The sequence below is a fragment of the Natrix helvetica genome, assembly GCF_964273705.1.
Source record: "Natrix helvetica genome assembly, chromosome: 3".
NCBI classification, from domain to species: Eukaryota; Metazoa; Chordata; class Lepidosauria; order Squamata; family Natricidae; genus Natrix; species Natrix helvetica.
In genome coordinates, this window is record NC_138549.1 from 83,604,320 (window position 1) to 83,707,303 (window position 102,984).

The following is a 102,984-nucleotide window of genomic DNA, read 5'->3' on the forward strand; positions in this document are numbered from 1 at the left end:
CCATCTAATGAAAAGGAAAAGCATTCATGACCAGAAATGAAATGTATTTATAATTAAAAAAAATAAAAAAATAAAGCTTATTTTCTGCGTTTGGGGGACATATTAAAACTGCTGGTCAAAGGCATGTAATCTTTCATGAACAAATCAATCCCCAAAACTATTTGTGTTGAAATAGAAGAAGCTCATTTTTCCTGTTTTTAGAAAGAATGCAATTTGGGAATCAGGGGTGTGAACTACATGTGACATTGCCTTAATTGACCACAATGACGTCTCATCCTTTAAATACAATAGGTGTCCATCCAGGTGAGAAGCAAGTTGCTTGGGTTTTTCCCAAGGAGAAATCTCTCAGAGGTGAGATGACTTATATACTAAACCTGCCAAATGAGAAGAGCTGGGTGTGTGTGTGGCTGCTGTATACAAAACCTATTATCTCCCCATCAGCTGTCATCCTCTGCGCAATCATTGAAATGATACCAGCTCAGTTTCCAGGGGAATGGCATAGGGCAGAGATACTGGGACCCTCCTTTTTCTTCTTCTTCTCCCTCTCTCTCTCTTTCTACATGCTCTGCTGTTTCCACATTGTTTAATTGTAAAAATGCAACAAACAAAAGAAGGTGGGGATTGCGTGCCTGAGAAAGGGTGTGGAAGATGGAGGTTGGGTACACCAAGAGAAATAGGTCAATACTGGAGGGGGGGGGCACTTCAAAGGCACCAGCCTGGATTTATTAAAGGCTGATTAAAAATTGGTTAAAGATTACCCCATCCTATAGTATTAATTGATGATGTAATACCAACTAACCCACCATTTAAAAAAGGCAGCTATATGCATAAATGTGATACAGTTCTCAACAAAAGAACTAAAAAAGCTTCTTGAATAACAAGTGAAATGTTTTCAAAGGAATAAAAAACCAAGAAAGTTCAGTTGTTTTTTTTTAGAAAAAGCACTTTTGGGACAGTGGTAGGGTTCAAAATTTTTTACTACCTGTTCTGTGGCCATGGCTTGGAGGGTATGGCTTTGTGGGTGTGTCAGGGGAAGGATATTCCAAAATCTCCATTCCCATCCCACTCCAGGGGAAGGTAACTGCAAAATCCCCATTCCCTCCCAATCAGCTGAAATTCAGGAGGCAGAGAATAGATAGGGGCAGGACCAGTCAGAGGTGGTATTTACCAGTTCTCTGAACTACTCAAAATTTCCACTACTGGTTCTCCAGAACTGGTCAGAACCTGCTGAATACCACCTCTTCTTTGGGGTGGGGAGAGGGAGGGAGGGAAGGAGAGAGAGAGAGAGAGAGAGGGAGGGAGGGAGGAAGGGAGGGGGAGAGAGAGAGGTTTTCTCTCACACTCTCACTTTTTCTCACTCAAATAAAAATACTGCTGCTGCCATGAGGAAATTTATCCAGTAATTTCTTCATATGTAATGACTCCTGAAACCAGTGGTCTCCTGGGTGATAGATTTAAGCACAGTTTTGTAAGGTTGTGATTTTAATTGCTAATTTGAAACCTGCTTTTCGCAACTTTTCTTTTTTAAAAGAGAAAGGGCATTTGTTTTATAAACAGGGTCCAAAGAAGAACCATGCTAGGGAAGACCAGAGGTTAGACTTGTCCAAGATAAAGTTTGGCCAAGTCGGACATGAGCACAATAGCAATTTGTTTTTCATTATCATCAGGAGCTAAATCTTCTGGTGGCAGCGGAGAACTACCATGATTGGCAGTTATTGATAGCCATTACCTCCTTTGAATGTCTTTAACACCCTTCAAGGGACCATCATTACATCGCATGGTAAAAAAAAACCTGCTCTTTAATTATATGCCCTTTAGAGGGAGGGAGCTGCTGTGAATGCATCACATTTGACTTCATTGGACAAACTCTTACAAAAAAAGGATAAAACATAATTTTTCTGCATTGCACATGATTATATATCCCTATAAAGCAGGATCAAAGGCCAACTTTCTTGATAGAGACATTCTTCTCTGTCTACTGCAGTTCTAATGGAGGTATACACCCGGGCAGAGTTCTTCCAGCATGCCTAATAATTGGGAGAAGGAAAGAGTGATTACATGACTACCTCAGATTATTCCACAGCTGCTTAAAGAAATGGAGAATTGTAGGAGGAGGTAGATTTCCTAAGTTATTATGAGCAAAGCAATCTACATCCAAGCATCTCAGCTCACTACATATCTGAGTCATGACCAACAAGTGGCATCATCCTTAAATTGCTTGCACGTTAAGACATGAGTGTACAGAGGTGGTGGTTTTTAAATAAATCAAAATGAATCATTTTGCATTGTACAGGTGTACATGAAGCACAAAGCCTGTAATTCAGGTGCATTTATTTTTACTGTATTGAAAAAAAGGACCTCATTGCTGAATTTGTTAAGTTTCTTTTTGCCTTAACTCCAGGAGATCTGAGAAATTATATGAGGATTACTGTTTGATTCTCACAACAATCCTCTAAGGTAGGATAGATAAAAATGAGTGACTAGCTCTAAGTTATTCATGGTTCGGGTGGAGTTGAAACTCAGTCACAGTACAACACTCACACGCACAACCCCAAGTGGGCAGAAAACTGTATGGGGGGGGGGATGTCGATCCCCACTGTTGATCCTGATTCTTAGTTTTGGGCCCAGTCCTTGCATTCACCTGACCTTCCTTTAGCAATGGATGATAAAGTTTAATAAATTTCTCAGAAGTCAAGGGTGGTCCCTGAATGGTAACCATTACTCTAAAACTGATACTTTAAAAAGAACTTAAGCCTGACTTGATCATGTGCTTAAAATGAAAGTGACTTGATGGGGACAAGGCACAAAAGGAACATCTCTGAGGTATGATTAAGTAACCCGAGAAAGGCTCCGAATTTAAGTTACATTCATCCCATTCTTTATTTTAAATTATATGAATACAGGCAGTCCTCATTTAGCGACTGATGATAAAAATAACAATTTTGCAACCAGCGCTCACATCTATGACCTTTACAGATTGATAAAGGCAAGAAAAGTTGAAGTAAGATCATAAACACAGTTTTGGCGTCACTTATTGATTTGCTTAATGGCCAGGTTGCTAGTCCCAGCTGTAGTCCATTAAACAAGGACTACCTGTACATAATAAAGTAGAGATTTTTAAATGTAATATCTTTAATTTTATATCAGTAATTGAAATAATCTGGATTGAGTTATTGATCAAGCAGAAAGCAATTACATATGTCCCAAACATTTCTGCATCTGTTCAATTATTTATGGATTTAAGATACTTAAAACTTCCTTTTAGCTTCCAAGCAAAACAGTCTCACAAAGCAGCTTGCAAATATTATCACAATAAATAAAAATAACAAAGATAAGATTTTTTTTAAAAAAAATCTACAAGCAAAGCAAAAGTACTTGAAGTATACAGCATAGGCAAATTAGTGGGAAAATATCCATAGTGGAGATAGTTTATACTCAAGGTTTAACACAATAAGAACAAAGCAAATCTAGGATCAACTCCATTATTGTATAAACTGTAGAAGCTAAATTTAGAGAAGCTGCATTGGTGAAATAGTTCCTGTATCACCCATCCAAAAACAAAAAACAACCCTCCACCCCTACCAGCCATCCTGTGGTCTGCAACAAGGTATACTGTATTCAGTAGCATCACTAACCTCTTCCCTTTCACAACCGATGCTTCACATTTTCTTGAAACTAGTTCATCCAGTTTGCCTCATTTACTCTGATTAAAGTGATGTTTACATGATTTGATGGCAAATAAGCACAAAGTTCTTAATCCTATCAGCCTGCATACTCACTGCATCGATGACAGGGTCATAATTGCTCACAGGAGGGCACTCAAAAGATTGAGGGTACTCAATTTTATGCATTTATTTTGAGCAACTGTTCTCAGTCACAATGGGGCCATAATTAATTAAACAGACAATCTCCTGATTGGTCATCCAATTCATTGAGGATTTTGTTCACCTTTGCTAGACTGTTATAATGGAATGATTAAACCAGCAGTGAGAAAAATGTAGCTTTCAGATGCTGTAGGTCTAAGATTCCAATGAGCATTCCCAAATATCTGGGATAATAATTGCTCCTATCCAATGTATATGGAAATCATAAACTCAGCTGTTGGTACCCTAAGCTCCTTGACATAAAGTGAGGGATAACTGATAACTCTTATTCAAGTATTAGTGGTTCCAGAGAAGAAAGAAACTGGGGAAGGAGAAAGTCATCCGCTTTACAATTTGTGGGATTTTATAGTCTATGCCTAATAGTCATAACACACCAATTATTATTTTTTCTCTACTCACTGTATTATAGGTAAGATCAGAAGTATAGAAGAATGTAGAACTACTAAACTTTAGGACTATAGCTTCTGCTTCATTAGATTACTGTAATTATCTGTGTTAGCATATGAATGCTAGAGATTGCTAGCATTTCCTCTCCTTATAGGATATGATGAAGGAATAGAGCTATGCAAAAGCATCCAGAGTAAAGAGCAAAGGTACGAAACCTAGACCAATACCTGTAATAAATATTGTTTGGGCTCTTTAATCACCACCAATAAAAGAAAAAAAATATAAGGGGGATCCTATCCTCTTAGTAGAAGAATAAAAATGATAGATACACTAGGAATGGTTCTGTACTATTAAAAGGTTTCTTCAAAAGGTTGAGATTATTTTTTTAAATAATCTCAACTGAAACAAGTATTTTTTAAAAAATATAAACAAATACAGTATGTACAACTAATTTATATACGTTTTTATTTCTTGTACTCTAATAGGCTAACTGGCCAAGGAAGACAAGAGTAATATCGGTGTTTTAGCTTTGTCTGGCTGACTGGCTGGAAGAAGGAGTGTGTGTGTTGGGGAGGGGGGATGAAACAGAGTTATTACTTTGGATACTGTAGATGTCAATAGAGTTGGAATACAGAACAATGGCTTCCAATTCTGTCTTGTTGCCCAGCCCAAAACAGAAACACAATAAATTCTGCTCCGGATCAAAACCAACTTCAGTACATTTTTATCTAAATACATGATAAAAAGTATTACAGCTTAATGTTTAAATAAGCATTAATACTTTTGCCCATCTTTTTATCTGTGATTTAATTCATTTTCTTAACATGAGCTAAATGGTGGTTATGTCCTGTTTTCAGTGCTAGCAATTACAGCTTCCTCTGTATTGTGAATGACCAATATTGTGTGTGAATTGTACACTCCAGTGGCAGTTGGTTTGTAAATGTGTAGCGTTAATCTTACAAGTCACAGCAAGATTTTCTTAGGCATTCTCCCTTGACACATCAGCTTCCGTTTGAGGGTTGGATTTTATTTCAGTAGCTGGTAAATTTATTTTTAATAACTGTCAGCCTTGTTTAAAAAAAATGTTTCTTTCCCCATCATGGCAGCTCATAAACAATAGTTGAGAACAGAAGAGCAGGTGAAAGCTGTGCCAAAAAGAGGAAGGAAACTGGTAGTCAGATTGTAGAAATATGGGAAGACAAAGAAGGAGACAAAAGAAGAGAAGAATAAAGGAGTATTGTTATAGATGAAAGGTATGGATGTTGGGCGCTAAAGGAACACATGGAAAGAGTGAAAATGTTTATATAAATCAATGTTATTTAAAACATTTATATAGATGAAGGAGATAAAATTAGTTAATGAGAACAAATATAGGCAGGGCAGAAAGCCACAATATGGAAGGATAGAGACAGGGGTGAAATTCAGCAAGTTCTGGTAGCGGAAAGTTTTGAGTAATTCGGAGAACCACCTCTGGCTGGTCCCACAGTGGGGTGGGAATGGAGATTTTGCAATATCCTTCCCCCAGGAGTGGAGAGGGAATGGAGATTTTGCAGTATCCTTCCCCTGCCACGCTCACGTACAGAAACGGTAGTAAAAAAAAATTGAATTTTACCACTAAATAGGGAAGCAACTAAAATTTATAACACATTTTGATATTTAATATTTGATTAATTGCATTTATATCCTGTATTTATTTTTGGAAATAGATGGAGAACATAATGTTCTCTCCTCCTATTTTCCCTAGGAGAACAACTCTGAGAAGTGGGTTGGGCTGAGAGACAGTGACTGGTCCAAAGTGATCAAGCTGGTTTCTTTGCCTAAGGGAAGAACAGAAATAACTTTTATTAGCCCTTGTGTTTTCAAAGAAAGCAAACCAAAATCTATCAGCCTTTAATTTTAGAAGTTCTAGTTTACCATTAAAACAATAAACAAGTCTTTGTTGAACTGGGATGCAGAACCTTCTGTCAAGACTTGGCACAAGCAATGTTGTTTAGCAACTGACACCGAGTTTAAACGAGCCCTTTTGAAGTATCGGAGAACAGGTTTGGTGTTTGGAGCCTTCTGGAAAAAAACATAGATCTCAAAATGCAACTTGTTCCCTGTTCTTTCATTTTGTGTATTTGTAATTTGCAAGACTGTAGTTTCTAATATATGCCTGGTATATGCAATGACCAAAAGTCCTCAGTCATCAAATTAGCAGAATTATCTTGGTGATCAACAACAGATGCCTGGAAGGACCTCTAGCATAGCTTAAAGATAACAATTCTCCTCCTCTTTTAACATCTGTCTCTGGAACTAATGAAGCTAAATCAACAGTATTTGCAAATTGAGACAAATCAGTATCTTGACAATAACTTTAGGTTTCGGGACAGCATGCCACTAATGCAGCAACTGCAAAATTATGGAAAAATGTATTACTAAATGATTAATTGAGTTATAATTAAATATAATTCAGTGATTTCTTACTGATGGAAGAAATTAATTAAAAAAATTAATTAATTAAATAGAACACTTAAATTAATTAAATATTATTCTCTTAAAAGCCAATAAGTCATTGGGATTTATTACAAATAAATCTTAATAGCACCAGAATTTGATGGCACCGAAAGAGTAACTGGATTATGTTTCCATTAAGGCAAGGGTTGTTCATGCAGCAGCATGACATCCCTAAATGGTATGAATGATCATTTTGAAACATCTGCATCTATGTACAGATAAAGGTAAAGGTTTCCCTATCCAATCACGTCCAACTCTAGAGCACAGAGCTCATCTCTGTTTTTGGGTTGAGGGAGCCTCAACCAAATGACATTTTTAAAACTTGGCTCTTTACCTGATTTTTGAACATATGCATTTAAAGTAACTCACATACTTCAATTGCTATAATGTTCCCAGTTCCTAGCCACAGGAGTTTCTATCATTCCAAAAGAGCTGCTTGGTATTGTTATGTGTATGGATGACATCCTATTCTCAGCCCCATTATGACACTCATGTAAATTTCTAAATTGCCTTGCTGAGTGGAAACAGAGCATTGTACTTTTAAATCAGAAAAGAAGTCTCTATCCACTTCTCTAAAAGTTGATGATTAATACACTGAGCATGTGAAACCAATTAAAAATAAGTCTGTTGTTGGTCCAAAACACTGTTAGAAATCTTTGGGGTACTGATTAGCTAGTTTCCTGGGTAGGACACCATGTCTTTTCAACCATCCTGTCTGGAGTATGTAAACGTATTTTCCCGAAAATAAGACCGGGTCTTATTTTCTTTTGCCCCCCCCCCCAAAAACACTAGGGCTTATTTTCAGGGATGTCTTTCCCCCTCCCCCATGTACTTCTGGTTACTTGCGGGTGGGAAGCAGGAAGCCATGTGGTGCACTAGTGTTGCTGCCACGAGGCAGGGGTGGTGGAGCTGCCTCACGTGCTCCGTACCAGCTTAGCTCAGGGCCCCTGCAGCCAGGCCACCCATCTCCCGATACGTGCCTCACCATGCAGAGGTGGCTCCAGCAGCCCCATCCAGCAACACCCTGCATGGCTACCGACCCCTTCTTCTGCTTGCTCGTGGCCACAACGGAGCAGGAGGCTGAGCAACATACCGGTGCCATGACCACAAGACAAAGCGGTTGGTGGAGCTGCTCCACACTCCATGCACTGCCTTACCTCAAGGCCCCCACAGCCAGGACATTCACACCCCAACACATGCCTCACCTTGCAACCACACATGAACACCAGCACACTGCTCTGCCTCCTGCTCCGTTGCAGCTGCAAGCAAGCAGAAGAAGTGGGCCTGCAGCCACATGGGTTCCTACTGCACATGGCTGTTGGTGTTGCCGCCGTGCGGCAGGTGTTGGAGTATGGATGGCCTGGCTGCAGAGGCCCTGGGGTAAGCTGGTACGAGTAAACTTGTTTCAAGATCTGGCCACAAGAGTCAGGGGAATGATATACCAGAGGATGGGCACCACAACAGAAAAGTCGCTCTTCCTGAGTTCCAACAAATGACACTCCCTAACAGAGGGAGGGGATTTAGAGCATACCTCTCCTGTCAGAGTTTAAATAGATGGTAAGACAATTCTTTTCCACAAAGGAAGCCGATTAAGAATTCCTATTTAGTGAGTACCCTTTAGCCTGTATTCTGAATAAATCATTTAGAGTATTTTTTTAACTTGTCTCTAGACCTGGCTTAAATATGGCCCACTGACATCTTTTGCTTATCCATATGATGTTGCCTTCATCATGTGAGCGGGGATTCAAGTCATCCTTAGTTATATATTGTTAGATATAGATATATTGTTAAAGCACTTTCCCCAATTAATTCAGGCATTTAAGCACCCCCTCCATTTATCTAAAATCTTGTTAAGCTTTTCCCCTTTAGGGAAGGCAATTGTAAAGAATTGGAACAAAGGTATTAGAACAGGAATCAGCAATGGGTACAGAAAATTTCATGCTAGTGTAGTTTTCTGCCACCTCAAGGATGGGTAATATTGCAAAAAGCACATTTTAGTTCTTGGGCAAACTCTAAAGACAGTGGAGAACATCGGAGCCTGTATACTGCAGTCCATGGGTTCGCAAGGAGTCAGACATGGAAAACAACAAACATTTTAACTGAATGAATTAGTATGAAAGAGGAACAGCAACCAAACTCTCTCTTCTTTTCCCATGAGGAAGATCGAGAAAAAAAGGATGGTCCATTGCTATTTGGAGCTTCACATGTAAGCTTCCCTTTACTGAGGAGACAGGAGAAACTGATGGTTCTGTTATACTTGACATTTGCATCCATCTGGCATGACTTCCTGCTCCACTGTATTCTTATACAGTATTATCTTTCATAGGCAGTTAAGGTAATTTTCTTCCACCTTAGTAGTGCCCTAGTTGAATTGGCAAAATCTTGATCTTGTGATGCTGGAATTCCACAAAACCGAGTGGGCTTTTCTTTTCTTTTTTCCCGCCATTCACATTTTTTTCCTTTTGTTTCACCCTGCCTCCCATAGTCTAGACTTGGAAGAACAGAATAGTGAAATGATTTTTTGCACACTTTTATTGGATTGTAGAAAATCCTCATTAGCTCAAGGGATTTCCTGCCTGCTCCCAACCTTGTCAGATTACTGGGAGGTAATACAATTGCAGAGCTGACTTCAAGATATTTTGGAATTATTACCGAATAAGAAACTCATTGATGGAAGGATCTGGATAATATTCTTGTCAATTTCTTTTCTCAGCCATTAAGGAAGAACTACGACACCACCAAACTAGCATTTTCCTTTTCCAATCTCAAGCTCAGGAACCAGGTAGAGAACTAAGATAGCATTCCTACCATTGGGGAAGCAAATAAAATCTACCCTACTAGCAGCCTTAACTTTTCTGAACCAGAAATAAGTTGATTAGTATCTTCAGTAATACATTAGAGAGCTGGAGTTGTTTTCAAACTGTTATAGAAACTTAAAGTGGAAGTACCCTTAATCTCAGAACAAAAATATGATTTCTTAAATACAACTGGACAGTGATGGGTGATGTTTGATACTGCTGCGGGTGGTCTGAAAATCCTCTCTTTTTGTGTGTAATTAAGTCACAGTACTGGTATGTTGGAGAAGGCCACTTACCATACACAGCAGCCTCAGCTAAATAGACAGAGAAGCAGTGACAGCTTTCACTACAGGGTGAGGCCCTGGTTTTGCCTGACTTTCCCGTGTCTTCTAAATAGAGCGACAGGAACAGTTTTAAGGGGAAAAAATATACATGATGCCTGATGTTATATCTTTCTTAATCTACATCTGTAGAGATGTTAAGAGTTAAGCCTTAATCATTTAGTCACATTTCACCTAGGTCTCCATAAAAAAAATCTTCAGGGAGCCAAGGCTCTTTTTAAACAAACAGTAGACCAAATACTGCTATGTAGACTCAGGATCTGACTGCTGCATAGATCCAGAAGTTTCAAGACTTAGATATTGAAAATTTATGTCCTAAAATGTCTAATTGCATACTCAAGAATCTCCAGCACTGTCTGCGTTTGCACTTGTACTTGGAAGGATACAATGGTCAAATATAAAAAGGTCAATTGTTTAACCTGGGTCATAGTAAGAGTCGGCTTGCACACTGTAGTAGGCTATGGTTTGTTTAACCATTGTTGATTGAATAAATCAAGTGGCTAAATTTGCACATCACATTGACTGGATTTAAAGAATATTGAAACCAAGCAATTTACTTGATAGCAAATGAAAGCTTTCACAACTTTTTCCTTTTTTAAAAAAAATAGGACATTTTCACAATTTACCTATCATTCAAGATTTTTAAATTTTTATTTATATTTTTAAATTTAAAATTGATGCCACTATCTATGGGTATGCTTATAACCCAATTACCATACTTTGAATGGAAAGTGAGGGAAAAGTTATCATGGGTTGAACCATAAGAATACTTGCCAAAATGGAGATTCTTTATCCTGGAAAACATAGAAATTTATTTACACTGCTTTTTGTTAATTTAATTGGAGCCAGTTATTCAAAAAAGTTCAAAAGGTTATTTAAAATGAATAAATGATGCATTTCAGTTCATATATAATATTTACACACACGCACACACACCAGTTTATTTGTCTCAATAAGTTAAAAATAAGTGAAATCAGCAAAGATTGTGATAGTTAAGATACATTCTGCTTAAATTTCATTTCTTTGATGATGAAATGATCTTAATTACCTAGTAGATATTTACTGGCTTATATTTCAATAACTAAATCAAGAATATAGTAAACACAGAATAGACTTGTGTGAATTGATTTTCACAATTTACCATGAAATCTAATAATCAGAGGTGTAGTAGTGGTGCCACCTTGTGTCTCAAAGCTTGAACATTCATCTTCTGATTAATGATAAATAGCCTCCTGAGATGCTTAGGAATTTTTCCTTCAGATTTATAGATAAACCAGCAATTTACATGAAGAGTATTATAATTTTTCTCTGCTATATGCCGTAATTAAATATCATCATGGACAAACACACACAGGTAATCCTTGATTTGTAACTTGTTGCTTAGCGACTGTTTAAAGTTGTGATGGACTCATCAAAAGGAACTTATGACCCAGTTCCAAAGTTCTCCCCCATCACATTGCCACTTTTTAAGTCCTTGGCAACTGGCCTGCATTTACAGTCTTTTGCACTGTAAATCGACACGGGCTCCATTATGACTGTAAGTTGAGAATTACCTGTATATGAAAGAAAGCCCAACTTCAATAAAACGATTACAAAACTGTTTCTTTTTCTTCATTATCACACTACTCTTTAAATAAAACTTTGCCATTTCAGATTTCCATCTTCCCTTATTGTCATCAATTGGAACTTTAAGGGCAAAGAGAAAGGTAGTAACCTATTATAGTTGGATTTTCTTGTTGATCACATAGAATCATTGTGACCAGTTGCTTGGTGGGGAAGATCCCAAAAGTTGTTTTTGCCTTTACAAATGCATAGTCTTCAACTGTATCTTAAAATGTGGAATAGGAAGTGTATTGCAGTATTTGAATATTCCATCGAACTTTCAATCCAATTTAAAGCCCCACCCCTTCCTCAGATTGCTTCCTTTGGTAGCTGAATAAGCTGAGAAGTGTTCATAACCAACATATTGCAAACAAACTCCTTTGAGTAAGAATTGGAAAAGCAGTGAAAATGTGACTTTGTACACCACTGCACTTTCTATAATATAAAATCAGAACAAGAATTTTCTTCTATCATAAACCTCTAAAAATCCATTTTGTTTGTCATGTGTGTGTGTGTGTGTGTGTATTTGGTGTCTGTGTATTTTAGATAGATACATGAGATAAATAGACAGACAACTTTTATGAACAGTGCACAACTCTTTGTAATCTGAGGGCTGTAGGCAAAAGCTTGACCAAGCATTTCTTCAAACTGAGAGCCATTCCCTGTGATATGATCTGGTACTAAGACCACAAATAATTTAAAAAGCAGTTTTCTGCTCCCAAGATGCATTATAAATGGCTCTCTGCATGAAAAGACAAGTTTTCTCTCCAGACAAAACATGTATCTCTTATTTTATAAAGCCCTGAGGAGTACCTGGATTAGATCTTTTGACTTTTGAATCCAAAATTCTACACTGGAAGAGGTACTTGTTATTCTTAATGCAGAAATTTTAACTACATTTTGTATTATTGCACAGGCTATATTAGTTATACACAAATGTTGTTTCACTTGAGGCTTTGTTGTAAGGATTAAAATTTTGAAGATTTTCAACAGCACTTGAATGGCAGTTTTCCAATTGTCCTGTCCTGCCATAAAAATATGGAATCTCTGAAGTAAAAAAAAATCTAGGAAAAATATAAAAAATAGTCAAATATAAATGATGTGCAGGCTGGCCTTGATTGTAGGGGAAACATCAAAAACTCTAAAATGAATAATATGATTATTATGACCAGTACTTAGAGACATGTAAAACTGCATAAATTAATTAAAATATCCCTTCAGGAACATTTATTAATTTTTCTTTTAAACACAGTGGAGTTTTTAAAATACTTGGACTGAGATTTTTTCATGTTATGTATATGTTAATTGTAGGTACCTTTGGGTTGGATTTCACCAATTAGCTTGCTAAATCGTTGTCTCCAAGGGAAGTATAATACACTACACACATTTCTACTCTCTTTATAGAAGTCTGTAAGGAAGATGAAATAGGAAACCCCTCTTGTGGACAAAGAATCCTTTTTTTCTTTATACTTACACATAGGTGTGATCTTATTACAAGAGCTAACACATTCATGGCAGTTCTTGGACAAGATTCAAAGGACCAAGTGATGGTCCTTACTTACCACAGGGCTGATTCAAGTCCTGCATTCAACAAAGCCCATCTTTATAGTCGAAGAGTTTTCCAGAGAAAAGTATTTGATGTACTATGAGGAGAGGGGGCTGCAACTGGAAGGGGAAGAATCACTATATACTGAAAGCATTTTGGTTCTTGGAATATTAATTTACCTTGAGTTTAAAGTCAGAAACAAATAAAGGAGAGGTCATTCATTACAACACTTGAGATCATACATCAGACGAATGATTGATATTGATTTTGATTTTGGCTTACTGTATTGCATCCATACAATATAAAGTATCTTTTTATTTATGTCCATATAACATATCTTATCTTTTATTATGATTGTGCATGCTGTGCTTACTTGAGATCTCACCTTTCTTGGCAAATGGTAGTTGGGGGGGAGGAATGATATCTGGTGGTGAAGAGGGTGTGAAATCTTTTGTTTCGCCTGGGACCCAGGTACCATAAAATGACAGGACACATCAATTCCTCTGTTTAGATTGTGACTAGCTACTGAAGAATATACCTCTCCCAAAGAGATGAGGTTGTGCTTCCATCTCTGAAAAAAAACCATTGAAAATGCATAACCAAAGCAATAGGCCAACGTATGAGCAGGTACGTTGAAAATATGCCTTCTTTTTCTAGTTGCTTTTGCTAAAAGCTTTACATTTGCTTCAACTGCTAAGCAGAGATTTCTCTTCAACTCTTTAGGAATATAATTTATTTCTTTCATACTCTCCAAACTTTCTAAAACTGTTTCATACTGATCCACCAGGCACATTTTATGTTGCCAATTTTACTCCATCAACCATTCATTACAGTTTACACTTAATCAAAGGGACAATGCCAATATTCGTACCCAACCAATGTTCCACTTCTTTAAACACATTCTTGTGTGAAGTATTTGTAACTTGGAAAACAAAAATGAACTTTTGCAATGAGGGGGAGATGTCGAACATCCAAGATGCTATTCATCTCTTCAATTGAAAATCAGTTTTGAGGCATTCGTAGTGGCCTGAGAATACCACTGTTGGGAATGGGAACAGTGTAGAAGCTGAGAAGTGGGATGAAGTAAGAATTATTTCCAATGAAAAAGTAGCTTGTCTCAAGTACTATAGAGCTCTAGGGCTTCTACTTGAAAATTGGATCTGGAGAAATTCCTGTTATATTGCAATTAAACCAGAAATAATTAAACAAATTGGTTCAACTGCCCAAGAGAGATGAAGGCATTGGATTCTATAAAGATCTAATTGAGGAGTAGCAAAAATATCACAGCATAGGTGCCTTGAAGTAACTTTAGAATTTATAAGGGATAGCATAATCTTACAAAGCTATCCATTGATGTAATGGAGGTTGAAGAAAGCAATGTCAAGTCATAAGCTCCATCACTCTGTACATGTGTCATGATATCACATGCACATATGTAAGCAGTGGATCTTGAATCTGGACAGTGCAACTCTGCTTTATTATTTCTATGAAAGCAGTTTAATAGATTTTCCCCCTATTTCATTTCATGCTGATGAAGTAACAGATTGTTTTGTTACTAATTGTTTACAACATGCACTGCTGTGGAATGAGCAAGCAAAATATATCTAGATGACTCTTTCGGGTTCTGCAAACTATGCCGAGATGCTGACAAATCTCCAGTCCGGATATCAAGCTTCTCTATGTGAACCCAATTCTGTAAGCAATTTCTTCTCAGAATTAACTCTCTTCAAAATCCAGGTTTATGTCAGGACATTATGATTTAAAATATTTATAGACTATCTTTAAGAAGAAAGATTAACATTGCAAAATCCAATAAAACGATACTATATCACTGATCACTGCAAAAATCAATGTCCCCAGATGTTTGGGCTAAATACAACACAGTGATGGGGTGGGGGTGGGAGATTGTCTTGCTTTATAGTAATCTTGCTGCTGCAAGAGAGGATGACATTCCCATTCTTAAATAGTGATGCCAGAATGTTGCGTGCTGGCACAGTGATAGAACTAGGATTTCTCAACATAAATAGTGGTGCCATAAAAGCTGCTGTGAGAAGGTTCAGAGGATATGCCACTTCAGCAGCACAATTAAGAATGGCCACAGAGGACAGTGCCCATGACTGAAGGGACGTCAAGACATGCAGTCAGAAGATGTTAACAGTAAAATAGTTGGAAGGGACCTTGGAGGTCATCTAGTCCAACCCCCTGCTAAAGCAGGCCCCAGTTGCTAATTCTGTCATTACTATTGCTGCAAAAATGCTAGAAATATTATACAGTATACAACAAGGTTTATAATGGGAGAAGATAAAAAACTTCCCTTCTATATTAGATCAACTAAGCTGAAATTTAGGGGGCTCTACTATGGAGATGAGTTGAAAACAGTATCATTAAGACATGTCCTTGAAAAATGGCTAGTGAGGCAACTTTGAATTGCCTTTGGGGGGAGGAGACATGTGTATGAGCCATGAATCACATATTAAACCACATAACTTGGGCTCATTCAACACACCCAACTCCAAATATCTCATTTGTGGTTCAGTGTGTAAGGCAAACATAGCCAGAGATTCAGAATTTTCCTAAGTTTGGACAGGATTGAAAATGTCTTGTTGACAATTCCTATAAGACTCCTCTATATTGTTAATTGTTTTTAATTCTCCTATGGGCTTGTTCCAATTTCTCTACATCTTCCCAAATATGCAGTATCAGGAAATAGATGAGGTATCTTACATGAGATCTGACTACTATATGTAGTTCTGCAAAACAAAGTGGAATTAATATTGTTCACAATTTGGAAACCATGGTTGTATTACTGTATCATAAAAATTATATTAATCTTATTTGCATCTCCTTTAACACTGCTGATTTATTTTCAGATGCCAGCTGTGATTTTTGTGTTTTGTTTGTAAAGTATCATAGTACATCCCTCCTTGTAGTATTGCGTTCATATAAAAAAATAACTCAAAAAATTGGTTCACAGGCATCTATCAGCCTTCATATCTCCTTTTGTTTGCTGTATTTCAACAAATGTTTGAGGCTAATTGCATGTTAGACACCATTTTGAGTTTATGCATAGGTTGCACTGTGACTACAAAGTATGGTTTGTACAAACAAAAAATGGAGCCATTTCAGATTCAAAAAGTACAGTACGCATCAAACCAGAAAACATTTGAGCAGCTTTCTGCACTGCATTATATCCTGCCCTACAGCCTGGAAACCATTTTTATTCAGCACGATTACAATATTTGAGAACCGGAAACACAGATACTAACATATTATCTTGAAGCCTGAAAAACATTCTTGCATATATATTTTTTGACAGAGAACTAGCCCAGGAATAGTCAGATCAGACAAAAAAATGATATTGAACTGGCATTGCTTTTCCATTGTAAATTTGATGCTCTGGGATTTTTCTGATTACCACACTCCACGAACTTGACTTTTCTTGTTCCTTTTTCTATAATAGTGCCCAATATTTATCACCAGAGAGATGCCTGCAAAAGGTGGGGAGAGGATTTTTCTTCCATTGACAAAAAAAATATCTATTGAAAACAAATAAAACAAGGGCCCAAGATGAAAAAGGAGCTACTGCTGCTGAAAAGCATAAATGTCTTTGAAGATTAGCATAGAAGGAGTGGCCTGTTGAATTTTATACATATTCTATTCTGTTTTCTTTTCTCTTACTTCTTCCCCTTCTACCTTCCTTTCTCACCTATTCTCCTTGCTCTACCTCCATCCTGTTTTCTTTTTCCAATGAAAAATGTGTATTTGGACGTGAGTGGTTTTTACACATAACACATCATAGTTTATTTATTCCATTTCTATCCCAAGGTACTTCAAGAGTGATTCTTGAATAACTGGTATGCACAGGTGTGGGACCATTTTAATTAGAAATTATTAATTCATCATATATGCAGTTTTATCCTGACTTAACCTTTCGTGGAGTGTGGTTTCTCACATGTACATACACATACAAGAACAAAGAAGTGCTCACATTTTTGCTGAGAAGACAAGCCCCTAGAATTAATTTCAGGTTGGGTTGAACAAGGATTGAAAAAGCAAGGCAGTGAATATTTTTAACTATCTTCCACTTCATCTTCTTTTGGGGAGAACGACTTATGTTCCATTCCCCCCCCCCTTTATTTGAGATAAATACAGTATCCGTAAAAACTGCATGAATCGCTGTGGGTGAAGACAATCTTGTTTACCAGCATCTGGTTTACCACACATTACCCCTGCAATGTATGCACACATTCCCAGAAATCTTTTATATATAAACACCAGCAGCTGGGTAATAATTTATGAAGCCTTACAAAAAGGTAGCAAACTGTAGAGTTCTCCAGAATTTATCAGATGCCTGGGTTTTTTGTTTGTTTTCATGGTCTCTCTTGATAGAGTCACCTCAAAACTTTCTGGGCTTTTGTTAAGAATTTTGTGAATTCTTTCTCTTCAGGAACCCCCTTTGTTACTTTATTATGTTTTTAGGAGGGCTTTTCTGTAAAATATTTCTCCCCCCCCCCCCATGATTTCCGTCCTTGTTGTTTTGGATCCCACAGGAGTTACAGGAACTCTAGAAGTGTGACTAGTACAACCGTTTGAAGAGCTCGGTGCCCAAGCAAGCAGAATACACACAAAGAAAAATCGCTACCACACATTCAAGAGCCAGGCGGGCGTGCAAAAGGGAACGTTGTTTGTTCAAATGACTTTTACGCTCTTTAAAATTGTGAGAGACGCTAAACCGAGCTGTGTGTGTTTTTTGTTTTGTTTTTAAATTTCAAAGATTTCCCCTTTTGCTTTCAATGTTATGCCCGTCCCCGCCCCGCTGCGCCCCGAGGCAAAGAGGAGATTAACTCCTCTTTGAAAAATAGTCCTTCTTTGTTCACCGACTATCGAGGTGGCGGAGGAGACGATATCCTTCCGCGGGCGGGCTTGCCTCTTCACTGCCGCGGAGGGAGAAAGACGAATGGAGCGCTGATTCGACGCGGCCGGCCGGGCATGAGGGGATTGTACCGTTTGGAGGGGAGGGGAGGGGAGGAGGAGAAGGAGGGGCTGCTGCCGCCTCCGACGTCGCCGAAGCGGCTCCTTTGTGTTTCCCACAATGCACCAGCTTCTCCTCCGCGGGAAAGCAAAATGGCGAAGGGTTGTTGTGGAGCCGGGCTGCCCGTGAGGCTGCCTCGGGCTTGAGCCCCCCCCCCTTGTTGGCTTCCCTTCCCCTCCTCCCCTCCCCCCGCGCGGGTTTGCCCTTTCGGAGGGCGGCGAGAAAGCCCGGCCGAAAAGCGGCTTCTCGGGCTAGAGCGCACAGAGCGCCATTGATTTCTCTGCATGAAGCTGGTGGCCCAACTGGAGAGACCGAATGAGGTGAGCGAGAGGAAGGGTCCAAAAGGAGGAAATCAGCCATCTATTATTGATCGCAGGTTTTGGGTGGGGGGAAGGGAAACCGGCTCTCTGCCGTTTCCCGGATATTTTTTTCCCGATCCCGCCATCTATTGATTTTGAAAGAAAACGTTGCAAAACATTTCCGTTCTCCTGGTCGGTTGACGTTGCGGGAAAGGGGACCGAGAGAATGCGACGTTTCGGCCCCGCTGGCCGAGTTTTCTATAAGGAGGGAGATGTGGGTGGGTGGGTGTGGGCATCTCTTGCGCTGCAACATAAACCGTAGCTGGGATTGGCTATATGTGTGTATGCACACATATAAATAATACAATATATAAATATATATATATATGGCCGTCTGGGTGTCCTAGGCAAGCCAAACAAAGACGAGAATCTTCGTTAGTGATCATATTTATTTATTTATTTATTTGAGGAAGTTCTGCAATGGCATAATTTCGGTCTGCAAATGGGACTCGAAATCACCTTTTTCGTTTTTGTTTCCAGGGCCGATAAAAAGAGGTCGTTCCAAAAGAAGGGGTTGGTAAATTTGTTGCTATACTAATGCCAGTATACTAGTTCTCATTATTTTATGTATGATTAACCGATAATTACCTTATTAATTATTTACCTAATAATAAATGGGACCTAGGGTTAAAAGATTTTGCAGCACTGTTCCCCCAGACAGCATTTTATTTTATTTTTTAGTTCAGAACAGCTTCTCTTTTATCCCCCCCCCTTCCTCCTGCTTTATGTTGTACAACTGCTATATGTACCCCTTTGTGTGTGTTTTCAGAGTTTAACATAATTCATGAATTAACTTTTTAAGTTTACACAGTATATTGAACTATGATCCATAAACTGAGATTACACATCATTTTAAATCATATTTTTAAAAATTGACCAAAATTAAAACGAATCAAGCTTTAGCACAGTTTCTGCCTTTGTAACTGATCTGGTTAAATGTGTTATGGGGAAAGGGTCTATGAGTCAAAAGAAAGAAGGTTTGGATTAATGAAAAGGCAGCTTTGATCTTGTACAGTGGGGGAGGGGTAAACAACCTGAGGCCACCTGCAGCCTCTGAGGCTTTCATTACAGTCCCCACCACTCTCTTGAACTGTTTCTTTTAAAAAAATAGAATTTTTAATTACACGGGGAATAACCATGTTAACTATATTTTTAAAATGTTAAATTGAATATTTTGTTTTCATTCTGGCCACCTGTGCTTTGTACTATAGTCTTCAGCACTTCACACACATAAAATCAAATATGGCTTTTGATACAACCCCCACCCCCCAAGCTGCATTTCTCTAATGTAATGAGTTGTATATTTTCAATTTGCTTTTGAATAGTAGTGTACTGTTAATGTCAACATTAACTACAATCATATATTAGGAACCCTAAATCTATGATAGTCAGCTTACTAAAATATATAGATAAAGCTGATAAAAGGTACAAAAAAGATATAACAACCTCTCCCCAGAGCAATTACTCTGTGATAAAAGAGTTTAATATTTGATTATTCTTAGCTTTAAAATGTTTAGGGAGAGCATTATTTATTTGCAGGATGTGTGTGTTGTGCTTATTATTCCATTTCCTATTTTTTCTTGTTTCCTGGCAAAGCTGTTTATGTCTTTTAACAGCATTGTTGCTGTTAAAAGAGCTTGTTACCTTTGCTCTTGCTCCTTTCAGTATTTGTGGAGTGTTAGCCAAGTGACATCATTTTTCATATTAGGAAATTGGAGTTCTCACCATTCACAACTATTCCTAGGCAGTCAAAATAGGTCTTGAAATTCCAGTCAAGAAATGTGGATAGAAAGAACTGGAATTCCACAAATGTAAGTAAATAAATTACAATAAGCTTGACCAGAATTTTAATCAATTGTTTAATTGGGACTGAGCTTATGGGGGAATGGAAGAAGTGGGAAAGAGAAATCTGACTAAATAATTGAGACATACTGGTGATATGTTAAAAATGAATGAAATAATGTATGGCAGCCAGGTGTAATTCTGTCATTGCTAACTACCACACTTAATAAAGAAATTGCTTCTGCTCCTGTTTAGCCTTGCCTAACTGTCACCTGATTGTTTCACCTGTCCTTCTCTCTCTCTCTCTCCCCCCCTCTCCCCCTCCCCCCTCCCTCTGTGTGTATGTGTGTTTGCTTGCTTATTAAGATGAGTATGCAGCTTCTGTTACATTGAATATGTTCTTGCAGGAAACAAGTTCAAAAAACTAACTTAATGTGTTGTGCAACCCCCCCTCCCGAAAAAATATAGTTATAACTTATAGTTCAGTGTTCAAATCCAGGCAATTAAATTAACTTAGTTAATCGAGATTTAGCATTTTGTGCCAACATTGTCTATCCCTGTTAATATCTCTAAAGACATACAAGGTATTATTTCTCTGTTTTATAGCCTGTTTCTATTTTCTGTCCAATTGTATATGAAATATTCTGTGGAAGTTTAAAGTAACTTATGGAATATATTTCCTATTTTGCAAAACGAATAGAACACTGAATTTGGCAATAACACTTTTGTTTGAATTCTTGCTTTCTGACTCCTCATCCTCAGCAAAATTAAAAAGAATTAGGGCTGTTTATTTCTCTTCATATATTTGCAAATGCCTTAGTTATGATGTATTGTTTCAGTGTTTATACAAGGGTTCAATGAACCAAGAGAACACTGTGTTTGCATAGTGATAGAAGTGATTATGGGCTGAATACTCTACTGTATGTAAAAATATGAAAATCACATGCTAGTAACCAGTTGCTGCTAAATAATTTTACAAAATGTATGTTACATAGACAGGTTTTTGATAATAGCCAAAAATGTTTTTCCTTTTAATGCAGTAAGATTGCCATGTGCAGATTTTAATACAGTTTGAAATGTACTGAGACAGTATCTGAGAAAACCAAGATGTAAGCATATCTTTTGCAGATTAGATGAACAATATAGAAATAATAAGCACTCAAGTCATAGATTTAATTGTTAGTCTTTAGGACTGTGGCATATTTCTTTAATATATATTGTATTACAATAAATTTCCAGTTTAAAAAATTACATATGGCTTCATCTTCTTATCTCAGATATGTCTGGAAATTAAATATAAACCTCACTCTCAGTTAAATTTGTTGTGGTTTGAACGTTAGCTTTTAATGTTTTAGAAGTTGCCAATGTTCATTATATATGTCTGTATTTTAGAGACTCTACGGGGGTGGGTAATTCAGTGGTCCACAAGCGGTCTCCTTTGCACCGAAACCAAAAACCACCAATATCCTTGACCAAACTCTCCTCACGGGATGGACAAAAATCCAAAAAGCCAGTGTGCAAATTTGAAGAAGGTCAAGATGTCCTAGCCAGATGGTCAGATGGCTTGTTTTATCTTGGAACTATCAAAAAGGTAATCCATTTTTAATTAACCTACTAGCTTACAAAATTTTATGGCAAAATTGCAAATTGCTATTATGGCTGCAAATTTATTTTTTATTTCAGATAAACAAACTTAAGCAGAGCTGCTTCGTTATATTTGAAGACAGTTCCAAGTCCTGGGTTCTCTGGAAGGACATACAAACAGGTAAGAACCTTATATCATGATGATGATGATTTGATCCTTTAGTAATTAATGTAAAAATGGATTTACTATACTACATTCCTTCCAGTTGAGATTCAGAGTGTAGCAGACATGAGGAAAGGGTTAACCATTTTTCAGCTGTCATTTACCTATAGTGGTGAGTGGTAAAGAGGAAGGGGAGCTAGAAATGTAATTGATCTAAGTAGAGATGAAAATTTAAGGGGAGCAACATGCTGTATGCAAAATATATGTGGCCCATATATAACCCAAAGACTGATGAGTTGCTGGATTTATGGAATGCATAGGTCTCTTTTATAACTCTTGATCTCAAATACACCAGTCAAACCCCAACTGAATTCACACTGTTCTAAGTCATGGTTCACAGACCAGAGTGGCTGGATTCACATATTATGCAAAACAAAACCTAAATCACATGTCAGGACTTAGCAATCAGTGTTCAAAATGTAAAACATATTCATTTAGTATGAAGCCATGCCTTTTTGTTGTTTTAGGAGCTACTGAAACGGGGGAAATGGTCTGTACAATATGTCAGGAGGAATATTCAGAAGCACCCAATGAAATGGTTATATGTGATAAGTGTGGTCAAGGTAATTTAAAAAAATAAGTTTAGACATTTTAAAAATGTATTAGTGTATATTATGTGCAGAAGTAGTCCTCAACTTACAACTGTAATTGAGCCCATAATTACGATCATAAGTTGTGGCAGTCGTTAAGCAGGTCACCAGTACGTGATTTTGTCCAATTTTGCAACCTCCTTCGCAGTAGTTAAGCAAATACACTGATTGTTAAGCAAACCCACTGTACCCAGTGGATGTTTTATGCCATAATCTGGAAGGTAAACACTGTTTTCTCACAAAATGTCATAAATCGTCATGTGCTGCAAACAGCCATAAATGTGGATCAGTTGCCAAGTGTCCAAAATACAATCACGGCCACAGGGAGTGGCCATTGGAACTTCGAAACTGGATTGTAAGTATTTCTGGGCAGGTCTGTGTAACGTCATATGGTTGCTAAGCGATTGGCTATAAGTCAAGGACTACCTGTAAACCTAAGTGCATAGGCATTTCAATTGATGTTTATTATATTTATGCCATTCTCAATGTCTCCTATTGTGTTTTCTAGTATCTGAACATTTAATTTAAAATGTTTGGTTATGGGTTTTAATATGGGAGACAAAGATGTACATCTCTTTATATCTTCTTAAAGAGGTTTTTTTCCTTTTTAATTCAGGTTATCATCAACTGTGTCATACACCAAATATCGGTTCTAATGTGATCGATTCGGATGATAAATGGCTCTGCCGGCAGTGTGTCTTTGCAACAACAACAAAAGTAAGTTGATTACTTAAAAAAATAATTGCAGTTGAAAATTGATTTTTGTATTGGATACTAACATTTTCTGATCTAATGCATTTTATTTTAGAGAGGTGGCGCGCTTAAGAAAGGACCAAATGCTAAAGCACTGCAGGTCATGAAGCAAACATTGCCTTACAATGTAGCTGACCTTGAATGGGATGCAGGCCATAAAACAAATGCCCAACAGTGTTATTGCTACTGTGGAGGTCCTGGAGAGTAAGGAGTTGACATGCTTATGAAAATATATGTTCTTTTTTTTCTATATTTTCTTATTTGAATATGTGTAAGACCAAGTGCTATGCTTCATAAATATGCCATAAAACAGCTTTATTGAGCATAGTACTAGGCTCTCAGAATATTTTCTATTCTTGAGTTTTTGATGTTTGTATGGGAAAAAAAGTTAAACTATAAACTTGGATCAAGTTTCAGTGAATAAATTTGGACGCTGATTGGTTTAAGACATAGTGCTAAAACATGTCAATGTTTGAATTTGGTTTAGCTTGTTATATAAACTCTGCCTTTGTGTTATGTTTAATAAAGATGAAGTCTGCAAAAGGCAGAAGTATCAATGAATGCATAGTGACCAGTTAAATCTTCAGGAGCAACTCTCATATAACTACTACTGGTGTAGCTTTCATTTTATTTTTCTTAAAGCAGCCACTTTAGGAAATGCAAACTGAGCATAACATGAAATAGGAGGGCACTCCATTTTTTCTGGGAACTTTTATTTTTATATGATATAGTCTATTTTACATATGTGTGTATGGGTGTGTTTGTTTATTTATTTATTAGTTCCAAACTTCATAATCATGTAACCACATTTAATGCTTTTCTGCTAGATTTACTAGCAGGGCATTTACTGCATAACAATCTTTGTTTTTTCTTACTGTTAATGAAGCTGGTATTTGAAGATGCTACAGTGCTGCAAATGTAAGCAGTGGTTCCATGAGGCTTGTGTGCAGTGCCTACAGAAGCCAATGCTGTATGGTGATAGGTAAGATGTTTTTCTTTGATCTTCTGTTTTGTGTTAGGTATGCCCTTTGGGAAGGACTTTATTCAGTCCTGTACGCATATATTCTCCATGGTTGTAACTGTGATTCTCTGGGCAAGATCTGTTTAATTTATACATATTTTAAATATTACATTTTAAATTTTATGTCCTTTGGTATGCCTTATTTTAATTGTGATGCTTCTGACACAAACTGTGATATTTACATTGATGCATTAATAAATAAATATGCTACTATTTCGGTTCATTGTTAGACGTATTCAATTTATGGTCTTCCCTGAGTCAAGTTTTATCATAAGAATAAAAACATTTAAAAGATTGATAAGAACATAGACCCAGACTTTTCACTATTTGTTTGAAAACAATATTTATCACTCGTTGTTGTACTTTATGAAAACAGTTTTTTTTTTTGTAGTCTTAGATATCTTGTCAAATGAATTGCTGTCAGTACAATTTAAAAGCAAATATGTTCACACACTGAGTATGCCTTTTAAACTTCTTTTTAAAGGTTTTATACATTCATTTGTTCAGTTTGTAGTTCTGGACCAGAATACCTCAAACGTTTACCCTTGCAGTGGTAAGTACAATTTAAATCAATCTTGGGCAAAAATATAAAGTATTTCATTGTACATCTCTGTAAAGATAATTTTGTAGTTCCATTGTTTGAATGGACTTTGCACACGTAATTAGAATATGGATATATTAATTTTGTTATCCTCTTCCCTTCCGGTTTCAGTTAAGAAAGTAAAAAACAAAATATTTAGAAAGTAGGATTTTTTTTTTAGTGAAATAGATCTGCTGGTTGTTGGCAGACAATACTTGTGCCTGTCATCTACAGAATGGGACAACTTGCTTCAGCTGACTTGCCCTGGCATCTTGCCACAGCTCTTTCACCACGGGACAACTCGCCATGGGACACAGGATAACTCGAGAGGGGCAGATAAAATTGCAGCTCACTCCAGCCTCGAGGACTTCTAACCTGAGTAGGTTCAAATGTAAAGCAAGGCAAGGCCCATTGCAATTCACTTATCCCTCTCTTCAAGAGAGGGATAAGTGAATTGCAGTGGGCCTTGCCTTGCTTTACATTACCCCACAGCGAATTGACCTGCAGCGAATTGGCCAGGGTGAGTTGGACAGGGCCAGTCAGCTGCAGTGAGACAGTTAAAGTTCTCATATCCAAAATGTTAAAACTTACTAATCGTTATTTAAATTTCTGAATTCTAGGGTAGATATAGCACATCTATGCCTTTACAACCTAAGTGTTATTCATAAAAAGAAATATTTTGATTCAGAACTTGAACTCATGACATACATTAATGAAAATTGGGATCGACTCCATCCTGGTGAAGTAAGTTTTTGAAATATTGATGTTGTTTATGTGTTTCTATAGTTCAAAAGATCAAACAGTTAAACTGCGTAGATATATTTTAACAATTGTTCAATCTATAGTAAAATTGTACTAGATGTAAAGTCTGTTTTCCTGGTTAATGTTGACATGCTTGTGAACTTTTTTTGAGATTATTTCTTTTGAGTGTTTTATTTGTCTTTAAAAAATCTTAAGATCTGAAAGTTAATGTCAGATGCAAAAGATCAGGTCCACACATGAAGACCCAATTAAACATTTATTGCTACTTATACCTATGCACAGGAATCTTCTCAAATGCTAATGGTTAGCATTTGCTTGGCATTATATAAGGGCCAACAGAATTAAAGGGAGGTTAACCTTAGTTTGCTTCTGGCCACATAGAGATTCTAGGCTGATCCCTATTTTAACTGCCCCCAAGGTTCTGCCACTCCTCCTAGAGTTACACATAATCCACATATTTTGTCTATCTTATATATGGTAACACATAAAGTGTGTTCTTGTGACTGAGCCTTGTGATAGAAGTTTGAATTTCAAAGCAACTTTATCTTTTTTAAATATATTTTTTCAATAAAATGTTTATATATGTAGTCCTTACAATCTGTTACTTCACAGTTATGAGGAATCTTCCCAGAACAATTTTATCATGGCATTTTGAGGTTTCAATGGCTGCACCCTCAGTCATGTGATTATATTTTGGGTGCTTGGAAACCAATCAGCATTTGTAGCCATTTGCAGCATCCAGTGGTCATTTCCTCAACAAATTCTTCTATTAAAATATTTATTTTATCGGACACAGAATGCAGATTGCTCATATTTTACCTAAGGAACAAGTATTTATATTTCACTATTAAAACTACCCACAACACAAGTGATATTTAGCAATTCAGATAGATACAGAACAATTTATTCAATGCTTTGTTTGTAGAATAATGAAGATAACTAAAGTTCTGTTCCCCCTCTTATTTGTTAATATGCTACAGTAGATATTTTAGAATTTTGCCCGTTACATAAGAAATTCTAGAATGCTGCTGTATTTTATATCTCTTTGAACTGTCAAGTATTAGTGCTTATGGATGTTAGTGCACATTTCAGTAGATGAAATCACTTTTTATACTTTACAGCTGGCAGACACACCAAAATCTGAAAGATACGAACATGTTTTAGAGGCATTAAATGATTATAAGACCATGTAAGTCAATAAGGGTTTTATACAATTTTCTCTTTTGTTTCCTTTAGTTTAACCAGATAATAGTCTAAAGTTTTTTGAAACATTATCTAAAAACGTGTAGCTGCAACAGAATATTATTGTTTATCTAAATGTTTTAAGTCAGATTTTATTTCTGAGTACAAGTTATATGAAGGTTTACTTATGTTTTTCCCAATGTTGGCATTTGAGCAGGCTGTGTGTAATGCCATGCATTTGTTAATAAATGGAACTGCGTATCTGAAGAAATGAGTTTTGTCTTCATGTTCTGCATTTAATATCTTGAAATGCAGGTTTATGTCTGGGAAGGAAATAAAGAAGAAGAAACATTTGTTTGGCTTAAGAATTCGTGTTCCTCCTTGCCCACCAAATGCTGCTTTTAAGGCTGAGAAAGAACCTGAGGGAACTTCCCATGAGTTCAAAATTAAAGGCAGAAAATCATCTAAGCCTGTGCCTGATCAGAGGTAAATAGACTAGAACTGAATAAAACGACAGAGAAGCTGAAAGAATTGTAAGTAGATTCCCAACAAAGACTAACTGGAAATAAGCAGAGTCCTAAAGGCTAGGGAGTCAAGGGTTGCCCATGTTAGGCCAGGTTGAGCTTGTACAGTTAGAATAGTATAAAGAACCAATTTGGTCTAGTAGTTAAAGCACTAGGTTAGAAACCAGGAGACTGTTAGTTCTAGCCCTGCCTTAGCCATGAAAGCTAAGGGACAGTTACTCTCTTAGTCCAATTCACCTCACAAGGCTTTTATGAGGAAAATAGTAGAAAGGAATATTAATCATGTCTGCCACCTTGAGTTATTAAAAAAATAATAAAGGTGTGAAATAAATAGATGTAATCCAACAGCTATTGCTAGTTTTGTCCTTACATACAGTACCATAAAACTGTTCGATCTAAATAGGTACTATTAAATAGTAGTACAAAGCATATGATATATCTATCCAGATCAAATTGGCAAATACAAACTATATGTGATCTTACTACAGAATTGGCCAAGAGTTAATGAGTAGTTTTGTGCAGTAAACTCAAAACCTGTCTTTATGTTAGAGCAAAATCGCTTGCTAAGCTCAGGTTAAAGCATTGACTATCAACAGGAAATGGAAAGAGTATACTGCATAGTTGGCTATCTTCTATAAACTGGCTATCTTCTATAAGATCAGTGGCCTAGAAAATAAACTTGTTGAAAACTTGAGCTAGGACAGATTAGTAGAAGAACATCAATACTCCATACTACTTCAGTAGACAAGCACATCCCAAGGAGGATGAATGGAAGTGTTGTATTTTCTACTTTGAAGGAATGTTGTCTAATAAATTATTCTTACATTTCAAGCAGTTGTGATAAATCTAATCAGTTTTTAAAAGAATTGCATAATTGATTCTTGCAAATATGTGCACAGCACAAAAAGGTTGCCTCTGATCAGCATCTTTTTCAGCATTTTTGTGTTACTTTTATTTAGATGATAGTACCTGAATAATAAAATAATAAAATAATAATAATAATAAAAGGGACGCGGTGGCTCAGCGGCTAAGACACTGAGCTTGTTGATCAGAAAGGTCAGCAGTTGGACTCCCTAGTGCCGCGTAACGGTTGAGCTCCTGTTACTTGTCCCAGCTTCCAACCTAGCAGTTTGAAAGCAGGTAGTGGGAAGGTAACAGCGTTGTGTGCGCCTTCGGCGTTTAGTCATGCCAACCACATGACCTATGAACACCGCTGGCTCTTCGGCTTTGAAACGGAAATGAGCACCGGCCCCTAGAGTCGGGAACGATTAGCACATATGTGCAAGGGGAATCTTTACCTTTACCTGTGTAATATATTGACACTGAATTGATAGCTCCTTTGGATTACCTATAGGGAAAGGATTGATGCAACCCTCCTGGTTTTACTTAATTTCTTGCCAACCTTTGATAAACATTGATTGCAATATTTGTCTGAAACATCTCTGGAGATTCAGAGTCAAGGTTACTGTGTTGCATTGATTTTCCTCCTTCCTCTGGGGATGGTTCCAGCTGTTAGCAGTGACAGGAGAAAGTTGAACTCAAATTCTTTTTCTGGGCTGCTATAAGGCTCTTTTTCTTCCTATTTAACAGGAAACTGTTGAAAAAGTTTATTTGCCAGTATCGGGTTAAGTATCATCAATGTTTACAGGATGTAGCAGTATAGCTTGACACTGGGCTTAACAGGAGAGATAATAATTAAGGTGCTATCTCAGTGCCTAGAAGCTGTGATCATCTTGAAGAAAGACCCTGGGTCAGTCCCAGCAAATAGAGTGGATGTGAGCATGCAAAACATCTAAACCAGTGGTATTTCATCTTCCATTCTGAAGAGGGTTGTGATCTCCTGGGCTGAACTAGTTCATAACCTGGAGATTTCAGGCTCCAAGTTTCTGCTCAGGTCTTTGTAGTGTTCCATTTTGTTATGGCCATTCCTGGACCATACGTTGGTCACCTCTCAGTAGAATTAGTACAACTTAATCTACCTGGGGCTGTCTTTGAAGACCTTCCAGAAACTACAAATGGTCCAGAATGCAGTGACACGTATACTTAAGAGTTCTTTTGACAAGTAACATTACTACTGCATGAACTACCCTCTTTGCCAGTTGGCTTCTAGTGCACTTCAAGAAGCCAGCTAGTAATTGCTTTTAAAGACTTGAAACTTAAATATCTTTGGGACTCCTTTCTTACAGCAGTTGTGGCTGTTCAATAACATTTAGTGAGGAGAGCCTCATTTGTCTTAGAAGGATTGTCATCTTCAGGGAATACATGCCTTTTTATTACTTTGTTTCCTCTCCTTTGGAATAGCACTGCAGCCAGTCTGATCAATACTATTGGCATTTTAGGAAAGTCTTTAAGACCTGACTGTTTAGTACAATCTTTGGGGATGTGGAATGATAGATCATCTCTTTGCAGTTGGCAATTAGTACAATTCTGGTTACTTTTCCTCTCCGTAGTGACAGATTAGAAAGTTTTGTGAAAGTTTAGCACCGAAAAATAAATTGAAAGTGGTTTTCTCTGGTGGTTCTAGTGGGCTGTAATTGATATCCTGTTTTTATTGATATCCTGTTTTCATATTTCACTTCTTAGAGATCTACTTTTTATGAACAGTCAAAAGATAAAGCATAATTAATACAATTATAAAGGGAATTTCAGAAATGAAATTGTTAATTATTACAGACCAATATTACTGTTTAAAACTAAAACTCTCTTCCAGGGAAGTCACTAATGGTGTAGAAAGAAAGGGGAAGAAAAAGTCTGTAGGTCGTCCCCCTGGCCCATATACTAGAAAAATGATTCAAAGAATGTCTGAGCCATCTATTTTGGTAAGCGGTTTTCAGGTTTACTTATTTAATAAAATAAGTCCTACTTTATTATTTCCTTATTTAATAAAAATGAACATGTTAAATTGTCTTTTTAATGTTAACAGAGAGTTGAATATTTACAGAATCTGAAAAAAAATCTATCTTATTCCTTTAGGAAAAAGAACCTGTTATAGTGCCAGAATCCCCTGTTTTGGATTCTCCTAGCACTACTGGGTATGTATGGGAAAATATTCATTCAGCTTTCTATTCAAACAAAGCAAACACTTCTCTCAGCCCCCCTACCCCACCCCTTGGGTGTGCATACTTTACATATGTGATGAAATGTAAGGGGTTTGCATTCCACTCTGGTAAATAATGTTTATTTCAAGCAAAACTTGAAGATTAAGAGAATTTGAAGAGTGAATTTGAAGAGTGAAAGAGACAAAAAAAATTAAAAAGGGAAAGGAGATAACCAGTATACAGAAAACAGAAAAGAAATGAGTGCCCTTTTGTAAAAAAAAAAAAAAAATCTCCCGTTCTGTAAATAGACATGAAGTTTTGTACTTTGGAGCAGAAACAGATGCATATGGTCTGTTCATACAGTACTGTATTTTCATTCTACAGGCAATCCTTTATTAGCTGCCTTGTTTAATGAGTTTTCGCAGTTACGATGATGATGGAAAAAGTAACTTTACAACCAGTCCTCACATTTATGATCTTTGCAGGTTTGTAAGCAAAGGAAAGCTGAAATAAGATTGTAACTCCAGTTGTGGCTTCACACGAAGGCTGCTTTGCTTCACAACCATTTTGCTGGTTCCAGTTGTAATTGCTAAATGAGGATTCCCTGCCTACAATTTTAACTCTTTAAAAACTTAAATAAAAGATTGGATTGTAATATCCTTCCCCATGCCTAATAAGGGAGGAGATAATTTCAGTTTAAGAACTTGCTTTCATTTCAAGGTTCTGGAAGTGAGATTTTAACCTGTATTTATCTTAAAATTAGAAAAACAATTACCCTACTTCTGACTGACTAAATCTGGTTTGGTCGAAATTTAATATTTGTCAATTTGATTAATGCTAGGTTATATGAAATTGTAATATCAATGTCAATTTTTATTGTATGACATCATTCAGAAGATCTGATGGAACTGCACATTCATCCAATACCTCAGATGTGGAATCCACAGGTGCTGCCAGTACAAAAGAAACTACCTCAAACAGTATTTCCAAGCATTACAGGTTCAGTATTTCATATATTACAAACACCTATATGTATAGCTCGGTTGTGCTGTTTTTATTTAAAGATACTTGATACGTTGAAGAAAGTCTGTTTCATCTATACCATCTTGAGCTGTTAAGATAAGAGTATTTCATTTCACATATGACTTTTAAATATTTCAATAGTTTAAAATTTCTACAATATGCTGACTTCTAATAACAAAAATTGTGTAGTGGGAGTGTACTTCTGAATGATGTATCTGTGTGTTTAAATAAGTTTTTAAAAATTGCAGTCATGTGGGTCTTCATGACAAAATTGCCAATGTTTTTCAGTAGCATCTCCAAAAATAGGAACTTTATAGAGCGGGCTGTAACCACAACAGCAGATGTGGTTAGTTAGCTAGACCCTTCAATTTGTCAAAGAAGATTGAGATTCCCCTCCCTTTTACTTCCTTCCAAATGATCTTTTACTTCCTTCCATACTTACTTCCAAATGATCATATGCCCCATTTACAGTGGGGCAAAAAAGTATTTAGTCAGCCACCAATTGTGCAAATTCTCCCACTTAAAAAGATGAGAGAGGCCTGTAATTGGCAACATAGGTAGTGATTGTCTGGATTTGTTTTCTCATTTTGTCTCTCATAGTTGAGGTCTACCTATGATGCCAATTACAGGCCTCTCTCATCTTTTTAAGTGGGAGAACTTGCACAATTGGTGGCTGACTAAATATTTTTTTGCCTCACTGTATATCATTTATGATATAAATGATTATATCATTTTCCGCTGATAGATTTTACAAGCGGTTGCATTTATGAGATGCACTGGAAGAAAATCCATGTTCTTGGCAAGCTTACAAGGAATCTGCTTTTTCTTATTTTAGAAATCCTTGACAAATTTAGGAGCAAAAATCAGTTTTAAAATAGACAGGCTTAATTATTAAATTATGCATTGGTTCCCTCTGGCTTCCAGTAATATGGCTGAATGTGTCATGTCTTAAATAACATTGCTGCGCAGTAGAATTATATTAACAGAAAGCAAGAATCAAGTTAGCTCCTATCAGCTGTGGTGCAAATATAAAACAAATGCTCCAGAAAATTACTTGAGTATATATAGTGATGTAAAAGATAAAACATACATAAAATGTCCATATGAAACATAGCCCCCCACATCCTGAGAGCTAAATTGTCTCCAACAATCCATGAATAAAATGTGGCCATAAATCTCACCAAAAGCATTCTGCTAGTTTAAATTTTGTCTCCATTTGATTCAGCATTTAATTGAACTTTCCTTTACTGTATCTAATGAAGATATTAAGAGTAGAGTTTGTTGTAGTATTACATATTCTAAATTTTTAAATAAATATTGTATGTGCTTTGCAGTTTATCTGATTCTAGAAAAAGGACACGAACAGGAAGAACTTGGCCATCCACGATACCCCACTTAAGGAGAAGAGGACGTCTTCCACGAAAAGCACTCCAGATTCAGAACCCAGAAATTGTGAAAGAAGATGAAGGCAAAGATGACTATCAATATGATGAACTCAATACAGAGATTCTGAATAATTTGGCAGATCAGGAGTTGCAACTTAATCATCTCAAGAACTCTATTACCAGTTACTTTGGTGCTGCAGGTAGGATAGCTTGTGGTGAAAAATACCGTGTTTTGGCACGTCGGGTTACACTTGATGGAAAAGTTCAGTATCTTGTGGAATGGGAAGGAGCAACTGCTTCCTGACTATAGTGCTGAATATTATTTCCTGCACTGCCCTTTATCTATTTATAGGCAGAGTTTATACATTGGAGTGCAGAAGGGAGTCTAAATGGATATTTGTAAAAATTAAAAACCAAGTTAGCCTTAACACTTCTTGAACAGAACAATTTTTTATCACATAAGAGGCCTATTGACTAAAAAAAAAATAAGGCTAGATTCTTAATGTGTTTAAAATGAGGATCTAGACTGTGTTGGGTTGGGAATCTGGGATTTCATTTGCTTTAAAATATTCACAAGTCAACAAAAGCCTTGTCTCTAGTGTACATTCCATGGATGTTTTTTGTGAGTAGGCACTATTTTCTGTAGGTAGGACAAATTTTGAAAAAGATACTTGATCTTTTCTTATCCAGAAGTTTGCAAAAGACTATTTCTACTTTGACAACCCTAGATTTTTCATACAGTGCAGTGTATATACTTCCTGCTAAGGACTGTAAAATATTAAAATCTTTCAAAGTGTATAAAATATATATTGAGCTTGTAAATTGCTCTGTGACTAGACTTTGTTGTCTTTTTAATATATTCTTTGCATGTGTATATATACACATACGTGTGCATGTGTATATATGTGTGATTGTGACCTATGCAATATAAATTATGGGATTGGGCAGCTTTTGACTATATATCCCATAATGTCTTTTATCAGGAATAGTTGCAGTATTTACACAGCAGCATTTCTTCTCAGGCTATATTGGGTGCTGTTGTTTGCCACATAGTATAGAATATGTGTCAAATGAGTGCTGGGTATTCTGGCAGTAAGTGCAGTCATTAATGTCATAATGCTTTTAGAAAATAATTCAGGCTGCAGTTCTACACATGGGAGCCCAGAGATTTTGGAGTGCCTCTCAGGTTCACATTATCCCTCTCCTGCGCAAATGCCCACTCTTTTTTAAAAAATGGATATCCATTACATGAAACCTAAAACCAAGGCTTATTATAGTTGCCTCTAATTAAATTAGATCTAAGTGAAGGGGGAGAGATTAAAAGTACATGCTCTAGTTTTTCTTGTTAAAGATACCTGGAAACAGTGCAGTTACACCAGGCCAAGATTTTGTGATTGCAGTTCTCAACTCATTTACATTCAACTCAGAAGGAATTCTAAACATGTATAGTATTGCACTGTACATGAAACAGTCTGGTTGTGCATAACCTTGCAGCATCAGTTCATGTTGGCGCAGGGAACCCTAGCTGATTGAGACACAGACTTGAACATTTGAGCATGAGCTCTGTATAAAAAAAGAATTCTAATAATTTGTGACATGTTGATTGTAAAATCATTTTCAAGTTACTAAAAAACAAAAGTCAGCACGACTCACATTAACAATCCTCTTGGGTGTGATGATAAGTATAGTTGGAAGAAAAGGTTTAATGACACAGGGTTAAGTATGTTGCCATTTGAAGTAACGATACTGATTTTATTACAAAATTACCTCTTCTGTTACCAGAAATGAATCAAAATTCATTTTACTTGTAAAATAGCAAGTTTTTTTAAATGGGATTAGGCAGATTTAGGTGGATAAAGTCAGCAACTACTAGTGGAGTAAAATCCGCAGTGACTCGTTTACCTTTATCTTACAACATGTCCTGATAATAAGGCCATGCCACATTTTTCGGGTGGGCAAAAATGTAAGCCCTCCCTCAAAAATAAGCCCCCGGGACAACCCCCCCTCCAGCCAGGCAGAGCGCCACTCACTGACCTAGAGGTATCCTGAAGGCATCAAGCCGCAGGAACGGGGTGGGGGGGGCAAAAGCTTGCTTGGCGCCTTCGGGATACCGCTAGGTCAGTGAGCGGTGCTGTGCCCAACTGGAGGGCGGTGTTGCCAGGCGGTTGCTCTCTTGTGAGCAGGCTCCCGAAGAGCCAGGCACAGCCTCAGGGTCAAATGGCTGTGTTACGCTATTGCAGCAGCACTACACAGCAGCCATGAAGTGATCACGCTCACAAGCAGCCACCCGGCAACCCCCCTTTCCAGCCAGGCACAGCGCCATTCATTGACCTAGGGGTATCGCCAAGCCACTTGAGCGCCTGTTCGTCGCCCTCCGGCTCCCGTGCCTTGGCACCTTCGGAATGCCCTTAGGTCAGTGAATGGGGCTCTGCATGGCTGGAGAGGGGGGTTGCATGAGCGGCTTTTCCGCTCCCCGCTCGCGCACCTCCCAGCCTCACGATACCCTTTCCTAACTCTCCCTGCAGAGCCAGGGCATCTTCGCCACCGCCCACCGCCGCTATATGCTTTTCCTGCAGCTTCCAAAGCACGGAGGTAGGATGCCGAGTCTTCCGTAAGTTGCCACTCTGGGAATGCGCTTTATGGTTGTATGCTTTGGGAGTATGCTCTGCCTCAGCCAGCCCACAACCATAGAGCGTACTCCCAGAGCCGGTGCTGCCAAAAGACTCTGCTGCGGATCTCTGGAGTTTGGAAGCTGGAGAATAGATTATGCTTGGAGGGCACACACTGGCCTTGCAGGGAGAGCTGGGCCACGGCATGGTGAGGTTGAGAGGCGCACTGGCTGGGGACGGAACAGGCACTCGTGCAACCTCCTATTCCAGCTGGGCAGAATGCCATGCACTGACCTAAGGGTATCCCGAATGCGTCAAGCCGCAGGAACTGGGGAGGGCAGAGCACAACACGGCTTAGCGCCTTTGGGATATCACTGGGTTCGTGAGTGGCGCTCTGCCCGGCTGGAAAGGGGGGTTGCCGGGTGGCTGCTCGTGAGCGTGGTCACCTCATGGCTGGGATGTTGCGCTGCTGCGACAGCGCAACACAGCCGTTTGCCCCTGAGGCTGTGCCTGGCTCTTCGGGTGCCCGCTCGCAAGAGAGCAGCCACCCAGCAACCCCAAAACAATAACCCCCCCTGATAATAAAACCCAATCAATATTTTGGGGGTCAAAAGAAAATAAGACCCTGTCTTATTTTCGGGGAAACACGGTAGTGGCTTTCCTTTACCTGAATTTTTGATATTTTTTTTAACCAAAGAGTAAAACTTTTTACTTTGAAGCTTCTTCCTTTAATTAGAGATGGTTATTAGACATGGGTTGCCAACAAATTGTCACACAAAAGTTAAATAATTGGGGGAAAAGTCCGATGAAATACTGCTCTGCTCTTATTTATATGATTTGAAAAACAAAAATACTGTTAGGATTATTAAGGAAAAATAATCACCTTTTACAGAGCCAAAGGAAGAATAGATAAAAGGCATTGCCCAATGCTTGTGGTTTTTCAGAAGATTTAGTTGAACAAAGGTGAAAATTAAAATTTACTTCCGCTTGCCTTCACTAAAAATGTGGGTCTCTTCCATTTACTCAATCTCAGTTATTAAGTTGCCTTGCCTATAGCTACAATATTTTCATAAGAACAGGTTACTTTTTAAATGTTGGTCTTTTGAAATAATGCAAAATGTAGTTTTTTTATAATTCACAACCAGTTTTTAAATTTTCTTTTTCTGCAATTTTTGCAATTCACATTGGACACCAGCAGTATTTGCAGTAGGGCTTCCATGCAAGATCACTATTGGAATCTGGTAGGGGAGAGAATGTGATAAACTATCGGTTTAATTGTGGATGTGTGTTTTCACTTCGTCATGGTGGTTGACATGTTTGTATTGCTGGAACTGTTTTCTAGAATTCAAATTCAACATTAAATGTGTGTATTTTTAAGAACCTGTTTCTGGTTGCATTTGTTAAGCATGCAAAAACAAAAGCTCAGCTCTCGTTTTAAGTTTCTTAAAATAAAATAGATTTTGTGGATATTTTCAGTAGATGATGGTAAAGTTAATCTTGTATGCAATTTTTTTAGGACTGTACCAACAATGTATACTTATCTTTCCCAAATTTATTAGTATTGCTGCTGCTGCTGCTGCTACTACTACTACTACTAAAGTCCTGTTGGAAGTATTTCCAGGTTGAAAAGATTGGGCAGTGACATCACTATTGCCCAGAAGATGCAGTTGGGGGCTCTTTTCAAACTCCCATTAGGTTACCCACCAAAGTGGTACCCATTCATCCACTTGCGGTTGCGTGCTTTTGAACTGCTGGGTCAGCAGAAGCTGGAGCATGTGATGGGAATTCACCCCACCTATGGTAGCAGCCTGATCTCGAACACCAGCTTGCCGATTGTCAGCCCAGCAACCTACCCTCATGAGCCACTGTCCTCATCCCAAATTGACTGTATCAGTGCTATTTCTTTTTACACAGTGGTGAAATGACAGCCCAATGCTAGATATTTTAAGGCAGCCTAAAAAATTATGTAGGGCCAAAAATATTTGAAAAAAACAATCTTAATTAGTAAATGATAGAACCTTTTAGACTCACTTTATATTGATAAAAGTTAAGTGTGTCTACTTTAAAAACATTTTAGCTTATTATTTAAATCTATCCTTCCAGATCTCTGTAATGGTTTATGGAAATGACCTTGAGAGACAGTATGAAGAGATTCAGGGAATGGTCAGGTAAATGACAACTGAGACTGCAGCAGTAATATGGACAGGGCAAGAAGCTCAGAAGAGACTGTTCCCAGTTACATGGGCTGTAAAGGAAGACAGGAAAAGATGTATGTCCAGATTTACAAGATTATGCTAATTTAAGAATGCAATAAAATGGAATTCACTCATCTGATATACCGTATTTTTCAGAGTATAAGACGCACCATTTTCCCTCAAAAAAGAGGGTGAAAATCTGGGTGGGTCTTATACACTGAATACAGCATTTTTGGCCTCCTGAAACCCTGCCCCCTTTGAAAAATGGCCGTGCATAGCCTTTAGGAGGCTTCCAGAGTGCTCCTGGGGGGTGGGGAGGGCAAAAAGTAGTGAAAAACAGGCTGTTTTGCTAGTTTTTGCCCCCCAGCCCCCAGGAGCACTCTATAAGCCTCCTAAAGGTTATGCATGCCCTTTTTTTGGAGGGAAAAAATGGGCCTGTTTTTCGCAAAGACCTTCCCATTTTTGGGAGGTATGCAGAGTACAAAAACTTTTTCTTTTTAATTTGCCTCTTCAAACTCTTGGTGCTCTTATACTCCGAAAAATATGGTACCTTGAGTGGCTGACAAGTTTAGTTATTTAAATAGGTTTAACTTACAGGAGAGAGAGCCCATTTTGTTAAATGTATTAATTTCAATCAAGAAAAAGAATAAACACTTATTAATAAAACAGCAGTTAGATAATCTTAAAATAAAGACTTGTTATTAATAAAGTAACAGTGCATGTAAAGCGCAAATACAGTGATATCCTAAATACATCTATGAGTCCTTGAATTAGATAGGATTATTGGGTCCACCTTTTGGGGTCCAGAACGGTATCTTATGGTTAAGTACAAGTAGCCCTCATTTACTGACTGCAATTAGGATTGGCAGCTGTTGCTAAGCCACATGGTCATAAACTGAATCGCCATTGACCATGCCTTCTTTACGACAATTGCTCTAATTGTGATTGTTAAGTGCAGTATTTCATAACCATGACTTGCAAATTCCTGTTGGAAATTAGAGTTACACAGTCTGCAGAGTATTTATGGGACATAAGCAGTCAGGCATTAAGAGTGTCTAGGGGCAAATTTTACTGGGTTATTTTTTTGGTCTATGACAGTACTGTATATTTGAATATTTTAAAAAGGTGCTGTACTTTAAATAATAGCAAAAATTTGCACCCAAGGTGCAGACATATCTGAATGTTTCCTTATATTTTCCTCTTATGTTCAATGTTAGAGATTCTTATCTTGTTCTTGTAAGAGAGAACAAAAGAGCAGCACAGGTGGGAGAAACACGAGAGAAAAAGCTACAAGGGGATATCTTAGTCTATTTTCCTAACATTCATACATTGCCTGGGGAAGAAGGACCTGCACCCCAAGCACGTAAATGGGAGAATCACAGAAATAAAATACATAATTGATTTAATAGTCCTTTATTGTTTTTCCCACAATCACTTTCGCGCCTCAATAAAAATCTATATTTTGTTTGCAGAATGTTTATTCCTGAGCTCTGTTAAATTGTATCATACAAAACATAGGACAAAATAAACTTTTCAAAACAACTCGGTTAAGCAATGTTTATGGATGTAAGGTTGTTGCAACCTTAACACTGCAAAGGACAGATAGCAAGTTGTAGCTAAATATAGAGGTAGAAAGCTAGTCACAGCTTTGTTTGGTACAAAACGTTATATAATACCTTTACCAGTGCTATAGTTATTACAGCCATTTTTTTCTGAATTCCAAGACCATTGGAAGTACCATGTTTGTTTTAACTGCAAGATTAATATGGAAATAAAATTCAGCTTTCCTTACTTGCATATATGTTAATACCGGTAGGTATATATAATGCCTGCATTTTGTTCCTTAAATAATCAGTTCTTACATTTATTTGCTGATAGTAGTATTCTGTAGATGTCATCTACTAGATGATAGTATGAACTTTTCATGAAATTTGCCATAGCATCAAGACACTTGGGTAAAAGTGCTCATGCTCACCAAAATCTAATTAATAGATAAACCCATTGTATGAATGGAAGATTAAATAATGGAAACATTCATTATAGTTGTACTATTTCTCATCAACTGATATGCTTTTGTTTACATAGAAGAAAACCACTTAATTGTGAGACAACCTCATAGCATTCTAGAATGTTTCTCAACTTTGATTTAGCTGTTTCAATTTACTGGTTATATTAATGGAATAATTCATTAAACAAAGGTCTATGGGTTATATTGATCCTGTGAGATCAAAAAATTAATTCTATCCATTTTTTCAAAAAGTTGTATGGCCTGTTAATATATCATAAGTTAAAGAATAATTTAAGTATCTAAATTGGTAGAATTACTGATAGGGAGTATATGTCTTGTATTCCAATTAGCACTGGGCAGAATACTGATACACAAAATTATTTGGTGAGAATACACAGGCATTGCTCGACTTACAACAGTTCGTTTAGTGACAGCTCAAAGTTACAATGGTATTGGGGGAAAAAACACCTTATGACCAGTTTTCTTGTGACCAGTCACATGATCAAAATTCAGCCGCTTGGCAACTGACACATATTTATGACAGTTGCAGCTACCTAAAGTTATGTGATCACCTTTTGCAACTTTCTTAATGGGGAAGCCAGATTCATTTAACTGTTCCTAACTAACTGCAGAGTTACACTTTACAACTGTTGCAAGAAAGGTTGCAACTGTTGCAAGAAAAAAACTCACTTAACTGTCTTGCCTAGCAACAGAAATTTGGGGCTCAAAAAAGTTGAGGACTACTTGTACTTTGACTTGCTTTTGAGATATGTTTTTTTAGAATCATTCTTCCTATTGGTATAATTTAATTCACAAAGTTAAAAATCATTCTGATGTGTTTTTTAAAGAATACACCTCAATTTTGGCCTACAACAAATGTGGGAAAGAACTTTAGGAAAACCAATTCAGCTGAACTGAAGAGTTATTTTAAAAGGCAACATTTCATATCATCCAATGTTACTTGTCTGCCCTTGCATGCATGTGTATGTATGTGTAGAACAAATATACACATAAACATATACACAGAATCGTGAAATCAAATCCATTTCCATTCTGCTACTCAAATCTTAAAATTGATTAAAATGGCAGTGAATCCCTTTGTTATATTTGATGCTAAAACAGGAGTATTCTATACCCAATTCATCAGGGACAAATTTGTACCAGAAATGGAAACGGAACACTTGTTAATCATTTACCCATAATCTACAGCAAGTGGCCTTAACCCCAGGGACAGGTACCACCCCGTGGCCTATAAGGAACGGGGCCACGCAAGCAATGGGCAAGTGAGCAAAGCTTCATCTGTATGGGACGTGTGTGAAATCATCCCTTCCCCCAGATCATAAAAAAGCTGTCTTCCACAATTTAAGTCATTAACAATGCTCAAAGAATTCAAGAGTAGTACATGTCTGACAGCATTATAATGTCTGACAGCATTATAAAGTGAGAACATTGTAATGATAAAGATAGCCATATTTATAATTTGTTAAAATGATAAATTTGCATACAGAAGCTTCCAAAGTCAACCAATTAAACTACTGAATCCTGATATCCAATATGTATATTAAACCTGTGCACACCTCAAAAATGATTTTAGTGTTTCACATCTCAATACCATTCTGTTTTTAAAGTAACACACTTTTTTCAGGCTTTCATGAGAGAATGAAAAATGTTTCTGTAAACTGTTGTGTTAATTTTATTGAGTGTGACTCTTAAATCAGCAGCATCTTCCAGGATGCTAGTAGTCCTAATGCACATTAATATTATGTTACGAATATTAACTCAACATAGGTTGTTATGTGAAGGCACTCCAGAGTTAGGGAAGATCCTCGATGGTCTCTCGCCTTGGTTGTTTTTTTGCAAACATTTCGTTATCCAAACTAGGTAACATCAGGGGTAATCACAACCATAACCAGCACTGATGATGTTACCCAATTTGGGTAATGAAACATCTGCAAGAAAACAACCAAACTCAGCATCAAGGACCTCTCATTTCAATCCTGATTACAAATATTCTCCTTTATTGGGTCTCCAAAGTTAAAATTCTACATAAAATTTTGAGAAGAAACGTCAAGTTTTCAATACATAATTAAGTATGGCATTTGAACAAAAAGTTTCTTTTAGGACTTAGATTATATAGTTTTCATTTTGAATTATTATTACTAAGATTGATTCACTATATTGACTTCCAAATTTGGACCAAAGTAGCTGATACTACTGAACCAATACAACTTTGCTTTATAGACTTTGTGACTTGATTTTATTCCACCTATTGAATATTAATGTCTGTGAACTGCTGGAGTTTGGAACAAGTGCCTTTCAAATATTCATTCATTTTGAAAATGTCTTAGTACAAATTACAAAAAGCTTTCTTTTAACAAGCAACCTAATAGTAGCCTTATTTTCAGCATTTCTACTCAACTGGTCATTAAAATACTGAAAACACATCTTTATAAGGTTATGAAACAAATCATTTACTTTTTTTAAAAAAAGTTAGGCAAAAAGTAGACATATAATTACAAATGTTAAAAATCTGGCATTGCTCCAGTATTCTGTGCAAGACAAATGGTGTCGGAGACAAATTATGCACCGTTAGAGAAAAGCCACTCTGTTCGTAATTTTAAAAAAAAATCCTATGTGAAGATTATTATCCATTCCAAACAGCTGAGAAGTAATAGCCATCTCTTTTTTTCTTAATGTATTGCAAATTCCCTTATTTATTGCTTTAAATGAAACTCCCTTGTGTTAAGTTCTAGTTTTCCTTTTATCTTCAAAAAGACTCTTCAACATGTACACCTGAACAGCTGACACTATAATCATTACTGCCATGTTGACTATGGACCAGAAGTTTACCCTGTCATAATTGCTTTCTTGTATATTTCTATCACGAGCTTCAAATGCTTTGAGCAGGTTTTGAATCTGAATGCTTTTGCCAAGTCGAGCCTTCACACTGTTGACAGATTCCTAGGAAAAAAAAACACAACCACTAAGTTTTAAAACCAAATATTTTTAAAGAAAAAAAAATAGAACAGAGAATTTAAAAAATTACTCCTAATGTTGACATTGTGAGATCATGCTCCATCCCTCCTGTCCACAGGCCATTGTTCCTAGCTACAATGTTCTGGTCAAGAAGTCTTTTATTCGCAGCTGAAAGGACGCTTCTGCTTTTCATATACTAGGTAAAGGTAAAGCTAAAGATTCCCCTCGTACATATGTGCTAGTCATTCCCGACTCTAGGGGACGATGCTCAAATCCCGTTTCAAAGCCGAAAAGTCAGCGCTGTCCGAAGACATCTCTGTGGTCATGTAGCCGGCATGACTAAACGCCGAAGGTGCACGGAGCACTCTTACCTTCCCAACAAAGGTGGTTCCTATTTTTCTACTTGCATTTTTACATGCCTTCAAAATGCTAGGTTGGCAGAAGCTGGGACAAGTAACGGGAGCTCACTCCGTTATGCGGCGCTAGGGATTTGAACCACCGAACTGCTGACCTTTCTGATCGACAAGCTCAGCATCTTAGCCACTGAGCCACCGTGTCCCTTTTTTTCATATACCATATACTACTAAAATATTGGAAGACCACAAATCATCCTCTTTCAGCCAGACTTGTTCAGCTAAAAATTCCTTTGATCTTAATGTTCTCTAAGATGAATATAGTTTTTTTTAAAAAAAATTAGCACTCACAATACTCCTGATACGCCAGTCTTTATGTTTGTAAATACAGGTAGTCCTCAACCTATGACCACAATTGAGCCCAACATTTATGTGGCTAAGTGAGAAATTTGTTAAGTGAGTTTTGCCCCAATTTATGACTGCCACATTTGTTAAGCAAATCACTGAAGTTGTTAGTAACATGGTTGTTAAGGGAATCTGGCTTCCCCATTGACTTTGCTTGTTAGAAGGTACAAAAGATGATCACATGAACTCAGGGCACTGCAGCCATCATAAATAAGAATCAGTTGTCAAACATCTGAATGTGAATCACATGACTATAGGGATGCTGCAATAATCATAAGTGGAAAATGGTCATAAGTCACTTTTTTCAGAGTTGTAACTTTGGTCACTAAATGAACAGTTGTAAGTCAAGGACTACCTGTATACTATTCCAGTGTTGCTATTCCAAGCATGTATGCCCTCTTTATCTCATTCTTCCACCACAGAGAAAAAGTGAAGTTTTCAAAACATTCTGAATTTGAACCACTTTGAATCCTAATAAAAAAATGCTAATAGTGTGTATTACAGGAAATAAATGTTAATGCAGCGATGGCGAACCTATGGCACGCGTGCCACAGGTGGCAAGCGGAGCCATTTGTCAGGGCATGTGAGGTGATGCCCTGTCAGCTGGCCAGCTGAGTTCACCATTCGTCCTCCCAGAAGCTTTATAGGACCCTGGGGAGGGCGAAAAGAGCCCCCCCCCCGCCTCTACTCCCTGGAGGCTTCATGAGCTTCCCTGAAGCCTCCGGAGCGCAAAAAAACGGCCCGATGGGCAAACCGGAAGTTTGGGAACGGACTTCCTGTTTGCTCGAAGGGTCGTTTTGACTGCTCCGGAGGCTTCAGGGAAGCCTCTTGAAAGTCCCTGAAGCCTCCAGAGCGCTTAAAACGACCCTCCGAGCAAACCAGAAGTGACTTCCGGTTTGCTCGGAGGATCGTTTTGACTGCTTGGGAGGCTTCAGGGAAGCCTCCTGAAGCCTCCGGAGGGCTTCCGGGGGGGGGGGGGCGGAGGTGGCTGTTTTCACCCTCCCCATGCTCCTATAAAGTCTCTGGAGCAAAAATGGGGGGGTTGCGCCTGTAGTGCGCGCATGCGCACTGGGAGGGTCGCACACTGCATTATGGATGCGGCGTGCCTGCACACGACCCCCCCTGCGCTCCCCCCACTTATGGCACGCGAGCCAAAAAAGGTTCACTATCGCTGTGGTAATGTAATCAATAGGGATAGATGTGCAATAGATGCTACATTGTCCTATTTGCAATCCAATTTTGATTCAGTGAAAAAAAGAACAAACAGTCATACATTCCACAAGAGCTGGCTATGTTACATACCAGAATATCTTCTAACTTCATATCTAGAAGCTCTGTTCCAGTTGCATATTTTCCCCAATCATCTTCTTCTTCTTCCATGTTATCTAAGATCAGTTCAAAGAAAATCACTTTCTCTGATAGGGTGCTAAATGTGTTGTCAAAGCAGAACATGTAATCACCTTCCTCTGTCTCCACTCTGTTAACATAAGACATTGCAGTTTAATACACTGTAGAGGCAGTTATATTCCTTCTAAATCTCTTAATGACAGTACTCTGAAACTTTAAAAGGATACAGCTAATGTTACATCTTCTAAACTGCTGCAGCACCATGGGTCACTAGAAATTTGCAGGGATGCTGCAATTGTTGATGAAAAGAACAATATTTAACATCTGTTGGACATTGGCTTAATATTGCCGTTTCCCTTAAAAATTTAAAACATCCCACAGTATCTTGGTGAGTTCACTAATTGTCTTAAGCCACGGTTCCCAAACTCATAACACAGCATGCCATGAAAGAATTATAGACACTAAAGACACTGTGAAGCAAAAAACTTTGGGAACTTCGAACCTAGCCTATTTCAACTGCAGAAAGACAAGATTTTAAGTAATCTCCCTTTCTATAACAGTTCCCTATACCTTGCTTCATATCTTTCAAAAAGATCTCACCATCTTTTAGACAATTTGGGGGAGAGGGGGATGTACAGCAAGGGTCGCTCAACCCTTCTGTGAATTTTCTTTTTTCAAAATCAGGATCTGCCAAGTGAGTCTTCTATGGTTTTTAAACTTACGTGTGGACACCGTCTGATTTTCTCTGTTCAAAAACTATGGTTTCATGTTTTGGTGATACAAGGTGAAAATCCACATCTAAACCTGCTCCGTCTAGTACCTAAGAATGCAACAAAGATAGAAATTAAACGAGTACTCATCAACTTAAGAAATTGGCATATGAGGTTTTTAAAAACCGGTCTTAAAGTGAACGAAGTGATACAAGCCTGTGAACCGGACGTGGAAGCCATTGAGGACATCTAATTTATATAGTAAGGGAGAACTGTATATAACAGTATATCAAAATATTATTTAATAGATTAGATAAACATGGCCCAAGATTTTGTGAAAGCAACAGCCTTTTTATTCTAGCCCCGTGATGGCGAACCTATGGCATGCGTACTACAGGTGGCATGCAGAGCCATTTGTTAGGGCATGTGAGGCGTTGCCCTGTCAGCTCCAGAGTGCATGCGCACGCTGGCCAGCTAACTTCGGTCTTCTTTTGAGGCTGTTTTTCGCCCTCCGGAGGCTTCCTTGAAGGCTTCTTGAAGCCTCCAGAGCCCGAAAAACTGGCCCTATGGGCAAACTGGAAGTTCAGGAATGGATTTCCGAATTGCTCATAAGGCCGTTTTTTGCCCTCCGGAGCCTTCAGAAGGCCCTTCTGGTTTGTCTGAAGGGCCATTTTTCACGCTCTGGAGGCTTCAAGAGCCTTCAGGGAAGGGAAGGCTCCTGAAGGCTCCGGAGGTCGAAAAACGGCCCTACAGACAAAATGGAAGTCACATTCCCGAACTTCCGGGTTCCCCATAGGGCCATTTTTCGCCCTCCCCAGGCTCCTAGAAAGCCTCTAGACCCTGGGGAGGATGAAAAAAGCGTGCCAAAAGCTAGGGAGGGGGGCCGCCGGTCGTGTGCGCATGCACGCGAGGTGTGGCACGTGCATGCGGGCTGGGGTCGCATGGACAACCTTCCTCTGCTCCCCCTACTTTTGGCACGGGAGCCAAAAAAGGTTAGCCATCACTGCTCTAGCCTTTACTTGTTCTTCATGTTACAAAGAACAATATCAGCATTCTTCTTCACAAAAAAAAAAAACCCTGTCATTACACAAAAATACTTATTCCATGATTGACATCTATGCCACCTATGGCACTTAGCCCCTTCTATTTGTATAACCCAAGTCACCTTGAGATAGATGGCAGATAAATTTTATACACACACCTATAAAAATAACCACTCCTTCCCAATAATGAAAAGGAAATTTAAAAGAATACTAATATGGCAGGAGTTAATTTGAAACGAACTGTCTAGTAACCTTAAGTAGAATTAATCTACAAATTCATTTGTTTTGTCATTAATAAATCATGCTGCATAAAATACAGAATAGAATAAAAGTACACGTAAGCAATAAGCAACAGGTTGTTCCGTGCCACTGGAGAAGAAACTGTTCATATCCCATGTAGTCAAATTATCATTTAAACTATCTATTCATCTCAGTCAGTTCATTGTAGGCTTATTTGGCTTTCACAATCTGAGTATACTGCAGAATTTTGTTATGTAGACTTGTCAGTCCAAGCTTCTAAAAACCAGTTTGATCAAGCTGTGTCGCTGATATTTAGCTAGTCTGTTTGCTCTGTAAAACAAACACGAACTACCACATTCCCTCAACCTAGACTAGCCATCACATGGACATGCAGGACTCTCAGGTTCCTAGCAAGCATGGCCAACAAACAAACTAGAAGAAATGAATGTAACCTATTCGTCTGGAATGTACCAACTTGGGAAAGGCTAGATGATAGCCAGAGATGTGAATGCTTCATTCTTTAAAGTTTTGATACTGCAAATAATTTTTCTAAACCACCTGAAGGCCAGACAAGGAATAATGGATGGAAACTGATCAAGGAGAGATTCATCCTAGAAATAAGAAGAAATATTCCAACAGTGAGAACATGGAACAGCTTGCCTTCAGAAGTTGTGGGGGCTTCATCATTGGAAGCTTTCAATAAAGAGACTGGACTGGACCGTCATCTGTCAGAAATGATTTCCTGCTTAGGCGGAGATTGGACTAGATGACCTGCAACCATGATGGCGAATCTATGGCACGTGTGCCGGAAGTGGCATGCAGAGCCATCTCTCCGGGCACACCAGCCGCTGCCTGTTGCTCTTCTGGTGTGCACATGCGCAGAGGACAGCTGGTCTTCACATGCGCATGCGCACCAGAAACCAAAAGACCAGCACGCATGCGGGAAACTGGAAGTTCAGCTTCCCGGCGCATGCATGTGTGCTGGGGAATTGCTCTTTTGGTTTCCAGCATACACGAATACGCGCTCCCATTTCAACACTCGGTGCTGAAAAGGTTTGCCAACACTGACCTACACGGCACCTTCCAACTCTGTTATTCTATTTAGTTATATAATAAAGACGAATAGGTCCTAAAGATTTGACTTGCAACTTTTAAATTAAATCCAAGACAAAAACGGAGAACCTGACCAAAAATGATTATATTCACATAATCACACTGCGTTTCTGCAATATTAATACAAGGTTTGTGCCCTGCCTATCGCCATGTGAATCTGGGCACAGTGACCAATACTTTACGTCACTTCTTTCTAGTGGCCTTAAATAAGTGTGCAGTGTAAGAGGAAACCGCAGATTTGAACTTTTCCCAGGACAGTGTCTTTGAAGCGCATACTTCCTCTTTAGCAGGGGATATTTTCCTCTTGTGGGTTGAATCAAAAGCTTGCTCTCTTGCCTACCGATTCTTGGAAAAACTCGGGCACTGAACTTCAAGCTGGGCACCCATATAAAAACACACCAGCTGCCCCCTCACCCCTTCTTTTGCTACCACGATTTCATATATAGGCGATCTAACCCCGATCTTCCACCCTCCTCACCTGGAACTCGATCTCCAACGTGGCCTCCTTCTTCATGGGCTGGAAGAAGCACTCCTTCCGGCCGGCGGGTAACGTGAAGGTGAAGTCGCTGTCTAGAGAAGCAACAAACCCCCAAACTCTAGGCGGTGGGGGAAGCAGCAGCAGCAGCAACGGGACGAAGACTAGCCAACGCTGCCCGGTCGCCGTCCTCATCCTCAAAAGCTCCGCAAGCAGGGTAGGAGGGGGGAAAAGTCCGGAAACTGCAAGCCGCAGATTACAACTCCCGCCACCTCTAACGAGGGCGAGTCTCACACGCGTCGGGACGTGCAGGGTTAGGACGGTGATGGGCGGGGGGGGGGGTGTTGGGTGTTAATAAGAGAAAGAATACCCACAATACACAGCCTGAGGAGGCGGGTTGCGTCAAGAAAGATACGCCCCTTTTTAAAAACGTCGGTGGATCTCTTAAAAAGGAGTTGCTTTTAAGAGCTGGGTTTGCAAGGCACGGCGGGGAATGTAGTCCGCCCTGCGTTCAAATGAGAGCAGGGAGCGAAAAGAAGGAGAACCGCAGGACTACCACTCCCGAGAGCGCGAGAAGCCGAGACAACGAACCAATAGACGGCGACCGCTTCCTTTTAAGCATCTTCTATTCGCGGAGTTCCTTTTTTTTTAAACCTGCGATCCTGCGCGGTTAGAACGAGTAGTTCCCAGGACCGCGAATTGAAAAGCAAAAGTAAAGCGTTACGCTGACTCGTTATATATATATTAAAAAAAAAACGCGGAGGGAAGGGATAAGAAAGGGATTCTTTTTCGTGGGAGCCTATCTAAAGGCTCTAAAGGTTACCTTGGTGACGTTGTTCCCAACTGTCAATCCGAGAGGGGGGGGGTTAATATTTGGGTCACTGTAATGCGGCTCTTAATAGAGTTCAATGGGGGCATAAGGAGTGCTCACTCTATGGGGAGGGGGGAGGAGAAAGAAGTTGCTAAGCAACGGAAGGCTTGTGGCCTGGAACCCGCGTGGTCCAGGCGGTTCAGTAGCTGAGGGAGAGAAGGTGGCGGTGCCTTTGAGTGTGGAGCGATTTATTTATTCGTTTTATTTTATTTTCACTTTTTTTTTCTGAACCTCCCATTTCTCCGAGTGTTACTCTTTGGGGGACCCGGAGCGCTGAGAGAAAGCATGACATTACATAGAGGTGAGGGAGGAGGAATATTGAGCGTCTCGGCCGGTTGCTGGTGGCGGAGACTGAATTGAATTTCGGGAATAAAGACGAGGCCGTGAAGAAGCCCTTCTGAGGGGAGGAAAAAAGCACTATAAGGTTTTTTCTCTCTCACGACCCTTTCTCGGTGTAAAAAAAAAAGAGAGCCCAAAGTAGCTTCTGTTTTATGGTTTATATTTATCAGTATTTGCCATAAATGGATGCCTTCATAGAATATCGAGTCGTGTAAAAATATTAAGCCAATTAGATATTAATAACTAAATTGGAAAAATCCTATTAAAAAATAATAATAGGAAGAGTAACATGGTTTTAAATTTTTGCAAATATCCTCAGTGTCTGGCAAATAATTTTGATTTCAAGGATCCCTGAAAGGAACACTGAGCTAGGGGAATTAGTAAGAGCTTCAGGATCCCTTATCTTTGAATGTTATTTTTATGATAATTTTTATTAGATTTTTAAAATAGAAACATGAACTAATACCGGTAATGAAAATATAAAAGAGTAAAGAGAGAATAAATCCAAGAGCGTAGAAGGAAAAAGAATGCAAAAATTATTTCTGAAGAAGTGACTTATGATCATTTTTTACAGTTACAATTGTTGCAGCCATGATCATGTGATTAAAATTCAGATGTTTGGCAATTGACTGGTATTTATAACAGTCACAATGTCCTGGAATAATGTGACCACCTTTTACTAACTTTTGCCAACCAAATTCAATGGGGAAGCTAGATCCCCTTACCAACTGTTACTAACTTAATAACTGCAGTGATTCACTTAATAAGTGTCACAAGAAAGGTTGTAAGATGTGTTTGGCTTTCTTACATGTACACCAAGCATGATAAGTCCCTTGTTCATATTTTTAGCATAAATTTGAAGCACATCTATCTGTTTAGGCACTTTTTCCAGTGACAAATATCATTTTATAAAATTATGTGAATTTCAGTCCTTTCATCCACATATTCTTGCATTGTTTCATTTGTATATTATAACCAAACATTTTTCCCATTTTATCATTAATTCACTTTTTTCTTGTTTCAAATTTAACAAAAAGGTTATATGTTCATCAATTTGTACATAGTTCTGAAAACAGGTTAATTCAGTATAGAGTTAAATGTTAACGTCATTCACATGTATAAGAGTGTAACATCAATTGTATAAATACATATTAAAATGAGTGATGCCTACTATTCAGAAAACCTAAGCCAGTTAAAACTACTGTAATTTTAAAGAACTTTCAAAGGAAAAAGTGGAATCAATTATAAAAAAGTTGTCCAGTAATATCAGATAAATAATGTATTTAATAAGTTTCTTTCCTAATAAAAGAGATCTTAATAAAGCTGAATATGTACTATAAGTATCAAACTAAACTTAATTCTTCTAGAGAGCTACCTCATCTAGGCTGAAATTGATGTATTTTCTTCTGTGGTCTAATCAGGAACATCTTGTCTGGTTTAAAGCTCAATTTAGCTGTCATCCAGTCCATCCCTACCACAAGTCCCAGATTTAGTACATCAGCATCAAGTACCTTGATGATTCTCCTAATAAAGATTTATAATGAACCCTGAGGATACAGATGTGTCTATGGAAATCTTACATACATTTGTATCTATGGAATATTAATGTACTAACATGAAGGAGTATAGCATTATAAACAGTATTATCTTGAAAACAACCTCCATGGCATTCAAATCAGTACAGTAGACCCTGTGTTGGTTGGATTTCTGTTAACTAGAGTATGTGACTTATGCACCCTTTGTATTTATGCAGGGCACTTTCTCCTTGTAATCACCTTCTATTCATCATTGGGTATTATTATTCAACTTACAGTATTCCTATCAATTTAAAATGACCATAAATTGAAGTTTTTTTTCCAAACAACTAATTGTTTGATAGTTATTAATATTAAGAAACAGTAGTATGAAAGTGGCTTAATGTATTTGTGCAGCTAGAGTTAGCATTGCTTTCTGTAATGATGAGAATTAAAAAGCAATTTTTCAAAGTGAAAGATATTACTGTTCTCTTTTTAGTTATTTATTTCAGACAAATGAATACAAATGGAACCTAACTCATGGGCTTCCAGTGATCAACAAGAAGATGTGGAAGATTTGCTTGCGAACATTGTAGCATTAAGAGGTCATCTAAAGAAAACAGAAAAAACTTTACAAGACTTGGGAGAACAGCTTTATAGGTATACCTGTATGGAACTAAAGTTACTGTTACTGATATGCTTATTTGCATTGTGTTTATATCCTAACTGAGATTTCTGTAAGAATAATTAGTGTAAAAAATTGAAGTAATATGTTTCTTTTATTTTTGTTTTTCCAGTAATAATTCACATAATTCTGAACTTGGCGTTCATGAGCTTGAAATTTTAACACTGGAAGATCTGGCTGATACTTCTGAATTACAGAATAATACTGTGAGCAAAATGTCTTGGCATAACAGTGATTCTTCAAGAAAATCCAGAAGCAAAGTAATTATTTGAAAATTTGCTCATTTCTAGCAGTATGCCTACATTATCTTTGATTTATCCCAAATCCTGATACTGTTGATCCTTAAAATTAAAAATGAACAACATTTGTGTTTATTACAAATGTGTTTTTTTGTAGTCATATTCACTGGCTTTTGATAAGAGCATGGAAGAGGAAAATGAACTTCTAAGGGACAAACTGAATGTAGTCCGTGAAAACAATGCTTCGTTAATTTCTCAGAACCACAAACTAATGAACGAAATTGAAACAATAAAGTTTGAACTGAACCAGTCAAGAGCACAAGTAGGTATCTTAAAAAGCATGTTTATTACCTACTATATTGTTAATTATACCCTATAACAGCGATGGCTAACCTTTTTTGGCTCGCGTGCCATAAGTGGGAGCAAAGGGTGGTCGTGCGCGGGCATGTCGTACCCATAATGCAATTAGTGCTCCCCCAGTGCGCATGCGCGCACTACAGGCGCAACCCCCCATTTTTTGCATCCTTTTTTTGCTCTCCCCAGGCTCCAGAGGCCCTCCCTGAAGCCTCCAGAGGGCAAAAAAAGACCTTATGAGCAAACCAGAAGTCACTTCCGGTTTGCTTGGATGGTCGTTTTGAGCGCTCCGGAGGCTTCAGGGACCTTCAGGAGGCTTCCCTGAAGCCTCCGGAGCACTTAAAACGATCCTCCGAGCAAACCGGAAGTCCGTTCCCAAACTTCCGGTTTGCCCATAGGGCGTGTTTTTGCGCTCCGGAGGCTTCAGGGAAGCTCATGAAGCCTCCAGAGGGCCTCCGAGGGGGGGGGGCAGGGGAGGCTCTTTTCGCCCTCCCCAGTCTCCTTATAAAGCCTCTGAAGCCTGGGGAGGGCAAAAAGTGGCTTTTAAAAAGGGTGAACTCAGCTGGCCAGTGCGCGCATGTGCGCTGGCCAGCTGACAGGGCAGCGCCTCACGTTCCCTGACAAATGGCATAGATTCGCCATCCCGGCCCTATAATATTCTCCTTTATGTTGAATTGTAATGTGTAATGTTTTTATGTTGCCACTTAGGAATATTTAGGTGCATTTTTTAAATATTACCTTGGCTCAGATTTGAAGGAGTGAATTTTAAAATGGCATAATGATGTATTTTACTCTATTAAAACCATTGTTCCATCTTTCTATATTTATTTATTATTGTATGTATGTTCCAGCATAACTCTGGAGCGCCTTGAGCAATTTCAATTTCAACTTGGTACACAGATGACTTACCCTCTGGAAACAAATACTGGGGGGGATAAAATACCTCTGATGTGGGTGTGGGTGTCTGTCTCTGTGTGTTCCAGCATAACCCTGGAATTCCTGGGCCATTAAGGAGAATGAGTACGGCATCCTAGAGTGGCAATTGTTTGTGATGTCAGTTCCTTCGCAGCTTCCTCTGGAAAGCCAGCCATGACATTCATCCTCCAGTGGACCAATGGAGAAGCGCCTGATGGATTTCTGGCAAAGTGCCAGGATCGTAGACAGGACAGGAAAGAGGAACACGGGAGGGGGAAGGTTGATGGGCATGAGAGCAGAGGGGAGAAAGGCCCCTCTCAATGGCTTCCTGTTAGACAAACACTTCAGGGCAAAGTGCCAGGATCATAAATAGAGTGAGAAAGAGGAGCGCATGGGAAGGGGAAGGGAGAGGGCAGGGATGATGGGCATGGGAGTAGGGGGAAGAAAGGCCCCTCTCAATGGCTCCCTGTCATTTATAGACTTTGACGTCTATAAATACCAGGGCAACGCCAGGTTATGAGCTAGTGGACTACAAACCTTGATATGTCTCTTTCACACATTACATTTTAAGCGCCCACAGCAATATTAGATCACCAAAAATCAGTCCTAAGCTTGCAACATTTTTGTAGCCTTGTTTTTGCTATAATTGTCAATATTTAAGTATATCGTTAAGTGAAAAAGACAATAATCTTCATAGAATATTTTTATTTCTGTTGGGTTATCGACTAACTTAAAGTATCATGCTATGTGCAGATAAAAAATATTGGAAATTAGTAAAGAAATACTGTATTTATATTGCTAACTTGAAGTTTTTGGAATAATTTGGAATAATTTTTGGAAGTAGCAAAAAATAGATTGAAAAAGAAGTTTGTAATCAAATAAGTATACAAATGATCTATTAAAAAGAACAATAATGGATTCTTCCTTTTTACCTTATTTTTCCAGATATCTTTCCTGGAATCTACTTTGGGTACACGTTCAGTCCATATTCCAGTATTAGAAGAACAGATAGTAAACTTGGAAGCAGATGTTCAAGCTCAGGATAGACTTCTAAAGTAATTGTTGTTTAATTTTTTTTTCTAATTTGCAAGGTTCATTCATTTACTATTTTCCACTTGGTGCTTGGTTCACTCATTTCATATTGAGATGAATGTTGTATCAAGCTGTATCAAGTTGGGGTTTTCTTTCTGAAAATAAGGTATACTCTAGGCCCTCCAGTTTTGGGAATTCTTTATCTCTTGTTTTGAAGGGGGTTGCACTATCCCAAACAGAACCAGAGCAAATTTGGGGATCCTCCTAAACGTATAGCTCCTGTTTGAGGATTAGATAGCAACTGTGGCCAGGTCAGTCTTTGCAGAACTTTGTGTTATGTGCTAGTTTCACCTTTTCCTTGGATAGGAGTCTCTGCTCACTGTCACTCACAGCTTGGTCATCTTCTGGATAGACTATTCTATATCCATTGGAATCTGTTAATTAGCATTCTTGAGATATTTGTATTGTATCTGTATTTGATGGGTTTGTCTGTGTTTGCTTGTTTTAATTTCAATTAATTGTCTACTTATTTTCTATTGGGGAGGGATTGATTTTTAAAAAAATATTATTGTTGTTAGCTGCCACAGTCTTTGGTTTGAAGTGAGTAACGATAGTGAATGTAGAAATGAATGAATGAATGTTCTACCTCTTCCTATCTTCCTAGAAAACTAATTTGAATACAGGATAGCAATTGGGATTGGAATATCCATTGGTAAATAATGTCATAAAGTGCAATAGTATCGCTTAGTCATTGCAATCCCTGAGTCCTGGTTGCCGTCATTAAGTGAATACCTTGGTCATTAGGCGATGCAACTTCCTGCTGGCTTCCCATGATCAAAGTCAATGGTGAATCCTCAGGAAATTGCAAGTCCATGCCCACAGATATGTGGGAAGGAGTGAGGGGTGCATGGAGGTATGGGGATGGGTAAGGAATATACATGAGATTCACTGCATGGCATGGCAAGAGTGTATGAGTGCACAAGTGATGTACAAAAGGCATGGGTCAGGGAAGGCAGGCAAAAGACGTAAGTCATGAGAGTGTGTGACAGGCATGGTGTGGATTAGGGAGTGTGATTATGTACACGAGTTGTGTGAATTGGGCAAAGTATACAAGGTGGTGTGCAATAGGCAAGTCACTGGCAGGGTTGGGGACAGTGCAAGGAGGTGTGTAATAGGTGCCAATCAGTTGAGAAGAGTTCACAAAGGTATGTGACAGGCACCATGCAGGTCAAGGAGGGGGTCCGGGGATATGGGGTGGGGTGGGGTGGGGTGGGGGTGCGTGACTGGGTGATGTAAATGCAGAAAGACCTGGCAGAGAGTACACGGATGGGAGAAACTTAACCAGTGACCTGCTGGCTTCCCCATTGTGTTTTTGGAGAAGTTGGTAGGAAAGATGACAAATAGCAATCATATGAGGCACATAAGTATGATGGGTTGCCAAGCACCAGATTGTGATCATGTGACCACGAAAGGAATAGAATAAAATTTTATTGTCACTTTAAATGTACACTAATCAGCATATATTAAAATGAAATTTCATTGCATTCAGCTCTCAAAAGATAAGCATTATGTATATACTCAATACATACACGCATGTGACAGAGAAACATAACAGTCTAGTTTGAATGTATACATATGGCACAAAAATAATGCTGAGATTGGCAGAACTCTGAGGACCACTCATAACCACTATTCATTCAGTGCTATCATAACTTGGAACAGTCACTGATCTAACAGTTGTAGATCAAGGTGTCCTGGTAAATAATGTTCTGATCTTTAGTGCAGGTGTCCCCAATCCCTTGACCACAGGCCACTAACGGGCTTTGAGCCATTTAGAACCGGGCCATGGAAGTGGTGAGTGAGTGCACATGTATCCCCACTTGCGGTGGGCAAGGGCATGCACATGTGCTCCATTGGTGCGAGCGGCAATCGCACGTGCCCACCGCTGGCATAGAACCATCCACCCACCCCATCTATTCCGCCGGGCCAGAAAGGTTGGGAGACTCTGCCTTAGTGCACATTACTCTGAACTTTATTTCAAATTTCTATACTGAAAATATGATTGGAATTGGGGAGATGAGAATGCTTTCCAGCTGTTAATATATTTGCTATAAGTAAACTTACCATATTGTTTTAAAATCTGTATTTTAGAGATACAGAAGATAAGTTAGAAGAAAGCCAGAAAATGCTAATGGAAAAAGAATATGATTTGCAGCAATTAAAGGAGGATTATAGAAAAATGAAACATGATTTAATTGGATGGTCCAAGCAAGGGAAGAGGTGACAAATTACATGCATTTTTGTGTTTAATTCTGAAATCTTGACAGTTTATATTTTTGCTGTAGAATAATTTTTAATATGCTCAATATTTTTTAAAATAAAGTAGCATTCAGCAGTATTGCTGTATGTCATATATATGTTTGAGTGCATATTGAATATATATATATATATATATATATATATATATATATATACGGTATATATATATATACACGGGGTGTGTGTGTGTGTGTGTGTATATATATATATATATATATATATATATATATATATATATATATATATATGGTATGTATATATATATACGGTATGTATGTATACATATACATATACACACACACATACATACCGTATATATATATATATATATATATATATATATATATATATATATATATATATATATATATATATATATATATATATATATATATATATATATATATGCTGGTTTTGTTGTATTCGGGTCTTTTCCCGTGTAAGGTTGAGATTGTCTTTGCAACGTTTCGGCAGGATCTCACCTGCCATCTTCAAGCTGTGGGCTTAAAATGTATATATATACAAAATCAGCAGGTTGTACTGGTTTTTGAACCAATAAAAATTCCTTGAGGCTGACAAAATCAAGTACATTGAAGTCAAGAAAGTTAGTAGTAAATACATCATGAGAGTGAAGATCTTAAAATCCAAACTCAGTGAAGGAAATACCATCAAGAAAATTAACATTTGGGCAATTCCAGTTATTAGATACACAGCTAGAATAATGGACTGGACTCTGCTTAAGTTTACAGTTGTTATGATTGGTGGGATTACTGGGTATTTTAATGAAATGGCTGCTGCTAAGTAACAATTGGGGGAGGGCCAAACTGAGACATTGAAATAGCCCTTCTGTTTCTCTTGTTTATAGTTTCCAAGTTGTTATATAAAGAAAGCTATGATATAAGCATGTAGAAATAGGATTCTTATTCAGGCCTACATTTTAAATATTATAAGCACTGGTTTAAATGTGCAGAGCGTTAAATGAACAATGGATTCTTTGTTTTTTATATCTAGCTATTGCATCTGCAAAGCTGCTATTGGCATGGAAATAAATGGTAGTGTCTCATTTGTACAATTCTTTAGGTGGAGAGAGGAAATAATATCTTAACATTTCCAATTTGCATACATTTCAGGCTTTACTTTCAGACTTAAATTTATTGGCTTGAAAATAGATGTAGAAAATTATCGGTCCATTTACGCTGTTGCTCTATTTTAGTGGTTGAGCATATTCTATAACTACTCAGACTGAACTTTGCTGCTGTGCTCTGAGACACATTCAAAATGTACATATATATTAAATTTATATGCTGCCATCCTATTATTAAGCGATTTTGGGAGGTTTACAAAATGTTCTTGCATGAATAGATCTGCTTATGAAGGAATGTTTGATCAAAGCTAAATTTATTCTTAATTTCTCATGAAAAACATGTAATTTGGATTCCTTGACATTTTGAAGATATTTATGTAAACCTTCTTAAAACTGAGGTATGTCTGAATGATATCCAACAAATATTTATTATCTGATGTTCAGTTATTGTCTTTTTGTTGATGAACCATTTTTTACCTCTTTAAACTGAGCTGCTATTTTCATTTGAAGAACTGAACAGCAAAGAAATGAAGCACTGTATAATGCTGAGGAGTTGACAAGAACATTTAAACAATACAAAGAGAAAATAACTAATAAACTGGAAAAGGTAAGCAAAGACTACCAAGATATTTATTAGAACATTTTATATACCATGAAGCTATGAATTCAACTATTAGTTCTAAAACTAAAGTCACTACTGTTTAATATGTTTTTGCCTGTACCATGATAGCATCTTAGCCATTAAAAATCAGATTTATTGTAAATCAGAAATATAATTCCTTGCTGTTAAAAGGTTTGGATGATAGAGAAAATGTAATGCTAGTTTATAAGAATTTAGAAGAATACAGATTTACCCAGGAAAAAGTCTATTTGTCCAAAATAAGATGATAATTCAATAGACATGCATATGATTGCATTATTTTTATTTATTTATTTATTTATTTACTTCAATGACCAAACTCTAGAAAACTAAATCATTAAATAATACCTGCAAAGAAAGAAACAAAAATAACCCAAATTACACATAGTCCTCAGCTTACAATCACCCATTTAGCAATTGTTCAAAGTTACAATGGCACTGAAAAAATGATTAACAACTAATCTTTGCACTTCTGACCATTGCATCATTCCAGGGATCACGTGATCTAGGGGCTTGGCAGACTGCCTTATTTTATTATTTGATAAACAGTGGGTTGATTCTGAATATTTATATCTTTTATTCAGGTCCAAGTTGAAGAACAAATGTTAGAAAAAAAGTTAATAGACTGTGTAAATGAAAAGGAGAAGTTGCTCACCCAATGTAATGCCTATAAAAGTGAGCTTGAAAACATAAAAGATCAATTGAGGTAAGAGTCTCTGCTAGATTTTGGCATTTAAACATAGAATTGCTTTTATGATCATGAAGTCTTTTGACATTTGATAATGGATAATGAAAATAGTTGTATGTCCCATTCAAGCCTTATAATGCATATTTTGTCCAGAATACAGTTTTAATAGTAATGGTAATTAGATTCTTCACATTCCTGTGTATTATTTTGTATTCCACAGAATAAGTTTTGGATTTTGAAATATTAGCATTAGATTATTAGCAAACAGGTCGTGAGAGCCACAATTTAGTGGTTGCGGCATCAGGCTAGAAATTGGGAAGTTGTGAGTGCTAGTCGTGCTTTAGGCACAAAGCCAGCTGGATGACTGGATGAGCCAGTCAGTCTCTCTCAGCCTTTGGAACCAGACATTGGCAAGCCACTTCTGAAATCTTTCCAAGAAAACTGCAGGGACTTGTCCAGGCAATAACAAGGAATTAAGATTGACTTAAAGGCACACACAAATACGTAGGTATATATTGTCATGTCTGGTGGCAATAAATATCTTAAGCCAAAAGCTTTTCAAAATGGAGAAATCACTGAACAATCTTTTATAATATAATATGCAATTGGTTTATTGCAAAATTTGAGAGAAGTGTTATTTTTTTTCTGGATTTCAAGAGTGAGATTTAAATCTTCCTCTATTTCAATTTGAAACTTCATTTTTTAGACACTGACAAATGCTTCCAATAATGAAGTTGTTCCCAAACAGGTATATGGAGCTATTTTTTTTCAAAAGCATGAGAGAGACTTGATGGGCTATCTTTCTCATTATAAACCTGATTTATTATTGAGTTTATGTGTGGGGGGGCACTCTATCTGTATCTGGAACCACAGGGTATCACTTTGTAGTTGTTCATGGCAGGCCTTGTGTAAAATGACACCTATAGTTTGGAAAGTTGTCTCCCCTGAAATTTGTGAGGTGCCCACTGTTATATTTTATAGGCCTCTGTTGGAGATTAATCCCTTTTGTCAGGCCTTTTTTATATAAAAGCTAGTTTAATATTCTTCCCATTTTCCTTTACTTTTGCTTTTTCTCTTACTGTATATTTTATATTGTTTTAATTCATACTTTTTATAGTGTATTTTATGTTTTCTCAATCACATTGGATGCTTTAGTATAAAAAGTGATATATATATATAGCTTCCCTCCCCCGCACATGACACACACACACAGCGTGGTCACATGACTGTACTTTGTAACTTTCAGAAGAAAGGGTTCACTTAACTTGCGGATTCACTTAATGACCACTACAAAAATGTCATAAAATTGGATCTTGGCTATGTGGAATGCCTCAACTCACAACTGGAAATCTAGTCCCAATTATTGTCACAGGTAGAGGACTACTTATAAAATATTCTTAATAATCATTTTGAAAAGGAAAAAAATGGACGGTTAAAATTCAAAACTAATCCCTGGAATCTGAAATTGCTGGATGCCACAAATTAGATGATGAGAATTGCCCCAATAAGCCCTTGATTTATTGTCCATAGACTTTATGGTTTACAAAAGGATATTACGGTATGTGAAAAACAGATTTTTAATTTCTGTGTTCAGCTATTCGGAGTATTTTCATAAAACACTAGAAAACCAAAGTATATTGTTCGAAGAACTGTACTACTATACAGGTGAAACTCAAAAAATTGGAATATCTTGCAGAAGTTCATTTATTTCAGTAATGCAACTTAAAAGGTGAAACTAATATGTAAGATAAGACTCATTACATGCAAAGCAAGATAGTTCAAGCCGTGATTTGTCTTAATTGTGATGATTATGGCGTATAGCTCATGAAAACCCCAAATCCACCATCTCAGAAAATTAGAATATTACATGCAATCAATAAAACAAGGATTGTACATAGAACAATATCGGACCTCTGGAAAGTATAAGCATACATATGTACTCAGTACTTGGTTTGGGCCCCTTTTGCAGCAATTATTTAATGGCTTTCTGTCTGGATGTTTTCTTGGGATGAGCCGATAGACAGAGAAAGGAAGCAGTATGCTTCCTCCCATATTTGGACATACCAGGGTTGTAAACTTAATACATACCTATTTCCCTGGCCTAGCTGATAAGGAGGAGAGCCTGTGGCTTAGTGGCAATTACAACTGCCTAATATGTAATACAGCCCTGATTCGATTCCCAGTAAGGGTATGGCTAGCTGATGAGAACTAAATAGCTTGAAATAGATCTATACTAGTCTCCCTTTATTTATTTACCAGCACAAACACAACACAAATAACAAAGGCAACATTAAAAATAATGGCTTTCTGTCTGGATGGTTTTTTGGGATGAGCCGATAAGACAGAGAAAGGAAGCAGTATGCTTCCTCCCATATTTGGGCATACCAGGGGTTGTAAACTTCATACATACATACATACATACATACATACATACATACATACATACATACATACATACATACACACACGTATATCAATATTAAAATGGTGGTGGGCTTGTGTCAATTTATATAATTAACTTGTGTATTTTTGTGCCTGGAGTCTTCCAAGTTGTCAAAGATATGAAGATTTCATATTTCAAAAGATTGTAAATCCACAGCCTGATTTTTAGAATCCATTTTCAAAATAAAATTGGAAATCAAACAGTTATTGTCAAATAAATCATGTTGACAATAAAATAATCTTGAAGAACCTGTTTAATTTTTTTTGCATTTTAGACAATTAACTGAAGAGAACTGTACTGGAATACAAAACCTTAAAACTATGGAAGCAAAAATGTCTGAAGTGGAATTTTTGCTCAAACATTCTCAGCAAAAGAATCAGATCCTTGAAAATAAACTTCAGGAACAAAAAGCAGGACTTCAGGAAAAAAGTGCCATAATAAATGAAAATGTAGATTTAAAAGCACTAATTGAACGACAAAAAGACGAGCTTAACTTGCATTGTCAAGAAATTCAACGTTCAAAAATTGAACTGAAAACTTTAGAAAATGTTATTTTCCAGTTGACCCAAAGGTCATCAAAAGAGGTACAATGATTTCTCTGATACTTTTTGAAGGATGTATTAACTGTGTGTATATTTGTGTGTCTATACTTTCCTAGGCAGGACTAAAATACATATATTAACAGTGATAAAATGCAAAGTCCTCTCTGTATAAATGAAGAGTGCCTTTATCTCTATATAGAAGGATCCTTCTATATCTGTGATGGGGAACCTATGGCATGCGTGCCACAGGTGGCAGGTGGAGCCATTTCTAAGACATTGCCCTGTCAGCTCCTCTGAATGAATAGAATAACTGCATTTATACATCCTTACCTTGACTAGTTGCTGAACAGCTAAGAAAATATTCAAAACGAATTACCGTAGAACAGGTGTTCCCAACCTTCCCGGCTTTACGAACTCACAGAGGAGGGAGAGGGAATAGTTCTGCATGAGTGGCGGGCTAGCACATGTAGCTCCATTTGCTGCTCACACAAATGGAGCTTCACACTTGCACACTCACCCATACACATTTGCCCCACTGTTTCTGCGGTCTGATTCCAAACATGATGCGGTCTGGTAGTGGGCCATGACCCAGGGGTTCGAGATCTCTGCTATAGAATGATCTGTCAGTAGTACACTACGTAGATAAAGAAAGCAATTCCAAACAGGAACTGCTGTGCCATTCTTCTTTCCCCTGATAAAGTGCTTTTGAAAGCACAGTTGTTCCTAATACAGGTAGTCCTTGACTTATCACTACAATTGAGCCCAAAATTTCTGTTGTTAAGCAAGGTATTTTTAGATATTTGCCCCATTTTATGTTATTTTTTTGCCACAGTTAAGTTCCCCATTGACTTTGCTTGTCAGAAGGTTGGAAAATGTGATCACATGACCCGAGGACATATGATTGAGGTACCAAGTGTCTCAATTTTGATCACGTGGCCATGGGGATGCTACAATGGTTGTAAGTGTGAAAAATGGTCATAAATCACTTTTTTTGGTGCCATTGTAAATTTCAACGGTCACCAAACAAATGGTTATAAGTTGAGGATTACTTATAATGGTAGATATTTATGAAGTATTAACTATAGTCCCTTTTTTGCTATGAGAACTACACTTATAATGAGGGAAAGAAAATTAAAAAATGAAATGATGCAGAAGGGACAAAAATATAGGGAATATATTTGTTTTTCCTTTTCTCATTTATCTTACATATTTTTTGGAAATATCCTCACAATTTCCCAACATTTAAAATGTTGAGATGGCCTCATCACTCCTGACTTTTCAAAGATCCTCCAAGACAGGTTTACTTGTGAAGTGGCTCCATTATTGTTAATATGCCTCTTATCATTTTCTTTTCTTGTTTAGTTCTGCTTATATAATTTTTATGTTTTTAATAATTATTATATAATGGTTTTAAGTAATTATTGCTTTATGCCTAATTTTTAATTGGATTTTTGTACATCAACCAAAGTAACTTTCCGTGAGATGTATTGCCATATAAAGTTGAGAAATGAATTGTATCCATGAAGGTCTTCTCGATTAATAATGAATTATAACCAATTTTTTAAAATATTTGTTTCTGTTTTTGCTCATTTTTAGGATAATCACTGTAATGAAATGTGCAGTAATTGGTCTGAAATAGATATTTTTCTGAAAGAAGAGCTAAGGTATTCTTTTAACTGTAATTTATTAAGGATCAAATGAATTCATTATGAATGATTTTAAAAATCAATTATCATATACTATTTTTCTTAGACAAAAAATTAACTTTCAAGAAACTGGAATTCAGAAACTTCAGACAGAATATGTGGCCTATAAATTAGGTCAAGATTTCTCTGAAGACGATGAGGGACAGGAATTAAATTGCCTAGAAACTGAACCCGTAAAACTCAGTGGAAATCAGGCAGGTATGTTTAACGGTTATATGACCCCAGTAGTAAGGCACTGTATTTCTACAAATTAAACTGAAAAAAATGTAATTTGTTTCTGGAATACTAGATAGTTGTTTCTCCAATAATCCACTTAAAAGTACAATAAATGGATCTTGTGATAAAAATGTCCATTATGCTTAATTCTGACTAGTACCACAGTGGTTCAGGAGATGATAAAGCTAAACAGGTCACTTTCTAGACTATATAGAAATAGTAGATCATGTTTATGCTTCATATGGCATTTACTGAAGTATTTTTTTTTCTTTGATACACCATCCCCATGGTCACACAATCAAAATCCAGATGCTTGGCAACTGACTCATACATATGACGGTTGCAGGTCATGTGATCACTTTTTGCAACCTTCTGACAGGCAGAATCAATGGGGAATCCAGATTCACTTAACAGATGCATTACTAACTTAACAACTGCAGTGATTCACTTAACAAGTATGGCAAGAATGGTCGCAAAATGGGGCAAAATTCACTTAAAACACAAAATATAACTTTTTCACTTGGCAACAGAAATTTCGGGCTCAATTGTGCTTGTAACTCAAGGACTATCTGTATTAATAGTTAAGAGAAGATTCTGTATCAAAATATTATGACTAATGTATGCATATAAAATATTCGTGCAGATCTAAAAGTGGATTCTCAGATTAACATTATTTAGGTAAAAATGCATAGCTTTACAATATTGTACATTCTAAATTTCTATAAATGTCTAAACATCAGTGTCTCATTTTTAAAGGGACACAGTGCAAACAACTGGAACTTATCAGTAAACAGTTTGAAAAAGAGAAACAAATATTAAATAAAAAATTAGAAGAACTACGTATTAAACTGGAAAAATCAGAAGAAGAAAGTGCGGTTTTAAAAAACAACATTGCCCAGAGAACTAATCAGTTTCAAACAATACAGGAAGAGCTATTAGAGAAAGCTTCAAAATCATGTTGCTTGGAAAGAGAAGTAAGTTAAAACTAAGAAGTCTGTTCTTAAAGGGTATCTAGTTTAATTTTATTTTGGTATGGTGCCTAGGAAGTTCTAAGAGCATACATTAATTCCTCTGTAATAATATACTCTGGCTAGAATTTGCTTGTTGCATCAATATGAGATCTCCTTTCCTTATAGTTTCTTTCATAGTGATAACTCACATTGGCTTAAGATCATTCTCATTATTGAATAAGGCCTTTGGGGATAATTTGTCAGTGTCCGAAGTATGCAATAGCCAGAGTAGTATAGTCCCACAAACCAAAATCAAATGTAACAGTATATTCTGTCATCAGATAAAACAGCAGATACCTATGTACTTCTTGTCACAGACAAGACTGATATTGCTGTTGAATTTAACAAAAATAACAAAAAAGTTACTTTGTGGTAAAATGGGCAGCCAGTAAATTTGATAAATAAAACTAAATAAAAGGAGAAGTGACATAAGGTTATAGATAAATGGGATGAACTGTGAATGTGAATGAGTTTATGCTTTGCAATTTAAGTATGTAGGCATTTTCTTAAATACTCTTAAATATAGCTCATGTTATTTGCCATTACTAATACCCTAAACCTTGAAAAAACATATACTGCCATTGAAGTAACCATTTGCAATATATAGAAGTTACACTAGCTATATAATAAATGTATAAAAGTATATCAACCCTTGTTCATTTCAGTTTGTGTAAATATTCTTTGTAGATAGCAAGAAAATCCTCCCAGTTTTCCATCCTTAAAAAACAGTTGGAAGAAAAAACTTTTGCTTATGTAACTGCACTTGCAAGAAATACTGAATTGGAACAGGAATTAATGGTAACAGTCTTTTACTCTTTTTTCAATATTTTGAAGTAGAATTAGATACATTAATTTATATGATGTTAAATTGTGCTAATATACCGTATTTTTCGGAGTGTAAGACACACCAGAGTATAAGATGCACCAAGATTTTGAAGAGGCAAATTTTTTAAAAAAGGGCTTTTGCACTCTGCAGACTTCACAAAAACGGGCCCATTTTTTTTTTCAAAAAAGGGCATGAATAGCCTTTAGGAAGCTTGTAGAGTGCTCCTGGGGGGTGGGGTGGGGGTCAACAACAAGCAAAAAATGGCCTGTTTTTCGTGAAAACATGGCCGTTTTTTGTCAAAGAAAGGGCATGCCTAGTCTTTAGGAGGCTTATAAAGTGCTGCTGGGGAGGGGGCAAAATTGAGCAAAAAACGGCCCATTTTTCACTCATTTCTGTCCTCCACAGCACCCAGGAGCACTCTGAAAGCCTCCTAAAGGCTATGCACGGCCATTTTGGTGAAGGGGGCGGGGTTTCAGGAAAAATATGGTACTTTAATTTATTAGAGCATGTTTCTAATATAATTTATAAAAAGCAAAAATCTTTTTTATTTTGTATAAAATTGTGTATCTGATTTTTGCCTGTTAATTTTCTAGCTAATATTTTTAGTTACGTTTACACAGTGAGATAATGGTTACCAAAACATTCATATAACTTTTTTCAACTTAATGTCAACTTCTTGTCAAATTGTAAAAAAAAAATGTTTTTTTTTCCTAGGCAATGAACTCTCAGCTTCAAAACTTGGAAAGAAACATCATTGAAGAACAAGATCACTTCTCTTTAATGTTAGAAGAAACGAAATTAATTAATCATGAGCAACATAAGGAGATGGAAAAACAAATTGATTTAGTAAGTCTCAAAGTTGTGTAATATGAATTATTGAAATTAAAATTTCAATTCCCAAATATTTTGGCGGGATCTTGCATTTAGAAAAGATATACCTCTGCCATATTCTATCTGGGCTTGACTGTATGTAAACAGCTAACAGCATGAAAAGTAATTTGCATAACTATTTCATGCAATAAGTTCTTTGTGGAGGCCTACTGCATGGCTTTTTAAAAATCATGCTAGTGCAAATTTCAATAAAAGTATAGCTAATGTTCCAATTGATTGAATGTTGTACTATCCAGTGCTTTTTTCTCCATTAATTTCTTGCTACAAGGAACAGTTGCCATGCTATTCTGTTATCAGCAGGCAAACAACAGCTGGCTTCCAGGAAATCGATGATATCTATTAAAAGTCTAGAAAGAGTATGTTCAGTCTTCTGAATTACATTATTCCAACAATTCACATGAGAAAGAGTTTGGATGTAATATAAATGTACAATTTGCCACTGGTACGGAGTAACTTGAATTGTAGTTGCCAACCAGCAGCTACTGTTATCCACTTTCCTCTTTCTTTTCAATTCCTGCATGTCTCTTAGGTCTCCAAAGTCAGGAAAAATAATTGGAATAACAATTCTAGGATTTGTTCCCTACATAGAGAACAGGGTAACAATGCAGTTTTATCATATTGTAGGTATTGCTATTTATGACTTTTTAATGCTGCTGTTGCTGTATTTATGTACTTACTTATTCGTTACATTTATGTGCTGCCCATCTCATCAAAGACAACTCTGTGTGGCTTACAAACATTAAAATGAATACACAGTAGAATAATAAAACAATCAATACATATATAAACACTGTTTAAGGTGGAAAGGGGTATTGATGATACTTCAACCCATGGTGATAGAAGATCTCACCCAGCAGCTTCATGTAGATGTAAAAGAGGAACGGAGAGAGTTCCACTACACCAAAAAGGAGCAGCCATGGGCTGGATCTCACTCCCTATCAATATTGATTGGGACCAGCCTTGTAGAAAGGAGCCAAACCAGCCCCAAAACCTGTAGACAGCCCAAAAGAATACCATGGTCAATGATATTAAAGGCTGCTGTGGGGTCAAGGAGAATAATGATGCTTGCACCACCCCAGAGTGCTCTTGCCAGAGGCCATCAAGTGCAGCCAATACTGTTCCATAACTGGGCCTGAATCTTTTTGGAGGCTTTTATCAGCCAGGAGGGACAAGGATCTAACTGACAGGTGGTTGCAATGATAGCATCAAGGAACCTATCCACTTCATTGCGTCCAACAGGATTGAACTGTTCTCAGATAACTGGGTAAGATCTTTTCCCAGGCATCTCATATGGACCAGCACCACACATGGGTTCCAATTGGGAACAAATCCGAGCGATTTTGTTGAATAAATTCTCTGCACAACCCTGAAGATGATCTTTTGAACCCATTGTCCCAGGAAGGATTCTGAACAGTGTCACTAGGAAAAACTCTGCAGATCCGATAAGGGTGAAGAAATAATGATGTTTCACCACTCTTACCACCACAAGACAGGCCTTAAAGGCAGCTTTAAGTCATGTCTGGAGTCATCCCTCATCTTCCTCCAGCAGTGCTCTAGGCATCTCTTAATCCTTTTCAAAACTTGCAGCTCCTTCATAAACCATAGGGTGGGCCAGGCACAAAGGGCCAAGAGAGGCTCCCCAGGAGTGATCCAGTCACTCAGCTGCCCTTTGATTTCAGAATGTTACTAATTGCAGCAACTCCCCCCCCCCCATGTCCCCCAGTTCAAACCCATCAATACTATACCTTATACAAGAAACAGCATTGTTTGGAAGCTACTGTATTTTTCGGAGTATAAGACGCACCAAGATTTTGAAGAGGCAAATTTAAAAAAAAAAGTTTTTGCACTCTGCTGACCTCCCGAAAACAGCCCATTTTTTTTTCAAAAAAAGGGTATGAATAGATTGTAGAGTGCTCCTGGGGGGGGGGGGGGCTCCAAAATTGAGCAAAAAATGGCCAGTTTTTCACAAAAATGTGGGTTTTTTTGTCAAAAAAAAGGACATGCATAGCCTTTAGGGAGTGTTCCTGGGGGGGGGCTCCAAAATCGAGCAAAAAATGGCCAGTTTTTCACAAAAATGTGGGTTTTTTTGTCAAAAAAAAGGACATGCATAGCCTTTAGGGAGTGCTCCTGGGGGCTGGGTGGGGCAAAATTGAGCAAAAAACGGCCCGTTTTTCACTCATTTCTGCCCTCCCCAGCACCCAGGAATACTCTGAAAGCCTCCTAAAGGCTATGCACGACCATTTTGGTGAAGGGGCGGGATTTCGGGAGGCAAAAAATGCTGTATTCAGTGTATAAGACACGCCCAGATTTCAGCCTCTTTTTTGAGGGAAAAAGGTGCCTCATACTCCAATACGGTACATCTGCAGGCTTTGAAATATCAAAAACTGGTGAATAAAACACTACAGTGTTCTTTCCAACTGGGGTAAAAATGCTGCTACAAAACAAGGGTGGTGATGAAAGAGTTGGAGTTCAGCAGTGAGCAAGAAAATTGTGAAAATATTTCTGCAGGTTTTTCAAAGTTCATTTAAAGCCCTCAGTAGGCCAGAAGCTATAGCAAATGCTCTGTTTTTTCAGTTCTCAATCTCTATCTTTGATTATTTCTTTCAACAGTCTTAATCGTATTCTATTACTGTCTGTTTATGTGTCTTTATTAAATATGATAATCTATATTTTAGTTTGCTGTAAAATATCGGAAGAGGGCATTCTTGTAATATTGATGAATAGGGGAGTTATATGGAATATTGGATAGATCAATTACAATCTTTCTTTCTTATATAGCTGCAGTCTCAACTAGAAACTAAAACCCAACAATTTCTAGAACAAGAGAAAACAATGTCTATTTTCCAGCAGGATATTTTATATAAACAGCATCAGCTTGAATCATTGGATCGACTATTAATAGAAAGCAAAGAGGTAGCATTTTTGAATAATTAACGGTTCTTGGGATTTGGGTTGGATTGCTTGAAAGTTACTACTTGCAAATTGTTTCCTTGCTTTTTAGCATCTGAAAAGCAATTTGAGAGTTATCGTTAATACTAGGAAGCTTTGCACTAACAACCTTCAGATGCAATTTCTAATTAAAAATGATAAAATAGCAGTATTAGAAAAGACTATATTTCTAGGTTTGAAATAGTTACTTGTTCAATATACTGGTTCAGGCTTTCATGATTGGTATTTGTTGGGAAGTGTTTAGCTTCAGAATTTACTGACAGTGTTCTAGACAACAGATTTTCTGATGTTTTGTCAGCAACTATGGCTGATCAGCATTCCAAAAATGATCATTCAGAAGCTGGAATGAACAAAGGACCAATCAAGATACAATGCCACCAAATGGCCAATCATAATCGGGCATAAACAGAGACTAGTTCTCATTAAGCTGCACCAACCAGAATCCAGCTCATCTAAAGACCAATCCATTTACCTGGTTATAAAGTTAGGAGCCTGGTCAGTCCCTGCACAATTACCTGTGGTCTGCATAGCTAACCACCTTGCCTCTGAAGAAGCCAGTCACAGATGCCCATGAAATGTCATCTTCTGTCTAGAGCATAGTCACAATCCTGAAGTTCAGCACTGCCCAACATCACTTGTTCATTATATATTGTTCATGTTTTATTTTATGAACTTGCACATATCTCAACAGATGGCAGAATCTTGCAAAAATTATCTGGGCTCAGAAGTTAAATATGTTTGTGCCCGGATAAGATTTGGATAGGAGAGCATCAGGAAATGTCAATGTATTGGCTACTTTGGGATGTTAAAATACATCCTGGAAGGAGGTCATATCAAAACATGTCCGTATAGTGAGAAAACTGTTTTCATGTAGTTGAGCTCAAATGATGTGCATCTTTGTATAGTATCTTGATATGGCTAAATGAATTATGATTTCTTACTATCTTCATTCCCATCACCCCATCAAAAAATTTGACATGCTTTGGTCAAGCAAGCAGTATTTTATAGATAAGACAGACACTTTTCTATTACTTGAAACTTTCTTGAATTTATAAGCTGTTGGAGCCCCCATATCCTAGTGGCATAATTATTTGGTTGGTGGTAGAGACACAGAGTTAAGAAACAGAAACATGAAATTACCGTATTTTTCAGAGTGTAAGATGCACCAAGATTTTGAAGAGGCAAATTAAAAAAGAAAGTTTTTGCACTCTGCAGACCTCCACAAAATGGCCCATTTTTCCAGGCCTGGTTGTTGTTGTTGTTTTGGGGGGGGGGGGTGTCAAAAAAAAAGGGCATGCATAGCCTTTAGGAGGCTTATAGAGTGCTCATGGGGGCTGGGGGGGGGCAAAAACAAGCAAAAAACCGGTCTGTTTTTTGCTCATTTTTGCCTCCCCAGCCCCCAGGAGCACTCTGGAAGCCTCCTAAAGGCTATGTACGGCCATTTTTCAAAGGGAGCAGGATTTTGGGAGGCCAAAAATGCTGTACTCAGTGTATAAGACGCTCCCAGATTTTCACCCTCTTTTTTGAGGGAAAAAGGTGCATCTTATACTCTGAAAAATAAGGTAGATAGATGCCTGAAACAAAAGAGTTGAGGGGGGGGGGGTAATACAATTGTGCAAAATGGAAGGAAACTCTAGAAAATGAATCTAATCCAAATGTGTTAGAACAGCATACCTGCAGATTTTTCTTTTATAGAAAAACAGGTGACAGTCAACTTGCTTGAGAATTTGTAACCACATCAGAAATATGGTAGAAAAGTCCTAGTTTTTAATAACATCAAATATTCTGTTGATTCTGAATAAAAACAGGAAATGGAAAAACAAAGAACAAACAAAGATGAAGCTTTAAAGAAATTACAAGACCAACTTGGTGATGAAACAGTCAAGGTTTGTATAATTTTTGTGGCTTCTCAGAGCTTAAAGTAGCTTTCTTTTCTACTGTATTGTTTAAAGCCTCCCCTTATGTTTCATTTTTTTTTTTCAAAAAGAAAAGTAGCAGAATGGCAAATGGATCCTCTGCATTAATTTCATTTTTGACTTTAATGGGTAATTAGTCTTTAAAGAATACATCCATAAATGGATTATTTCCTTTAAGTATTTAATATTTATTAAATGACCCTACTGTTTTACGAATTTATTACTACAACTATTACTATTGTTCAAATAACTTAATACTGAATGTAGCACTTAATTTTTCAGGAATACCAAGGATTCCAGAATCAATTTTAAAAACCCTCCCTATCACCAGGGCTTACAAAATAGGAAACATAGAAGGAAAAAAGAAAAGGGAGAGGGGGAGCAAATAGCCATCATATGTTAGTGTGTTTATAATAATCATCTGAGATGAAAACAAGTCAAAGATAGCAAGTGCCAAATGTAGTTTGTTTCTCAATGTTTGTTTCTTAGTGTAGCTAATAAACTAGGCTTGTCTCTAGCAAATAGCCTTTCTTTATTGTTATATGTTTTCTTCTGTTTTATTAGGTCAAACATTTACAAAAAGCATTAGAAAGCTGTAAGCAAGATATAACTTTGTATTTAGAGCATTTAGAAGAAAATAAAGTTCTGTTTGAAAAGCAATTGGAGAAAAAGTCTGAAGAGGTAAACATGCTCTTTTTCATCTTGCTCCCCAGATAGTCTATATTATATTTCATATACAAAAAATAGGAATTCATTTTATTAGCTATACTACTGGAAAGAAATGTGAGAGAAACTTTGTTGATTTTATAATACAACCAGACCTTTGTCGTTGCTAAAGACAAAGAATATTTAGTTATGTGGAAGTGACTCTGACTATCAGCATCTATTCCTAATTATTTTAAGCTAAACCATATTTTCAAATATAACCCATATTGTAATTTTTTATTTTCATTTATAATAGACGTTAATAAAAACTACAACTTGTTAGTAGCATAGATATAGATTGATAGAGCAGACCATTCTGCTAAAGGTGAAGTAGCAGGAAGCGGAAAAACTAATTGCCTCGTTGCAGTCTCATCATATTATTTATTTTTCAGATACAGAGATTGCAAAAAGAAATAAAGCATAAGAGTGACAATCTTCAGTCAACTAGTGAACAAAATCTTGCTCTACAGCAGAGTCTGCAGCAGCAGCAGCAAATGTTACATCAAGAAACCATTAGGAATAGTGAATTAGATGATAGCCAAATAAAGCTCCAAAAACAGGTACATTCTTCATGGTAAATATTTTAAAAATGTATGACAAGCATTTATATAGTTCGTATTCTGTGTTTTCCGTTACCAAGCATATTTGAAAGGAAACAATTTCATCTTATTGTGAAGCATTAATTTGAATCAAGAGTTTAGCTGAAAGAATTGATTATTTTACCCTCAGAATATATCTTGAAAGAGATTTCCTCTATGGCTAGAGTCCCAGTATAGTTCTTCGAAGCAAAGCAGTCTAAGCCTCCAGCATTGTTTTGGCTGGTGATTGTAAGCCACATTGTTTTTAATTGTCTTCTTCTGCCTACCACAGAAACAGAGATTCACACTGTAATTCTAAACAATTTGGTAGCATATCTAATGCAAATACTTAGTATGTATTCTTAATATGCCATGTATAATAGTCCCAATGCACAATTAAGAGTTTTTGCTTGCAAAAGTCAGAAGGACTACTGAGTTGAACCTGGTCTCACAGGAATGTTCAGGCTGCATTCAAACAATCAGAGGTCTCTTCTATGGTTCAGTAGAATACATACCCAAATCAATTGTTTTCATGTTTATTCCTAATAAGCAGAAATATATACAATTTGGGGTATCTCAAAAATTTATAATGTTAACGAGTACATAGAGTTCCTAGTTTTCTGGACCAATGGGCAACTTGAAGTTTGGAGATAGAAATACTCAAACAATTTTAATATCAAAGAGTCCTAGCCCTAAAATGTTTTATTCTGACCTTGAAACCATATATTCCAAATTTGCTTTTGCAATCAAATGCCTGTTTCAGACTGGAATATTTCTCTAAGATTGGACCAAGCCTTTTCACACTGGATGATTTCCATAATGTCCGAGCTGGGACATTTCAATCTCCTAATATTTTGCACAATTGTATTTAGAAAGTGTTGTAGTAGCACCAGCAACAAAACAACAATCTACCAAAAAGAAAATGATAAAAGTTTTTTCCCATGCCCAAATTTATTTTTTCTTCTCAAAAAACAGGTATCAAAACTAGAACAAGAACTTCAAAAGCAGAAGGATATGTTGGGAGAAGAATTGAGAAGAACAAATGAAAGACTTCATTTAACCACTGAAGAAAACACTGTGAAACGGCAAAAAATAGCAGAACTTACTGCTACAATCAGGCATAGTCCCAATTTTTAAAAAATATGCAGTTATTTTCTTGAATGTATTATTTTGGAAGGAAAAAAAGGGTTTTAGAAACAAAAGATTATACCTCAATTCTATGCATATCCATTTGTCCTATAGATTTTAGTGGAATTTATTCCCAGATTAATATATGAGTGCATTTTCAAATGTACTTATTTGTGTATTTATTTATTCCTCCATTTATATTGTGCCTTTTTTAATGACTCTAAATAGCTTACACGTAAAAGATCCAAATCTGTTCTGAGGTGTAGTTCCCATTCTTTTGATTATTGATTCTGGATACTTTGTAGACCTATAATGCTGTTGTTTTAATTATTCATTGAGGTATGGTATATTTGCTTCTTTAGGCAGATTAAACAAGAGATGGATCAATGTAAAGATGAGTTGATAGACATGGAGAAAGAATTAGTGCACTTAAGAAGAGATGGTCATAATAAAGCAATGCAGCTGAGCCAACTGGAAATTAATTTACAACAGAGAATCTCAGAATTTAATAAAAAGACACTCCAAGGTAAGCTCTTCATTATGCTTTCAATATTTTTTATTATGCCATATTGAAATGAATGGGACAACTTTCTAGAAAATTATTTTGAGAATGGAATAACATTAAATAAGAATACTTAATCGACTGGCTGCACTGACTTTAAATAACTATAATTTATACATTGACTAGAATATATCAGAAAAAAATGGTATTTTTTTAAAGCTAACCTTCTTGTTTCCCCCAAGAATACCATATTTAATGTTAAATCAATGACTATTATGTCTGTAATTTTTAGATTCAGATGAACCATAACCATTTCTTTAATAAACTCTCCAAGTATAATAAAATATGAATTAATTTAAATATGATTTTATTCAGTGGCATATAACTTTCTATCATTCACAACATTGAGTTTTGGTGGGTTTTTTTTATTAAGTTATATGGGATAAACAATAAAGCAAGGTGATGAGTAAGACTGAAAGAGGAAATGGGGTTTTTGCTGTTGTTGTTTTTTGTAATTTTGCTGTGATTCCAAGTTGGTTCATGTACTTACCTGCAGCCACGTGGTTTGCCTGGAACGGCCATGACTATTTAATAACTTTCTGTCAAGGCTGCCTAGCCAAGGACTCTGCCTTACATAGGACAAAAATCAATCTGACAGGCAGCTCTTCTGCTCTCAGAGAAGTTGGCTAAAAAAGGTCTGTCTCAAAATAGATCCAGAAAGACCTCTTTTAGCCAGCTCCCAGGAACCAGAGGGAGTCCTGCAGAAAAAGTGTGTGATCTTTCCTATTGGCTACCCTGTTGACCTTCTGAGTAAGCCAACAGGGAAGATTACAAATGGTGATCACATGATCACAGAGGGCTTGGCAATCTTTCTAAAGTGCAGATGGGTTGCCAAGAGCCCAGATTGTAATCAGGTGACTGGGGTGCACTGCAATAGTCATAACTACAAATACCAGTCATAAGTCCCTTTGTTCAGTGCCATCATAATTTTGAACGGTTGCTGAACAAATGGTTGTTAAGTGAAGACTACCTTTATATATGAAGGAAGAGTGAAAGAAGAGGAAGGGGAAGACTGAGAAAGATGTAGCTAAGATTCTGAAAAAGACCAGAAATTTAAAGAACAAATAGTATATAAAGCCATGTATAGGCAGAATGGAAACAGATGGTTTGCTAGAACTGAAAGTATGGGAAGGTATAATAAATAGTGTTGATGGAGTTTACTTTTGGCTATGTTTCCTTTTCTTGTTATCTCATGGTTTTGATGTCTATGATTTTTATTTCTTATCTCTTTTTCTGTGCTCTGTAAACCATTACTTATCCAAAATGGAATAACATGAAGGGTATGTTTGCATGTATGTTACACTGGGAAAATAATGCTTGCCACAGTTATGCATGACTGGCAACATTTATTGCCTGCAGACATCCTTGAAGACTTACAATACAATACAATAGCAGAGTTGGAAGGGGCCTTGCAGGTGTTCTAGTCCAACCCTCTGCCTAGGCAGGAAACCCTATACCGTTTCAGACAAATAGCTATCCAACATCTTCTTAAAGACTTCCAGTGTTGGGGCATTCACAACTTCTGGAGGCAAGCTGTTCCACTGATTAATTGTTCTAACTGTCAGGAAGTTTCTCCTCAGTTCTAAGTTGCTTCTCTCCTTGATTAGTTTCCACCCATTGCTTCTTGTTCTACCCTCAGGTGCCTTGGAAAATAGTTTGACTCCCTCTTCTTTGTGGCAACTGTATGAGAACTGTTGAATGCATCATAAAGGCACATGTGCATGCACACACATATATATGCACAGTCATCTTAACTGGCTTATAGTTTGATTCTAAGTGGAATTAAACTTTTGATTGTAAACATGAAGCTCTACTTCATAGAGAAAATGTAAACAGAGTACTTCTAATTATTATAATATGGCGAAAGAATATTTTTCCAGAGTCCCTTTCTTGGAACCTAGTCTATTAGATTTAGGGATAAGCAAACAGTTCAGTTACTCCCAAATAATATATTTAAATTTTGCTTTAAAAAAAGTATTTTATGGTGATTGCTGATTTTGAATTTGTTGTGTTCTTCATCTTGGAATAGCCTGAAGGATAGGGTAGAAACTTAAAACTGTATCATGTGTATAAATGCATATATTGTCTGGCTAAACATTCTTGCTTGCTTTTTTTCTATTTGCACAAAAGTGAAAGAATTAGAAGATAAGTTGCTTATAAGTGAGACCCAGCAAAAAGATTCCATACAGAAAATAGAATCTCTAGAAATTGACCTGAAAAACACCACTGGGGAGTTAAAAACTACTTTGAGACAACTGCAAGACCTTCGGGATACATTACAGAATGCACAGACATCCCTAGAGGAGAAGTATACTACTATCCATGATTTAACAGATGAATTAAGGTGTGTTAATAAGCGTTACAGAAGTGGATCAGTGTAACAAATTAGTAATTTCAGCAGGTGGCGTACCTACTCAGTCTTGCTTGGGCTTAAAAACCTAGCATGGTTGGATCTGATTAGCATTTGGATGGGAGACCTTAAGGGAATTCCAGGGCTGTATGCTGATATGGAACAAACATCAAGGAAGAAAACAGTGGCAAATTATTTTTGTGTTCCTGCCCCAAAAATCTTCAGGGATATTTTACCAGAACTCAGAATTTTATCTCAAAATCAAGAGAGTCCATGAGTCTATATATGATTATTTACAAAGTGAATAGGTCATGTGTAGAATCAGAATAATAAACTGTTGTATTTAATTACTTTCCAGCATTTTGTAAGTACCAATAGAACAGAATATATGTAGGTTTAGTATTTTTAAAGTACTGAATATTACATTGTTGAAAATATGTATGAGTGGCATGGCGACCTAGTGGTGAAGACACTGACCTCCCGCTCAGAAGGTTGAGAGTTCAGTACTAGGTAGAAGCAATTATTTCTTTTCTAGGGTGCAAAGAAAAAATATATGTGGCTAACTCCATGTAAGCATCAGGAAGGGCATCCAGCCAGTAAACGCCCAACTTGGTCCATTTGCCCCAATTCTACCCCAAATAAGGAATACAGGATCATTAAAAAGGGAGTTTATTGTTGAAAATATGTACACGCAAACCTAATTGCATATTTAAATTCATTTTTTCTAGTATCTATAGCAGTGATAGTGAACCTATGGCACGCATGCCACAGGCGGCACGTGGAGCCATTTGTCAGGGCACATGAGGCGCTGCTCTGTCAGCTGGCCAGAGCCTCCCCTGCCCCCCCCCCCCCCGAGGCCCTCCGGAGGCTTCATGAGCTTCCCTGAAGCCTCCAGAGCGCAAAAAACCGGCCCTACGGGCAAACCGGAAGTTTGGGAATGGACTTCTGGTTTGCTTGGAGGGTCGTTTTGACTGCTTCCGGCTTCAGGGAAGACTCTTAAAGGTCCCTGAAGCCTTCGGAGCACTTAAAACGACCCTCCGAGCAAACCGGAAGTGACTTCCAGTTTGCTCGCAGGGTCGTTCTGAACGCTCTGAAGGCTTCAGAGAAGCCTCTTAACGGTCCCTGAAGCCTTCGGAGCGCTTAAAACAATCCTCCGAAGTGACTTCCGGTTTGCTCGGCGGGTCGTTTTAACTGCTTCGAAGGCTTCAGGGAAGCCTCCTGAAGGTCCCTGAAGCTTCCAGGGGGGCGGGGGATGCTGTTTTTGCCCTCCCCAGGCTCCTATAAAGCCTCTGGAGCGTGGGGAGGGCAAAAAAAGCATGCAAAAATGGGGGGGGGGTTTCGCGTCTGTAGTGCGCACATGCACACGGGGAAGGGTCGCGCATTGCATCATGGGTGCGGTACGCCTGCACACAACCTCCCCTGCGTTCCCCCCACTTATGGCACGCAAGCCAAAAAAGATTCACCATCACTGATCTATAGGGGGAAAAATCATTTGTATTTATTAATCTCTCCTATTAAGTATTATGTGGTTTAATATGATTAATTAACCCAAAATTCAGTGTCAAGTGATCAAAGCTATATTACAATTTCTGCTAATAGATTTGGCTGTGTTTTTTCCTTAATTTTTATGAGTCACAGATTGAATGTTACTTCTAAATAAACATAGAATCAGGATACAGAAGAATTGGATGAGGATAATTAGAATTTAACTTCCCTAATAGAGAAAATATTTCTCATTATTAAATGAAAATTGCAGAGAATGCAAGGATGAACTTGAAGAGAAAAAGCAAGAACTTCTTGACATGGAAAAGGTGCTGAAAGAAAGAAATTGGGATTTGAAACAAAGAGCAGCTCAGGTTAGAAGAATATGTAAATTTAATAAGCTTTTAAGAATGATTGGGGCATTATTAGTAAATATATTTGGGGTGCATATTTTCATTTATGCTCCACAATTTTAGTGTGTACAGGTAATTCTCAATTTATAACCATTTGTTTCATGGTGGTTTGAAATTATGACAGCTGTGGAAAAAGAAATTTCTGACCCATCCTGAAATTATGATTGTTGCACCATCCTTGTGGTCACAATTTGGTGGTCAGCAATCGGCTTACATTTACAACAGTTGCAGTGTCTTGCAGTCATGTGGTCACAATTTGCAACCTTCCAGCTGGCTTCCACAAAGTCAACTGGGGAAGCCAGAATCACTTAACCACCATGTGATTTGCTTAGCAACTTTAGTAAAATGGTCACAAAATTGGGTCCTATCACATGGTGACCTGCTTAATGGCTGCATAACAGCAATCAAAATTCAAGTCCCAATTGTGGACATGAGTTGAAGTTTACCTATAATATTTGTTTCTGTTTTCATATTTTGTCTTTCCTTTTTTAAAAGGTTACACAGTTGGATATGTCAATTCGTGAATACAGGGGAGAAATGGAACAAAAAATAATTACATTGCAAGGTAGCTTGGAAAAAGCAGAGCTGCAGATAAAAGATTATAATAAACAGGTACTATTATTGTTCAAAATGCGCTTCTAGTTGCTTACTTTCCACAAATTTCTGATGTGAAGAGTTTTAAATCCTCAAATGGTTATTCTTTTTTAACTTATTTGCTTACATTTTGCTATCAGATTGAAAGTTTGGCAAGCAAGGTACAGTGTTCAAAAGAGGAGCTTCAAGAAAAAGAGTATAATATTCTCCAACAAGATCAAGAGATAAATCTTCTTAGAAAAGAGAATGAACAAAAGCAGCAAAGAATAACAGATACTGAGAAAGTAAGTTTGTCTTGTATATTCTTTTCTCTGCCTTTTTTTCAATATTCCAGGTTTCTAATCTAACCAGTTACTTACTTAATCAATAATATATGATAAGGAATAACATTGCCTTTTCATGAAAGAGACTATTGTCTGAAATATGTTCCACTGAATTCATTGAAGCTTGCTGAAATATAGTTTGCTTACTTTTCCATGAGAACATGCCAGTATTTTTTGCGTTTCATTTTCTGATACTGCTAATTTTTTCTTTCTCTTTAGATAAGTTTGTATGGATATCTTCCAACAAAGAATATTGTTCCATCTGGCTGATAATTTTAACACACTCTGAACTGTTTTTCAGACAGCAGATCTGATTTTAGGATAACAAATAAGAACTACTAAAATGAAATAACAGGAAGACACAAGATTTTTAGTATGTAAAAAAACACTTTTCTCTTTTTAGAAGCTGAAAGATCAAGAAAGGTGTATTGCAGAACAGTATAAAGAAATACTTGATTTGGGGCAGCAGTTGAGACTGGAACGTGAAACAATGAAACAAGTTCATGTGGACCTATTAGAGAGTCGCCGCCAACAGGCTCTAGCTCAGAGAGATGTGGACAGGATCTCTCTTGAACTGGAAGAAGTGAACCATATCTCACATGAAAAAGTAACCAATTTTACAGATTAGTTTTATGAGAAATCAGCTACCCAATGCAAGATTCTTTCCAGTGTCAGTTTAATGTGTAGACTAGAGCATGGTTCAGAGCACAGTTTCAAATGGGGAAAGACAAAAGGTTAAAGCTAACCAATAATGCTAGATCAGTTTGAAAATAATGTAAAACAAGTATTTCAGACCTCAGGTGAATACCTTTTCTTAAACTTGTGGAGAAAACTTAAAAAGGGTCTGTTATTTTAATGAATAACAGAAGTGCTTGAAACAATACAAAATGTTTCAAAAATAGCTGTAGATATACTTTCTTGATTTGTTTTGGAAAATTAGTAGCAATCTTCTATATAAACAACCTTGAGATATTTTTGTATTGCTTAAAATATTCTTGTTTTTAATCATGCTAATTTAATATTTTAAAGAAAATATGGCAAATATAATGATTTTGTGTTGGGGGCATAATTTTCTTTCAGGAAATCCGTGTAAATAATTTGGCAGAACAATTAGGAGCAGCTCAGGTGCGAGAATCTGAGTTAGAAGCAAGAATGCAAATTGAGATTAAAAGGCTCACTGCAGAAGTACATTTGCTAAAGCAGTCTTTTTTATCAGAGGTGAGAACAACATTGTTCTTTCCCATTTATTTCATCTTAGGTATCAGAGAATGAGAAACTCTTATATGTGTGTTTGGCTCTAAGAACTGGCTCTAGGCTTTGCTTTTACCTTCAAATAATTTCTTTTGTACCAAGTTTGTATGAAATAATTTCAGAGGAATCAGTCCCCTTTCTTACAAGTTAGGAACTGAACATTAATAAACTATTTAAGTACCACAGATATGCTTAATATCGACAGCTACTATCCTATGGCATACCCTAGGGCCGTGATGGCAAACCTATGGCCAGAGGTGGCACACAAAGTCCTTTTTGTGGGCACACACTCTGTCGACAGCTGCTCTTCTGGTTTCCTGCACACACATACGCGCCGGCCAGCTGATCTTTGCGGACCCTGGAGTGTCAGAAAATGGCCTGAAAAATGGCCAAAACTGACCAAAAAACAGGCTGTTTTTTGGGCCATTTCTCAGGTCATTTTTCTGGCTGGTTTTCGAGCACCGGAAAATGGCTCAGAAAATGGCCTGTTTTTCAGCCTGCTGCTCTTCCAGTTTTCTGCACATATATGTGCGCTGGCCAGCTGGTCTTCATGGGTGCTGGAGTATTGGAAAATGGCCAGAAAATGGCTTGAAAAACTGCCAAAAAACAGGCATGCACGCACTGGGCAGGTGGTCTTTGGGTTTCCGGCACACACATGCACGCACATTCCAGTTTGGACACTCGGTGCCAAAAAGATTCACCATCACTACCCTATGGCCTACACCATGGAATCGCGCTCTCTGGTTTTTTTGTTAAGATTTAATAGTTTAGATTGCATGTATTTGAAATATATTTTGTCTTCAGAAACTTTCCCATGAAGAAGAACAGACAAAATGGCAGCAGTCTCTATCTAAATCTCATCATGTTAATGAGCAACTACAACAGATCAAAATAGAACTGGATGATGCTCAAGACACTGTTTATAATCTGCAACAACAGCTTCAGTCCAGAGATGATATGATTCAAGCAACAAATGAAAAGTTGCTCCTTAAAGTGAGTTAAGAAAGGAATGTTTGTATTAGATATAAGATTGTCATCTCAATTCATTTTATAGGTACTTGCAATATATGTCTATTAACATTGAAATCTGTACTCTGGATGGTACTCATTCATAGCTAGTATGAAAACCTTGGATTAAAAGAGAAGTGGAGGAAAAAATAAACATTGTAAGGTATTGTTGAAGGAGATGGTTGCAGAAATGTTGTATTCAGCAGGTTCTGACCAGTTCTGGAGAACTGGTAGCGGAAATTAGTTCAGAGAACCAGTAAATACCATCTCTGACTGGCCTTCCCCCCATCTATTCTCTGCCTCCTGAGTCCCAGCTGATCAGGAGGGAATGGAGATTTTGCAGTAACCTTCCCCTGGAGTGGGGAGGGAATGGAGATTTTATAGTATCCTTCCCTTGCCACACCCACCAAGCTACCCCCACAGTAGTAAAAAAATTTTAATCACACCACTGGATGGTTGATAGTATTAATCCTTATGAACTGTGTTTTGGATAGTTATTTTGGGAGGCCAAACTTAGCGGAAAATGAATGTTGGCGGAAAAATGAAATCTGCATTTATGATGTTAGGGAATTTAATAGCAAAAATACAACATGTGGCTTGCTTCCTTCAGCTTGCTATTTTTAAATACTGTGTTTCCCCAAAAATAAGACAGGGTCTTATTTTCTTTCCCCCCCCCCCCCGGAAATAAGCACTTGGCCTTATTTTCGGGGAGGGCTTATTATTTTTAAGGTGAGCATGGTCACCTCATGGCTGCTGCTGTTGTGTTGCAATATTTTCGGGAAGAGCTTATTTTCAGGGAGGGCTTACTTCAGCACATGCGCTCAAAAGCCTGATTGGGTTTATTATCTGGGAAGGGCTTATTTTCAGGGAAACAGGGTACATACATACCAGTGGTGAAATTCAAAAAAAATCCCTACCAGTTCTGTGGCCATGGCTTGGTGGTCATGTGATTGGGTGGGCGTGACTCGGTCATGTGACCGGGTGGGTGTGGCTTGGTGGTCATGTGACCTGGAGGACGTGGCTGATTCACACACAATGTAAAAGCAACTGGACTTCACCAAAAATGGCCCCTGCAACAAGCAGGAACCTCATGGAGTCACAGTGTTCAAAAACCAACTATCACACTTTACACAAAAACTGCACAACTGAGTCACACACAATGTAAAAGCAGCTGGACTTCACACAAAATGGCCCCTGCAACAAGCGGGAACCTCACAATCAGGCACAGCTGTTTTAAATGCTTTAAAATGTTTTTTAAAAGTTCCGAAGATTGCCTGGCATAGCTGATTGTTGCACAGCTGATTGTCAGAACTTTTTTTTTACTTTTTAAAACATTTATTTACTACCGGTTCATGCAAACTAGCCTGAACCAGTAGCATTTCACCACTGATACATACATACATGGATTTTGAACCACAAATGAATCATCTTCTCTAAAATTAAGGAAGAATTATTATTACACGTTTGCTGAGCCCATCTCTCTTTTTGAGCTCTGAGACCCTATCCCACTTCATAATATAAAACAACAGTCAGAAATAATTAGACTGGATAGTGGAAGCCAGTTTTTTCAGTGGCGAAGAGTTGGTCAGCATGTTCAACCTCTTACTCAGTGCAAGAATCCAAATTAGTGCATCCTCAGTATATGGCTACTTAGGCTCTTCTTGAAGACATCTAGTAAAGAATTATTTGATTCTAGTATCAAACTGGTTTTCGTGTTTAAATAATGTTTTTTAAAGTATGATGCTGAGAATTGTCCCCAGCACTTGGAGTAAAACAGAATAAAGTGGAACTGTGATTTGAAACCTATAATTTTGTTGATAGCAGTCTAAAACCAAATTTACCATTATTATTTTTTTGCCAATTTCATTCTGTTGCTCCAAGTTTAGTTTGGAATTAAGTATTTGGAATTAAGTATTATTCAAAAATCTTATGAATACCAATCCAAATGAAGCCTTTAAGATCTTTTGCTGAACATATTCTGTAAAGAAGCCTTTCTCAACTGGAGTTCCATTGAATCCAAGAGTTCTGCAAGAAGTTGTTAAGGGTTCTTTCAAGATATTGTGATTGAAAAAAACCACTTCTTTGAACTTTGCATATTATATAATGCTAATGCTTGCAATGGTGGGAATTTTTATATGTCACAACTTAACATTCTGGTCTGAATTATATTAGGTAGGTTTTATATTTTTTGCAATTTTTATACAGGGGTTTTATGAGACCTGAAGATTATATAAACTCCTTTTACAGGATAAAAGGTTTGAGAAAAACTGCTTCTTCTACAGCAAGGCTCCCCAATTTATTTGTTGCCTTTTTATCTCAGATGGCCACTTGTAAATTCTTTCACTTCACTCCGTCATCACTATCTTCTCCTGTTATTCAAATATTATTTCAGATAATTGCTTAGTAATCTGTAGAAATAGTATTGAAGATGTTTTGTTTAATAAGAATAATCAAGCAATCTGTGTTGTTCATAACATTTTTATTAATCAGAAATACTATCAATATTTTTGTTAAACAAGTAACTTTTGTTAAGATGATCCCTGATCACCTAATTTCTACAAAGCTTTAAATTTGTGCACTATAGGAATCTGAGCTTACAAGATTACAAACAAGAATTGCAGTTCATGAAAGAACAGCAAGCATCAAGCAATTAGTAGAACATCATTGGTTTGATGATCAAGGACTTGACTTTGCCAAGCAGTCTACTTGCAGAAAACTACGGCGTTCAACAAGCACCAGTGATCTAAATATTAAAGACAATAAAAATGTACTAAGTCAAAATCAGACAGTTACACTACACTCTTCAGTGAGTTCTGAAATGTCAAAATATATATCTCATACTTCACCAAAGAGTTTGAATGAGTCTTCCTTTGATCCTTTGACATACAATGTAGACGAAGAGGTAACTTGTAGCAGTAATGACTTTCAAACACTCAGTGGCATGCTGAAATATATCAACAAGGAGAGAAAGGATTCTGAAAAGTCTTCACTATAATTTTTATCTGCTGTAAAGAAAAGTCAAGTATGTATATTTCTTAGCTAAATGGAGTACAATATTCCTTGTCACTGAAGTAACTTTTCATGCAAATATTGTTACCTTTTAAAATGTAAACAGAGTAATTTCTAACACAGAGAAATTAACTGAAGTTAGAGCAACAATTTACTCCCCAAAAGGCCAAGTGCAATACATGAAAATAAAACAGAGTGAAAAAAAACTAAAGTGGAGCTGTCATATTTCTAGAATATTTAGCACATCAAACTCAATGTTTTACAAGTAGTTCTTGACTTACGACCACAATTGAGGCCAAAATTTTTATTGCTAAGTGAAATATTTGTTAAATGAATTTTGCCCCACTTTATGGCTTTTTGTGCCACAGTTAAGTGAAACAGCAGTTATTAAATTAGTAACATGGTTAACTGAATCTGTCTTCCCCATTGACTTTGCTTGTGAGGTCACAAAAGGTGATCACATGACCCCGGACACTGCAACCATCATAAATACGAGTCAGTTACCAGATATTTGAATTTTGATCATGTGACTATGGGGAATACTGCAACAGTTGTTAAGTGTGAAAAATGGGCATAAGTAATTCTTCAGTGCCTTGTTACTTTGGTCACGAAAAGAACTGTTACAAGTCAAGTATTACCTGTATAGGTTCAGTGACATCCAGATTAAAGATGTAAGATCACCATAAGTCTTATTTTCTCAGAATTAAATTCTATAATGTTTTGGAGAGCTTTTTTCCAAGAATTAGAAATGCAATGAATGTGGGAAATAAAGGAATGGCAAAGGATTTCAGTTTAAATATCAATGGATGTTTATAGTAGCAGCTCAAATGCTGGTCTCAGTTGTGTCAAATAATTCTTCAGATCATTTTACTACAGGTAGTCCTTACCTTATGATCATAATGAGCCTGGAATTTTGGTTATAAATTATTTCAGTCATAAATTGAGTCACCATATGGTTGCACTTGATTTTATGACCTTTTTTTGCAATGGCTGTTATGTGTTTCAAACATGGTTGTAAATCTGAATCCAGCTTATCCAATTGGCCTTTTTGCAAAAAAAGGTCACAAAATCTGATCATGTGACCGCAGGACACTGCAACCAATCAAATATAAGCCAACTGCCAATGGCATAGAGTGGGTTATGCACTTGGCAAAATTGAATATATTTTGATGACTACAAATTTCTGGAGGGTAGATACTATAGAAATGATGGGTGAAAGATGGGATTGTGGTTCTATTTTGCAGTGGATTTTTTATTTATAAAGTTAAGTGTGGTGATATCTGTGATGCCTTTCATATTTGACTCACTAGAAATGTTTTTTATCAGTGAGGAGGTTCCTATTATGGCCCCCAGGATGGTCCTCATGTGGCTCTTATGACATTTTTAATTTGATATCCTTCTTATATGGTCTTGTAGAATCCTGTACAGAAAGAGAGATTGTTTATTATATGATTCATATCTTTCATAAGATTGCAGTACAATATATATAACTATGTCAAAATATTGGATTTCATTTAAATTAATTTGTAAATTCTGAGATTCTGAACTTTTGATTTTAGAGATAATACTTTTAAATATGTACACGCAACATCTAAAATGTCAAAAACCAGAGGTATCGCTGAAGTAAAATTTCCATCTAGGAAGACTGTATATCACAAAGTGCTTTCTTTAATAACTTGAGGTCTGAATGAACTTCATTATAAAATATTCTTTTAACTGAAAATATGTTTATTTCAGGAAGAAAGTTTCTGAAGAAATAGTGTGCTGGCATGCAATTGACCACAGATGGATTTATGGGTCCGGCATGGAGTTCATAACATTCTATTGAAACCACAAATATAGTTATGTTTAGTAACTATCCACCGAAAATTATTTTCTGTGCTACTTTTTCAGTATTTTTTATTATTTCTTAAACTACTAATGTTCTTTTATTATGTTTACTAATAAAGAGAAATCCATTAAAAATCATTTTTAAAAACTTTTCATTAAAATTTCAGCTAAATACATAATTTATAACCAAACAGATCATATAATATTGTCCTACATTTAAAAATATTACCAATAATGATAAATGGGATTGTATATATAGAATGCATGGATTCTGAATGGAAGTTTATAGCCATGTGCATTTGTCTGCACATAAAACTTACACACCATTAGCTCATACACCTTGCATGACCATGATCAAAAGAATCACACACACACACACACACACCTCTGCCAGAATCATTCATATCTATGGGAAAAAGTAAAAAAGGATGCTTTCCTGTTTTAATTGGCCACTATGTCTGTCCCAGATCATTCCACAATTATGAAACATCTTGATTTTTCCTATATGTATTTATTTTAGATTCTATCTCTTGATGATGCAAGGATTTGATGCAGTGGAGAATATGATTTTGTATGCGACTCCCAAATTTTTTAAAAAATCTACCCTTAGATGCAACAGCTTAGCATAGAACTTTTAAACCAGCTACTTTTTTTTTCAAGTCAGCTTATTTTATACATTTGGGGATTAAATGAGAAAATTATTTTGATCTAAAGAAAAGGCATGAAATAAACATTGTACTAATTGTGAATATTAGAAAATCAAGGCTTTCTCTTATAAAAAGCTGCACATGCAGTGATATATCTTAACAGCTGCAACTAAGAAAGTTATTCCCTTTCAGATAAATATTTTCCTTGGTGCACTGAAGCAATATCAAAAACTAGTACAGGGGTGTCAAACTCGTGGCATATCAGGACTTTTCTGGGCAGAGGCGGGGCCAGCACGTGACTCATCCTGCCTGTGGACCGCGAGTTTGACCCCCCTGCTCTAGTATATATGCTGGGGTTCTTGCCTATCCATGGAAAGGTATAATAGCCATTAGCGTTCTTTTAAAAAGCAACCTATTTTCTTAATGACTTGACTTCAAGAAATTGCACAAGTGCAATAACATGTCACAGAAACTAACATCCAAGAATTGTAACAAAAACATTCCTATTGTTATGCCATCCTTATTTTATCCTCAAAGTCTGTCAAACTGTATCATTTAGGCCTGATCTCAACAGCATCAATGTTACGTATCACTAAAACGCTCTTCTGTAATTTTAAATGGGCAAAACTGCATCACAGGGCAAAACCTGAACAAGAATATGACTTTTTGCCTGCTGCTGATCTCTACTTATATTTTTGCTTTGGTTTGCTATTGACAAGTTGGAATAGTGCTAAGACAATGAGATAGAAAACATCAAAACTAGCAGGCATCAAACCTCACACTCGCACTGATATTATCTTATGAGCCATGGTGGCGCAGTGATTAGTGCAGTACCGCAGGCTACTTCTGCTGACTGCCAGCTGCAATTTGGCAGTTCGAGTCTCACCGGCTCAAGGTTGACTCAGTTTTCCATCCTTCCGAGGTGGGTAAAATGAGGACAAATTGTTGGGGGCAATATGCTGACTCTGTAAAACTGCTTAGAGAGGGCTGTAAGTGTAAGTGCTATTGCTATCTATTTGGGTAAGGGAAACATCTGCAAACGAACAACTAAATCCAGGAAGCATCAAGAGCTCAAAAATGAATGGTCGAGACTCTTACACACCACGAGCCACATAGTGCCGCTGAGCATGCGTAATGCTCCCACCCGGTGAAGTCCACGTTCTGGGGAACTCACTGGCTAAATGCTACCTCACTACAGTCAAGGGAAATAGAAACCGAGCATTCTCGAACCAGACTGAGCTATACAGTACTGCCTTCCCGTTCAAAAGGCGTTCGTTTCCGTTCTAAACTGGAAACGGAACTAGGGTGGACCACGAGGAGGCGCTTCCGGCGGAAGTGGCGTGCGCCGCCGCTGCCGCCGCCGCCTAGGGTTGATCGTCTGTCGCAAGTTTTTTCCTTGTTCTTGGCGCTGCGTGGCGTGTCTGGGTGAAAGGAGCCCAAAGGAGCCGGGGTTGCCGGCTCTGCGTGACCGGGGAGGTTCGCCGACGGGCCAAAGCCAGGAGGGGTTTCCTTGCCTTGGTGGGGTAGCGGCAGCAGCAGCAAAAGAGCCCGGAGGGATGTGGCGGAGGCAGCGCTGATGGTTGTCGCTGCTGTGACTCTGGCACTCGAGAAGGAGTTCGGCGGCGCTTTCCGCCCGGGCTCGAGGAACGCTTTGTGGCCGCGGAGGGCGACCCTCCTGCATCGCTGCGGCGGCTATTGCGCCCTCACGGCGTCCTGTGGCTTCCCGTTTCCTTTTCTGGGTCGTTCCGGCCGCCTCCCGAACCTGGTAAAGACGGTGCTTGTTTACCGATCGATCCAGAATGGCTTCTTCTTCCGGCAACGACGACGACTTGACCATCCCGCGGGCGGCGATCAATAAGATGATCAAGGAGACGCTGCCGAACGTGCGGGTGGCCAACGATGCCCGGGAGCTGGTCGTGAACTGCTGCACCGAGTTCATCCACCTCATCTCCTCCGAAGCTAACGAGATCTGCAACAAGTCTGAGAAGAAAACCATCTCTCCCGAGCACGTTATCCAAGGCAAGAACCTTCGCCTGGCCTTGCTCTTTCACCCACCCGGGGAAACTCTTTCGGTTCCTCCCCACCCCTTGATCTATAAGAGGAGATTTTTAATTTTCCCTTTGTTACTCTCTTAGAAGCCATGAAGCTGTAACTTTTAATTCCCTTCATCTCCCCGTCCCTTTTCCTACTAGCCCTGTCACTTGAGTTTTAAAAATATACTTGGTATACAGGTAGTCCTCAACGACCACAATGGAGCCCAAAATTTATGTTGCTAAGTGAGAAGTGGGTTAAGTGAGTTTTTGCCCCATTTTACAACCTTTCTTGCCACAGTTGTTAAGCGAATTACTGCAGTTGATAAAGTAGTAATCTCGTTGTTAAATAAATCTGGCTTCCCCATTGACGTTGCTTGTGAGAAGATTTCAAAAAGTGATCACATGACCTTGGGACACAGCAATGGTTATAAACATGAACCATTTGCCAAGCGTCCGAATTTTGACCACATGAACATGGGGATGCGGCCATGGCCATAACTCTGGAAAATGGGTGTAAATCACATTTCTCAGTGCCGTTCTAACTTTGAACAATTACTAAACAAATTATTGTAAATCAAGGATTACCTGTACTTGCCTGAAATACTCATCTGCACTTCAGTGCCTGCCTCTGCTCCCTATTCAAACTAGTTCATTGCATATTCCATCCCTTCAGGCAACTTGGTAACAGTAGAAATCCGACAGGCAGGAGCTGTTTATCTGGAAATTTTTGTATCTCTTAATTGTTGTATCTTAATAGGTTTGCATGAAAGAGACACTGCAGATGTCAGCTTAATTCTAAATAAGCACATTTTAAAAATGAAATGCCTCCGTAGAATTCTGTAGCAGTAGTAAATTCTGTATTTGGAAAAGGAGAGGCACTACTGATTTTTATGCAAGGATCATCTAAAAGGGGGGAAAAAAGGCTATATGAGGCTGAACAAATATTTATGTTAAAAAAACAGGAATGTTTTCTATTTGAGAAGATGGCTAATTATAATTCTTTGCTTCCTGTAACTTTCTAAAAACAATTTTGTTCTCTTGCTTGCCTTCTACTGAAACTGAAGGATCCCAATCAAAGAATGTTAATCATGGTTCTTTAGACGATTAATTCTTATTAACTTTTCTAAAAGGAATTATTATGGTGGGTTTTACATTGTATGTAGTGAACAGAAGACAACAGTGAAAGTAACCAAGGTCCTTGTTTCATTCAGCTGGTTTTTGATAATACTATTTTCGGAATCGAGACATGTTTGCTGCTTTAAGAATAGAAAATGAAAAGCAGCAAAAACGAGAGTACTTCCGCTGTGCTACATCAACAGACTAGCATTATTATTATTTTTTCCCTTACAGAAATCAGAGATGGAAGGCTTTCAGGGTGACAGACCCTCTCCCATAGCTGGTTCTTGGCTTTCTGTATATACTTGTTCTACATCATGTTATTCTAGTATGGCATCAAAACCCTGACTTGAATAGATGACAGCCACGCCTCAAGGATGGTTTAGTTGATTTCCCTGCACATAGCAAACAGTTGGCTTGGATGATTTTTGTGGTCTCTTCCAATTCTATGATCCCGTTAGCTGCCTGGTGAAAGTTCTGTGCTATAAAAAGTTCTATACTAAACCTAATCACTATGTTATTTTAATTTTATTTATTTTTCTATTTACTTTTCACAGTTTTGAACCTCCCTTCTCCCTCAAAAAATATTTTATATAGTACTCAAAGTGAATTGTATAATTCACTTTGCTTACAGCTGTCAAGAAACACCAAGAAATACAAGACATTGAAGTTTTGACTGTTAGAATCACTTAGGATGATTCTAAGGTTAGGACTTCCACAGCATCTAATCTTCCACTGCTATTGTATATAGACCCCCAAATTGAGAAATGGATAAAACATGCACATTTCAGCAACCTTTCTATGGTATCACAGAGTGATGGATGTATTTTGGTTACGCTTGGGCGTGTAACAAATAGTGGCTATTCAATTTTGCTCATAGGTTTTGCACATAATTACCCAAGGTTGAAACGAACATCTCATTCAATATATGTATGCCCAAGACGTAGCACATTTTGCTGGCCTGACTAGCAAAATAACTGAATGATAGTCTGATTCGTCTTAACATTTTCTGCCTGTTCTTCTGCAGTAATAACTTTTTGGAATTACCTCTGTTCTGTTAACAGCAGTGTGGCTATACAGAAGCCGCCTCTACCTCAGAGCCAATGTTTGCATAGACCAAGGCCAATATTAAACTAACTGTGTCTCTTTTCTCTTTGCCCACCCATTTCTAGTTAAAGAATATTTGGATTTATGAGCATTTGTGTGCTTCAAGGTTCGAAGATTGCTCCCTGTTGTATTAGACTACACCTAAACTCATGCTTTTATGGCACACTGGGGATTCCCATTCTTTTGGCTATGAGTGACAAAGAAAATGATGTGCCAGGAAGCAGATAGATAGCAAATGAATGGTGCAAATAAGTATCTTAAGTATTTGTTTTCCTGGACTAATCAGTTAGTATAAGTTGGCCTCTTTTAGCCAACATTAATGAAGGAACTTAACATATTTACGTTTTTTGTGAGTCCTTGAACTTTCAGTTCTATTTTTACTTATCTGCGGCATATAGTTTAAAATGATAGCTAGGCATGACATTGCAAGCATAGAGGTTAGCGGTATTTTTCTCATTCGCAGTTGGGGACTTTTAATAGTTCGATAAAATGTGCAGTATTCTCTAGCCTAATCAGCCCTGAAGCCTATTTATCAATTCTTAAATCACTGGAAAAGTTAAATGATGCACAGTTAAAGGAAGTCATTTTTGCCCTTTTCCATTACATTCTGCACAGTGTTATATTGTGTTTCAAACATTTAATATAAATTTCGTGATACTAAAAGAACAAAAGATCTAGCCATTCAGCACATTGTGAACTTTAAATGTCTCTGCACAATTTAAGAAAATATTTATTCTGGACTTGCAGATTAGTTTCACTCTTTGATGAGGTCTATATCTTTTTTGTCAGCAGTGCCGCAGGATCAAAGCAAAACTCTTGAGAAAGCCAAACAGATCTGAAAAGATTATTGTATGAGAGAAGAGATGAATCTGATGTTTAGAACAATTCTAAGACTATATTATTATTATTATTATTGTTAAATTAAAGGAATGGGTTGGGGGATGTCACAGATTTAAATAGTTCTTTAATTAGAATAGTTCCACTTGGAAAAGTATATAGCACATCAAGATTTTTCACTAGACTCAGTTATGCTGGGTTCATATGAAAGAGATTTTTTCCCCTTTCTTACAAATTAACCTGATGGTGCAGTATTAAATCTTGACAAATGTGGATTCAACATGTTGATCCAATGTTATGAAACAAGCATCACAATATCTAATACTACATTAGTATTGAATCGACATATGTGTCAATGTGTTCAACTGATTCAGTGGTCTCAGATAAGCATTTGATTTAATATTTTGCAAAATATAGGTAGTCCTCTTACAACTATTTGTTTAGACACCATTCATAATTACAGTGTCAGTGAAAAAAGTTACGACTAGCCCTCCCACTTACGAGCATCATAGCATCCCCAAAGTCACATGATCAAAATTCAAGGGCTTGGCAACTGACAAGTATTTGTAACTGTTACAATGTCCTGAGGTCATGTAATCACCATTTATGACCTTACCAACTGATTTCTAACAAAGAAAGACAATGGGTAGAGTTACATTTGTTTAATGACTGCTTGGTTTACTTAAAAACGCAGTGATCATTTAATAGGTGCAGTGATTTGCTTAACAACTGTGTCAAAAAAGCCGTAAAATTGGGTGTAACTCACTTAACAATCACCTTGCTTAGCAACAGAAATTCTGGTCCCAATTGTAAGTTGAGGACTACCCATCTATAGAAATATATGAAGTACATATATGATATGTGTATGACAGTTTACTGGAGATTTAAAATAGTATAGGAAATGGAGACAGTTGTTTACATACAGATTAACTTCAGGTGGAATATTTATGATGGATTGCATTCAGTTGGTGTCCCTTTTTATCAGTGGAAGTTGGCACTCTCCTTATTCAGGTGAAATCCTCCATTTATATCCAAAAGTTTTATATCAATAAAGAGACATCATCCCAACTTTTTTTGTTATTTCTTAAAAGGCTACCAACATAAAGATTTTGCATTATAATTTATAAATACTGTGTGAGCAATAAAAATGCACGAATCATTTTATATTCATATGCAGACTGCCAGTTATGCTAGATCCCTATTTTTTATCTAAAATTATTTGACTTTAATCTATCATGATTTTTTTTTATTCCTAGCATTAGAAAGCTTGGGATTTGGCTCCTATATCAGTGAGGTCAAAGAAGTCTTACAAGAATGCAAAACTGTAGCATTAAAAAGAAGAAAGGCTAATTCCCGTTTGGAAAACAGTGGCATTCCTGAAGAAGAACTCCTAAGGCAGCAACAAGAGTTATTTGCAAAAGTAAGTGGGAAAACAGTTACGAATACTGTGTATGTAACACTTTCTGTTAATTAATTAAAGTAATTAACATCAACGTCCTGCTTTTCCTCCAGAAACTCAAGGTACATAGTATTCTCTTTCTCAGTTTTTCTCTGCAACAATGCTTTAAGTGCCCTAGGGCTAAAAAAAAAAAAAAGGGGGGGGGGAGTTTATTAGCTCAAAGTGACTCAGAAAACTTCAATGGCTGAAGGTGGAGTAGATTCTGGGTTTCCCCTAACTCCAGTCCAGCTTCTTCAGTGCATGGAATAACAGCTGTGATTTTGTCTATATTTCTGTAAATAAATGTTATCATTAATGAAAATGGATCCGCTTGCCTCAGGTTTGATAGCCTTCGGAATTTTTGTAACTGCAGCTCCATGAGTACCTGCCAGATTGGCCAAATTTTGCTACTTATCATTTCAAAACACCCGGGTTTTTCTTTTCCTTTTCTTTAGTTGTAATCCTAGTCTATGTCATGGAAATGACTTAGGCATCTTCTGGGCAAGATCTGTGTAGTATATAATAGATGAAAATGGATAAGCTTAAATAAAAATTTAGTAGAATTTGAACTTTCAGTCCAAGCCAAAATATTTCACTGTAAGTACTCATAGTAAGACTATTGCATAGCTGACTTTTTCAGAGATTGAAGGAAATGTGCACGCTTGCAATCTCATAAAATGAAATCTTATCTCTTGTTCTGTTTTTCCGCCTTGTTAAAGTACCATGCAGGTAATACTTGAGTTACAGTAGCAATTCGGACCAGAATTTCTGTGGCTAAGTGATGTGGTCATAAAGCTTGATGTCATGTGAGTGCATCACTTAACAATGGCAATCCCAGCATTTTCTGTTGCTGTTGTTAACCAGATCCCATCAGCTGATAGTTGAGGACCCATTCCGATCCAAATATTCCTGGTAAGGCCCCTCCCAACCCCTCCTAGCCAGCCTAAATCAGCATCATGGTGCAAAGCATTCCAAGGCCCCTGTACTCTGCCAGATCAGCTGACCTTCATCAGCTTCTCCTCTTGCTGCTGACCAAGCAAACTCAATCTGGGATTTTGCAAGGCTGCTGCTGGCCAAGTAACATTTTTTTCCTGTGCTTCTGTGAAGAAACAACTGTGTGCAATCTTAGGAAGAATAGTCTGTAGAGATTCTCAGTCATCCAGGTCATGATTGTCCCAAAGGTGCTTTTTCAGGAGGCAACCGGACTTCCTTGTTTTTTTCTTTTGAAGACGTTTCACTTCTCAACCAAGAAGCTTCTTCAGCTCTGACAGGATAGTGGGGAATGGAAGGATTCTGTCGGAGCTGAAGAAGCTTCTTGGATGAGAAACAAAACATCTTCAAAAGAGAAAACAAGAAAGTCCAGTTGTCTCCTGAAAAAGCACTTTTGGGACTTAGGAAGATTTCACATGGCCAGCAGCTGCCTAATGAAGGACCAAGCCAGGTGTGTAGAAGCAAGAAAACAGTAAAGGTTAGCTGGGGTGGCAGAATGCAGGGGCCATGGAGTGCAGGAGAACAAAAGGGCAGAGATGGAGAAGGTGGTGGCGGTGGAGAGTTGAAGTCGTCCTATGATCATAAGAGTGGGTAGTCTGCCAAGTGCCCAACTTTTTGATCATGTCACCAGGGGAATACAACAATGGCTATAACTTTGGGGACTGAGTGTGCCATACATTCAGCACTGCCATAACTTTGAATGACCGCTGAACAAATAGTTGTAATTTGAGGATTACCTATACTCAAAACAGCTTAGGGATAAGCAAGAAGAGTGGAAAGTTACAAACCAAGCTATTTTTCTAGACAGTCCCTCCTTTGCCTGATAGTCTTCTGTTACCTGCAGGATTGCATTGCTCTTGATGTGTAGAAAACAGATTACTCTCTTGAAATCTTTCTCTCCAGTCTCTCTAGTCTGAGATCACATGACAGAGGGACACTGCGAGGGTTGAAAATGGATTGTAAAGTGTTTTTTTTTTCCAGTGTCATTTCAATAGTCACTGAACAAATGGTTGTTGAACAAGGCCTACCTGTATTACGAGTGTGGGAATGGGCCACAATTTAAGAATTGCTGTTTACCCCTTCAGCTAACATTGGTATTTCTATTTTTCCTAATGTTCTGTTCCTATGGGAAGGCTTTGCTTTCAATTAACCTCACAATACCTCTTTATATCTTTTTTTAAATTGTTTTAAGTATCTCTTCTAAAACTTCTGCCTCTTTTTCTTTTCAGGATCTGACTCCATCTCTCCATCTAAAGATGACTTTTCTGGTCTTTCTCTTCTTACTGATACATTCTCTCTTCTTTCACATACTTGTTTTGCAATTGACTCCTTATTCACTTTTTCACAATGTTCATTCTTTTGTACTTAGTCAATATTCATTCAGCACTTATTCCTGCATTTCTTTAGTATTCTGTTTACACTGAAGTGGAATTCAGCTTGCTTTTATGTTTCTGTTTATATACAGTTCTTACTTCCATATAATGAGTTGGAACAAAAAGGCTCTTACATACTTACAACATACAATTTGTAATTGATATATATGTATCAATATATATATATATATATTATATATGTGTTTTCGTAGATTTTCACGGGTGTAGGTATTCTGGTTTTGTTGTATTTGGGTCTTTTCTCAACCTTACACGGGAAAAGACCCGAATACAACAAAACCAGCATATATATATATATATATCCTGTTTCCCTGAAAATAAGACCTCCCCAGATAATAAGCCCAATTGGACTATTGAGCACATGCGCTAAAATAAGCCCTCCCCTGAAAATAAGCCCTCCCCAAAATTTTTCTACACAGCAGTAGCCATGAGGTGACCTCACTCGCCGTCTCCTACACCTCAAAAACAATAAGACCTCCCTGAAAATAAGCCCAAGCACTTATTTTGGGGGGTCAAAAGAAAATAAGGCCCTGTCTTATTTTCGGGGAAACACGGTATATATATATATATAAGATATATATATATAAGATACTCATAACATACCAAGTTAGCCTTTGCATGTCTTAACATCTCCATTTCCCCATCTTTGATGAAGAAAGAAGGTGCCTTTTTAGGCCTCTTTACCCATTTCCAAAACATTGTTTTTATTTCCATGCAAATTTTCAATAATAATTGAGTCTGCCTCTTTTGATTTTTACCATTTTTTTGCTCTCTCAGGTTACATTCTTTGAAAACATCTTTTTTCTTTCTATATGCATAACACAAACCCTTTTTGTCATCTTCCCTTTTTGAAGCAGTTACTGTGTTAAACATCCCTCCCTCATCCACATTCCCTGCGTCTTTTTTTTATACTTCACGTTAGATAACTTCAAACAGTTCTGTAGCACTCAGTAACATTCTTTGCTTATACTCATATTTCATTCATTCTAATTGGAAATTATTCTATTCTGTAATATTTCTCTAGAACTCATACTGTCTTATTCTGCACTCATTTTATTCTCAAGTCTCATTTCTTTCCTTCCAGGTCCATTTTTTTTCTTAGATCCACTCTTCATGCTGCTGAAAAGTGGCCTGTCCCACATTCAGCTCACCCTTGTATATCTCACTAATTCTCTCAATCTCATACATAATTAATTGTGCCCTTAGATTTGCATTAATTACTTTGTCATGTAAGCAAGCTTAAACTTGAAACAAGCAGTCACTTGTTAAGCAGGTGCTCATCAAGCTATTACAAGTGTCATTCATCTTGACAAACGGCCAAATAGCTTCATCTGTTCTTTCTTATCTTATTCCCATTCATATATCATCTAGTAGAATAATTGTTGCCCTGTGTTGCATTCATTATTAAGAATGTTGTACAGTTTCCTGGTAAACTCATTTCTGGTTCTTCCATTATCCTTTCAGTGGAATATAATATGCAGCTACTCCTAATCTGTAGATTTCTACTTTCATATTTATCCACGACAAACTAAATAATATCAGATTCTACTTTCTGACATACTGTACATTTTAGCCAATACATTCATATTTAAATCTACACCTTTATTTCTTTACATATATTCAACCTTGTTTTGGTGAGCGCGGGGCGACTGACGCTAGTTCAGCAAAGCAAGCCCGGGGAGGTCCTTTGTGGGCAGCCAATCCTAGCTGCTTGCGCCCGGCGCTACGGCTAAAATAAACCCTCAAAGCCCCTGCCGCTACTGGAATATCTGCTGCCGCCTCCTCCTCCTCTAACAGCACCACATTTGCTGCCCGATGCTGCGGCAGATTTCCTGACAGTGAGAAGTGAAGCCGCCAAAGCTCCCGCCGGCGCCCCCGCCCATGGCAGCAGTGCCTCCCCCTCTGTTCGGAGCACCTGAGCTGAGCCCCGCGTTACCCCTGCCCCCTCCTCCTCTGCTGTGCTTTTGAGGAGCCATGAGGCCACGGGAGCCAGTAGGAAGGCAGCAGAGGGCAGCAGGGGGAAAAAAGCCTCATGGCTTCTCAAAAGCACAGCGGAGGAGGAGGGGGCAGCAGGGGTAACGCGGTGCTCAGCTCAGGTGCTCCGAGTGGAGGGGGACATGCCGCTGCCACGGGCGGGGGCACCAGCGGGAGCTTTGCCGGCTTCACTCCAAATGTGGTGGTGCTGTTGGAGGAGGAAGAGGAGGCGGCTGTTATTCTGGTGGCGGCAGGAGCTCGTCGGCATCTTCAGCAGCAGCCCTGCCCCCTGTGAAAAAAACCGAAGATGGAGCAGATCCACGCAGATGACGTCGCCGCAACATGACTGGAGGAGGAATTCTGGGAGTTGAAGTCCACAAGTCTTCAAGCTGTCAGGTTTGAAGACCCTGGGTTTATTTTTTTCTAAAGGGTTAAGGGTGCAAGGGTCTTGCAACCTGACAGCTTTAAGACTTGCATGCTTCAATGCCAGAGTTCCTGAGACAACATGACTGGAGGAGGAATTCTGGGAGTTGAAGTCTACAAGTCTTCAAGCTGTCAGGTTTGAAGACCCTGGGTTTTTTTTTTCTAAAGGGTTAAGGGTGCAAGGGTCTTACAACTTGACAGCTTTAAGACTTGCATGCTTCAATGCCAGAGTTCCTGAGCCAACATGACTGGAGGAGGAATTCTGGGAGTTGAAGTCCACAAGTCTTAAAGCTGTCAAGTTTGAAGACCCCTTGGGGGTTTTTTTCCTAAAGGGTTAGGGATGCAAGGATCTTGTAACTTGACAGCTTTAAGACTTGCATGCTTCAAATGCCAGAGTTTCCTACCCAACATTTGGGTTGCTAAGCAGGAGCGTTGTTAAGTGATACTATATAACACTTTTAATTAAGCGGTTACCTTGAATAAACATAACTTTGAGTTTCAAATAATACTGATTTTGTTGTTGTCTTAGGTGACACCTGTGAAAAAAATTCAGGTGCTGCTCAGGCATAAAAATGTGCAGCTCAAACACTATACTTTTCTGCTCACACTGAAAAAAAATTAGAAGGAACATTGCTGCTTAGAGGAGGAAAGGACTAGTTTACCATCTCTAATTATATCTATGAGCCTTGAAACATTTCTTGCTGTCACTAATGGCAGTAGTAGTCAATTTTGACCAGTATGCCAGAAGTGCAACAAAAATCTAGTTCTTTTTCAAGTTTGTTGACAGTATTCTCTGAGACTCTAAATTTCCTAATCTAGAGTCTATCTTACAAGGCAACATAGATATCTACAGCTCCGTAATTTAGAGGTATATACAATGTGTTGACACACAGAGTACATTGTCATCTACAGGTATACCTTGGTTAACAACTGTGTCAGTTTGAAGTTACGATAGTGGTGAAAAAGTGAATTTGTGACAAATGCCCACATTTATAGTCTTTGCAGTCTCTGTCTCTCCCCTGTCTCTCTCCATCCCTCTGTCATGTATTTGCTATCACAGCCAGTTAGTATTCATCCTGTACTTGACTCATTTTTATTTTCCCCCCTCCCCCCTTGCAGAGCAAGCAATTGCCTAAGCAGACTATCTCTTCTTGAGCTGTTTTTTTCTGCAGTGAGCATGCCTCTAAAAAGTGCTAACCGCAAGTTAACAAGCTTAGCTCTGTGACCTTAATTAGCCTGCTTGCAGCTGCTGCCTATAACTGACAAGACTTTAATTGCTTTCACACTTTCAACTTTTGTTTGTCCCAAGGGGCTTGGGACTCAGCATGCTAGACAAACAGCAGTAATAAATTCTTTCAATGTTTTTTCCGCATTGTGTGCCTGCTAATTCTTGTAATCTCATTTTCTCCAATCAGTGTAAATAAAGCCATTAATTCTCTTTGTGCTAAGTACCCCAGTACCGGGATGAACATTCAAAAGGAGTGAGGAGTGTCTCCTGTTTGATCCCAGTGACAACTACCTTGATAGTGTTCAGGAAGTTGCTGTGAAGATCTTGTTATTCTCCCACACCTTGCAGTAGGTTGAAGTTGAAACCCCCATTGATGGGTTTCTGTTTCTATTTCTATCTTCAGGCCACATATGAATCTCTCTTCTTTTTTGATATTATTCTAATTTTTCATTACTGTAAACTACCCAGAGTCATCAGGAGTGGGAGAGCCTCCAAATTGTAATAGTTAAGTAGGTAAACAAGCAAAACAGGCTTGTTATCCCAAAGCTATTGTTTTAAAGGAAAAGGTTCTATAACTGCCTTGCTAAAAGCTATGTAATCCCCCCCTCCGCAAGCCGGCAGGCATATAGTGATATACATTGCACTGCATTAATTCACTCTAAACTTCTTGCTTTACCTTCCTAGGCTAGACAACAGCAGGCAGAGCTGGCCCAGCAGGAATGGCTTCAAATGCAACAAGCTGCTCAACAGGCCCAGCTTGCTGCTGCCTCTGCCAGTGCAATCAACCAGGCAGGATCTTCTCAAGATGAAGATGATGAAGATGACATCTGAAATGTTTCCAGGCGGAGCTTTCAGTCCTCACTAAGAAATAGTTTTCCTGCACAACAAAACCAGTGAAATGAATGCTTGCCTGTAACTTTGTCTTCACCTTGGACCAGCCATTGGTATTTTAAGGACGTCTGCTGTTGTGTGCTGTACATGTCAAAACTGTCTTTTTGAACTTTTGAGGACTTAAGGTTCAGTATCATATCAACTTTGGATTTTTAATGGTGTTTATGGAAATTTTAGACAGCTCTGTGTCATTTATTTGATCAACAGTGTTACAATAACGTTTATAAAACATAGCAGAATTTATACAGAAAACTCTAAATTCACACTTGCATTTCTCTTCCCTTTTAACCATAGAATCTTGTGTAAACATTTTTTAATTTGTGTTTTTGAAATAGAGAAGGCATTTAATCTGCTTCGGGGAGAATAAAAAAGCGAAGGGTTCAGCGTACTTTGAATTCTTTGTCTTTTAAGTGAGGAAAGAGAGACATGGCAATAAATAACATTGCTTAATATCACCAATCTGAGAAATTACATTTTTGCCAAACTAGAAAAATTTACGTTTAATAGCCGTTGTACAGATACATGATTTTTTTTTTTTTTTTGGTAAGGGGTAAAAAAAAACCAAAAAAAAAAACCCAGAACTTTATTACGATATTGATTCAGTGTTCTCAGCAAAACAGGTATTTCATTTCAAATGTTCCCCAATTTGGAGAATTAAAATGGTTCTTGTTTAAAAGCTGTTTAATTTTAACAGTAGATGGGGGGTTAGAAGCATAGTCTTAAGCATGTTGCACATGCTACTTGAAGGAAAAGTAAAATTCGGAGGAACAGGTTTGTTTTTAATTCTGTTTGATGAGGAATGCTTAAATAGGACCGTGAAAGCAAATATTGGAATTAATGAGCATGCTCACCGTCAGAGGAATTTTTATTTAATTCTGATTATTAAAGTGTTGCCCTCAGCACAATGTTAACAGTTTCTCAGGCTGATCTACCAACAGAGAAGCTTTATATTGTCGAAACTTATGGCTTCTACATTCAGATAGAGGACTAAATAACAATTTAGTTGCAAAGTTTAGTTTGGTGGCTTGAAAGTCTAGGCCGGCAGACAAAACCTGAATAAGGAATATCTTTTAGGGTGTGATTTTTTTAAAAAAAAGAGCAGTACTCAGATAGCTGCGTATTTACAATTTGACAATATACTTGAAAAAAAAAACCTCATATTTTTCTGGTACTTTTTTGCAGAGGAAAGGTGCAGTCTCAGGTCTTGCATATGGATACATCAAACATTTTTAAAACGATAAGATTTTGATGGTTACAGAAATATGCAACGGAAAGGCAAAACCATCCTACCTGCAAAGCAGAAGACTAAATTAGACGTCGAATTCAAGGCCTGGCTGCAATTTTAAGTTCTAAGGGGCTTCCCATGAATTAAATTGCATCATTATTTATACACTGGTTATTGAGAAATATGTTAAGTTTGAATGTTAAGCTGGAAAAAAAAGAGATGAGTTCCACTTGTTAAGTATTGGGACAAGATCTAGTTGTCATGAAGGTTGATGTACCAAAGGTAGAAACACTAGGCTAATGAAACTATGTTAATGTGCAGTGTTGGCTTTTCTAATCGTACTATGATACCCTTACTCTTCCTGTTTTAAATGAAACATTTTTTTTAAGCAAGAACATTTTCTTTTCTGATGCAGAGTTCAGGTTAATATTTTACTGCATCTGGCATGTATCATAAGTTTGAATCCCTGCAACTTTTCCTTTGGTCATTCTTGTGCTTTTTCATATGCTGTTATTCCTCAAGCAATAAAATTCAAATGTGTTTTTATATTTAATGTTTGAACGTTCAGCTTTTTGGGGGGTAATGCCATAGAGAAGCTTTAACATCATTCACATTTGGGTGAGTTATGCAATTTTTTTTTATAGCCAGGATGAAGTAACTAAAGAGATGTTCTGAAGAGGTCTTTTATTTGGGCCAGTCCTTCACTGATCATGTAATCACTCTTCCCCCAAATGTACAGATAGTCCTCAACCAGTGGCGGGTTCCTCTCCCCGTTGCTACCGGTACGCTGCTCACGGGACCGAGTGTCCTATTCGTGCCCGTGCGTTGTGCTCACGTGCGCACTCCACCGCCCCTGCGACACCCAGCTGCTTGTTGGAAGTTGCGCAGGCACCGCACACTGTGCGC

The 102,984-nt window shown here is 37.6% G+C and overlaps 4 protein-coding genes and 2 long non-coding RNA genes across 17 annotated transcripts; 3 read left to right on the forward strand and 3 right to left on the reverse strand.

The window, feature by feature from the left end:
- Positions 1-18,019: 18,019 nt before the first annotated feature.
- Positions 18,020-40,160, forward strand: MTF2 (metal response element binding transcription factor 2). 8 transcript variants are annotated; one of them, XM_081946053.1, is made up of 17 exons: positions 18,020-18,406; positions 18,926-18,958; positions 21,620-21,818; positions 21,911-21,992; positions 22,502-22,597; positions 23,241-23,341; positions 23,433-23,581; positions 24,264-24,359; positions 24,883-24,951; positions 25,599-25,722; positions 26,862-26,929; positions 27,238-27,408; positions 30,157-30,265; positions 30,420-30,478; positions 31,379-31,483; positions 32,842-33,092; positions 37,061-40,160. In XM_081946053.1, exons 1-17 carry the CDS (start codon positions 18,402-18,404, stop codon positions 37,141-37,143), a joined length of 1,800 nt encoding a protein of 599 aa, XP_081802179.1. In that variant the 5' UTR covers positions 18,020-18,401; the 3' UTR covers positions 37,144-40,160. The 8 variants fall into 8 exon arrangements, with proteins under 8 accessions (XP_081802179.1, XP_081802176.1, XP_081802174.1 ...); XM_081946050.1 differs by lacking the exon at positions 37,061-40,160 and adding an exon at positions 20,111-20,256 and having other exon boundaries at positions 18,022-18,406; positions 32,842-36,881; XM_081946048.1 differs by lacking the exon at positions 37,061-40,160 and adding an exon at positions 20,154-20,256 and having other exon boundaries at positions 18,022-18,406; positions 32,842-36,881.
- Positions 40,161-42,048: 1,888 nt separating this feature from the next.
- Positions 42,049-48,804, reverse strand: TMED5 (transmembrane p24 trafficking protein 5). The gene is made up of 4 exons (XM_081946060.1): positions 48,370-48,804; positions 45,508-45,605; positions 44,741-44,915; positions 42,049-42,665 (listed from the first exon to the last, which is right to left on the reverse strand). The coding sequence occupies exons 1-4, from the start codon at positions 48,559-48,561 to the stop codon at positions 42,447-42,449; spliced, it is 684 nt and encodes a 227-aa protein (XP_081802186.1). The 5' UTR covers positions 48,562-48,804; the 3' UTR covers positions 42,049-42,446.
- A 148-nt stretch (positions 48,805-48,952) lies between these two features.
- Positions 48,953-86,920, forward strand: CCDC18 (coiled-coil domain containing 18). Of its 4 annotated transcripts, none has more exons than XM_081946039.1 (29): positions 48,953-49,078; positions 51,590-51,750; positions 51,888-52,035; positions 52,172-52,336; positions 54,229-54,338; positions 56,467-56,595; positions 58,229-58,325; positions 58,943-59,064; positions 61,764-62,073; positions 63,628-63,695; positions 63,784-63,935; positions 64,710-64,927; positions 65,651-65,761; positions 66,504-66,635; positions 69,459-69,593; positions 71,438-71,515; positions 72,110-72,226; positions 72,643-72,810; positions 73,804-73,946; positions 74,319-74,482; positions 76,649-76,862; positions 78,625-78,724; positions 79,259-79,375; positions 79,498-79,641; positions 80,084-80,287; positions 80,761-80,898; positions 81,736-81,924; positions 84,524-84,961; positions 86,686-86,920. In XM_081946039.1, exons 2-28 carry the CDS (start codon positions 51,617-51,619, stop codon positions 84,932-84,934), a joined length of 4,218 nt encoding a protein of 1,405 aa, XP_081802165.1. In that variant the 5' UTR covers positions 48,953-49,078; positions 51,590-51,616; the 3' UTR covers positions 84,935-84,961; positions 86,686-86,920. The 4 variants fall into 4 exon arrangements, with proteins under 4 accessions (XP_081802165.1, XP_081802168.1, XP_081802166.1 ...); XM_081946040.1 differs by lacking the exon at positions 48,953-49,078 and adding an exon at positions 49,349-49,538; XM_081946041.1 differs by lacking the exon at positions 48,953-49,078 and adding an exon at positions 49,543-49,661.
- LOC309388624 lies at positions 69,520-73,097 on the reverse strand. Its single transcript, XR_014174823.1, has 3 exons — positions 72,974-73,097; positions 71,304-71,423; positions 69,520-69,684 (listed from the first exon to the last, which is right to left on the reverse strand). It is a non-coding gene; the product is annotated as an uncharacterized lncRNA (long non-coding RNA).
- LOC309388622 lies at positions 84,543-88,686 on the reverse strand. 2 transcript variants are annotated; one of them, XR_014174820.1, is made up of 4 exons: positions 88,528-88,686; positions 86,256-86,368; positions 84,781-84,883; positions 84,543-84,682 (listed from the first exon to the last, which is right to left on the reverse strand). It is a non-coding gene; the product is annotated as an uncharacterized lncRNA (long non-coding RNA). The 2 variants fall into 2 exon arrangements; XR_014174821.1 differs by lacking the exon at positions 88,528-88,686 and adding an exon at positions 88,312-88,517.
- A 56-nt stretch (positions 88,687-88,742) lies between these two features.
- On the forward strand, positions 88,743-102,626 carry DR1 (down-regulator of transcription 1). The gene is made up of 3 exons (XM_081946061.1): positions 88,743-89,444; positions 93,775-93,938; positions 100,647-102,626. The coding sequence occupies exons 1-3, from the start codon at positions 89,225-89,227 to the stop codon at positions 100,791-100,793; spliced, it is 531 nt and encodes a 176-aa protein (XP_081802187.1). The 5' UTR covers positions 88,743-89,224; the 3' UTR covers positions 100,794-102,626.
- The last annotated feature ends 358 nt before the right edge of the window (positions 102,627-102,984 follow it).

What these genes read in the sequence shown, in the direction of transcription:
- DR1 (XM_081946061.1), top strand. Translation starts at nt 89,225, where the DNA reads ATGGCTTCTTCTTCCGGCAACGACGACGACTTGACCATCCCGCGGGCG. An exon ending in TCCCGAGCACGTTATCCAAG is followed by an intron (nt 89,445 to 93,774) that starts GCAAGAACCTTC and finishes TTTTATTCCTAG; the next exon opens with CATTAGAAAGCTTGGGATTT. An exon ending in AACAAGAGTTATTTGCAAAA is followed by an intron (nt 93,939 to 100,646) that starts GTAAGTGGGAAA and finishes TTACCTTCCTAG; the next exon opens with GCTAGACAACAGCAGGCAGA.
- MTF2 (XM_081946047.1), top strand. An exon ending in CCAATGCTGTATGGTGATAG is followed by an intron (nt 24,360 to 24,882) that starts GTAAGATGTTTT and finishes TTCTTTTTAAAG; the next exon opens with GTTTTATACATTCATTTGTT. An exon ending in TTAAATGATTATAAGACCAT is followed by an intron (nt 26,930 to 27,237) that starts GTAAGTCAATAA and finishes CTTGAAATGCAG; the next exon opens with GTTTATGTCTGGGAAGGAAA.
- CCDC18 (XM_081946039.1), top strand. Translation starts at nt 51,617, where the DNA reads ATGGAACCTAACTCATGGGCTTCCAGTGATCAACAAGAAGATGTGGAA. An exon ending in CATGTTGCTTGGAAAGAGAA is followed by an intron (nt 64,928 to 65,650) that starts GTAAGTTAAAAC and finishes TATTCTTTGTAG; the next exon opens with ATAGCAAGAAAATCCTCCCA. An exon ending in TGGAGAAAAAGTCTGAAGAG is followed by an intron (nt 72,227 to 72,642) that starts GTAAACATGCTC and finishes TTTATTTTTCAG; the next exon opens with ATACAGAGATTGCAAAAAGA.
- TMED5 (XM_081946060.1), bottom strand. Translation starts at nt 48,561, where the DNA reads ATGAGGACGGCGACCGGGCAGCGTTGGCTAGTCTTCGTCCCGTTGCTG. An exon ending in CGTTGGAGATCGAGTTCCAG is followed by an intron (nt 45,606 to 48,369) that starts GTGAGGAGGGTG and finishes TTGCATTCTTAG; the next exon opens with GTACTAGACGGAGCAGGTTT. An exon ending in AAATCAGACGGTGTCCACAC is followed by an intron (nt 44,916 to 45,507) that starts GTAAGTTTAAAA and finishes TTATGTTAACAG; the next exon opens with AGTGGAGACAGAGGAAGGTG.